A 144,179-nucleotide genomic window follows, 5' to 3' on the forward strand; every position below is an offset into this window, starting at 1 on the left:
CCTTACTATCGTCATCCGACAATTCGACCACCAGTCTTTTCATTCATTTCACACATCTAACGATTAGTGATTAATTTTTCGAATCACTGATGCATCAATCTACACCTATTCCTGCCCAACAATGTTAAATATAGATATATTTCATTCATCTTTCTGCACATAATTACCATTATCTGTCACCCACTACCCATCCATCAATTTGGAAACCACATTATTTTACATATCCCCGTCGGCCAATCCTAACATGCATGTAACAATCTGTGCACGTAGGGAACAATAGATTTTCTCTATCTGTCTCGAAGGGACCAGTGAATTTTCTGTGTTGGGCAATTGCCAGCGTAGTTTTAAAAACAGGAAAATGTGTCGTGGATCAACTAAAATTTGTTTCGAGGGAAATATGTCGTGAGTGAGTAAATATGATAGTACACCGCAGGAAGGTCACTTCGGGACAGAAAACCAAGCTTCACGAAGACTGGACACATTCGTTGTATCGAACCTTACCCTTCGGTAACTCGAATGGTTTAACCACTATTCTTTTCTACTGCTCTTCTAACATTTTAAATTGGTGTAGTTATTAACTTCTGTGGTTGATCCATATGTAGAAATAACCCCTGGCAGATTGTGAAAACCTTGGTCTCAGACCACAAGAAGACAACATATGTCAGAGTCCTCATGGCATGTTTAAAAGGTCCTCCCGACTGGCATTTTAGCGCTGATGTCAAACATCTGATATACACGAGGATGCAGACAGTTTAATTTATGTGATCTTAGTTCCGTCTGCCATCATATCGGTCTGATAAGGCTAAAATGTTTAGATGAACTCAGGCCAAAGAGGGCAAACCTTAACCAACCAGTTCGTTCTATTAGACTGGGTAAATATCACGATGACTACTGTAAAATCATTTATTTTCGCGCGGCTTAATTTTCGCGGAAACAGAAAAATTGACTAATTAGGAGCGGCAATGTATGATATAGTGGAAATGTTTGAAACTGACCTTAGAAGTATGAGGGTAGCGTATAGCGAGTTGTAATTTATTTAGCATGCACGTATATGTAAAATATAAAATATAAACTCGATTTGTGAATTACTTTCTATTATGGGAGGTACAAATGGTCACACAAAAAAACAAAACAAATCAATATATCTGCCATCGTTTCATGACTTTCATCGGAGAAAATAACGAAAGCCTAAACAAAGTTTATTTCCACCGGAATCGATGAGGATGCACAACTGTTTGGTAACATTCCACGTTCCGTCAGTATCTTGATGGTTAGAGTTTGTCAATGTATTTTGTCAGTAAAGAAAGGTTTGAACATGCAAATGCTTTCCTTCACTGAACAAACATTGCACTGGTCAGAGCTGGTGACTTCCTAGTCTTTGTTTGAACAATCAGTTCTTTGCGCCATTGAACAATCTTTTCTGTGTTTCTGACATTACCAGTAAGTGAGTGAGTGCGTTACGTTTTACGCCGCTTTCATTCCAGCAATATCCCGGCGGGGGACACCAGAAAATGGGCTTAACACGTTGTACCCATGTGGGGTATCGAACCCGCGTCTTCGGCGTGACAAGCGAACGCCTTAACTACTAAGCTACCCCACCGCCCCCATTACCATTAAGGATGATAATAGTAGCCACAACTATAGGAAAATACTTTACCCTCCACATCTTTCACAGGCCTATTTAAAGAGGATAAATGATCATTCTTCTAGAAAAGTGATTTATACTACATACAAATAGCATGAACAAGAGGGCCAAGCACAAACAAATGTCGCATTCGGGTTTAGTTCAGCCAGATTGGCCGAGCAAGACAGAATAACGGAAATGGATAGACTGACAAGTTTAAGCAAGAAGACTTCATGTCGCTAACTTACAGAAAACGACACATGCATTTTGGTATGTGAAGGCAACTGAGTACACTATAAAAAATGTCAACGACAAATTAATTATGTCAGGAGGATATGAGTGGCTCTGCTCGTCTTCCATGATGATGGTTTCATAACGCTTACCTACAGAGACAAAGAAACAGGTCTGTGTTCGAACCTCCAAGCAGACCCAATTTCTAAAAGCCCGAACCTTCATTGCAGGAGCATTTAAAGGCAAATTTGGCACTGTTAAAATATCTTACATTAATACTAAGTATGATGAAGTGGGTTATTATTTTGTCAGTAATAACTGACATAGAAATGATTTTTTTATGTATATTACACGTCATAGTAAATAGATATATATGTTTAGTTGATGATATGAGGGAAAGATACACGTTCCTTGTATCTCTACTTTCTGTTACCTTCTGCATGTAAGTATATGTACATGAACATAAATTTCTGTTTGCAAAAACACCCTCCAGATTCAAATTTAATCTTTTACTTATGCCGGTCATTGGAAATATATTACACCACATTACATTTTATTTAAAATATACATTTGCTCCAATGTCTCCCGTCATAGGTAATGGCTAATTGTCATGTAATAAGAGAAAACAGCTGATATATTCAGAGAAAATGCGTTAAAGAGAAAAATGAAAACTTGGCATTTTTTGTGAATCCCAAAAGGAATAGAGACTTGCTTTGGTCTAACACTTGTCAGGTTGTCAACATCACAAAATCTCAAGAGGTTTTGAACCTGTACATTTTTATGAAAGCAGTGAGGAGCGTCATTCCACAGTTATCCAGTCCCGTTCGAACGTCAGTGAGAGACGTGTCATGCAGATCTACTGTTGTGACAAATGTGGAGTCTGGGGGATTTTAATTCAGTAATATGCGTAAGTCAAACAATTTTTGACACAAAATGGACTTAAAATATTATCCAAATAGTGTATGCCATTATTGTGGAAATATTCATCCATTAATATATATGTAGTTGCCCGGATATCACCATGCATGTGTGGATTTCTGATTTCTGAATCTCAGAAAACGGTTTGGTGGAACCTCGAGAAAACTCAGTGAATGAAAATATCCAATTTGCGTGTGCATATGCATTCTTTATAGCACCACCCCGACCTTTAATGAAGCTTGCATGTTATTTTAGTTGATGGCAACTTCTTCAGTTCCACCAGATCGTGAATGACTATGATTTTCCTATATACACGCAAAATAGGACTGAAAACTATCTGACCGCCTTAAGTTTAAATTAATACACGGACGTTAATGATGCAATTATTATAGGGTTTTGACGTTGATGGAATGATATATACATAGAGAGACCATTTGTGTGAAACAATCATATTTGTACATAATGCAACTGTCATTGGATTGTATCAGATAAAGTTCCAAATATAACACCACTGGAGACGAACGTTTTGGGGAGACTACTCATACGTTGAGCATATTTTAGTCCTATTGAATATTTTCATCTTTTTCATAAAATATTCAGTCCAGTGAAGATCTAGTTTAGAACTGATCTTCAGTTAAAAATACTTGTCATAAGAAGCCACTAAGGGAATGTGATGGTCAGGCTCGCCGACCGAATTGACACATGTCATTGCATACCCATTTCGTTGATCGACGTTCAAGCTTCTGATCACTGGATTGTCTCGTCCATACTCGATCGTTTAAAGACCGCCGCAATATAATTGGACTATTGCTGAGTGCGACGTAAAACTTAAAACTCAAAACAAACACTATACCGATATACTCTTTGTAAGAATTTGCTTAGTGAAAAGCTGACATAATTTCAATACAATCCGTGGATGACGGCTGGCATAACATATACTCAGCGTTACCTGGTCAAGTACCTCACTACGTCACTATCCTGAATATTGCATGATAATGAGCCGTTGCTGGCAATATAATACCTTTCTAACCGTTGCTACCAATATATTACCGAACCATTGACATGATAGTTATCATCTGTCAATATGGTTTTAATCCACATACCTACCAGCAGGTATGAATCATACCAAAGACCTAAACTTGTCATACACGATTTCAAGGGTATTAAAACCTTACTCATAAATGAACAGTATCCTCAAAGGGGGTTCAAGTACAGTCTAATTATTGTCCTCCTGAGAGGATGGACATCCACAAACACTCAAGGTAAATTAAAACTTTCCACATTTTTAATCGAAGGATATGTGTCTTTTTAATGTATGGCTAGATTTCCTAAATTGCTAATAGCTGAAGCGATGATGTAAATCCAGGTAAGGTCATTGCAGGAAACAAGTGTACTGTACAATGGTCAACTGTATGGTGTTCTATCTTGAGTTGTTGGTGATGTATAGACCGTATTTTATATTCGTTTGTCTAAATAGTGCTACTAGTTATAACTTTCCACACTAGTTTCAGTTATAACTGTGATATCCTAGTTGTTTCACTGTCCTTTGACGACAGGTTTTAATATAGAAAACAAATTTCATTTCAATATCAATCATGTTCTTATCACGATATGGTTGAAATATTGTCGGTGTGATGTGAAATATTTACACACTCACTCACTCACTCATAAATGAAAAACAGTTTTTCAGATGTTACAAATATATGAATCCGATGGCTACATTTACTCACTTTTGTCATACTTGCACTTATATTTCATGCCAAATAAATGGAAACCTGGCAGCCAGATGCTCCGTGCAATACTAACATGATTAAATTTGGAAAATACTGTGCCTCGTGAGGTGACCAAAGCTGATTTTCTTGAACGAAGAAGAATGGACAGTGAACATGTATTATTTAAATAAGAGAATAAAATAACAGTCCCCTAAACTGGAAGTGAGAAAGGCAACACATCAGTGCAACTGATAGGAATGGATCGCTGAAAATCAGCTTAAAGGCACATTCTATTCAAACAACCTCTTGTGTCGAAGACGTGGTGAAATGCTTCTCTGGAGACATCCTGACATCCGTAAAAAAAACCTTTTAAGTGTGTGTGTGTGTGTGTGTGTGTGTGTGTGTGTGTGTGTGTGTGTGTGTGTGTGTCGCGCGCTTGCATCCTTGCACGTCTTCTGCACAGTCACGTTGCTTTCCTAATAATGCCTAGCCCTTACCGCGCCATGCTTTTATTGTGAAAATACACCGAACAGAGTTGATCCTATTTTGATAATAGGAAATATGTTTTCCCAAATCATGTAACAACACAAAAGACAGGGTTATTCTTTCATGTTTTGTTTGTGGTATAACAGTATCGGACGGTTAAAAAATTATTTTCAGTCAATCTCGTTCCGGGATCGACTTTATTGCCGTAACTGTTCTGTCTGTGGAATAAGCAACCTCATTGTATCCACTTCTGGTTTTAACACATCAACAGACGATTAGCAACTGTTTCGCGTCCGTCTTATTGGATTCCATCAAAAGAACACACGCATGTCTTCGCTGAAACCCCAGAGACCTGAGCTAGAAGCTTTAAGGCACTCGACAGGCGAGAAATGGAATCGTGTATGCAGAAGATGTCACTGTTATCTTTCTTGCTCTAAAGTGTCTTTGGGACTTTGGATTTCGAACTGGCCTCAGCTGCCTTGCTACGAACGCTGATGATTTAATGTATGCATTATGTCAACGCTGAGTACCTTGTTTTGTTATTCTTAACGACACTGCTACTACTACTACAACTACTACTACTACTACTACTACTACTACTACTACGACGACGACGACGACGACGACGACGACGACTTTTACTACTTCTGCTACCAGAAGAACTATGACCACCACAACAAGAACTATGACGATCAAACGGGTCAAAAACTATCTTCAGTTTCGCAGGAGACGACTTCATTGATTCGGCTGGTCAAATTCGGTGATGCCGCTGCAATCACTTCCTTCTATTCTCTGACCCATCCTCAAATATTTACATGCTGCTTATCTACTTTATGAATTCAAAGACACCGGAGTCTGCCTTTGTGTGTCCTGTAATTTGTCTACTTTAAATGTATGTGTTCACTTCGGGACATTGTCTTGTGGAAACCTGAAATTCATATGATTCTTTTACCGTGTCACTGAATAACGCCTATGTGGTTGTCACGGCGTTTTTATGGACTAACATAGCACTAATAACGAAATACTGAACATAGTATGAAAGGTAACTGATTTAAAAACATCCACGCCCCAAAAAGCACTGAATCAGTATTGTTACCAATCCAGAAACCCCTGAATATACCTGTTCAGAATATTTGTTTTGAATCGCATTTGACACCCTCTGCATACAGTTACCAAACTGTTTGTCAATGAGGATGCTAGTGATCCAGTATTGACGTGTCTGGGTCGTAAGCCAGTGGTCCTAGATGGCAATGACTGGCTGGCAGAAGAGTGATCCCATATCTAAGTTGCATGTCAGTGATAATCTTTGTGCAAATCTGCCTGAATTCCAAACATAACATACCTACGTGAATAGATTGCATGCCATTGATTCTTTATATAATGTCAGGATCGAAGGACATTCTCTTCATATGTACGTGACTTGGTTGCCAGCAAGTGATTTTTGCAGCCCATGACTGCTCTGCGGATATGTCATCCCATATATACGTCACTAGGTTGCAAGCAAGTCATTGTTTTATGCCGTGACTGGATCGCGGGTCGTTCTCTCCATACGTACGCGACTTGGTTGCAAGCAAGTGATGTTTATGCTCATGACTTGATCGCAGGTCAGTCACCACGTATGGACGTTCCACTCCAGAGATCCGCCCATGTTCGTGTAGGTTAGTGAAGACTTGTACACCTAATGTTTGCTCGGTTCAGCCAATATGGGATTCTTAAGTATAGGCGTGCGTTTGAATTGATTCTAGACCCAAACAAATTGTGGTGGTATGTCAACAATCATTTGTCCAATGATTACTCAAGTCGTCTGAAGATTGCAAAATGGACAGTGTTTCCAATTAATGACTAGGTAGACAAAACCACTATCTATAGCGCAGCTAAATTTCGAAGCTAACATCCAATAATGAACATAGTCTAGACATGTAATTGAGCAATACCACTAGGATTCTAAGTGTTTAATTGTTAGAACCGATAACGTTGTACCGCATCATATATACATCCATGTGTATTTATCTTTGGGAACAGAAGTCATACATCTCTGAAATTAGTTTATGTTCTTATTCCTGAACTACGGACATAAATATCTGATACAAACTGACTAGAATTATATATAGAATCGTAAAACTGAATACATTATTCAAACAAAGGCTCGTCGATGAACTTCAATTTCATATCTGTAAATTGTATTCCAAATAGAATGCCTTAAAATGTGCACAAAGTGTTGAACTATAGTAGAATTGATGGGGCGATTCTGATAAGTTGCTGCATAATATTTTACGCCTCATTCCACAACATTCAAGCTTTAAGGCGTCGGTCTTTAACTATCGAATGCTGAGTCTAGTCTCGACAAGTGGGCTGATTCCGAAAGTTTTTATTCGCAGATGGTTAGCTTTCATATTTTCAAAACATCATGATATTTCACAACACGTCTGTTTGGTTTGCATCATCCAGGGCAAATTTGTAAGCATCATCCAAGCAGTATTCTCAAGAAGAAGATAAAGAGACCACTATTGTATTCTCACACAATAGACATGACGTCACAGAAAGTGATAAAGTAGCTCCAAATGCCAAGCCATATCACCGTATTTTCTAGTACACTCTCTTAGCTGTTATACTACCGGTTTTCTGTGAAAAATATATTGCCACACTTGCTATAAATAATCTAGGGCTAGCAAACAAACATGTTTCGCAATCTTTATGACGCAAATTCAGAGTGTGAAACTGTCCCCGATCGGATTTTGTGAACAATGTGTTTTCATAGAAAAAATATGTCGAGATACTTTTATTGCAGGTTTAACTATCAACAGCAAATCAAAATAAGTCGTAGCCAACAGTAATTAGATGATTTTAAATAAGCTTCTTGACTTTTTAAAAATGTACACCAAACTTGACCATGTATTTAAATTTGTTTATGGTTTTTCACATGATAGCCCCGATTGCACTGAAATGGGTCGTGTTGAGCTGGTCATTGGTTTTGGTTTTTATTGCTTCTGAAACTCCAGTCGTGTACATATGCAAGTAATACCCGCAGAGAGCTTAGTTTTGGGGTTTTGTTTATTAGAAATACACCGGTTAGTGTACAAGTCTGTGTCAAAAACATGTGGGTCTCTGCAAATTAATATTTAAAAAGGGCTTTTGAAGCTTTGATGTTCTCATAATGGAGAGGATTTGGTGTTAAAACGAGTCTATTGCCGCACTGCCTTGCGTCATACTCACTCAGGCTTACAGTATTCAAGGCATGCATAAAGCTGCCAAAGAGTTTTATTGTAGTCTCGTCATGTGAAAGGCATTTCCACCTGTCAAGAGATATCCGTTTTATATCATATTGTGTTATTTATTTTTGATAGGTGGACTATTGACTGATATTTGTATGGGCGTATCTTTGGACGAATACCACAAATTGGACTGAAGACGTTATCTGGTATTATTTGTACTTGCCTCGTTTTATGAACATCTCCTTATGATTTCGTCGAAATGTATATTCCTTATGATCACAGAATTATTTTCGCTTTTCTACATTAAAAATATATCGTATTTTTACTAAATGGTGACACGTTCAAACTAACGTGAAAATGCAACTTTTAGTGTCGCATTATCTCTTTGTCGTCACTGTTAATCAATAGTGCGCATAAATGCTCTCATCGGTTGCATTTTCAAACTCGAGCGTCAGATTGAGCTCCAGTGATTCTGAAACAAGCATTATCGGTAATATGGGTTTCTTTTCTGAACAGAACCAAAAGTTGTCTATTTCATAAACTAATGACCTGTTTTGAAAACTCGACAAATTAATATCTATTTCAAAATAAACCAGTTTTGCACGGTTAGATCGGTGGTTTTAGATACGCTCAGGGACACGGGAGTGAAACACACCCATGATCGTTGGTTCGAACCTTCATCCTGTTCATAGTTCGCAAGCAGATATAACGGATAGAGAGAGAGCTTACTTTTACGCTGCTTGAAACAAATATTATTCAGTGTTGTGGCGACCTACACCAGAAATGAGCTCCATATTATGTAACCATGAGGGAAATCGAACCCGGGTCTTCTGCTTGTCAAGCGAACGCTTTAACCACTAGGCCCGCATGGTACGTGACGTGAGTTACGCAACGTACGGTGTACTCATTATGTGTAAGCATGCATCCTACATAACAACACCTATTCCTAGATTGTGACGGATACTGACCACAGAGTGTGGAACGGCCATCGTGAGGCTGATCTCAAAGCCAGATGATATATGGAAGGTGTTGTTTTGATGCAACAACATCGTCGGTTTCGACGTCAGTGGTCTGAAGTGAGTGAGTGAGTTTAGTTTTACGCCACACGCGGCAACATTCCAGCTGTATGGCGGCGGTCTGCACATAATAGAGTCTGGACCAGGCAATCCAGTGATCAACAACATGAGCATCGATCTGCGCAATTGGGAACCGATGACATGTGTCAACCAAGTCAGTGAGTCTGACCACCCGATCCCGCCTCTTAGTCGCCTCTTACGACAAGCATAGTCGCCTTTTATGGCACGCCTGGGTTGCTAAAGGCCTATTCTAGCCGGGGACCTTCACGAGTCCAGTGGTCTGAAGACTGGAAAGTATATCTAACCAGTGATGAACTATCTATATGTATGCTGTGTCGCAAACTACCGACTGGAGGTGGGCTGATGTAGAGGTGGACGAGTGATGTGGGCGAAAGGTGACAGCAGGTCTGTACACAAACGCAGTTCCTGCGGTGTTCCTGCCGCGCATTGTAACGCTTATATTTCAAAGACTTTACTACAGAATACTACAGGGAACCTTTTGCTATACGTCTATACGTAATCAGTTATGCAGTATCCCTAGTCATTACAATATCAATGTTCAATGTTCGTATATTGTATCTCAGGGGAAATCCACAGCGGCACGGCATCGTGGGTTAGCGCTACAAAACTGAGAAGAGTCGGTTCCAGTATATGACAAGCAACAAAATCTGCCCATCCACAGACGATATTCCCTCATTCCCCCATAAACAATGCCCCTACTTTTGTGTCGTTTCTTTGGACAAATTCAACATGAAGTACTGTTACACCGGCTTGAATAAAAAAATGCCTTTACGTTTTTTATCAATGTAATTCTTTACTGTTTGCGAAATAAGCATTTGTCCATCTCAGACAGATGTTTAATTCCAGTACTACCAATCCTATTCCTACTCCGTGGAACATGAGAAGAAGCTCACGCGATGTTCATATTTATCTTGGGAGGAACAAGATGTTCATCGTAGAACATGAGCACTGAGCTTCTAAGCACACGCAATTTTTGACGATGTCTGGACAAGCAAATCACCGTTTACAGGAATCAGACGTAGGCTGGATATATAACCTGTTAGCTCATGACTGCTACCTTCCAATTGATCTTAGGCACGAGTTCCTAATAGTGTGTTATGTTACGATTGAGCTTGATTTGAAGTCAGAAGACACAGTGATTTCTGACTTTTAAACGGAAAAGTACAGCCTTTGAATAATTTCAAACGAAATAAAACCTCTTGAGAATAATGCATTCAAATTGGTTCTAAACTGAAATCCTTAAAAACAATGATTTTGTGATTTTCCTTTAAATAGAATCAGATCATGCAACCGAAATGCCGGTATGAATAAAATGATCATGTTTTATCAGTAAAACATAAAACAGTATGTGTATTCCTACGACTGACTCCAACTGTCTTGAGCCTGTGCGTCAATTTCAGAAGATTACATGTAGGTTTGGGGACGTAGAGTATCCCAGTTAATGCATACAGCGACATAAATCCCCTTCGCCTCAGCTCTACCTTGTTTAGAACTTCCTATCATCGTTCACCTATAGAAGTAGGTAGGTTATACCAACTTCCACTCGAAAGACGTGTACCCTCTGCTACATGTGTGGCGTTGGCGATGAACCCCAGTATGTTTTACTCCGCCTTTTCTTCAAACATACTGGGACGTTTGTTAATATTTAACAAATTGTTTAACTGTAAACGAACCAGTGTGTTAAATATACCATGAATGTGTTGTGAAATCAACACGAAAACTGTGCAAAGTTCCATGTAAACCATTCCGAAACCCTGTGTGCTAACTGTATGCAACTCGTGAGCATCCGGGTAAGAACTGGCTTTCAGCAACCCATGCTTGTCCTAGGAGGCGACTAACTGACTCAGGTGACAGACTCGCTGTGACTTGATTGACACATGTCATCGTATCCCATTTGCGCAGATCGATGCTCATGCTGTTGATCACTGGGTTGTCTGGTCCAGACTCGATTATTTACAGATCTGTGCCGTATAGCTGGTGTATTGCTGAGTGCTGCATAATACTAACCTCGTCCGCTTAACTTTATATATGTACCTTTATCCCGAACATCTCGGCCTTAGCATAATTAAAGTTCTGCTGTGGAAGACGTATGTCGCATACTGTGAGGTGGGGTGAGAAGTGGGGTCAGGTTGGGTCAGGTGGAGTAAGGTTGGATGAAGTGGGGTGAGGTGGTGAGACATATTAGTCAATGTCGCGTCTAAAATTGTTTCACATGTATTGCAACGTGCATGAGAATGTATGGAACCCTAGAAGGGACATTATCGCGTTGTCCTGCTTAGGTCATTATTGACATGCGTTGCTCGTTGCTTATTAAGGGCAGGAAGGCCCTGATGCTACAACGCGTCAATGTCCCTTCTGCGGTTCCATGCGTATGTGAAGACACCTGCCTCCGGTTTTGAGCTGTTTAGTACCATATCAGCTAAGTTACATGATGCAGTTCAAAACGAATACTCCACTGACATACGTCATAGCCTACTGGAGACTATCAAGAATGTCATGATGAGGATTTCTACCACTTTTGAAGACTGTTAGTAGGATGTCGTCAGGAGAGCGAACTGCACCGCACCCACTGTTATGGTTTACGTGCTGGGTAAATGTGTCTCAGAATGTGAAAATGAAAACCATCTGCCAATGAAAAGCACATGGCAGAAAGTTCTTGGGTTATATTGCATCGTGACACAACGATAATGCCAAGGTGCAAATCAATAAATGTGTTCTTTTAATCTGGAAAGTCAGAAAATGTAGAAGTATTTTAAGTTCAATATGACATACTCTCAGTTGCGTTGGATCATGTATTTCAGAGTTTAATTCTACGATATTTATTTGATGGTGTGACAAGAAATGAACTTCGTGTATTGTAGACGTATGTAGTATATGTCCTGTGTACCAGTTTGGCTTCTCAGAATTGATTGACTGTGGGAGTAGTTAACTGATTTTAGAAATATCAAAGCCTCGTCACAAGCGGGCACAGATGTGATGTCTTCTTAATCTACAAGAAGATTTAAATCAAACATTGACATGACCAGTTGACATCAACTTCGTTGACGTTCAGTGACATAGATTCCTGTGCCCAGATCTTCGAGGCTTCTTAGCGCTACGATAGTTGTACCTCAATGTTAATGCATGTCACTCACGGTTATCTTAGTGCTAGGGGAGCTTCGAAAATCAAGTGCCAGGTCACACAATAGTACCCTTCCCTTCCGTCCACGGCGTGGCTCATTGATGATGTTGCTCATCACTGAACAGTGTGGTAAAACCCGTTTGTTGAATCGTTTGTTGATTTGTTGTTTAACGTCGCAATATTCCCACTATGTGACGGTAGACTGTATATTATCCAGTCTGGACCAGGCAATCAAGTGATCAACAGCATTAGTGGCGATCTACGCAATTGGGATCCGATGAGATGTGTCATTCATGTCAACGAGCCTGACAGTTAGTCGCCTTTTGCGACAAGCATGGGTTGCCGAAGACCAAGTCTAACCCGGATCTTCACGGGTCCTTTGTGGAGTAAGCCTAACCCGGATCTTCGCGGGTCCTTTGTGGAGTAAGCCTAACCCGGATCTTCACGGGCCCTTTGTGAAGTAAGCCTAACCCGGATCTTCACGGGTCCTTTGTGGAGTAAGACACTTAAGGCTAATCACAGAAATTTTGAAAGGCAGACCCATCGTTGCAATAGAATACTCTAACCTTACTTTTCTGCAATCTAGTAGAATAATTTCCATCCATATTTTGCATATTCACCGTTTTTTGTGTCAGAGATGCAAGACTGAACAGTCTCTGGCTTTGATGTGTCGGATTTATTCAACTCAAAGTCGATTCTCATAGTTACAAATGGCTTAAAGGCACTAGATGCAGGCCAATATCAAGCCGAGTATCACACATCAATGGCTAATAGGGACGAGCCAAAATTTGCTAAAAGTTCTGTCATTTTCAACACATACACACCTTCAGTGCCATTAAATACAAAGCAAAGCCAGCAACAGCTTCCAAACAAAGAGATACATTCATCCTATCACTAAAGTCAACCCACTCCGACTGCACGCTGGTATTTTATCAGAAGCAAAATACCAACGTTCTTTTTTGTAAGGAAATATGAATACTTTATGTGTGTTTCTCGTATCGATCATTGGTGAACATATTTTTAAAAATCTTTTAGTAGCATGTAAAATGCAATACGTTATATACTGCGCAGTTCCAGAGCGCTGAACTTGTCTAGCGATATCGGTAAACTGATATCCCTGGTCAGATTATGTATTTCGTAAAAAAACGTGTACGTATTGAGGTTTATGCGCACATATTTTAGAGCTTTTTCCTTCGTTGTATTTCAACCAGTCGTTTTCTCAGAGAGGTTGTATGCTCAATAGACTCCATTTACTGCTGATCAGTATCCAAATTCATCTTGGTTGCGGAACGTTAACCTGAGTAACCGCTGAGTCTTCTATTGGAAGAACAATGCCAAAGAATCCCTGTGGTTGAGTTCACAAAGTTCCTTGTGCAGATCTTGCCATCCTCTCGGTATATGCATTATAAACATCGCTTAAATGTTAGTCAGTAAAAGAATGAAAACACTGTCTTCGTTATGTATATATTACTCAATTCCTGGCCAGGAACGTCTTTGATCGCCATTACAACATTCCAAGACATCGGGTAGGATGACAGCCTATGTAAAGTCGTCGGTTTGTTTGTTTGTTGGTTGGTTGGTTTGTTGTTTAATGTTGCACTCAGCAATATTCCAGCTCTATGGCGCAGATCTGTAAATCATCGAGTCCGGACCAGACAATCCAGTCAAAAACAGCGTGATGGCTTGACACTGCGCAGTTACGATACGATGGGATACAAAGACATGTGCCAGTCATGTCAGCGTGCCTGATCACCTGATCCCGGGAGTCGCCTCGTACGACAAACGTGTGTTGCTAACGACAATGCTAACCCGGAAGTAGTGTGGTCGTTTCTGTTTAGATAATGAGATCTCCAGAAATAATCTGAGACTGTCATAAAACTTTCTTTTAGAAATACCCAGAATCAGCGGCAATTTAGGTATGATTTAGTTTTGGAAGGACTTCTAATAAAGGTTAGACGAAGAAATAGCTGAGAGAGCACGAATTAGATAGTCATGCGAATCAGTTATCAGTGTATCTTTTTTACTCATTTTTGAAGAATCTTACGCTAAATGGATCTGAGATCGAGGGTTCGAATCCAGGATTCGCCTTAATCCCATTTGATGCTGAAGTTTCCCCAAATTCAGATCTGTATCCCGTATCGCTAAGATGATCGTAACTCCGACGTCATAACATAGACTTACGACAGTCGTAGCTCTGCCGTCGTCCCTGACTAGTCCTTGAATGTATGTACGTGACTCGTCCTTGAATGTATGTACCACATATTTCGATTGAGTAAAAACAAACAGCATATGCGTTAGCCAAGGCACATGGTCATATCTCATAAATGAGTTTGTAATATGTATTATGCAAAAATAGTGGCTGAAATGTCACAGAGTGAAGTTTTTGTAGTGTGTTGGTGCTGACGGTTCCCATGCCGTGCCCATTTTTTATCAAGTGTTATTCCAACAGTTAAATCAGAGCATACATTTCCATGTGAAAGTCGCTAGCACAAGATGTATGGGCATGTAGCTGGTCGGCAAATATCCTTCAGATCACGATATAATCGTAGCGCAGAATTCCAAAAGTTGGCCCATAGTGCAAATGTTGAGGTTCGCCAGTGCAAACAGGTTCTTGAGTTTGACCTTGCACGCTTTGATTTCTGTGAAAGTAAACAATAAAGTGTAAAGCGCGTCGATCAATTATCGACACTCAAACGCTCGGAAAAGAATTTACACCAAGTTCTGTGTGTGCGACCACTGACAGTAAATGCTGTCGATTCCTTGTCAAATATTTGGGAGGACTGAGCATGTGGCAAAACATTGACAGTGTATCATAAAGGGAAGCTGTCGTACCTACACTTGAGCATTGGGCGAGTAGTTCATGATTCATTACATCTGTATGCTGTTGGGAGTTCTGAAAGACAAAAACATCATCCAAGATACAGCACCACGTAAACCTAACCTTTCGTCGACCATGTTCGTTGAAGCAGAATAAATAAATAAAGACAAAACGATATGAACCATGAGGTACGATCAGATCGCAGCTTTTGCAACTCCTAGGGGGCTTTTGAAACAACACGAGGCGTAGTGTCGAAAGAAGAATGGCAGTGTTATTTCTTACAATACAACGTTTGTGTCGGGATAGCTAGTAGAGTCGACAGAGGCTACCAGGGAAGACGGTGAGGACCTGCTGACCCTTGGGCGGAAGATGAACTGGTCAGTTCGTCCCTGTCTTGCCTTTCTCCTGGTTCATCCTCGCTCGTCTTCGGCTCCCCCGCTGCCTCTTGTTATCTCATGTTTGCCTGTCCATCCTGCTTTTAGAAACAGATGAAGGACTAACAGTCTGCATCGGTTTGCAGTTCTCACAGACATAATTTGCGTGGCCGGCGGTTCTCGTGATCGTAGACACACACTGCCTTGCTGGCCATATTTTCACGAGCTTGACATGTGTCTGACAAGTGTGCACGGCATAGTGTTATTTTATTGAGACACATGTGGGAATAGGATTGGCCAAATCAAAATCATTTGGGTCTGAGCATTCTACTCCTCGTTTTTCTCATTTCAAAACTTATCATCATTGTCGATGTTCACTGTCGATTCAATATGCCGAAGCAATTGGAATTCGAAAGGATGATTGGAAATCTGTTCTAACATAGGGTTTTCTTTATAAGGAAAATGAATTTTAGTTTAGAAAATGACGTATATTTCATCATACCACCAATGAAAATATACATTGAGCAGAAAGGAACTTCTGCTTGCTGCTCTTTGAGCAGAAAGAAATTTCTCTTTGCTGCTCAGGACCAGTCACTCAAGTCGAAACCGTCAATGTGTGATTTTGCTTTATCAAAATGTAAATATGAAATGTAGATAATCAGAATTGAATCAGAATATCAAAGACATTGGCAGTGGTGCTGACACAAAAACAAATACAATAGGTTAACCGACATGATGGCTCAATGCTTTTCAGGTCAACATTTGGCATACGAAATGTCATGCTTGCATCCTGAGTACCAAGTTCTCCCCATTGTACTTGGATATTCTTTAGGTTTGATATCTCCTTGGCTGCTAAATGACATTTAGTGGTGTGACCAGGACTGCTACCAGTTACACAGCCTTTGGGATACTCTGGGCAATGCCCATGGGACACTCTGGGCAATGTAGAAGGCAGCAGCACTGAGAGTCTTCACACTATCCGAAAGGTTTTTGTCGGTTCGGCGAGGCATCGATTTTGGGAAAGAAATGTTTGGTCGTCTTTTAGGAGAGTAAGAACCCTCAGGTAATTCTAAGCCTAGTCACTGGAACTGCGTCAGGATTTCCCGTGCGTTCCTTGCTGCTGTCATGTGTTTTAATCTGTAAATCATAAAAATATATTCTGAATAATCCAGACAACAGAAACCACACCACTGTTCCTCCAACCGTTTGTATTTCTCAATTCTATTGGTGAGCGGGGTTGGACGAACATGGAGGCTATTCATGACAGAAATTCACTGTGAACTTCGGGACACATTTACTTGAAGAAAACAAGGCATTTCACAGCTAACTGGAATGGTCGAAGATTGGGGACGGAATGTTGAGTTTGATGATGACCCTGTACTGTAGGGCGAAACGGAAATGAGAATCAAACAAGCGAAGAGCCCTTTCAAATTGGCACATACTTAGGTGTTTAAGGGAAGACTTTCTGAACGACCGCCGCATAGAGTTTGTGAGCATTTTGTTGAGGAGAACAAGGACTGATTTGTTGGGATGAGGTTGTTTGGCCTGAAAAGAGACAGAGAACGTTTTAATACGTCTATCACCTTGTGAGTGGATGTCTAGCCTTGGCACAAATATAGTATCCTTGATTGCTCGTTCTTTTCTTAATGTGCCCTTACACAGCCTAGGACATGGCGAAGCCAATAAACCAAATCTTGATAAACCGTTTTGATATCACCAATGAAATTATTTGTTTCTTTCAGTTTTCTGTCGATTTTGACGGTATTGTGATTTACAGGAAAAAAACATGGCAAATATGCAGTCATCGCATACGAAATGTCACGCTTTCACCCGAAGTATTAAGTATAACCCCCCGTCATTCTCGGTGTCCTTGGTTAGGTACCTACTGATCTTTTGCCACGGGCAAGGCGTGTACCCGGGTCCTCAGTCGGGTGCATAAGTCTTCTGACTCTCACATTGGCTGTTCTGGGGCGTCATTATATTTTCCGGAAAGCTCTTCGAGAAAAGGGAATCCTGGGAGAAGTCCCATTCGTTACCTGGAATGTGTGTGAAGGGGACAATTACCTGGACAGATTATAAATTAAACAGTAATCTGTAGAGCCTAAATAGTTTTTATATGTTAAATTTATAAATACCAGCGTCAAACACTCTGTCCCTCTAATGAGTACTCAAGGCACACACTTACGTCAAAGGTTTCAGGTATAGTGCTTTCTGCCCTCTCATCAGGAGATATTTACAGTACCCTATGACACTGATAGCAGATTTCTTGTTGATTGCATTTTGGAGCTCCATATTCGGCACATAAGCAGATCGCAAAAGGAGGAATCGGATTGATGATGATAGGCGATTTAGACGTATTTTATAGGAGCTGCACTGTATGTATTTGCTTGAACATTGGTATCAAGTTAATTTCATACGCGCACCTGTCACCTCGTTTACAACTTCCAGTGTTAGATATCAACAACTCAAAGTTAGTGTGTGAGTGAATGATAATGGTTTTGCTTGTAGGAATATTCAGGCACCATCAGGTTGAAGACACCAGAAACCTTCGACAAACAGAGCAAACACTGTAACCGATAGCTATGACTTATCCCTTCGTCCACGGTCCCAAGGCCGTACAAACAGTCAACTCATCAATAGAGAAAATCAAACAGTTCAAACAGTCAACCCATCAATAGAGAAAATCAAACAGTTCAAACAGTCAACCCATCAATAGAGAAAATCAAACAGTTCAACTCTTCCCGGTTATGACCATTATATACACGATTCGTCACAATCCGAAACCTCCGCCAAATTAAGAAAGATGACTTCCATCAACCGACTACGTACTTCATGCGCATTCCCATGACAACACACTTTCCATATGGCAGTTCGACATCATCTGTAGATTGCCGCTGAGCAGAACTGTCTTGTATTGTTGAGATCCCCACTTCCTATTAATTAGTCTATATTTTGAGCATGCTCTCTGACAGGGAATGCCGATTTTCGGGCAAGGTATTAGCCGCGACTGCCTGCATACCGTCGACTTCGGTCTTGGACTTTTAAGAACGAATCAGCATGGGACATCTCGGTAAGCTTGTTTAGCGCTGCCAGGAAATCTCGGTAATCTACAATCCAATCTTTACTGCGACTGGCATCATTAGGTTCAATGAGACCTCGGAGACGAAGGTCGTAACATCTTTATTGTGGTGAATTTTCTGTGTAACGCTAGTCATGGACCTGGTTTTGAATCTTTGTATCTAACGGCTATCTGGAACATTTGGCATACGTTCTGTTAGTGCAATAGCGTTTTAGTTAGGTTCATGTGATGCACATTGGTATTGGTTCAATCCCCAGTTGATTTGGCTATACATTCTCAAACGTTATCGATGTGAAAGTGCGTAACTGATTCGGTCATTATTCAGATGTTATCTGTCTGATAAAATCTAAAACCATTAATGAAAAACGTAGAGGTCTTCAAAAAGGGATGTAGTGACATTATCCATTGGTGTTTGGTTTAAAAAAGAAGAAACTTTCATATTCGTTACATATGTATCAAATTCTTAGATAATACCGGATGGTTTATCTTAACGTTCCTATTCTATCGATACGTCGTGTGATGTCAAATTCTAGATTGATCACCATCTGAAACGAACTCGATTTGATCAGTCGTAACTGATAAACATGGCTTTGTAAGGCCATGTGCTACCGGTAAAGCAGATCACGCTTGCCTTTGTCGCGAACACCTGGTGTCATTGATTTTTAGGTATCCATTTATACTAACCTTACACTGTTTTGCCTCTTAGGCTGTTAGGGCGTGTAAATGGCAGTGACATTTTGTTTCGTTGACGTTTCATATCTAATGACAGGACATGAACCGAATCTAGCCCTCATATGGGTTTTGTTGAGAAGACCAGATTCTTTAGCAGGTGACTTAGTGTACAACATCGTTGACTACATTTATAACGAACAGGATTACTGACTTGTAAAATAACTGACGGATATAATCAACCTCACGTTCTGTGTATTTAAGTCTTACATAACGAGCTGTGGTTACAACCAACTAAAATCTTTCGTCTCTTCCAGTATGATTATTTCTAACATTCCTTTCTGGCGTGGAAGGAAAAGACCGAATTATTTCAACTTTTTGACGTTTAGTCTCTGGTCAGACCCACGAGCATTGCGAGTTTGGGATTCGAGCCTACGGCAAGAGGTCTCTGACATGCATAAAATACGACAGTTGTGCCTGAGGCGAACACAGGCAACAGCAGTCCGTGTTACATGAATATTGATAATGTAAAAGGTCTGAAAGTCTTCAAAATGAATTAGTGAGTGTGTGAGTGAGCTTGGTTTTTACGCCGCACTCAGCAATATTCCAGTGATATGACGGCGGTCTGTAAATAATCCAGTCTGGGTCAGACAACCTGGTGATCGATCTGCGCAATTTGGAACCGATGACATGTGTCAGTCAAGTCAGCTGGCCTGACCACCCGATTCCGTTAGTCGCCTCTTACGACAAACATGGGTTACTGAAGATCAATCTTAAATTGGGTCTTCCTGTTTATCATGAGCGATTGGGGTGATTGTCACATGTATGTACTACGTCAACAAACGCCACATGTATACGTTACACGCGTTGTGCGTTGTCCTCTTATTCTCACAGTATTCTGACTACGTGTTTGCTGAGAAGGTAAGACTGTTACAAATTAAACTGATCATTTATCTGAATCAAAACCTGAACTGCCAGTATTGCTTCACTCACTTCGAAATCATGCAGGACACAAATATCGAATTAAACCGAAATATACCGTGGAAATGCTTTTCTTTAATGTGAATGAACCTACGAAAAGCACTTCCAATATTTCAGGGTCAGTACATTTTGGTTGTTGTTTTTGTCTCGGTAAATTACTTTAGGGAGTATCTGTAATTCTATTAGATCTATTCACAATTTCAAAGCTACGGTTTCATTTTCGGACTGGATTAATACGAGAAACAACCACATGTTGACATTAATTTGTCTATACGACAATAACTATGTGACAAGTACACGAACAGGTAATATACACCATGAGTATGCGACATGAACTATATGTCTGGTGTACATGAGACATGCCAGAACACCAAATGAACTGGCTACAGTGTATGTCCTACTGGATCCAGATCTGACTGAACCCAGCGAAGACTAAACCAATGGGCAATTAGTCACCGCGGAGAGATCAAACCGCCGCCCATCATTTGTAAGACAAACGATTGGACGCACGTTGTCGCTGGAACATCCCACTCAAAGAGGCCTTTCGCCCTCATGAATTTGCAAGGCTGAAGCCTTAGCATCGTCTTATAACCAGGTGATGCCCAACCATGTGCTCTTCCCAAATCAATGGGAATGACGGCATGATTTGAAGACTAGTACAGTTCCCTTCCGGTGGTAGTAACATACATGCGTCGATAAAACTTCCTGGGTTTACTAATAGCATATTAACAAACTTATGTTTCACACGTCGTACCTGTGATTGATAATGGTATAGTGGCCACTGCAATTATGAAGGAGCATGGCAGTGACATCTGTAGCATTATTTTTTCAAGTCATCAACGTAATAAGCAGTAGACTCTTCCGATGTCTGCTTTGCAGTGACAGCTGCATCAAAAGCCGAAATGTCATTTCACATTGTGGGTTTAGCGAATTTAAAGTTGTTTTTGTGTCTTATACACATCTCTTCACTGACACAGAATGATTTTACTTTCACGCGGCGGTGGCCTTCACCTTGACCTACCATCATATTGGTTTCTCTCCATTCCTGTTCCAATTCCATGGTCTTTGATGTAGAGTTTCGCGTCTTTTCATCCGTAGTGACAATTGTAGACAGTCGATTAGAGTTCCATTATAACATGCATTCCTTCTGGCAACATTACCATGCATTTAAACAACATTTGTAGGGTAGACATTAAGTGTCACTGCATGGCCCAAAACGTTTCGAGATGATGGCGTTTCAGCTCTGTTGATATCTTCCGGTATGTATCATTTTCACGATGCTTTCCGTGAACGTAAACAATAATACGTGTGACGACTGACAAAAACACTAAGCTTACGATTGAGCCTAATCCCACGTTACAGAACAACTATGTAACAATTCCCATGTTGTAACTATGACTGGAATCGAACCTGTGTCATCGATAGGGAAAGCAACGCATTTCTCTACTACACTACCCTGCCGCCCCGACTACGTGCTGTCCTAACCAGTAAACATTACAGGTCCCATGTTAACAATTAAAACGATAAATAATAATGATTTTATATAAATAGTCCTTATATAAAAACGACCCTGAACACATACTTTAATGATAAGAGAACCTAGTTCTAAAAAGTGTGTGAGGGATTCTCACGTCATGAGCAAATTAGCATATTTTACAAATCACTGTCATACAACCTGGACCTCGTCCTCACAGCCATCTCAGCTCTATAAATCCGTCCAGATGTATTGTACATTTAGTTACGAACCTGTGCTTAGATTTCCGAAGCTCTCTTAGCGTAAAGTTATTGTTAACTATAATATACGGCACGTACAACTGTCTTAGCGGTAAGAGATCTGAGAAAATCTAGGCTCTTGGCCGAAATTTAGGAACTCTCTTAGCACTAAGGTAGTCGTTAGTTAATGTTAATGCATGGCACTTACGACTATCTTAGTTCTTCGGGCCCAGGTCCCAGAGCGCTGGGCTCTGTTTCACAAAGCGATCACAGCGTTACGGCTATCGTAAATCTACTAGTATGTGAAAATATGAGAATTACGACAAACGTGGCGCTACGATGTCTTTTATGAAACGGGGACGTGGGACCTCCGTGAATATTCAGGGTTGTTCTTCAGCAACACCAACACGGTTGCTGGTCGTGAGAGTCTACTATTGGGATCAGGTGGTAGGGCCGCTGACTTGGTTGACATACATGGCATCGTAACCCCAGTGCGTGAGTTGACGCTGAAGCTGTTTATCAGTGGAATGTCTGGTCCAGAATCTATGCGTACAGACAATCATCCTATGGTTGGAATAAAATTATATATTTTTCAAGTTGTTCATGAACCTAATGCTTAGAACTTAGTTAAGTAGGTCTAGTAGCAGTAGTAACAACAGTTGCAGTAGCAGCAACAGCAGCCATTTCAGTGGCAAAGATATATACGTCAAAAGCGATTCTTGGTTTCTTTGTTTTTGCCTCCGAAAAGGTTCGTCATAGAAATACCGTACCTTCTGGCCTTGGATCAGACGCGAGCCCAAGCAATTAAGAACACTGCAAAATAATTCCAACTCTTGGCTATCCTCAGCTACAGAATCTAGTGAATTTCAGCGGTGAAAACCTACTATTAACACATTTCACCCCACCCAAAAAAAAAAAAAAATTGAAAAAATAAATAAATACAAATATAAATTAAAATAAATAAATAAATAAATAAATAAATAAATAAATAAATAAATAAATAAATAAATAAATAAATAAATAAATAAATAAATAGTAACTAAGTAAAAAAATAGATAAAATACATAAAAATAAATACTTAAAAAAATAAATAACTAAAACATAGATAGAGAAACAAAATAAAAAAGCATAAAAAATGAATTATTAAAATAAAACCCCAAGCCAGCCAACCAGGCATTAATAACAAGGACAACAACAACACCAACATAGTTGATAGCGAGTGAGTTTTAGTGTTGGGCCGCTTTTAGTTATATTTCAGCATTATCACGGCGAGGGACACCATTGCACCCATCTAGGGAATCGAAACCGTGACGAGAGAACTCTTTCACCACTAGGCTACCCCACCGCCCCAGGGGGAGTGATGAATATGTGTCGGGATTAATATTATTGACGTATCAACATTACTTAACTGAGGAAAGGATATGTAATATGTTTGGCCTGGGTCTGAGCTAATACTTACAACATCGATGTAGTGCTTCTTGGGCGGTTCAAAAACCATTATTAATTCGATTGAGTAGAAATGATCAATTCAATTTGCATTCGAGTCTGTAATTGCCTCCACGCGAGACTGTAGAGTATGGCTTGATTCGTATCGCTAACTCACGAATGAGGTGCATTCGTATTGCGAGAGAGACTGTAGCAACACTGTTGATGTTGTATGAGGGTGACAGGGTCGGTATTTGGTCCGTCCATGTCAGCAATGAGATGCTGACGTTCGTTGTTTAGTTGGAAAAGTTTGGTTTCGAATGCCTGTCCGCTGTGATTGTTTTTCTACATTTGTGAGCACCAGACTTACAGGTTCACCAATGTAGCAAACATCTGAAATCTTGCCTCGTCGTGTTTTCCCGAAACCGTTGGGGACGGTGGGGTAGCTGAAACGTTAACGTTTCGCTCGTCACACCGAAGACCCGGGTTCGATTCCCACATGGGGACAATGTGTGAAACCCGATTCCGCTGCTTCTCGCTGAAACATAACGCAGCTATAAAGTCGTAAAGCTAACCCCACTCCAAACACTTCGTTGACACACCACGAAACATCCAAAGAGGACTTTGCGAGCGTCGTCCGTACACAAATTCATTCAAGTCACAGGAGAGTCTGGATCTGACTTTCAGCCACCTTCTAGCATAACGCTAGGTTGGTTTGCTGTAAAGTTGTTAGTTTGCATGACTGGGCGTTGCCGCCAAATTACTTAGATTACAGAAGAATGTGGAATGACAGTGAGTGAGTTTTAGGTAATATTCCAGCAATATCGCGACAGAGGACATCAGAAACGGGTTTCACACATTGTACCCAGGCTACCCCACAGCCTTGTAATGCCACTGTATGTCCTAATACACTAGTGCATACCAACTGATTCACGCCGTCGGGTACTGTCAAATCTGCCAAGCTTTAAACTTACCACCGCCCTATCATTATAAAGGTAAACGTTAAACCATACGACATATCACGGAATCTTCACCAAGATCAACCGCAAACAAACGTATTCTCGCCCAAGAGTCCACACACTGAACGCAGACTAATACGTATCAAATCTAAGACTTCATATGAGTCAGGGCTAAGGAGAACTTGTCATGCAAACAATACATTCAAAACATATACTTATGTTAAAATGTGAACCCTTCCTTATTAACGTGATATGAGTTCACAAAATCGTGAGCGGGGCACGTTTGGGTATTATAGTTTGAGATTATAGTGGTCTTTGTTCTTGATTAAAAACTTAGTTGTCACCCACGAAGACCTAAGCGAGTGAAAATATTACAGCAGTAACAAACATCTGAACAACTGATGTGAAACTGGGATGAGACTTGACTGAGTGCACAAATTGTATCTTGTTATCGGTCATGGCTGGGGGCATCGCTTCATCACAAAGAATCCTCTTGATGAGTTCCCCGCATTTGTTATCTAATTACTTACTATTAAACGTTCTCAAAGATATCTGATAGAACTGTGTTTATTTTATTCATGCATCGGTAAGCCGTAGATGACATCGTTTCGATTTAAGTCAGAGCATCAACATTAATCAATTAGGAAAGCTGCAACTACTTTTAAATAAATTAAAGTTGTCCCCGAAGGATAGGAAATTAGCCTGAACCTCTAACAGTCGCCTTGTTACTCGGGTCGTGTTTGACCACAAACTACAACGCTCGAGAACAAATCGTGTTCAGCGGAGGGATCGCATGTGTGGATAAATCGATGATTGCAACACTTTTAGAGTTATCGAGATTAAGTAACTCTCTCCCATTAGTAGCAAATCAACATTACCTTTAGCATGGTGGTTTCGATATAACAATAGCATAGAGCTGACAAGTTTATTTAATGCGCGAGAGCGTTCACAAAGGGGATTTCCATGATCAGGTCGAATTAATGGTGCTGTTATTTCAAGATTAAAGGCTTTTCCACTGCAACCAATAACACGAACTATTTTCCGAAGGGACAATCTGACTGTGCCGTTTCACGTTCTGTCCTTAATGCAACGAGGAGGTATACCTACACAACACAACGCACAAGCCGCCGATGCCACATTGCGATCAGAACTACCAGTACAGGCTATACCAGCGGATTGATTGCTGCACAGCGGAAGGGCATTGTGCGTGAGGCAGCCCACTCGTTCTTGTCTCCTCCAATAACTGGTGCAAGTAAGGTGGAGGCTCTACAACCGATTGGCATCAATAACGCCTTCCTTTGGTTGATGACGTGGGTTTGGTGTCAGAGGGGATGTAAGCTAGTCTTGTCACAACTTTTTCTCTCTCGTTGTCCCTATATAAGTTTGCAGCAACTGACTTGCCATTGTAACTGCCCGTGTGCCAGGCTGCAAGCACCAGATCCCTCCCTCTCCAGTGGGGCTTTTTCTTTAAAACCACGATGTCTTCTTTCATAAATTCGCTCACACTGGGAGTTGTTGTGGTTTTAAGTGTCCTCAGTTGTAGTTTGGGAGAAGATCAAGTTGCCAGTGTAACGGGTGACAAAGAAAAATCGGACTTTTCTCAAAGGACACTTGACTCTGTACATGTTTTGAAAAAAAGGGCCCCAGGCTGGGGCAAGCGGTCGCTGGATGAGGATGTAGACAGTGACGACGATATGTCTTATGACAGTGAGTCCCCAGAGGACATTTTATCAGGTGCTGATCTTTCCAAACGCGCGCCCGGTTGGGGCAAGCGTACCTTAGATATTCTAGAAGATTACACCAAACGAGCACCCGGCTGGGGTAAGAGGGACTCTCTAGATGTTAAACGTGCACCTGGATGGGGAAAACGCGATATCGATATGGACAAACGTGCACCTGGATGGGGCAAACGCGCACCTGGGTGGGGCAAACGTGCACCTGGCTGGGGAAAACGGGCACCTGGCTGGGGAAAGCGTGCACCTGGTTGGGGCAAAAGAGCACCTGGATGGGGCAAACGCTCTGACACATCATGTGCTGGAATCGACGAGGAGGTTGACTATTACATATACAGAGCTGTCCAGGTAAGAGACCTTTGTGATTATATGGCCTAAATGTTAACCATTTTACAAATCTATCATTTGCAGTGAGATATTTCTGTCACATGAGCGCAATTAAATAAGCATAACCTACACGGACACAACTCGATATTGAAAGTGTTGTGGACATTGTAACTTTCCACGAAGACAGCGAAATCAATATTTCATATCTCATACAAGCAGATGCAACTTGACCCCTCTACAGCACTGTTTTGTTTATTAAATCTTCCCCCACACCCTCCCCTTCTATAATATGTCCTCTATTTGTTCTACATCTGAGGTTTCAAACTGGTTGACTCAGTATTCTTCATGTTACACTTACCATCGCACTAAGCTCATAAAACGGCTGATCACTGAGGTTCGGGCATTACATATTCCTCAGGAGTACAGGATTGATGATGATTTCATTGTCATTCATGCATTATTTTAAAGTGACAAATGATTATGAGATAACCTTTTATCGTCCGTCATCTCCCACGTTCAATTATGAACACGTTTAGTTTGCAGATTGGGCATTTATGGTCAGAATGACAAAGGGTTTATTGCTTAAAAAAGGGAATAATAACACACGAACGATTCTATCATGTAATTGCTTTTTACAAATCACCCGGCTGTATAATAAGGTAACAAATTATGAATTCGGAAGCCACTTCCCATTTTGTTTGCATATTTTTTCCCTAAATTTAAATAACCATGAATATGACATGAAACGAATGTCACAATATGTGACTCTGGCACGTGTTGCAAGAGTAAACATAACACAAACTAAATTTGATCGTGCCTCTTCGAACAAATGCGATCTTAAAATGTTAAGCATACGCTAGTGTAATCTACAAAGAGACGCGTAAAGGAATTAATATCATGTTATAGACAATATCCCCAATAACGAAATGTCAGAGACTGTTGCTCACATCAGCTGTCATACTAACGCGGTTATTGCCGAGAACGCGTGTTTTCGTGATCAGGGATATAGTAAAGCGGAGAAGGAGAACATAATTATTACATGTGTTGGCTTCATGAGGATCTGCTGTGTTGAACAATGTGCAGTTATATGGATTTCTACATACAATTTCTGAATCAACAGGAACTCATATCCTTGTATTTCTAAAACACGTTTTGTGTATGTCAGTACAGAAGATTTCAGGCGTTGTTCTCATTTGGCACTTTGATTTTCATTTTAAAAAAGCTTGTGCTATTGATTTCGTTGCATGAACCCCCATAACTGATCAGACTGAAAGCTTCGTATTTGTCCCCTCCTTTTTGCGTGAATATACACAAGGTTTCACAGAACCTCCAGAGAGAGATGTTATATGCAGAAAGCAGTCACACAACAGTTGAGTCTCTAACATTGGCATATTCCCATCAGATGTTTTTAGACTGCATGTTTCCTTCCTGTGTATACTCTAAGCATTGACTACATAATAACATTTCAGCCATAGTTATTCACACAATCTGCTAAAGCAAACTGATTCAGATGTTGACGTTTTAATGTTTCCTTCAATAATAAATGCAACATATGGGGCGGAGAGCTGAGAGGTGGTGGCGTGCACACGTCATTGTCATCCGTCTTCACGACTGTCATTTAACAAGTTTCAATGGTCATTTAATAAACCTTCAAGAAAGAAGTAGGGTTCGGGGAGACACCCCTGCATCTGGAACCGCCTTTGTATATATACACGGCGCTCCATAGCTTTAAATGTCCTTAATGCTACCAGTTTTGACGTTTTTACATGACCTTTATATATGACATCATCTCAAACTGTGCACGTAAGGGTACATTTTGCCTCACACACGCAGCTGCATTATCAGCCTTCAACTTAACCTTTCCACGAAACAACTACTATAAATACAGTTTAATTCAGTTATAATGGAGAGAGTGGTGATACGTAGGCTACCACGCATGTAACGTCTCTAGGCGACATGGCGTCCTTCAGGAATGAAGACCTGTTTTGATGCATAAATCATTTAAATCTAAATGCATGATGGCAAGTCGATTACGAAGGTTACATATTTTTTTCTCCAAAGTATTGTCTCCAAAATAGACGAGAGAAAGTAAATTAATATATTTACTGGTGTTTATGAATATCGTCCTAATCATAATAATAAACATAACAATCATTATCATCAGCGTTATGAATGCCATGGTGTATATTAAACAGGAACAGTAACTAGGAGTAGGGACAAATTAAACTTTTCCCTCATAAGCGGCGAAGATCAGTAATTTTATCAGTATTTGTCCTCTCAGTTTACAACACTACAGTGAGTGGCTTTTATCGACGCTTTGACCAGAAGTTGCTAGTTGAGGCGCTTTAGACAACAGGCTCATTCAAGTCACCTTAATCATAACAATCACAAAATTCGTAAACAAACTGGACATTTTTTTCAATCTTCCGTAACCGTCGTCACTAGTTTCGTATTATCAAGATAAGATGTTTCAAAACCCACCCTTTCCATTTGGTAATGAGAGCAAACTTTATCGCAAACTCATGCGTCAGTATTTGCTGCAGGAAGGAGATCCAGCTTTAAAACAACAGCTATCAATATGAAAATACATAATCCATGTTTATGATGTAATATTAGATCTACCGACATTAACAAGGTGTTTAGGCGACATGTATTTGATTAGATGGGCAGCATGGTGTCTAGACACGGACTGAGAAACTTATTGAATGAAATTATCATGACTTGCGTACTAAGTATTATTTTCCCAAACCAAAACGTTTCGAACACCTTGCGTAGCCAGCGATGTTGAAAAAGCCAATTTGATTAAGAGAATTTAAATCGACTTGAAGATCCGCAATTGGTTTCTCGTGACGAAGCTGAATAGAATTCGTGTGACATGTATTGCAATGATAATGGACCTTGCATCTAATATTGTTGAGATTATTGAACACTATTACATTATTGATAATGCGTGAAAACAATACTTGCTTGTAAATTTAATACAAAGGCATTGCGTGAAATTATATCGTCTTTTGGTGTATTTAACCTGGAGGCTCAAATAGCGAAAGTGAATATTTTCGCCCACAGCAAGAATACCCATGGGATCCGTTCGTTTTCAGAACATGCCGGTTTACATCAATATTGTTGTTTCGAGTCAGTAGTGTCAAACGTTAGAAAAGCGCGATTTAACATTTGTCTTTGAAACATAGTGTTGACGTCTACTATAACAATATTGATAGAACACTTCCAAAGGACAAGAAAGCACGTACAGGCTCAAAGCGCATGTCATTATTACCAAAATTGGGTATTCAAATTGCATTCGGAGCTCCCTATGGAGTGAAGAACTTAATCGTATCCCTCACGATATTGCCGCTATTTGATGCGGTCTATACATATTCGACGTGGACCAAAGAAAATTCAGTTATTCAATGATTGAAATTTTCAACAATTACACACTATCTGGATATGAAGACATGTGATCACACCATCCTGTTACTCGCCTCTTACATCAGTGAATGAGTTTAGTTTCATGCCGCGCCAGGAATATCACGGCGGGGGACACCAGAAATTGACTTTACACATTGCAAACTATTTGGGAATCGATCCGGTTCTCCGCGTTACAAGCGAACGCTTTATCCACTAGGTTACCCAACCGCCCCAATCTGTTTCGGGGGTAAACGCGACGTATCAAGTAAGGCATAGTTAGGCACTGAACCCACCCTAGAACTATTCCAGGGTTTTCGAGTCTGGACCTGTCAGTCTAGTGGCCAGTCGTCAGACCAACGTCTCATGTTATGAGAGTAACTTCATGATAACTCACTGTCAGCTAAGTTACCAAGCTTGACCATCCTATCAATTAAGTAGTCTCTTTTGGCAATCATGGGTTGCTGAGGAGCTATTCCAACATAGATCCATACGAAAAACGAATTCCGAATTTGGCGTAAGCAAAGCGTAAATATCTCCATCACACATCATCAAACCAAAAACACTCTCGTCAAAGCTTCGGTTATTAATCGAAAATTGATAACATCTGAAAGGTCAAGATAATATCTGTCTTGTTGAAGTTGCAGTTTTATGCTTGACAACGTGAAATGATCAGATGCGTCGCATGGACGGAATACAAAGATAAAGTTTAGTGGTCCGTAACTCAAGCAGTGACGGCCCACCAATCTGAACCACATATAAACACACGTGCAGCGCAGTTTTGGCACATGTCTCCTATAGATTTACTCAAGTGCTTTGACAGTGTAATAAATATATAGCCGGACATATCGTCGATTGGTTAAGGTTTTGTGGGCAATAACAATAGACCTAGTGGAGCACCTTGTCGCATACCCTCTTCCACTTTTATCAATAACAAGCGATCTCTCCTTGTCATGTGTGAAACAGGCGGTCCCTGATGATAAGATAGCACCTGTATATAATTGGGTACAGTTGTTGCCCATCCGTTTTCACGCTGGTTGACAATAACTAAATACTTATTGTTTTACGCAAAGGTAGGGGTCCCGATAACAAACCTACCCATGTATAATGGAATATCAATTGGATGTACCTACATCGTGTTTGATGTTGACATCCACTGTGATTGGGTCCACTGATATTATGTATTGATGCCTTTTTTTCGATTGATGAGGCGGTGGGGTAGCCTAGTGGTAAAAGGTTTCGCTCTTCAAGCTGAAGAACCGGGTTCGATTCCCCACACGGGTATCATGTGAGATGGTCATGTCATGTATCTCGGGTTCGATGCCCCACACGGGTATCATGTGTGATGGTCATGTCTGGTATCTCGGGTTCGATTCCCCACACGGGTATCATGTGTGATGGCCATGTCTGGTATCTCCCGGGGTGATATTGCTGGAATATTGCTGAAAGCGGCGTAATACTAAATTCGCTCACTCTTTGATTGATTTTGTAATATGGTTCTAACTGAGAAATCTGTGATGAAGAGAACCGTTATTTTTTGTTGATAGTACAGTTTTGTTGTGACATTTTAATCGTATGCTTAATTTATGTTTCTATTGTGCCTTTTAATTCTGAATAGGGTTATGAGTGAGTGCGTAAACGGTGTTCTTCGCTTCGTTTTGATGTTTAACGCCATATGATTTGAAAATCAGCTAATCCGGACAAGACAAAAAAGTAGTTGATGTTATGAACAACTGTCCACGTCGTGGGCGTGAATGAGCCTGACAACACAATGGCCTAGATCCCCTCTTAGGACCACCACAGACTTCTGGAGAAAATATCTTTCCAGAATCCCTACGGTGGTTTACGTCTCACACTCTCACATTATGGAAGAAATCATTTCGAAACTACCATTTTTACACTCTCACTTTAAATTATTGTTCAACATTCACGTACGATTCAGTGGCGGGTACAGCTTTTTGAGAAAAGGGGTTGGGGTGCACACTTTTGATAAAGGGGGTGGTAGTGCACACCCGTTTTCAATGGTCTTTTGATGACCTGACTGGTCAAAAGATGAGGGGAGTTGCGTGTCCCTGCAATCCCACTTCTGGATCCGCTTATGTGATGGTATGTTTCTAAGTCAATATTAGTACAGTGAAAGTTTTGATAAATACGTTATCAAAGCATATGCTAACATACAGCTAAGCTGAAATCCATTACACATGTAATCGCCAGGAGATCACAAATGTGTCTCTCTAGCAGATAAGTGAAACGAATTGATTGGCCTACTGGATATCCGAGGCCTTCTTTGTCACAAGAGTGAGCTCCCGTAGATGTAATAAGGAAATTGGACTCAATCTTTCCTTTTTCAGTGGTATGTTTTTTCGGATATGATATGGCTAGACTGGCCATTACATATGAGCTAATGAAAATGTATATTTCAGTTTGACCTGCTGGCCTTGTATCCTATTGCTGGGCAGATGCATTGATGTGCTTAGATCATATGGAAATTGGCTTCTCGTGACGGCTGTTTTGCTCTCGATCTGGTTTGTGGTGTTGTAGCAAAACAAACTACTTGCAGTCATATTGAAAGGATAGACTCCAGGGAATTACCGTCAGTTGAAAGCTGGTCTGAATACTTGAAATATGAATCATCCTGAGTATATTGATTAAGTTAACTTGTTTTAGTTAGTGACTAAATTCTATTTTTGAACATTAGCTGTTGGTAATTAAATATCATTCGAGCCCAGTTGTTAAAGCGTTCGCTCGTGCTCGTGATGCAGAAGGCGCAGGTTCGATTCCCCCACATGAGTACAATGTGTGAAAGCTGTTCTTGGTGTCCCCAGCTGTGATGCAGCTGGAATATTGCTTAGATAAAATAATAAAATAAAATAAAAATAAAATAAAATATATTCATTATTTGTGATTGTAACCTAACAGTTACGTGGTGTCTAAAAGATCACCGTTTACATGTTTAGTTGCAAAAAGTCCACTAGTAATTTGTGCACAGTTGGTTTGAATTGTGTGCAAAAACGCCTCCAACTAAATAATTTAACCTGTTTGAAATACCACCTGCCTGACAACTTTTATTTCCCACTCAATCTCATGGCACCATCGTCCAACGTTTTATGTAATTGTTTTCCGTGATTAATGACAGTGCCAGAAATAATAGGTTATAAGACAATCTGCCACAGGTTACCAGAGACCACTGTCTACGTTTTGACTTCCTTCGTGAGATATGGGGCGCTGGAGTGGTTAAAGCGTCCCTTCTTCACGCAGAAGACACGGGTTCGATTCCCCACATGGATACAATGTGCGAAGCCCATTTCTGGTGTCCCCCGAGTGATATGGCCGATACAGTGCTAACAGTGGCGTAAAATTATACTCACTCACTCACGCGTAAATAACACCCATGTACAATGTCACAGTTCTTTCACCATACCCCCTTCAAGCATGACCAATATACGGATGTCTTCTGTGTGAACGACATCTGCAAATAACAGGCGTTTATTTTATTTCAGCGTCATACACGCATGTTGTTCTATCTGACATTATAGGTTCCCTTGAGGACACGTTTTCTTTCTGTGGGCATGCTTATGTCTTTCGCGAACATCTGGTGGCATCTATGATGCTAAGAGATATTATCAATATTTTTCACTCTGTTGTGTCTTTTACGTTTAGTGTAACCTGTTTCGTGGGTGAGTCTGGTTATTCTCCTGATAGTTTATTTATAGTAGTTTAAATTAAATCTCCGTTTTTCCTTTTGTAAGGAGAAATTACTCCATGTTTAATATTAGTTGAATATTCATGTTATTCAGTTCCCTCGATATGCGTACGAACAATGGCTAAATAGATCTAACATCTTTGATCAGGGATATTATTGTGATCAATAGGCCTTTGAGAAATCAAACTTTCTGGAAGATATTCAGTTTCTTTCATGACTAACGTCTGTTATAGACACATATGTCTCGTCCTACGACACCCGAATAACCCAATATAAAGTTATGTGTAATACAGGTCCAAGGTAAGTCAATTGGTCAGCCCAAAACACGGGGCCAAGTAGTAAGCCATCAACTTTGTACTCAATCATCTGACATGATCGATAGCTACCTAATGACCAGTACGTCGCGACTGATACGACAGACCACCTTGTACCTCTTAATAGCATGTGTGTTCTTCATGAGAAGTACTCTGATAGCCCTAGCTATTGAAGTGCAATCCTGTTACCAAGGGCGTCATATGACTCATGTCTATTCCATCAGGTTTGCACATCTCAAGACCTCAGCAGTACTTCCAAACGCGTATGGTAGACAAGAAGAGGATATTTCAAAATCTGGCGCATCGGACAAAAATTGATGTTCGATGCAATTCCCTATTTTGACCTATACCAAGCCTTCACCATCGTTTTCAGGCGAACTCTTGACTAGCCTTTTAGTGTGTGTACAGCGGGTTCCATCCGTAGATCAGGATGCGCTGAACTTTTTATTTTGAAAGTGACATTATTGAATATATATGCTCATGATACAGCCGGAATTGTACAATATATTCTGCTTTTAGCAGAGATTCCTTATGAATGTGAAAAGGCATTTGTCGCTTCTATTTACATGTAGTTATGTCTGGAGGTCTAAGTAACAATACAATTACTCAAAACTAGATGTTTTCCTGATCACAGAGTGCACAGTGACACAGTATTGACATTTTATGACACAAAATACACGGAAACAATCCATAACGGATGAAACGATGTCACAGACCTCAGATCGATGCTGATATTTATTTATTCTCAAATTTGCAAATACGTCGAAATGTGTCTTCCTAAACGACACATCTTCTTCACTACATGATAACAATCAATTACGTTATCAAACGAAGACCAGTGAAGTACGGATTTGAGGACGTTGAAGCAGGCTTTTCCAATCATCTTCAGATACTTGTTTGGACAGAAGGAGCATTTAAACAAACTGACAATGTCCTTACGCGTCGAATTACGAAGAAGGCTTGACGGGAATACGGAATTCGGTTCAATCAATTATCTTCCTTGAAACCGTTCCCCCAGAAACATTAAAATGTTTTTTTTTTCACTACCACTTGTGAGAGCATGGGTGCCCCTGTCGACAAAGTTGCGTTTTGTGGACAGGAAATACTTTTCTAATTTCTCTGATTTCGAACCCTAGATTCTTGTGACCCCCGGGGCCATCAGCACCTTATCGTGAAAGTCAGTGGAAAGCTATACTTTTGTCTTTCCTTTCAAACTGAAACACTGATCAAAACAAACTACTGTTAACTGCATTCACCCCACTCATTTTAACTAGGAAAATTAGTGTAAATGTGCCTATTTTCAAGTAAGATTTGTGTGAGAGTGCAGAGGAACATGGTTATTAGATCATATATCACTCCAATTGTATTAGGAATAATAACCAAGACATGCTACCCATATTTAGTATTGAAGCTGAATCAACTGGCGTTTCATAATAAACTGGTGTAAGTTTATCCTTCCCCCACCCATGCATTCCTCCGTTCCTCAATCCATTCATACAGACGCGCGCGCACACACACACACACACGCACGCACGCATACACATACATACACACACACGCATGCATGCATACATACGTACGTACATACATACATACATACATAAATACATACATACATACATACATACATACATACATACATACAAAACCAAGCATACAAATATACAAACAGACCTGCTAAAAAGTTGAAGGTTCCTAGGAGTTCATTCTAACATAATTATTTTGACTGCAAAACAGGAATTTTCCCTTCGATCCATTCAAATACGCCAGCGTAAATTGTTGAGGCTGAAATTAGCTCGACAGGGATAGCAATAATTATTAATGTAATATTTACTCACTAAGATCATTATCTTGCAATTCCTTTCAAAATGGATTCGATTTTTGTGCGAGTCTTCGCGCAACGATGGACATAAAACATTCGCCAACAATATAAACGCGTCAGGAAGCCTGTTATCAATTTAACGCAATCACTCATAACGGACATATTCTCTTAGGGATTGTCAGCAACCATACAAGAATGTATCTGGACACTAACATTGACGTATTTGTCCTCACGCGGGCAATTAAAACTAATAAAGAACTGCAGTGTTGTTTTCTGTCATCAATATAGGTGTCTCGATGATCTGTCATTCTTTCATGAAATATATATCTGATTTGGATGTGTAATTATCCCGTTCATTGATTTTTCACAAGATCGCAAATCGTTTTTACACTGAACGCAAAAGTCGTTTCATTGATTGACATCTATTGTTTAGTTACCAGGTTAGCGTTTGGTATGAGCGAGTGATTCGATGCTTACTGAATTATTGAATATCATTGTTAAACATACATATATATATTCCTTTATAACCATTCTGAACACCGTTCTCAACTTAGGAAACTATTTCTAAGAAGATAATGCCACATTACATATACTGAAGGAAACAAATGAGGGATCACATGAAAGAACAAGCATTCCTTCATTTTGTTCCATTTTCTTTAAAACATGTGCGACACAAAGCATGTGAAGAAACCTTGAAAATAATAAAGGTACACTTGTGCTTTCTTGTGATCCCTTATTTGTTTCCCTCAGTATATAATATTTGAATGGCATTTAGGAGTGATACACATTAAGACAAGAATGTATTGTTGTCAATTTTATTCATACTCCTCCATCAGGTGAATGAAAAAACTAGGAAACAGATGGCTACATGGTAACATGATAAGGAAGCTGAAGAATTGGCGTTAATTGGCGCTGATTGGTAAAGGTGATGGACATGCAGAAACCAGGAGTAATCTTATTTAATCACTGTTTTATTATTTTCAGCTGTATAACACAATGTAGTATTAACAAAGAACCAAACAAACAAAGAAACATATAAACAAAGAAACAAATAAACGCAAAGGTGACTTGTCACTTGGTATGGTCACTAACGTTTGTGTACATATATCATGCAGCGTCAATTTCATGATTGACTCCACCGTCCTCAGAATTAGATTACGTCCTAATAAGAACTAATTAGGTCTGGACACAGACACTTGGCGAGCTGGCAATCACAATTAATTGGTGATGACGGCTGTGTAGAAGACATATTTCATTACTCTTGCAGCATCGTATGCAGTTGTACCAACCATTAGTTGATTAATAACTAATGCCCTTACAATTTCATCTAAGGATTTCAGTTAAAGGGATACTTCGCCCTGGTCAATAATCTTCTTACTGACAGCAAGTTTGAGTTGAACTTCATTGCATGCATCTGTTGACTCGGCATTGTTTAATATGGGAGATGCGGGGTAGATTTGACCTGCTGCACCTTGCACACAGAAGTAAGATTCGGTGACCAGATTCGGTGACCAGATTCGGTGACCAGATTCGCTGACCAGATTCGGTGACCAGATACGGTGTTTATGCTTATGCTTGTTACAGAGAGTTACACATATAACAATATAGGTTATAGGTTGTAGCAATCCTTGGTTACACATGTAACACAGCTGGATACACACATGTAACACTGGATACACACATGTAACACTGGATACACACATATCATAGATGTACCCTCATCACTGGATTGACTGCTCAAGACTCAATTACAAACAGACCACCGCCACATAGCTGGAATATTATTACCAACACACGTTGTTATAATGCAGATCACCCTGGTAATATCAGAGAATGTCTGTTTCCTGTATGTCAAGAAATGAACATAGGTGTCGAACAATGTGTTTTCGTTTCAGTTTCAGTTTAATAATTCTCGGCCGCTTGATTCATACGTGTCATCGTACCGAAACAAAGTGGATCATTGTTTGTAATACCACTCACTGGACTTCACCATTAGTCACAGGCCGCCGTCAGGTAGTGGGAAAATGACGGAGCAATGTTTCTAAGCAACGAATAAAAAGACCAACACAACACAAAAGATGTAAATACTGATAAATAATGCTAAGGTTTGCTAATGACCAATGTCGGTGCGATCCAAACTATTTCATGACAATGTGTTCACGAAACATTATATAATACAGATAAATCTAGGTGTTTCCAAAATGGAAAGCAAATGGTGGCACGACAACAAACACACGCAAAGACAGGTCTTTGTGTGTACCCGAAAAGGTCACGGGAATATTCAAATAGAAAGAAAGAAATTAGTAACAGGTAAGATTTTGTCACTAATACACCAGATTTAGAAATGTCCATCGTGTCATTACCATAAAACAAAATTGAATAATGATTATTTTATTCAGGAGAAATTAAGTCATTTTTCCATCTAGGTAAGAAATAGATTCCGGTTATTAAGTTGTTTATCTGTTGTTTGTAGTTAAACGCCAATTTTCAGTTTTATGTCGGGTGTATGTAAGTAATCGAGTCTGGACAAGACAATCCAGTCATCGACAGCATTAATGTACATAACTAGGATTCGATGACATGTGTTAATCAAGTTAGCGAGCCTGATCACCCGATCACGTTAGTCGTTTTTAATGACAATATGGACAGCCGAAGACCAGCTCAAACCCGGATCTTCACGGATCATCCTTGTTGGAAATAAGGTGTTCTCAATGTAAACTTGAGGAATAAAATAAACCTACAGCGAATGGGTACAAGGCAGGATAGATTTGGTTTTGGAGAAAATTGAGAAACCGAGGTAAAAAACAAAACAAAAACAAAACAAAACAAAACAAAATGAAAGACACAACAAACACCCCCCTCCCCCCAAAAAAATAAAAAAACAAAAAAACAAACAAACAAAAACCAAAAAAAACCAAAAAGAAACAAAAGAAAACACCCCCTCCAAAAAAAACAACCAAAAAAAAAGAAACAAAAACAAAACAAGATCAACAACACAAAGGCAAAACATAACACACGTAACAGCTTTGTACCACGGACAATAATCCCCCCTCTCCCCACCGGTTTAAACCCATCTAATGGGCGTCTTTCCGAGGGAAATTGTTCCATGTAACACGCGATTTTGTTGAAGTAGGTTGACTGATAATCGTCATTAGATCTGAAATGACTGAACATTACATTTATCTTAATAATAAACGACACAGTTGTCAGGACAGCTTTCCACTCTGTTTCGTGTCGTTCTGTGAAGATCAGTATGTGTCAAACACAGATATTCCTTGTCTGTACATTTGTAACGCGATGTCATGAACAAAATCAATTCTCACGTTAGTTATTTGATCAGAATAGGTAAAATCAGGGATCGGTCACTATGGCAACGACATCATATCGTAATTAGTAACAGAAGAAGATATTGTATGATGCAGATATGTATTGTGTAGACGTACACCACAAATCTAAAGTTACGTTCACTCTTTCGTGATTAGAGTAACATGCTTGGATAGCACGTGTGACATGCGCGGATGACACGTGTGGCATTCTTGGATAGCGGGTGTGACATGCTTGGATGACACGTGTGACTTTCTTGGATGATACGTGTACATTTGTGGTGCAAAACAATATTTTGTTTTAAATGTACATAGGAGCGGTAACATAGTGCTCGCATTCGAACTTGTGGGAGCATGTGTGCATTCTGTGGAAGACTGCTTGCAAGTGAGGTTGCGAGAGAGATGGTATTGCGTGGAAGGCTGCTTGTGATTGACTGTGTGAGTGAGTTTACGAGTGAGTTTACGAGTGAGTTTACGAGTGAGTGGCACATTCATCTGTAGTATTGCTAGTAGACAAGCAGCGGCGGACAGTACGAAACACACCTGATCCTCGTACCAACGCGATTCTAGCGCTAAGGTGGCATCAACTCTGCTACATAACTCATGACTGTCGTATCGCCGTGACCGCTTTGTCGAACAAAGTCCAGAACACGCAATCGACAAGTCGACTTGCATGACACGTTGGTGTTTGGTGATTCTGGTTAAGGCAGCATTAAAATGGTTACCAACGTCGAATGTATTTTTGGCTACCACCGTCTTTAATCTGGCTTTACTTGAGATGACGATATCACTGGGCAAACTCAGCTACAGATCCGCATTTCAGCGCACTAGTTTACACCGCACTTTATTCCTGCTTTATGGCGGCGGTCTGTAAGTAATCGAATCTGGACCAGACAATCCAGTGATCACCAGCATGAGCATCGATCTAAGCAGCTGTGATAAGAGGTCATGTGTCAACTAAGTCAGCAAGCTTGACCACTCTACTCCATTAGTCGCCTTTTAAGTCAAGCATAGGTTCCTGAAGACAAATTCTAACTCAGATCTTCACGGGTTCGCGGGTATAACGTGATATTGACAGCGTATAAATATATGTCGTAAAACACTTTCAAACCAAACATCAGGAATTCTGTACTTACAAAGCGACAGTACTCGAACCCAAAACCAGTGGTAACAGCCATGGACAGGAAATTGACTCAGTAAAATGTACAAAGAGATAGCGACTAAACCCTTTCCACAATCCCATGAAATTTATGCCGATTGTACAAGTGTGACTATATCATGAGGAAATATTTGTGTCAGCAATATTACAACACGTCATGATGTTTTCGACAACAATTTCCATACTAGCCGTTTTCATTAATTCACGTCTCTATGTGTTTATAGGTTCTGTGACAAAAAATCAATAAATGTACAATCAGAAAAATAACTAATAATTAAATCAGTAGAAGTCACATATTGAAAAGTCAATATGTTTCGTAAGGCTATATGATTCCAAAGTATTTCATGACATTCACTGCTCCCCAGGCCCAAATGAGTCCTTGGAGGATACATAAACGCGAACTGTTTTCCGTGGAATGTGAAACACAGGTATGTGTGTACGTGGTTAATGATCACGTTGCTTTGCTTATGACATTTTATCTAAAGAGAAAAACATGTTATTTTCATCACGTTAAATGATACATTATGTATTTATGTTCGAGTAAAGCACGAGGTTTTAAAGCCAATGACCTAAGGCATATGCTTTTATAGCGGATGTATTTCTCTTTGCCTTACGCAATACGATACGATTCATCCTTACGGGTATCCATTCGCTGCGTATGTGCATCAATAAAAACAACGAACATTTGAATAGAACCTGTTTCGTTTTATGAAGACTCAGAAGAGGCGCATTTGCAGAGTCCTCTTTTCTGGAACTCATACGTGAAAATGTCATATTTCAAATCCAATTTGTTGGCTTCGTTTTATCTCCCCGTTTGTGATAATCATCAGAGACAAATGAAGACATCATGTGTGCTCTTGTGTTGCTCTCTCGTTAGGGCCAGTGCAAAGAAGTGTCAACACAGAGGTCATGCCCCATAATGAAATAACTTGAGCTCAGTAGATCCGATGTACAGTCTTGCTGGCTCCGTCCAGCCGAAATCTTATTGCCACCACCGATGTGGTAAAATCGTGGACTTTCACCATTTACATTTGTCGTAGTTGTTGAATCCTACATTAAAAGGTTATCTCATTTCACAGGCAAACAATAAATAGTTCCTTACCAGTATTTAAGAACGTTTCTATAAACAAGCTTACAGACTCGTATATAAATTGAAATTTAATAATTTGAAATACAAACTTTATCCTGTGTGCTCCTGTAGCTCACCTATCATTTCCAAACGTACATTGCATGAATTATCTCATCATATTGGCAAAGTTAGAAGTCCCTTCCCATACTAACATTCTTGCACAAATGTGTATCATCCTTCTTGAAAAAGAAGAAAAAGGAATCACTTGGTCAAATACACATGGAACTATTATAATGGTAATAGGTTTTTGGCGACGCGTCAACTTGTCCGCTTAAGATCACACAATGAGACCCAGAATATGTCAGTGCGTGTCTCTAGCGATAACAGTCATAATATTTGATTTCCTAAACGACTAGAACCATTGACAGGTGCTTAGTGGTGCTATGACAAAGTTAAAACCATGTCAGTGCAATATATTTTGGAAGTCTTGTAAAATGTCGAGTTGAAGCAGAGACTTGGAAACGTCTTTCGGCTTAGTGTTATTTATATTAGTTCTGGATGTAAAGAATCTTTTGCTGAGAAACAAACGCTTACGTATTTATGAAGGTTGAGTGCATGGCGGACGTTGCTGACAGAACTAGGTATCCTTCTAAAAATTTGGTATGTTAACGTTACGAAAGATTTGTAGAGATCAATTAATATGGTCCTCATTAGAATACTTGCTTTAATGTCCGTTGGAATCTGATTCGGCAGTTGATGTAGACTGACGTTGAGGTTGGCACGTAATGAGTGTTGGGAGGAAACTTGAGGTGTGCTTCAGTTTGCAAACACACAATGTCACAGAAAGATAACCCAACCACTGGTAGTATTCACATGTAGATTTGATTTTGCGAACGATGCTTAATCCCAAAGTGTGAAATACTAGATGATCTACATTTCATTCTTCAGCGCTGCCAGTGTTGACAGGGATAGTTTTCGGTATGATGCATGTGTAATAAATGGTGTACTCCAGCATGATTAATTAACTACCAATTATTTATCTGAAATATTTCTCGTCAACAACTTTCGAGGCGAAACGTTTGGAGGCTAAAGCGCCGTCGTTTATGTAATATAATTGAAAATGGATAGTAACGCTCAACAACATTCATCTTCTCGCGGGACAGTCTGCCAGCATTAGAACCAACTGATCAGTCTTCATCGTCAACATCATTTATTACTCACTGATAGCCCCAAGGTTAACATAGCAGCCTGTGTAACAAATTGACAACCCCCCCCCCAAAAAAAAACAACAACAACAAAAAAAAAACAACAAAAAAAACAAACAAAAACAAAAACAAACAAAAACATGCGTATGAGCCACACTGAAAATATAGCGAGCGAGTGAGTTTAGTTTTAAGCCGAACTCAACACTATTCCAACTTTAAGGCGGCTGTCCGTAAATAATTGTGTCAGACAATCCTGTGATCAACAACATGAGCATCGATCTGCTCTATCGGGAGCCAAAATTTTAACCGATTCAGCGATACTGAAAATATAGATGTCATTACATCAACAGATATGATCATATATCCACAGAGATTTATTTGTTTCGATCGAAGTGTAAATACTGTATTAAGAAAGATATTCAAGAAGTCTTGTGAGTCTGTTCTCATTTGTTGTTCTTATCAGTTCAATAAAAAAATTAAACATGGGGATAATTACGGCAATATTCAGGTAAATATCGACTGATACTCTGAAAAAAGGACATAATAATACAGTATGGAATTCATCTCCTAGTCCAGTCACACAGGAACTGCAACTCGCAGTTCAAGGTTTTTTTTGTTTCTATACGAATTAACATTAAAGTTTAATCATGTACATTACAACGAAATTATGTTTGACATATCTGTAAGTCTTTTGAACTGATAGTTACAAGATACCTTTCAAGAAAATCGTCCATCCTTTTGGTTTATTACAATGTCAAGGATTTGGAAAAAGCTATGTATTGATATAATTCTTGATTATAAAAGTCTTTGCCACGTGTTAATAATTCTCAAGACAACATATCTTGTAACCAATATCTTGTGCTAACCATACATCCGTAAATAATAACATTTTCAAGTTTGATACCCAGTCTTTATCTAATCGCTTCCGATGGTATTTGTTTCATTAAACCATATTGAACAACCGAAGATCATCTTCTGTAGAGTTTGTTGTAACATCATCCGTCTTTGTCCATGACATAGACCGTCTATCAGTCTTTAACTTCCTGATAACGAGTCGGATATATTTGTATTTAGCATGAAATGAAGGAATCTCATATTGTGAATTCACTGTTTCTTACAGCCGTCTGACTTGATGACCATATGTCTTGCAGGAACACAATGCAATCTGTTAAACCTTACAACGTGATTTTTTGGTCTCAGCTCACCCGTCAATTAGTTTTATTACGTATAACCTAAGGGCTTTGTAATTCAAGATCCAGGAAGATTTTTTTCTAAACATGATGCATCACTTCTAACAGAAACACTATCTACAGAAAGAAACACATACATCACAATTTACCTGGACATGACACCAGCCTTTGTTATTGGGATAATGAAGCACTAAGAAATTCTTTTGTAGAATTCGGTACTTATTTTCATGTTGTCAGTGTCGACGGTAAATCCATTTTACACTAAAGTGTAATTATTTTATTACTGAACTTTAGCTATTGAAGATTAACTTGACATATCGACAAACTAAATGATACATAGCTCTGCAGAGAAATGTTAAACCCGTAATCTGATCATAAACAACATTGTTTACAATACCTGTGTTGAACATCATCAATAAAACATGCTAGGAACATGGTTGGGCCTTGTTCCTGTTGTAATGCCAACGGTATTGTATTTATGAGGATACGATGATTTATATGTGAAGGCTGAGTTCAACATTACTGAATAATATTCAGCGGACACAATACCACCTTACTGTGTACATTTCACATCAAATGAAATAAGGCATGATTAATGCAAATATCTGAACATATGACAACCGTTGAAGCTAATGGCCGAGTTGTGACCAGTACTTTAGCATTCTCGGTAGCTAGCTGACGTCAATTAAGTATCATACATGCTGTTGGTTTTCACTTTCAAACCGCTGTGTGAGTGTTTGTATAACACTGCACTCAGTACTGTTTCAGTAATATTACTCCGGTATGTAAATACTTGAGACCACAAGACAAAGCAGTGATTGATAGCATAAGCATCGATCTACGCAAATTGGAAACGATGGGATGTGAACGAAGTTAACAAGCCTCACCACCCGAATCTGTTAGTCGCCCTTTACGACAAACATGGGTTACTGAAGATTTTTTACAGACCGCCACTATGTAGCTGCTGAGTGCGACATTAAACAACAACCAACCAACCTAATATGCAGAGAGAGATTCCAGTTACATCAAGAATATTGGCGACAAGGGGTCTACAATAGACTAAAAGTGGTGGACATAGGCTAGAAGTAGCAAACAGTGGCAGCAGTAGACTGCAGGTGGGAAACTATGGAAAAGTGGCAAATAATAGACTAAAACTAGCAAACACTGGACTAAAAGTGGCAAACAAGGTACAGAAGGTGGCAAACAATAGATTAAAGTCATTGGTGTACGTTGACAAGCAATAGCCCTACGTCCCGACTATTGTATTACGCTTTTGTCTATGAATCTCTCAGTGACAATAACAGCTTAGGTGAACGTGATAATCTTGTGCCATCTGTAACATCCGTTACAAACACATGCAAAGGCATGTCACCTGTTCACCTGAAAATAAGCACGTGAACTGCTGAACATGTTTGAAAGGAGCAGATGGTCCCGGTGTACGTAGTTGCGGCACATTATAAACCCTCACAGGTTCGAATCTAGGATTCGGTCTGATTATGAACTGTCTCCTGCCAACCTGTTCTTGTGATATCAGCACTTACAAATGATACGTTCTCAAACTATGATCTGATATAGATGTAATATTATTCTCAAACTGCGTTAAACCGAACTCACTCCCTTCAGAACTCTTGAATTTGTCCAACTAACCTTTGGAACCAAACATCAATTCTGTCCCTTCAACTCTTGTATCCAAAGGTATATTCATTTTGCAGTGGCAGAAATGGCTTAAATTCAGTTATATGCCAAACAGCCTTTTCGTTTCATATTTAAAACAACTTCGCATTTTTGTTCTTATGAACAAATGTAAATACACTAATGTTATCGACAAATACAACTGAACATGAAGTGGAGGATTCTGGACACATAACCCTTGAGGTAGTGCTGTGAGGATGAATAGTCTATTGCCATTCTATTTGAACATTTCTCGTGTGAGTTTCATTTCATGAATACGGTCATATTGACATTGCTTTGAACAGGAGGATCGACACGGGAAAGCCTCGTATTTGAAAATACATTACAGGGGACAATTAGGATCGTGATGCCTGGAAAATATTTGAGTCTGGTTAGGGGACGCATGACAAATACCGTACTACGCTAAATGTGATAAAAGCTATTCCCGCAAATGTACATGTGCAAGGACTGATTAATGACCAATGTTAAAAACATAACCGTTCGAATCACACCAGATTAATACACGAAGAACACGTGTTTTAACGCTAGAAAAACACGTAATCTATTTTACATCAAGAGTACAATAGAAATATCAACAATTTGCGAAGTTTCCAGCTGAAAGCTCCACAGGTTACGTAAAACATGCAATTTATGGTCGATGGTCACTCCAGGCCATCAACAAGATTTCACATGAAGAAACCAGAAGCTTGTTTCCTGCTGTATAAATACAGAACGTCTGACCCTTGCCTTTTCAGACATAAAGCTGTTGTTGTGCTTGGGAGACATGCAAAAGCATGTCCATTAACATGTAATGCATCTCTCTGTTGTTTAACGCCAGCCTCAACATTATTCAAGTTATATTACGGTAGCAACGCTGGTCTGTGGATACCGAAATCATGCACGACATGCGAATGTTGTCAATAATTTTATAGAATTCACTTATTTATGGTATATTTCAGGCTTTGGAATGTGTTTATGGGAACCCGAGGGGAAGCATATCTGTCAGATATGAATACTCGCGGAATACATTCATCATTCTTCGAACACCAGGTCTCGACTGTTGCTTTATGCTGACATTATACAAAGCAGCTTATTTCAAGGAAGAATAAAAAGTGAATGTCCTTATGCCGTTTTAACAATATTCCAGCAATATCACGGCGGGACACACCAGAAAGGTTCGTCATACATTCAAATTATACGTACTGGAAATCGAAACCGGGTACTCGGTGTTACGAGCAAACGCTTTAACCACCAGGTTAAGCAAAAGAGTGAAACGTACAAATGTAATTGTTCCTATAGATGTTCGCATGTCTTGAATGTTCGGATATCTCGAATTCATACTGTTTTTAAGGAACCGCTATTGAAAAGGTTCAGTAACAAGACGGAAATGTACAGCTTACGTTTTGTTAGGAACCACCGACAGCAAGAGCTAATAGTACAATTTGTTTTTAACCTCTTCACGTGACAAATGCCATTTGGCTCATGTAAGTAATGGCTGTTTTCAATAATGTGTTGTTTGGACGAGAGTATCAAAGACCGCGTAACGCAGCCGACTCCATGGCATGTCAGAGACTGTTCTGCGTAATAGACTGTTACGCACACTGTGGATCTCTGTCAATATTGAACGCACAAGGCTAGTTTATAAATACCTTCCTAGGCTTTGTATCAGAAATTCCTGTCTTCCTTTAAGGAGGTTCACACATTACAAGTGTCAGCAGAAAACGATAGGTGTCAACCGATGCATTAATCTATTTGATAGAATATCTGGTATATTGGACAATTAGTGTTTTTCAGCATCGAGACGAGCTGTGCCGTAGCGTTGTGACATTGGGAATTGAATGATATCAAATTAAACTATGCATTATCGTTGCCCTATGACAAAACCATTGAAGCGATTGAACTGTTTCAGCATTAGCCATGCTTCAGCTTAAACAAGTCATGCAGACAATTACATGACATTGCACGCCAGTATCTGTGCAATTTTATATGTGTTGGGTTCTTCAAACATAGGTATGCAAATGTTTTAGGTCCACTGGAAAGGTCTGTGTTATGTTATTGTTCGAATGTATCATTAATATTCTACAAGAAAGGGGATGTGATGACATAACATATCATGGCTGTTTCTCAAAGACTAAACTTTGTTCGTGTTACAATGAGTTGGGGCGGTGGGGTAGCTAAATTGTTAGGCAATCACTCGTCACGATGAAGACACGGTCTCGATTCCCCACATGAACACTGTCGTGATATGGCTAAAATATTGCTAAAACGGCGTAAATCTAGATTCACAGACACTCACAATGAGTTCATGCTCCTTTCTATGTTCGATTGTATACAGAATATACTCTAAACTATGTGTGAGCTGCATTTGTCTCTGGTTAAAAAATACAGTGGTTGATTGACTGCATGATCGAACCCGCGTGCCAGATGCCACTGGGACTGTTGGCTTGTCAGTGTTTGTAGATTTAGCAAAATCGATCAACATCAAAGAGTTATGCCACGGTTAGGTCTTCTTCTTCTTAAAAATGCCCCCAAAATAAAACATAAAAAAATAAAACAGCAATAGGGATGCCTACAATAACCAGGAGACTTATTAAAGATAAAATATACCTAATGTATTGCTAGTGTTTTTGTTACTCAATATCTGCCATGGAAGGGTATTGTAATTTATTAGGTGAGCAACAGTACCTCTTTAAACTATTCTAACATGTTGTAACAAAATTAATGTAATGCCTTTTTGATAATGAATGTTTTTCAAACAAAGCACTGTGACCATCGGAAGTGGATGAAAAGGAAGTGCAACAGGAGCCTGCTTCATTTCAAAAGCACACTTGCCTTTACAGAAAACAACCCCCCTCAAAAACAGAACATCGAAAGAGCACATCTAAACACCAAACACTTTATCTTGTCAAACAGTCCACAACAGCTCAACCGGTCCTCAGATTAAGCTATCAGAAAAGTAAAAAGACTACATCAATAAAAGAGGGGGGCCGTTTTTCTTAGACCGGCTTGTACCAATTAAATCTGTGAGTGACAGTCGGAACGTCTGTGCTCTACCCACATCAATTGCTAGTGGCTGCCAGCCACCTGCTCTAGGAAAAGCGGGTCTAAACAAGACATCTTTCTTACAAAGTATGATACTCTGCCAATAAGTATGTCTTTCATTTCAGGCCGAGGCAAGAAGAATTCTAGAGTGCGGAAGCAAATACAATGGAAATGATGTCCTTCGGAAGTGAGGAGAGAGCTTCCTTTGGGTCAAGTCGTTCATGCATACGTCTGAGGTACGACCCAGCACCTTGAAAGAGGCTTATTTCTTCTAATAGCCGAACGCAAAAGCATATCCAAGCCATTAAAGCAGTGAAACATCACCTGAGATCGCTATCAATGACTCCTGATACACTTCAATTACTTTCTGTGCAGACATGATGTAACTCTATATGACATCTTGGAGACATTTTGTGACTGATAGCAAAGAGATTAATTATTGAAGAACTACAGTGAGATTCTTTAAAAGACACACACACAGACAGACACACACACACACACACACACACACAGACACAGACACAGACGTAACTGAAATTTAAACGATATATTGTATTAAGATGTGGATGATAAAGTATTTTAAAACTAATGTCTGTATGTCGTCTAAGATGTACGAAATACATGATATATATTTTCTTTCTGTATGTTAAAATAAAAATTATTGGATTCTTTCAAGCAATTTTTCTTCTATAAAGGAGACGGGCTAACTGCCTGGTTGAAAGTTTGCGAATCAGCCGAACGTATATGTTTGTGGCGAGGATAAAACAATGTGAAAAGCCAACGTTCTGAATAAACACCTTTTTGTGAAAGGTATTTGGCAAAAGTTGTACAACTTAAAAATGCCCTTGCCACAAACATATATGCACACAATGCGCAAACTGAGAATAATTAATATTGGAATAATTAACATACAGACAAAATGTTAATATACTTTCATGGAAATAGATATTGATAAAATAATCAATGCTGATGTTTCCATGAATGATGTGTACAATTCATCTGGTGAGTTGTTGAACATTGTCCAACAAACGTAATATTAATCAACTTGTTGGAATTAAGTAAATTGCTAATTCAGGCATCTGTTATACAAGACTGCTACACTTGGAATCGTATGTTCCTCCCATTCTAGTTTTGTCATCCTAGATGCGAGGTACAATGGCTGCCTGCTGTAACATGGATTCGAATATCGCATCTCTCTTACTGGAAGGAACCTTATGGAAATATGCATAGTTTAACAAGGATATTTTCTGAGCAGAGTAGGGAATTATGATAACGATAGTCCTTGGAATAAAGAGCTAATGAGAAGCCGCCTCGTGGATATTGATCGGTAGTAAATGGCTGTCTGTTCCTATCAGCATTGATATCATTTGCACTATTCCGTATACAAACGCTCTTCCAATTGTGTTCATTCTTCCCGCATTCTCAATTCTACATTCTACAATCTACACTCACACTTCCATCTACATACACTTCAGTCTACAGATTCTTCCATCTACACACTCTTGGAACGTCTACTCTCACTCAGCCATCTACACTCGCTCGTCCACCTACACGCCCGCTTCCATATACACTTACTCTTCCATCTACGTGTACATACCCATCTGCACACATCCTTCCATCTACGTGTACATACCCATCTACACACATCCTTCCATCTACGTGTACATACCCATCTACACACATCCTTCCATCTACGTGTACATACCCATCTACACACATCCTTCCATCTACGTGTACATACCCATCTACACACATCCATCCATCTACGTGTACATACCCATCTACACACATCCTTCCATCTACGTGTACATACCCATGTACACACTACACACATCCTTCCATCTACGTGTACATACTCATCTACACACATCCTTCCATCTACGTGTACATACCCATCTACACACATCCTTCCATCTACGTGTACATACCCATCTACACACATCCTTCCATCTACGTGTACATACCCATCTACACACATCCTTCCATCTACGTGTACATACCCATCTACACACATCCTTCCATCTACGTGTACATACCCATCTACACACATCCTTCCATCTACGTGTACATACCCATGTACACACATCCTTCCATCTACGCGTACATACCCATGTACACACATCCTTCCATCTACGTGTACATACCCATCTGCACACATCCTTCCATCTACGCACGCTCTTCAACGTAAACACACTCTTCAATCTACACACGCTTCGATCTAAACTCACGCTCTCACATTTACACTCAATCGTTCGTCTGCATATCCTCGTCCACCTACACACGCTATTCCATCTCCACACACTCGTTCATTTACACCCACCCTTCCATCTACGCTCTACACACACTCGTTCATTTACACCCACCCTTTCATCTGCGCTATACACACACTCTTTCATTTACACCCACCCTTCCATCTACGCTCTACACACACTCTTTCATCGACACACGTTCTCCCACTTACCCTAACACTTTCATCTACATACATCTACTTACATCCACACTCTACCATCCATGCACGCTCTTCCTTTCACACGCTCTGTTCCATCTACACATACTCGCCCACCCACTCTTCCGTTTACGCATACTCTTCCATCTACACACTCTTCCATCTACACTCTCTTCCATCTACACACTCTTCAATCTACGCTCTTCCATCTACACACTCTTCAATCTACGCTCTTCCATCTGCACACTCTTCCATCTGCACACTCTTCCATCTACACACTCTTCCATCTACACTCTTCCATCTATACACTCTTCCGTCTACACACTCTTCCGTCTACACACTCTTCCATCTACACACTCTTCCATCTACGCTCTTCCATCTACACCCTCTTCCGTCTACATACTCTTCCACCTACACTCTTCCATCTACACCCTCTTCCATCTACAGACCCTTCCGTCTACACACTCTTCCATCTAAACTGACTCGTCCACCTACACTCACTCGTCCATTTACTCATGCTCATGCACCTACACGCTCTTTCATCTACATGCTCTCTTTCATCTACATGCTCTCTTTCATCTACATGCTGTCTTTCATCTACATGCTCTCTTTCATCTACATGCTCTCTTTCATCTACATGCTCTCTTACATCTACATGCTCTCTTTTATCTACATGCTCTCTTTCATCTACATGCTCTCTTTCATCTACATGCTCTCTTTCATCTACATGCTCTCTTACATCTACATGCTCTCTTTCATCTACATGCTCTCTTTCATCTACATGCTCTCTTTCATCTACATGCTCTCTTTCATCTACATGCTCTCTTACATCTACATGCTCTCTTTCATCTACATGCTCTCTTTCATCTACATGCTCTCTTTCATCTACATGCTCTCTTTCATCTACATGCTCTCTTTCATCTACATGTTCTCTTACATCTACATGCTCTCTTTCATCTAAGCACACTCTACAATTTACACACATTCGTCAATCTACAGTCTCTTCCATCTAAACTCACACGTCCATCTACACATGCTCTTACTTTTAGGGCCACTCTTCCATTTACATGTACTCTTTCATCTACATGCTCTTCCATCTACACACACTCTTCCATCTACACTCATAGGTCAATCTACACACGCTCTTCCATCTACACTCACACGTCCATCTGTACTCGTCCATCTACACGCTCTCCCATCTACACATACTCGCCCACCTACACTTACTCTTCCATTTTTTACTTACTCTTCCATCTACATACGCCCATCCATCTATACCATCCATCTACGCTCACTCTCCCATGTACTCTCACTCGTCCATCTACACGCGCTCTTCTATGCATACAGACTCTTCTGTTTAGAACCAGTCTTCATCTTAGTCATACTATTCCATCTACACATTCCCCTCCACATAGACTCACTCTTCCATCCAAACTCACTTGTCCATTTATAAACGCTCGACCATCTACACGCACTTTTACATCTTTACACGCTCCTCCTTTTACACATTTTCTTCCATTTACACTGACTCTTCCGCCTGCACACCCTTGTTCATCTACACATACTTTATCTATCCTCACTGTTCCATCTACGCTCCCATTTCCGCCGCCACGCGCTCCCTTTCACCTACAAATGTCATGTCCTTTACACACAACCTGCCGTCCACACACACACACACACACACACACACACACACACACACACACACACACACACACACACACACACACACACACACACACACACACACACACACACACACACACACACACACACACACACACACACACACACACACACACACACACACACACACACTTTAGGCCACACTCGTCCTGTCTACACACACTCTGTCATTACCACACTTTCCGTCATCTACCAACATCCTGACATCTGCACACGTTCGAGGTTTCCCTAAACACATTCCGCAACTACACACACTCTGATATCTACACTCATTCCATTCAAACAGACAGTGTGATCTCCACATTCTACATTCTATCATCTATACACTTGTATCATCTTCACATATGTCTAGGGCGCCAGGCTAATGATCGAGCAAGTTTGAGGTGTCAGAATTGAGACCACCTGTGACGGGGTGTGAAAACCTTGGAGTCAGCTTTGTGTGCAGACGCGTGCAGCGTTGTTACAGCCCCTAGTGTACAGTACAGAACCCTGCACACTTAAAAGAACCCACGAATGCGTCGATAGATGGCCAGATGGTGGCCACATGAATACATGCAAACACCTAGCTGCGGGTACAACAATATGCAGTAAACTTGGTGAAAGTACTGAGACCATGTGTTCCAGTGCACTCGATGAGAAAATCACAATAACGGTGTGCCTTGTCTCTGCAGAGTTGTATGATCCCCGGAGAGTTGAGATTGATAATAAGATGTGCCGATGAGATGGACATCCAATGATCCAGGGAAAAAATACCAGCCACTTGAACATGTACTACACTAGTTGCGTGGATATGTGCGCTATATAAATAACTCATACCAATAATAAAACACACACTCAACACAGATTCCGACTCCAAACGTGATCTCATCTACACACATTCTAGGTCTCCCTATACACATTCCATTATCTGCACATGCTCTGCTATCTATACACAGTCCTTTTTATACAAACAGCGCGATTCACACGTTCTACGTTATGTTATCCATACACGCTGTCAGCTATACACACCCTTTCATCTTCACACATGTCGTCCTCAGAGTAGACTTTGTCAGTAATAATTCCGTCATCTCCAAACACCCTCCCATCTACCCACGTTACGTCCATCATTCCTATCATATTCACATGTATGCTACACCCCGTCACTGACACAGACTACATCATTCTCAGACACACCCTGCCATCAACACATATCTTCAAACATCCTCTCACCTGCAAACATAAAGTCAGTTATCCACACAAAGCGTCATCCACGTACATTCTACGTTGTCTGTTCGTCATCAGTACCACCTCCCTATACACAGTTTACCATCTACAATCCTATCAGCAGTTGATTCTCTCCACTCATCCTGACGTCTCCACACACTCCATCTACACTCACCCCGTTCTTCACAGCGACTCACCTGTACACATCTGCTATATGTTACTGCCTCAGTCATCAGAAAGTTGTGGATTGACTTTCGTTGCGTACATAATAAGGTATTCACAAAGGGCTCGTTTACGTGTTCATGAGTAAATGTTTTCGGTATGTTTTACAACCGGTCTGTTCTATCTGGGCATAGGAATGGCAGATAATTCTCAGAGGTTTTGTTTATGAAACTTAATCTCGATGAGCAGAAGAGACAAGGGAAGTTGGAGGGGATACTTCACATATTCTTTCCAACTAACGACTGACATAGGTTTACATTTTTATGTCGTTGGGCATACAATTAAATCATTGGATATTCGTGCGTGATAAATCTGGGCTTTAGCATTCACAGAGTGTGTCCTTTTTAAAGATCGACTGGAGAGAGCCAGGTCTCTGAAGATTTAGAAAACAAAGCCTTCCGAACTCTGCAGAATGTATTTAGTGTAGTTTGGCACAGTCTACTGATTTGACATTTCATTGAAAGTGTGTTTCTATCATTGTCAAGCAACCCACTCCCGCCATATTAGGAATAACAATCAAGCATGTAATAAGACCCATTAATTAGATAGTGGATCACAGTACAACTCCAGTTTGATATTAACCATTGAACAGTAGTCTGTTGTCTTGGAAACTGAACAATGCGAGTCTCCAGGGACACAAATCCCAATCAGTCGGTATAACTGTATTGTCAAATCTCCAGAACTGACATTTGAAAGTTGTGATATAGTGGATATGAAGATCACCTCTCTTGCCTTTTTTTGCGATACATACTAAAGAATACACCAATAGATGTCCATCTTGGTAATGCAAGATAAACATTTGACAGAGCAGCCAAAGTAGCTGGTTCCAGAGAGATAGAAATTTGACCCATCGAATGTTTGCTCTTGAATTGTCAGGCAATGAACTTTCCATCTGCAAGAAACACACTATGGTTTTGATGAAAGTTGAACACAAAGGTCCAAGACATGGTTCTATAGAGATGTAACTTTCTGAAACTAAATTTCGGTTCTTGAAATTACAAGATAAGATATCTGCCTGTGCCCTGTACTATCTCTCTACTTCGGAACTTTGATTAAGATGTTCAAAGACTGGGCTAGTGATATACAGCTGCCAGTACATATTCGATATAGTTCTCTGGAAATGGGATGTGTGCTGTTTTACAAGTAGGCTTATGCCTCTAATTTTGTCTCACGCAAAGAAACTCTGATCCCTTGTGGAAACACAACTGACAAGCATAAATCCATGAAGAGGACCCGGCTCAAATGGCTGCTGCTTACTCGTCTATCTACCATTGATTTGCAATGGAGACGAACTATTAATATACAGTAGGTTGAATGTTACGTTTATCGGTTTTGGTCATTTCATATATATATATTGGCTATTATTTTAGAACTCATGGAGAATTCATCAGTTATAGGGTATCCACATTGAGGCCTTTTGTTTCGAATCATAAAGATTTAGTGTTGTATAGCTTCAGTCCATGGTTTCAACAAACATAATGAAAGCGTAGGTTATGGGGCTCAAATAGGACTTTCGACGATACGTTCATTTTAGGTGACGAGCTGCAGCTGGGTATTGAAAGAACCAGTCTCGCTAACTGCATTTATACTTGATTCTGTGAACAGCAGGTATTTCTTTTCACAAACAACCCCAACATTTTGTCTATTTCCAAACATAAACACACCTTACAATGGAGAAAGATTAACTCTAATCATTAGGGCGAATGTATTTGTACAAGTACAAATGAGACAGCAATCTAAAGCTACTGAAATATAGTATATTTAGATGCACACATTATTTTGTCAAATCATAGGGGCGCTGAGGTAGTCTTTTGGTTAAAGCTTTCACTCGTCAAACTGTTACTAGTAGTGTAATAATGTACGACCCTCTTGTTTCTACGTTTACCGTTGTTGTTCTGCCTTTGTCAGAAAGCGTCGTAAAACCATGGGGCGGTTGGGTAGCCTAATAGTTAAAGCATTGCTCGCCACGCCAAAGTTCCAGGTTCGATTCCCCACATGGATGCAATGTGTGAGGCTGGAATATTGCTGGAATGTTAATAACAGCGGCGTAAAACCACACGTAAACCCATAGTCAGTTAGTTGTCAAATTATCACTGGGTCCACAGCCGCAGTTGGCAGAAATGGCATCTCTACAAATAGGTAAAAAATTTTAAATAACATAGTATGTTCTTTACCAAACATTTCACATTGTAAGACGACGGAATGATTAAACAACACTTGAACGATATCACCATTAATGTGTTTTTGTGCAGGGATAGAGATGCTTGCCTTGATTGCAGGATCCGTATTTTACCATTACATGTGGGACCTTTGTTGATGTTTATTTTATTGAGTCTATAAACGGAATGTCTAGTAAAATAGATTCTAATTTCTCTGGGGAACATGTTAATGCCTTTTGTGTGCACCAGTAGCGCAGAGCAAATATACATTACACACACACGACATAGATCCAACCCTAAGCAGCGTTTAATGCTGAGAAGTACTAACATCATAGGTTTTATGGGTTTCTCTACCATATTTTGAAAAAAGTGGACTCTGTGAAAGAAAATGCATTCCATACGACTATTATCTATCATTGACTACTTTCTATGTATATTTAAAAGACATTACTGACAGCAAATATTAAAAATGGACAATTTGTAAGAGAACCATGACCATGTTCAAGTTTTCAGCCATTTTGTTAATATGATATCTCGACTTTATAAATCAAAGTACAAACGGTAAGTGCATATATAGTTTCATCTAATGTTCGATCTAATAATCGGATTTTGACTGCCTCGCTGGTTAGCTGTTTAACGGCGGCGGTATGTAAACAGTCGAGTCTGGGCTCGATAATCAAGTGAACAACAGCATGATCTCCGATTTACGCAACTGGGATACGATGCCGCGTGTCAGCCAAGTCAGCGACACTGACCACCTGATCCCATTAGTTGCCTCTTACGACAAGCATAGTCTGCTGGACACCAATAGTAACAAGGATCTTCACGGCTTATTCGACTTGGCGGGGCCAAGTGATATGCGTGTAAAAAGAATGCCAGGTTTGATGTAGAAATGTTTTGGACAGTTTTCTGCTGCAACATATGTCATATTTGGGATTTCACTTTCTTAGTTAAGTACAAGTTCTAGTACTTTTTTTTGGTTGAGTCCCATCCGGGATTCGAACCCGCACCCTCAGAGTCAGGCACCTAATCGCCAGCACACAAAGTCAGCCGCCTAGCCTGCTCAGCCACCGCGACTTCCAAAATGAAAGTCGGACAACTGGTAGTCTAGATTGCGTACTTTGTGTACCCCTCTGATAAGTGTAAATTGGCACGGCTCCCACGGCCGAAAGCTATGATTACACGATGCCATTTAGAAAGTGGTCAAATGCAACATATGTCATATTTGGGATTTCACTTTCTTAGTTAAGTACAAGTTCTAGTACTTTTGTTTTGGTTGAGTCCCATCCGGGATTCGAACCCGCACCCTCAGAGTCAGGCACCTAATCGCCAGCACACAAAGTCAGCCGCCTAGCCTGCTCAGCCACCGCGACTTCCAAAATGAAAGTCGGACAACTGGTAGTCTAGATTGCGTACTTTGTGTACCCCTCTGATAAGTGTAAATTGGCACGGCTCCCACGGCCGCAATCTAGACTACCAGTTGTCCGACTTTCATTTTGGAAGTCGCGGTGGCTGAGCAGGCTAGGCGGCTGACTTTGTGTGCTGGCGATTAGGTGCCTGACTCTGAGGGTGCGGGTTCGAATCCCGGGGGGGACTCAACCAAAAAAAAAAGTACTAGAACTCGTACTTAACTAAGAAAGTGAAATCCCAAATATGACATATGTTGCATTTGACCACTTTCTAAATGGCATCGTGTAATCATAGCTTTCGGCCGTGGGAGCCGTGCCAATTTACACTTATCAGAGGGGTACACAAAGTACGCAATCTAGACTACCAGTTGTCCGACTTTCATTTTGGAAGTCGCGGTGGCTGAGCAGGCTAGGCGGCTGACTTTGTGTGCTGGCGATTAGGTGCCTGACTCTGAGGGTGCGGGTTCGAATCCCGGATGGGACTCAACCAAAACAAAAGTACTAGAACTTGTACTTAACTAAGAAAGTGACATCCCAAATATGACATATGTTGCATTTGACCACTTTCTAAATGGCATCGTGTAATCACAGTTTTCTGCTGTGTGTAAACGACGATTGTGAGTGCACAAGTAAATAACAGGGTTGGTACATGGCATAAGGTCTGTATATACCAGACTACAACCATATTCTTCATGTTTCTTCATGATAAAGACAAGCTATTCATTCCGTAGGCCGTGATCGAAACCAAGATTTCTTTTCAAAAACAAGAGCGCAAGTAAAAAGAACAAGATAACTATCAACTGATACCTGAACACATTACACAATTTTTCCAAAACTCAAACGAAAGCGCATCATATAACAGTAGCGGTCGATTTCAGTTTAAAATATGATCTGGTCTGACAGAATGCTTTGGTATCAAAAGATGTTGAAATGCAATTGCCGAAAATAACACGTTTTATGATTTTGTCAAGATTAATGTTATTTCTACAATAGTGTTGACGCCAGGTTCTAATATCCGGCGATTTTATGGCAATTGTAATTATGTGTTAAGTGAGTTGGCCACATCGTGCTGAGAACTGCAATGATGTATAATAACACAGTTGCAACGTAATGCTTCAGAACAATGAAACATACGAACGATGAAGTATGAAGATCCCTTCTCAATAGCCGAGCATTTCCGCACAGCAATTACAGCTTTAACCGACGAGCTGCGTGAAAGGTTCCACCGGCGGTAATTGAGGCTCCTTCGAGAGAAACATGCATGTCTAGATTGTCGTTTAAAAACGTCCTTCGGAATAGATCGAATTTATGGTTTGATTCCAACATTGCTAACAATAGCAAATGGTCGGATGAAGCGATTTGTTCCAAAAATTCAATTAGATGCGCGCCCCCACTGTCTTCAGACGCAACCTCAAAAGAATTTATGGTGAATACGATTGCACCACTTAGGATAGTAACATATGATCCATAGTATAAAAAAACCAGTCTGTTAAAATGCCGTAGGCTTTATTGACAATGTCGAATCAGGTCCAAACATGGGTTTCGTATCCCATGAGACTAAGCTATTCATTGATCATCGGAGTGGATTACCCTCCATAAGGGTTTGTTAGAAAGAGATATTTGCACGATTCCCAAAGGACGGGATTTTACTCCTGTGCCTTTCTTGTGGATTAGCCATTATACGGGATGAATTTGAAGCCGAGTTTAGTGTCCGTAATAATGTTTTTGATGCATGTCTGGTTTTCCCGCTAGCACTCTTGGGAAACCGGTGCGTTTACATTACGTTTCTTCGATTTGGGCTAATACCTCTTCTTTGTGTATTATTGCATTTGCAGGCTTGGAACTCTCTCTTCTAGAATTTTTTGTTTACGTAGATTTGTGTTTTTTGGTCGATTGCTATGAGAACACTTTTGTAAACATGTGTATTGTTTTATGATGTGAATTTCTGTGTTTCAGTAATCGTGACATTTTTGTGGAAATTTCGCATCTTAAGTGCTAGTTTTAAACGCCTTGCTCATATCTTGTTTTTTTTCTTTTTGGAAATATTTTTGAAAGAGAAGGTTAGATTAAACAGAACAAGTCCCAGAAGATGCGTATGTGGTAATCCTCAATGTTGCCTAGATTTATGGCAAATCCAGACATGGAAGACATTTCTGAAACTGAGATTTCTCAAACAGTTTGCTTTCCACTTGTTGCAGGGTAGCCTAGTGGTCAACGCTTTATCGGGTTTGATTCTCGCCGTGGGTACAAAGCATGGTTCTCACAGGTGTGATAATGGTAGGATATCTCAAACGGCAAGGAAACATAAACACAAGTCGCAAACACACTGTAACAGAAGGCATATATGTTTCTGTTCTGACATGATTCTCTCGGGGTATCATAAATAGTACATATTGTAAAGATATCCGAGAATGAAATACTATCTGGATAACGCACTGCTTCAGCGTTCATCATGTTGAGGCGGTGTGTGATCCTGTGTGTAGAGCTGACGTCACGAATCAAATGAAGTTAAGCAACGTCGAGCTCGGATAGTCCGTGTTCGGCAGCTGGACTCCATGAGTCCTGCCAAACAACGAAGCCCATGTGGTACATGTGGCCTCACCTTAAGCAAGTCAGTTTGTTCAAAACTGCCTCTGATCTCTTAGCAGGAAATGGGTACCCGGTTGGATAAGGTCATGTGTTTCTAACATCCTAGCACTTAACAGGCAGCTTGAGTTATCCGGGGTAATAATAATAATCAGATTCTGTTTACACCATTCAGTGAGCAACTTGTCAGATGGATGCCGGGCGCAATATAAGTAAGTTATTGTGATTTATTATTATTGTATAATTACTCCACACACTGAACATTCTGAAGTGTCAGCTCTGTCGAACGTCCCTTCTCACAATACTACTATACGTTGTGCTACCAGAATGTTCTAAAAATGACGAGGTCACTATGTCTTGTCCACGCGAATCGACATTTATGAGAATATAAATAAACCACATCTTGCACGTTCGTTTGGAGTGTAATTACATTTGTACACTTCAACCCACACACTGTGTGATAATCTCTGTGATCATGAAGCTAACAAAAAACACACATCCTACATTCACGTACACGACCGCTGAAGCTAATCAAATTTCCCCTATGTCAGGCAAAAAGTGCTGTGTAAGTGAACGGACAATAATATACTGTAGACATCACAAGATGGCACAGCTGTTCTTGGAGACAGGCTACCAATAAATATATCCCTGTGTCGGATCATGGCAAAGAGTGGGTATAGGATCAGCAAAACCTCTGCCACGTAAAGTGCGGTGTAGTAAAGTTATGAATCCGGGATGAGATTTATCTAATGAATTGCACGTGGTTTTACGATTCGGGATGTCAGTCTTTCTATGCCAGGGATAGTAAAATCTCTAAATTTGTATGTTCATCCCATAACCGAGCCAACAATGTGACCCCCGACTTTGCACCCAAGGGAAATCAACAACTTTTGCAAGACCCGTTAGGACTGAAAAGGGCGTATTTCAAAATAGGGACATTTGGCAGATCCATCACGTTTTGGATTGGTAGCGGCACGGGCGCCAAGTTGTCAACACGGTCACACCATATGTATTAACATTATGTCTTAATGCACCGTTATTGCATTTTAGGGTAGCTCTCAAGATCAAATTATGCAATTTTCGCTTCAAGAAGTTTTTGTAGTCCCTCAAATATGACGATGTATGATATCGACAATAGAAATAATATGTATAATATTAATTTCTCTTTCACAAATAATGTAAATCGTGATATACAAGAGAATGGCTGAGCGTTTGTCAGTGACGCCAAAGACGTAGGTTCATTTAGGGACCGTTAGAGAAATTATAACTGAAGATGAAAGGTATTGAACTGGTGACAGTAAATGGTAAATACCACTTACAATCCCGATTTGGAACATCATGCTGTTGCATATTGTGGAATGGCAATAATTACACCGGCTGTTGTCGTCCATTATTATGTTACCTGTCCTGTCAGAGCTATCGAATTACTGGTGATGGCACCGTTTTCAAGTTTGGTAAATTTCAGTAGCATTGACTATTGAATACTTATCTAGTTAAAGTATATCTAACGAGACGAGTTATGTTTATTTAGAATCAGATAAGCCAAAGTTTATCCAAATTTCCCCAAAGCATGGGGTGGCGCATGGTCCTGTTCAAGGACGAGCCCCACAACGAAACACATGTAATACATGTGGTCTCACATCAGGCAAGTTTGTTTGTTCAACCTGCCCCTGATCATCCAGCATAAATGGGTACCCGGTGGGATAAATCAATATGACAATAGCATTCTAACACCTAACAGGCAGCTTGGGTTATCCGGGGTAATAATGCTGAGCTGTATGTGTGTACTTTGATCATGCCCTTTGGTGCTATGGGACCCGCGAAGGTCCCGGGGTAGAATAGGCCTTCAGCAATCCATGCTTGCCATAAAAGGTGACTATGCTTGTCGTAAGAGGCGACTAACGGGATCGGGTGGTCAGACTAGCTGACTTGGTTGACACATGTCATCGGTTCCCCATTGCGCAGATCGATGCTCATGTTGTTGATCACTGGATTGTCTGGTCCAGACTCGATTATTTACAGACCGTCGCCATATAGCTGGAATATTGCTAAGTGCGACGTAAAACTAAACTCACTCACTCACCCCCTTTGGTGCTATGGAATAGTACGCGGTATAAGTACCCTCATTATTATGTTGAGTTGCATAATTTGCAATGGAATCTGTTTCGGTGAGTAAACGAGAGTATCTTTGGCTTTGACGTTTCGTACGTTGTATATATCCAAACCAAACATGTTGCGTATTGTGTCAACTGTAAAGCAAGGCAAAGCGAGCTTAAGTTACGAGTGGTGCTTCATGCAACGCAGTCAACGTTTGATTAGTCATGCCCTGTGGCCCCAATACTGAACAAATAGCAACTAAGTTATGCTGAGGCGATCTTGAACGTACTGTTACAACTAAGACAAATAATTCTGCAACGTTTGACTTAAATTGTTCCCACAACGCAAGCCACGATCAATTAACTGAATTAAGAAAAGGAATAATTAGAAATTGGTCGCTCAACATTGTATTAGTCTTTCTCAGGATTCGGTGACCTTTGTCTAAACTACTGTTATATCAAGTTTTGTATGTATCACTGTCTGGAGTAGCATCAATCGATTTTACACAGTATATAGCGTCCACGCCACCGTTTCATCGTTTTACGTAGTAAATATAAGCCTCGAAACCACTTCTCTGCTAAAGGCAGTGTCGATTGCACGATTTTTGCTATAGCCTGGTCGTGTTATCAGGCGCTATCAAATAGTGATTGTGACAGGTGTCTTCGAAAGGTGGACGTATCCTGCTCGAATTGCACACTGAAATATATGTTTACTACTATTCGTAGAATTCGTCATGATACTTTCATTCGATGTCATCAATCGCTGAATCTCGGCAGCTAATGAGGTGTTATATTAGTTTATTCCTCGGAGTAGTCTAGATATGATTAGCCAGTGTGACAGCGATCACAAGACATGTCAATCAAGGGATGCTCATTTCCATACGGTCTTCCTGTTTGTGAGTGAACAAATAATCGTGATTAATGTGATCCGTTGATTTTTTACATTGATTAATTTAACCAGCAAATTCGATGCAAAAACAAAATTTTGATATCAATTTCAATATTATACCACAAGAAGGGAAGGGTTTCAAGTCATGCTCAGAAAACTAGTAATGCATTCTTCAAATGTATGCTGTAAACGATAAAAACTCTGATAATATCCTGAAATATGTCAAAGCCTTGATACCAAATCCTTTCTAAATTTAACAATTGCAAATTTGAAACATCACAATTAGTTTAAGTGAATAGCCTGTCTCGACTCACAATATTACTGGAACAAGAAAAGGCGTTGACTTGGTAGTTTCGGGTTAAGCAATATTGACTTTGTTTGATACGAGAGCGCTCCAGTATCAGTCTGGGACGGAGATACGTGTCAGGTTGCATTGACACATTGCTTGGCACTGTCCTTCAATTATGTCATAGATTTGAAACTCGTTACACATAACAGGAGGGATGCCGTCATATCCATGTGATGGATGAGGATGGATAGCAATGTGTCACAAACAAGATGACAGATAATGAACATTTGTTCCAAGACCATAGATGACGTTCAATTACGAAGCACGGAGTCAGGAATTTGAGATTGCGTCGGATTTGCAGATTTAAGGCTCCTGGAGATGGCACATACGACATTGGTGCAAATGTAGCGGCAGTTTGTGAACTAGCTTAAAAAGAGACGAACTTTTATGTGATAAATATGGTGCGTTTTTTGATAATGGTCTGTTACTTCCTTCATGAAAACGTAGAAAGTTAAAATGAAGCCATATAATACCCCACTGCTGCATACAACGAGGCACATCAAAGCGACCGTAGAGAATGCCAAATGCCTGATACCTTATACCATTATTAAAATTGGATGGGGAATTTCATGAGACAAAAAACGCGTGTTCATAATTTTTACAGGATAGAGGTGATTCCATCCAGTGTGCTTGTTATCATTTATGTGCTTGTTATCATTTCAGCAACGAAACATGGATAACTGTACATGATCATATTAAGTACAGAAAAACTTTGATGCACTAGAGCATTAAACGTCTTCAGAGGTATCACATTTTCAGATTCTAGTCGGCGTAATGGGTAAGCAAGCCTTGAATTGTATGAATAGATAACTGAAAATCAGTGGCGAAACCAGGTGTTCGCGTAAAGGGTACACACATAACGTTTTGTCCATCCCTGAAAGTCCCGCCTTTTGAGTATATACACTCACGTCGACAGCATTGTGTGTAAACATTTGCAGTATATGAATAGCTGCAGATATAGGACCACGGGCATTACGAATATGTCTTCCAATCATTCCCAACATTTCTTCTCTGTCATAAACATGAAAATGACCATTCATATAGTAATACCGATGGTACAGTACGTATATATACGTCTATGCAGATAATTGAGATGTCCATCTTGAGTAGGTATGCTGGACATGGTTTTGGTCCTAGAAATCAATATCAGTTTCGCTGAATGTTGGTCGTAGGGTTCCTTGAGCAACGCGACGTAATTCACCAGTACTTATTTCCTCATTAATGTTTATGCCAGTGACATAGGAAAATAAATTATGTATCCAGCTCTGTCGAGGAAACTCTCGTCTAGATGTCTCTTAAAGGAAATGCAAATCCATTTTCCATTTTGTGTATCAGTGATTTGTGTTGTAAAGTTGACAGCTGAAACCTGAGATGGAATGTTTCGACTCTGTGACAATCCGCTAATTTTGACATGGCACCCATCCATGTAATGTATTGCATTTTTCATTATTTTTGTATTATTCCATGGGGGGACTGGATCTTTATTTTTTAATGAAGGTGATACTGACTTAAACGCTATTTATCTCAAACGAGTGAACATCTTAAATGCTTTGTGGCAAGACGTTCGATCCGTTAAGGTGCAGGTGTTTTTATGCAGCTGAATGTTAAAAGGCTAATTATCATAATCAACAGTTTGCAAAATTTGACAGAGTGTCTTCTCTGGCGTCAGAGATGTGCCTTGCATCAATGGGAATGAATCATGAACGGAAATAAAGGAACTTGGATTATAACACCTTGTTCAATTATTTTCCAAGCACAAATCCCCGGCACTGATGATTTCGTCATGGACAAAGAACTGAAGGCGTTCGTCATCCTTAGCCAAGCAATATCCGAGAGTCGTGTCAGAACCTAAGCCAGTGTGCTGGGTGTCGTTGTACAACACAACCTAAGTGCTAAGACTAACTTTAGTCGATGTTAATGTATGGGAGTTAATGTCACCTTAGCGCTACGATCGTATTGTACAACTGGACTCTGTGCTGAACACTATGCTCGTCATACGATATTATTCAAACTGGTAGATAACTGATTCCTCCCCACATTTTAACCACACTGACGATTGTTTCATTAGGGCGTGATATATGGTAGCAAATTATTTTCCAGCTAACATCTTGACATTAAAAAGTCGAGGCCAGGGGGTGAGTATTTGATAACTGAAGCCACTCTTCGCACTCATTTTCATTATTTCTTTTCATTGCGCTGTCTTGGTATGTATAATACACCTAAACATGAAATGGCTAATGGGTTTAGTCCTCGAGGTTATTTCTGCTTAAGGTGGGATACACATGTGCAAGGACGGGAAATTGGGCTATATTGATGGAAACCATATCATCCACATTCTGAAGTTTAGGAAATCTTCATGGCTTTCACCAAAAAGCTTATCTAGATGAGGAAATACAAAATTTCGCAAATCGAGTAAATTCTGACAAATCCTGTATGTTTCAAGACTAGTCGACTCAAATACTCACTGCAAGAATGACGAAAACTGTACAAAAGAATATGAATCGTTTCAGAGATACCAGGTGGGTGGTACATTTGCAAGACTTCATAAAGCGCCTTGATTTTTTTTCGACAAAGTTCAGGACAGGACCAAAGTTGATTTTACTGGTGCTTGCAGATTTCTTCCTCTGAGTCAGTTAACGTACTGGTTTTGTATGCCGTCATTAATTATATGTAATGGATAACTCTCAGCCAAAGGATATTAACTAGCTCATGTTTTTCTCGACCAACATAAATTCCTAAAAAAAATACCTCATGCCTCTTCACTGCAATCTTTCTAAGCTGGTTAGCGGGAACACAGTTCCCCGAAAACAGGTGTATAATGTCAAATTAAGTCACTTCAGCTTCATCATGGTCCTATGAGATACTGACCACGTGAAGCGAGATGTTATCTATCACACGCTAATGGTGAATAATGTCGCCAAAACAATTTGATTGCCACTACTTACTTTTACACAGTTGAAAAGCAACCTTATTGATAGACCCGTTGATGTAAATAGGAACTAGACAACGTTTTAACTGGGTCAGGGGTGTTCCTCTAACAATTAAGAGACAAACATGAAGCTGACGAATAGAAGAACTGAATTTCCTTGGTGAGGTAGGCAAACAATACGTAAAATGATGAAATGAGGTGCAGCGTACGAGTAAGTAATTCAACTCTGTTTTTATTCACATGATGTAGTGTTGGAAAGATGATAACGAAATGAACTTGCCAGCCATGGTCTGAGAAGGTGATGCTTAAGTGTGTCGTTTCCAAAACGTCTTAATGGTTATAAAGGGGAAATTCTTTTAGCATTCTTACCACAACGTCACTGAAGAATTAAATTACCGTTTTTACTTAGATTGTTATGCAAATTTGAAGAATGGGATAACATTTTTCTGGGAGATTAAATTACATGTAATGTGGATTTCTGAAATGTTTAATGAAATGATACCATCCGTTCCTTTGTTTTTTGTCAGCGATTGAATTATAAATTTAAAGAAGCCAAATCACTTATTTGCCCATGAATGTGTTATCTCGAGATTGATCATGTGCTGTTTTTTTCATGATATTGAACGATCCTTTGCATGCATGTCAGAGATTTTGTCCATCTCTGCGCACATCTATCTTGTCATCTTGGCCTTTGCACACGGCACCTAGATCATGTTAAGGCAACTGTCACGCCCACCGGTGATCAATAATCATTGATATCGCTCACCTGATCAGCCAGAGTCAATTTGTCGGTAACCAGTTTAACCCCGGACACTGGTGTGTATCAACAGTAACTTGTCGAGGTATCGACCAAACGCTAGAGTCGTGTTTCGGTTGCTCACACGATCGTGAGAGAGTTTGCAAACGTATCGATAGACTCTGACCAGTATCGTGTCGGAAAACCTACCTACCTTAAGAACATTCCACTGTGAAGATGTTGTGAACAGTCTTTTGGCCAGATCACACAGTGGGTAACATTTCTCTTTGTGAAAATCTGTGCCGCTCTGGAAGATCTTTAACAAATTTAAACTTTCTTAACGAATTGTTTTAACATTTGAGAAACTGTGTTTATGAAGAAACAAAGTGTCACTGACGTAACGCCTCTACCAAATGTTATGCTTGCGATCTGTACAAACAATAAAGTATTATCAGAAAGTCTGTAACTGTACTCCGCTGGGTGACGGAGATAGAATGAAGAGGGAAAAGGATAACATCACAGAATTACATGTAAATGGAGCTATGCCATTTATGGATGGAAACGTGTTCACTGATTATTTGCCTTACTATGCCTGTGCGTTGATTTGTGTATTTGCGAACACCGTATGTCTTCACCGATTGTTTGTTGACGCAGGAGCATGATTTGCTTGTTTGTTGTTCACGCCGCACTCAGCAATATTCCAGCTATTTGACGGCGGTCCGTTCATTACCGAGTCTGGACCAGATAATCCAACATCACAGATCAATATCACGATCATCAATCTAATGTTCGTATTTGTGATACGATACTCCGACTTGTTAGCTGCATCTTACAACAAACGTGTTGATAAAGTCTTAGAACCATTTCTAAGACGGATAGGCGTACGAAATACTGGGGATAGTTCAAACAGCTTTGCTTTTGACGCACAGTTCTTAACTGTTCTTGAATGCATCTGCATACAAGTTTACATAGCGTTGATACCTGTACATTTGAAAGGATCTCCTTTCTAATATAATTGGTTTTCTGCTGTAAGTAGACCCTAAGTATAGTACCATACAGAACTGATACTCTTGCTTACGACGCTTGTGTGCCCGCGCGGTGTTTTTGGCTTGCTTTGAGCTTTGCAAATATTGACGCATCGAACTATGGCTTACGACAAAGGGAATAAGGCGGGTGACTCTCCATGGAAAAGTTCACGAGATCGAAATTAAGCAAGGAGTCTTTCTCTGATGATTAGTAATTCTGGAAACGCCTTGTGCAATGATCAAATTATGCTATTTTCAGATGAGACGAATTTCAGATCGAAACTTTCATTTATTTCTCCTTGTTACTAACGATTGCTCCGAAAGTAGATGTCCAAATTGCACTTGATTAGTGCGTAATTATAGAGAACAGCTGTTAATTACGCATGGGTATATTATGTCATCGTTCCTTTCAATATATTTTAGTACATAGCAAAAGGAAAATGGAAAATACGGATGTTTAATGAAGCAGAATTGCTAAGTCATACAATATTTTGATGTGCAAGACGACTAATGTGACGTAAGCGAATAGCGTGATCACGCTACCATAAGCAGATGTAAGTCGGTATGAGACTAGAGGATGTCCTTCAAGATGTGGCGCCATGTCTACGAAAGAGAAAGTTCATGTACCTACACGAATTCTTATTTTAAAGATATAAATATAATCTAGAGACATGCATGACTGTCAACTTAAAGTCTATTGATCGTTGATCATATGGATAGAGATCGTTCCAGGAACTACATGTCGATCACGTAAAAGAACAATTCCATAGAACTGGACACGCTTTTCTTCAAAATAAGATATTTTATATGCATGAGTGATTTTATAAAAGTCATTTGAATGGACACCTGTCACTTAACGTGATGACAATCGATATTTGAATACACAATGGCAAAACGTATGTGGTCAAGTGGTCAAGTATAATTCCAAATATAACATATGTGACAATCGATTTAAAACTTTATATCCCTGTTTTCAAACGTTTGGACAAGAAATCAAATTTTGTCTGATAACTAAACAATTCTGGATCTCCTCGTTGATAAAATTTTGATAATATTTGAGTGAGGTTTTTCAGTAATGTACTTATGAATGAAGTAGGCAGGCAAGTGGGAACTATTTACACTCCTCTTCTTGGTAATCGGTTTCTACATGCCAAGGAATCAGAATGCCTGCGTGGCTGGTAGAATTGAAATAACATGAGAGTTGACCACGCAGATTGGGTTCATCTTCAAGTATGTCGGTGCTCTGCTATCCTTGGTCAGTACTCAACTATCCAATTAATCTACCGACGTGACCACGTGACGAAACAGATTAGTAAAGTCATCGCATCTATCATATATTTAGATAAAGATTCATAATGCATAAAGATTCGGGGTGACAACAAACTGTTCCAAGACTATATAAAGATGGGGATGGATTGGTAAAGCTTGCAAAATGGCATACAGTCATATAATCATGACAAGGCAAACAATAATTAGCAGAGGACATCTGGGCACGGCGACACGCAATTAGCTTACTGACATAGCCTGACCATCTGGGTGCCATTGTACCGAAGCAATATTTGGGCTGAGGTGATCGCGACTCCCATACCTTAGCATAGACTTTTGACTGCGGTAGCGTCGTTTGGTACAACGGATCCCTGTAGGAAAACCCATGTAGGGGTAGAGTTCCAACATTCATGTTTGTTATGATATATGCAACATGACAGTGACCAGTAAGAGTTTACGAGTGAGTGAGTTTAGCTTTACACCACTTTTAGCAATATTGCAGCAATATCGCGTGGTGGGACACCAGTAATGGGCTTCACACACTGGTTCCATGTGGGTAATCGAACCCGGTATTCGGCGTGACTAGCGAATGCTTTAACCATTAGGCTAGCCAACCGCCCCAGGGTTTTGCCACGCTTTCTGACAGAAGTTGACCAATAACGGTTGTTAGTAAATATCTCCGTATCTCCGGGGTAATGAGTGCCATAGAGGATACGTCATCACTCTTTTCATTATAACAATGTAATTTTGTCACAAAATTACAGATAGTATATAGGGATTTTTATCCAGAGACTTAATGCCACAGAATGTTCTGTCATAGTTTTTCTGCAAGATGGCCTTTAGTCGCTGTAGTCGTGAGATCTTGTAACCTTATAAAATACCTGACCCAAAAATGTGGCAATGTTGTGTCGTAATCATACACATTTCATAAAATATTTATCCGGATATGATACAACTGTTACCGTTGTCTTTACGTGGAAGGTTTATATCAAAGCGTAACAGTGTTTAAGTATGATGTTACCTTATGTGATCTTGTTTCAGGCTGGGAGATCAAAGGTCAAGATATGAAAGAGTTTGAGAAGGTGATCGACTCGTTACGCTGGCTGCTGTGGTGTCCTAATGGATGTTCCCAAACACGTTCCTGATACCATTCTTTTCAAATCCTTACAGAAGACTCTACATAGCTGCTAAACCAATAGAAATCAGAAAGGAATTACTCTGAAGAATATGTAAGAAACAAAAGGACTACCCCAGTACCAAATGCTCAAGATTAAGCTGCTATATCACTGTGTTCGTTGCACTGATGTTCTGTGTTCTTATTGTTGCATCACCCTGTTGAGAGGAGAGGAAATAAACAGGAACTCTGTTCTAACTAGAACTCTGTTATTTGATTTATGAGTAAGTGTTTAGGTTCAACGCCATTAGCAATATGTTTTGGCGTGACAGCGTGGATAATGCTAGAGCAGACTAGATCGTCCATGCTCACCAACTCGGGGTCGATGTTCACCCGCTCGGGTATGTTTGGTGAGCACAGACCATTGGTGAACCTGGGACATGGTGAACCTGGCATGCGAACACAGACAGAATAGCAGTAACATCTGCATATTGCCTAAACTGTAGATCAACATCTATCGCCCGTGACGCTGATATACTTATGAGAGCGGCAAAGCTATTTTCGTACTCCTGAGTCGTATCTCTTGTAAAACATCGACTTTCCGATTGAAAGTAAAACATGTGACGTTTTCATGTGTAAGGATCAGAAATGTTTGGCAGTATTCAACTCCACCGGTGGCACACATCACATACACATGCAAAGGCAAGTCAAACAGTTGAACATTTGGTGCAAGTCAAAATAAGAAACAAAATCCTTTTGAGATTAATGAACACTCATCTGGTTAGCTTTCAAGATACACAGCAAGTGACAAATAAAATAATAAGTTACCTGCTGGACCTTTGCACTAGAACCTAAATACTAAGATGTGTAGATTAATGCGCAGAATTTCTGCCACTTCCTGTGGAAGTAAACAACACAGAAACAACATTGTAAATAATCGAGTAAATACAGCGTGTTAATATAGGCTACAGTTTCTGTTAATACGAAGAAAGTTTCCATAAAAATGCAATGGTGTCATTGAACGTCTTGCTCTCATTCTTCGTGCAAAAATTGTGCCTACTTACTGCTTAGCTATACTCCAACAAAATCATTAAGGAGTTGGATTCGTAGACCTACTGTATTCTGGTGAGTAGAACACAAAACGAGTGACAACTTGCTTTGGCATATACCTATTAAAGTAACATCTGCACAGTGTCTATTACCACTAACTGCCTACTTAAAGATATCAGTTATTGCCAATGTTGTTCAAAGCAAATACTAAACGCACTTCAATTACAGATGATTCCTAACATTACTTTTCCCAAAGAGAATCATAATGACCGTCACAATCGTTATTTAGGTATACATACAGCCGATAAAGGGGTAAGGTAACAAACACAACATATACTGGATAAAAATAGTTAGGGATATATATAAATTATGAATAATGATGTATTGGCACACTGATAAAATATCAGTCATAAAAATTCCAGTATCCCTAACTTATTTTGTACAGTATATATGGATGTCCACTGTGACTTGAAACGAAACAGGAATTACATGACTTTGCCACAGATGATCCGGTACTTATTATCCTTAAACAAATTCCAGTTCGGAAAAGAGCGTTGATGGTTAACACAAGGTCATATTACTGGCCATCGGCCAAGGCTCAATACAGAGATTTTATAGATGAATGAGTGCGTGAGTGTGAGTATAACATTTTCAGCTACATTGAGAGCATGTCACAGAATTTGCTTCAACCTTGGACGTGCATGTCGAACCACGGTCATGTCATTTCTTCCAGAATACGGGGTACAGATGGTACACAATTAATTTCACGTGAATAAAAAAAACCCCACAAATACCGTCACGAAAATCTCTTACTCATTTTCTGATACACATTAACGATATGCGTTCAACATACACAGCAAACAAAGGATAAATAATGCACTTATTAGACTTTGAGAATTTAGTCTTTGACAAATAAATTCATACTTAATGATAGTGAAAAAGCCGATATTTAAGTCGGCAATGAAATTGATCCTCTGCTGCTTATCAAATAGTTCAAAGCAGTCTGTGTTTCATTGCACAGCGTTCACAGTATCACGTTTAAGCCTGACACATCTGTCATGATGTCCTCATGATTGCCATTTGGGATAGAAAATAGTACCCACCTATCTTCAAATAGCTTGCATTTGCATAGAACAGGAATTGTCTTATCTACGTCACTAACTGGGGGATATTATGTGAATGGGAGTTAGAACTATGCTGTCCTAAGATGGTTGACCAGGCAAACAAATGCGTGAAAATATGAACACCTAAACATGTCATCGGTTCACGAATATCCGCACACAGGAAACTTAGGTTCCACGTCGGTTGTTCGTACTGAGGATAATTCATTCACCCTAATGACGTTTCCGGTTTAGAAAAGGTATACTGAATATGCGATTCCCCTTTCTAGGTATGGAATAACTCATGAAGATCATGAAAATCTGAAGACAAAATCACATGGATCAAGGAATGAAATCTTTCTTCAACTTTATTATATGAGATCGTTGAAAATTCAAAAATTCAAAAGTTTTGACAGATCTGAACTCAGAGGTGAAACCTTAACCGAATCCTTTGCGGTCATAAGAATCCAAATGGTATTCATTACTTTCCCTCGAATACATTCTGTGTTTGTAGAAGAAGAGCTTAGTATATAGAATTTTCTTCCCGGAACTGAAGGGTAAATATAGTTTCTGGGATCTCTCCGTACTCTGACTATGATTATGGTTATGATATTGCTGGAATATTGCTGATATTGCTTACTCACGCACTCATTGTAATCCATACCTCACACATACATGCATTCTCATACTTAAGCATAACTCACACATGCATCACATTTTCGTGACCTGATCCAACGAAGACTTAGCGGCTTGGACATCTTCTGTATGCCCGTCCAACAATCATCTGTTGCGTAACGAAGCACGGAAGTAGTAAACTGAGATACTACACTTTAACATACTAAAAAGTATTGATTACTTCTCGAAATTCAACATTTCCAGGCTGTCGGTTTACAGGTGCAGCAATACTGATTCCTGAACGGAGTTTTCCGCATGCCCTTTACAAAGTCTTTAAGACACACACACACACACACACACACACACACACACACACACACACACACACAGAGAGAGAGAGAGAGAGAGAGAGAGAGAGGGGGAGAGAGAGGCAGACTCACAGGCACACACATACATACAGTGATTTGAGTGAGTGAGTGAGTTTAGTTTCAGGCCGCTTTTAGCATTATTCCAGCATTATCACGGCGGGGACACCAGATAATGGCCTTCACACATTATACCCATTCAAATAATTTGAAATACTGACATAATGAGAATTTATCTAATCCAATGACCAAAGAAATACGAGCCATGGCCAATGGCTACTAAACCACAACTCAAATGGCAAACGGAATGTAAAATCACCTCAGGTTACCTGGACAACAGTGTAGCTATGGTTCTTGTATATTGTCTCCAACATCAACATCTCAGGAGCGGTACAGTGTATATACTAAGTCTTGTTTACGGTTAAAGATTTGACATGACAAAAGGTGTAAGAAATCCCCACAGAACCAGCAAAATATAACACCGACAAGTCTGAGATTTTCAAAATTGTATTGAGCAAAACAAAGGCAAAATTATACAGATTCACAAGAGAGGTTTCATATACAATGCAAATGAGTCAATTCTAAACACTTAAGCTCGTTAGTAACAATAAAACTGTAATGTACACGGTATTAGCAGAGCAAGGTGGAACAAACACTAGGAGATACGTACCAATCTATCTTAGTTTTATGGGCAGTGTCGACATGAAATCTATTAGGGCTATTTCACTGTCTATCCGTTGCCGTATAAATTGTTTATCTAGTTAAGACACGGGAGTACTTCGGTTTTATTGGATTACTGAAACAAATCCCCAGTAGATTTCTCAGTACAGGGGCACATAGTTTCCTTACCACCTTCACGTCTTTTCATCAAAGTAATAGTGAGTGAGTGAGTGAGTGGGTGAGCGGGTGAGCGTGTGAGTGGGTGGGTGAGTGAGTGAGTGAGTGAGTGAGTCATATCATGGTGTGACAGCTGGATGTGGGAGGGGTCCCAAGATACAGATCGTAACGCATACTACATCAATGAAACATACACCATTACTGTGCTTACGAACTGTGACACGCAATGAAATCGTACCGACTGGAAATCAAAGATCAAATGGTACTGAGAGGCGTGTGGTATTCGACTTTTCACAGAAACGTTTGGGATTTGTCACAGGTTGACATATTTGCTTGCAAAATACTATTAGCAATATGCGTTGACAATGATCTTAGTTCATCAAATTGAACACTTCACTTCTCAATTAATGCCGACTGCGTGGAACACATGTTTTCAAAAGCATGAATCAACTCGGACAGAATAAAATCGACATGTTGACTATTCTACATGACTCTATGTCCATGTCGTGTTGTGCTGAGCACATGAGTGAGTCAGTTTTGTTTTACACCGATTTTGTCAATATGCTAGTAATAGTAGTTCAGTAATTCAGAATAGTAATTCAATAACAACTGGCCCGCTAACTCGTGGCTAGTAAAACTCAAGTTGGGATAGTAAATATTCACAGTTGAATATTGAATTTACATGGGGTAATATTGTTTATATATACCTCTCTTCGACTTGTTAAGTTATGATGAACTTGTAAATCATGCAAGATTATTGCCTGATACAAATGTCCATTTTATTAGCAGCTCAATGATGAAACGTGTCATGTCGGCAATATCGTATTCTCGTCTATTACTGTAATCCTTTGCTTAGTTTCTACATTGAAATTACTGGCTTGTGAATTATTTTGTGGGCTAGTAACATTCCAGCTTAGCCAGCCCGACTGGCTACCAAAACTAGTACTTGGAAACCATTACACATACTGCATGGTACCCATGTGGGAACTTGAACTCGGGGTCTTCTTTAACCACCACTTCTGTCAACAAATAATACTTTAAAGTTTTACATGAAGTATTTCATCTTAGCTGAACAGAGTATGATCATGTCATTAAATACACACACACGCGCGCGGGAGTTTGCGCGCACACACACACAAATAAAAACCCCACAAAACAAACAAACAAATAAGGCAAAAACAAAAAAATCCTCCAAAATCAAATGTGGCAGTACCTACGAACATTTTCTTCCCAACTGTACCTAGGAACATTTTCTCCTCCACATCGGGACTATATTTTCCTGAACGGTTCCCAATCTACGTATTTGTCAATCCCATTATTGAACTTGGCATTTGTTATACTGCCAAGGTAGAAACATTCAGAGTGTTATATCGATAGGAACCTACATTTATAAAACAGTGCACGTTACCCATTTACCCCTGTGGCTCTTAAATTGAACGTGTAACTTATCAACAGCTGACCGTTTTCGTCAGTGTCGAGATTGGCGTCAAAAGTATTGAAAGTCGAGACGGGGATTACATAGCAGTTTTGTGCGTTTCACAACCATTTTGTGAAGAAGATTTGCCTGCATTTGTAATCACAACCGTTGTACACGGTGACATGGAACTACGTTGCTTCATCTTTGTTTGTTAAAATATTGTTTGACGCAATAAGCAATGTTCCAGCTACATCTTTAACGAAAAAGTCCAGTGAGTGACATCATGAGCTTCAATTTATGCAGGTGTGTGACGATGACGTCCATCAATCAACGAGCCTGCCCACCCGACGTTGCCTCGTGTGTGCCGTGTAATTTGAATCACACTTGAGCTGCTTGATTTTTAATTGTAGAAGAGATAGTTAAGATGGAAAGACAATTTGAAACTGATATGGGATACTCACTTAAAAGGCGGACCCGAGACTCAGCTACCTTTGTTCTGTGATCAACTCTAAACATCAAATTTATTTTAGATCAGTCCAATCTATTCCTAACACGCGTAAAATCTAACACCCTTCTCAGAGTCTATCGTCTATGGTTGACATGTCATGTGAGCCTTCCGGCACCAGATTTGCATCAATGGAATGATGTATTCCGAAAGACGGCACCAAACGAGACACTAATTGTCAGAATGCAACATAATTAACACAAGAATAATAGTGGGTGGGTTTGGGTGAATTTTCAATTGTGAAAGCAAGCTTAAAGGTCACATGCAACGTAAAACACAACTTTGCAGAATGATTCTGATACCTTTCGGTGTGCACATACCGAAATAAATCATCACAAAATGTCACTTCAACCTATAAAGTTGAGTTCAAACTATTCACTAAATTTCCAAAAAGTGGTTTCAAGTGCTGTGCAGTGCTGCGCTGCGCCCATACCGCATGCGCAGTGAATAGGTTCGCTGAGCTTGAAACAGTATGCCTGCCCTGAGTATGGGGTCGTGAGCAGTAGTCTAATCTTGCTTGTGTACACAAACAAGTAAATAATCTACTCCTTACATAAAAAAGGATAAGCAACCTCGAGCTCTGTCACAGAGAAAGTTCAATGTCTGGTTTATTGACACCTATATGTCTGCCTGTCTGTCTGCTAAAGACAATACGCAATACACAGCTTCAATCATTGACCACATGCAATTTGAACTTAACACTTATCAGGCGAAACGCAATAAACAAAATAAATTGATTTCTGACTCGTGCACCCGAGTCCTCTCTCTGCCACATTATGTAATTAGGCAGGTGTGATACTTGTACACATGACAATTTTTTTATGTCTGTGGGTTGCAAACAAACTACATCCATTTTTCTCGGGTGACTGTATCCGACGGAAACTGGTGCAAACTCTTGTTAGTTTCAAGTCCTGCTCTGTACTTGGACGAATGACGGTTTTCACCCACGCAGTAGTTCACCATCTGTACTGAAGTGGATTTTGATTGGATCGAACGCAAATTCACGCACGCCCATCCTCTATGACTGGGTTCGGTCTCCCGAGGGCTTCGTTTCGAGGGAAGTAAACCCAAGTACACAATCTTGCACTTTTGAATCGCGATTGTACGCTTATTATTTTGTTTATTTGTTTTTTACAATCAGCAATGTATATTGTATGTCAATAATAAGTGATAACTGTGTTTTAATTATGTATGATTTTTTGGTTGCATGTGACCTTTAACATATTCAGCAGGTGTGTAAATTAGCCATCTGGTCTAGTTCCAGGTGAGCTGGGGGATCTGAGATGATTCGACTGAAGCTTAACGAGACTGTGATTGTATTATGTAGGTGGAATGTGTTGGGCTCAGAGCCAGTCTTCTGATGAAGGCCTGTAATGACAGAACATTTTACCTGATTAAGTGTCATCTTTGGGTATTTTCAAAAGCGATTCCTGATCTCTTTTTTCGAGACAATCAGTGATTAATTCACTTGTCGTCTGTGCACTTCTAAATCTAATGTACGTATGTCCTATGATGTGTAGTTGTTCTTCCTCTTCTTGTCCGAGGTAGTGCTGATGGTGGCGGTTTGCGCGTGTGTTTGCGAGGGTGTCTCTTTCGTAAGTGTGGTTCTTTAAAACTTGCCCAAATTATAGTTAGAATCCTATAATGAACTTATATGCATTAGGCATTACCTACGTTTATAGAATTGTCCTCTTCATATTTCACGACCTCTGAAATGAAACCATCTCGCCAATGGATGACAACTAAATTCCCATTTTACGGTCACTTGTACTTCGCATACTCCGCGTAGATAAGAAGATGCATATGTACTCTTGAAAAGGGAAACCCAAGTTAAAAACAATATATTACCAACCTTACTAGCAAAGACTAAATTATAGGAATGATCATTTGCATACGTGTCTTTAAATCTCAAAATTAGGACACCATTTTCATACTAATGTTCAAAACGGTTACCTTGGCGAGTGAAGACTTTAAGAAAGTGGTCCATGGCTAAAACTGAGAATCAACGCCTTTTTCATTAGTAAATTTCAAATGAGTTTTCCTAAACAAGGCAGGTCAGCCAAGATCCTAGAGACTCTGTCCTAGTCCACTGAGACAAATAGGAATTTCACTTCTCTGTTTGGTCTCACATATGTTTTTGTTTGCGCGGAACTCTCCTCAATCTAAGTCTTGAAATTCTTTCTTATTTTCCATGTGTAGATAGCTTCATTCCTCTCATGTCACCAACAGATTTCCGAAGATTTATCATAAGCCTATGAAAAACACCACAAAAACGTCTTCAAATAATGAAATCTTTTGTTGCAAAAACACATACGGAGCACATGGCACAGCCTTTCCATTCTTAAAGGTGGATGTAATATGTAAAATTGTTGACATCAATCTGGTAAAGTATGAAAACAATAACATTATCAAAATTCGTTTCCCTTTGCACATTCAATGTCGAATACATTCCTTATTACGTTTTAATTATAGCAACATCACGGGAGCGAAGAACAGAACAGGCTTAACACACTGAGGATTTGAACTGGTCTTCAACCACTAGGTTACCCCCACTGCGCCTCAAGGGAAAAACAAAGACATGAAAGAAGAGAAGGGAAATATAATATAATTTTAAACAAGTTGTAGTTATAACTCGTCATTATTAAAAAAAATATCACTGTCGGCCGCCCGACTAAAGTTGACAAAATCTATTTCAGAATCAGGTCAGACCGATTCCGGTCATTCACGAGAATCACTATTAATTAGTATTCACACTACGTGTTCGCGCGTGGCGATGGAATAGCCTAGTGGTTAAGCGTTCGCTCGTTAAGCTGACGACACGGGTTCGATTCCCACATGGGTACAATGTGTGAAGTCAGTTTCTGGTGTCCCCGTCGTAATGTTGCTGGAATAAAGTCGCGTAAAAATAATGCGTTCGCGAAACGGGGAGCGCACATGAGTGAGTGAATGAGTTTAGTTTTACGCCGCACTCAGCATTATTCAAGATATATGGCGGCAACCTGTAAATAATCGAGTCTGGACCAGACAGTCAGTGATCAACAGCATGAGCATCGACCTGCACAATTGGGAACCGGTGACATGTGTCAACCAAGTCAGCGAGCCTGACCAACCGATCCCGTCAGTTGCCTCTTATGTCAAACATAGGCGCCTTTTATGGCAAGCATGGACTGAGACCTATTCTACCCCTTACCTTCACGGTCAAATAGTCAGCCTGTTATTCTCTAACACGGGCCGCTCAGTTTTCAAACATAACCGGTATTACTCGTAGCTTTAAACAATAGAGTCAACTTAAAATCCCTTATTTCCTTGTGTTGCGCGTGTTGTGTTTTTTCCAATATAAATATGATATTTAATACACTTTGACAATTTCATTTGAACTCTTTTGATGAATATACTTGATTGAAGAAGTGATATTTAAGCGTCAACGATGATGATCCGCTGCTACAATTGTATCAAATAGATCAAAGCAGCTCGGGTTTTGTTTCTAATCCTTTCAAGAGTCGAGATGCAATCTGGTACATCTCATTTGGAGTCTCATTTTAAATAAAATAATTCTAATGGAGATAAAAACTATCAGACAATTGTTAAATGTATTGCATTAGTACTCTGGAAAATAACATGAATAATCAATCATTTACTGACAGGGGATGAGCAAAATCTGCAGATACACACAGTGCTGGTGCACCGAAACGAACATTAGACAAAGAAATGTACAACTTAGAAAACAACAGTTGTCACCGTGCCAAAGCCTTCATTAAGTGGGCAGATGTTGAGTACTGGCAATGTCATCTTTCTCGATGAGTATAGTGTTAACATATTTTTTTACTTATTTAATACCCGCTAAAACATATTTCAGTTATTCAATATTCACTAAAAACAAACGACATTACACTTACACGATCTGTTAAACTGTTAAAGTAACATATCAAAGTAATGTAACAGATTCAACACTTTCAATCAAACTCATGCCATGGAGTTTGTGAAAGCGTCTTTGATCCGGGAATTGATCTAGCGTTTTCCGAATGCCATTCGTAGACCTTCCTGAGACACAAAGAGACTATCTGGAACAGAGTTGCGTGGGCAGTGTTCGTTATCTGAGCAGAGGCACTCAATGGTAACGCTCAATATGTGGTCGTGAGTGAGCGCTTCTTTGTTGCTTAACGTGGCACAGTGTTCCAAGTAAACGACGACGATTTTATATCATTGGGACTTAACTAGACAACGCCGTATATGACGTCGGTCTGTAAATAATAAGCGTGGACCACACGATCTGGCAGTCAACATCATGAGCATCGGTCTACGTAGCTAGGATTCGAAGACATGCATCATCAGAGCATTATTATCGGAGTATCTGAGAGCCTGAGCACCCGATACCTCTTACAAGTTACTAGTAGTCACGTTCCTTTTAATCCACAGCCTGTAACAGTCCAGCTTTACAACGCTGCTAAATCATCGCGACAGATACTGGTGAACCATGAGTCATAAAATGCACAATGATTCATGTCAGGGGTGATTTCAAACTACCAGTAATGTCACAAATTACTTCCGGCTCAACTTAGACCACCCCTACAACATGCAAAGGAAACTGGACACCGGAAGCAATATACTGTAAAATGCGGCTATAACGAACTCACAGGGAAAAACTAATTATAGTTTGTTGCAACATAGTTCGGTATGCATTTCGACTAAAATATTCGGCAAGGGCAATTTGCACAAGACCTTACACGCCCTTTTAGCAACAGCTGCTGAGTATCGTTAAGTGATTCTCTGGAAGCTGTCGTATCACAGAAGACAGGGTTATAATAATGTGACCTTCTTGCCAAAACGTCTACCATAATAAGTGTCAGTCAAGCGTTTGATCGTTACACTGAGGACCACGGTTCAATGCTCCGCAAGGATACAGTTTTCAAATTCATTTCTGGTGTCTCCGCGTGATTTGACTGGGACCTTACTACTAGGGACATACAATGTTGGTCATTTGATCGAAGCTAGTGGATGAAGACAGGTTTTACTGATGGATTTCAACTTCTAGATTTTGTCAGTGTTGGTTCTTTATTAGGCAAGCAGATACAGATATGTTTGATAGATTTCAACGTCTATATTATTTCTGTGTATCGTTCCGATACGTGAGTCGGTATGTCTATCACGACGATGCAGAGTTTTGCACCCTCTTTAACACACTGCATCTTGCATCGTTGAACATGACACATGTCTGATTTCTCCATGTACAGAGGATTAGGGCAGTCTGGGGAAACGCTGACCCCTGGAAGAACCCCATAGTCTAATCAGCCAGCACAGATATGCGGAAGCGCCCTTCTCAAATGCTTTCTTCTCGTCTGATGGACCTGATTAATTATCTTATGGTTTTTCCGGGGAGTCATTTATCCGACTCCTTCCAGGAGTATTAAGACACTTTGTATCATGCTATAATCGCCTCTCGTGACTGTTTCAGGACAGGAAAGTGGATAGTCAGGATTGTAAATGACACGCACTCCACAAACTTTCTCTGCCACATCAAAACATTCTTGCGGACTGATTACTTGTTTCGTGACCTACCATGCAGAGACTCGTTGAATGTTACACTTACGAACTATTGTCAAGTACTAAACCAAGGTTGTCAAAACATCTTTAAAATGCAGTAACTATGTGGATCTGATGCACAAACACAACATTCAAATCATAACAGAGACCTGTTTCACTAGCTCTACTCAACGACAAGACAATGACGGCATTCTAATTAGTATATAATGTTTACTTTCACGATATCCTTATACTCAAGCATGCGTATATTAGTACCTAGTATATATTTCTACCTGTCTATCAGTCTGCTCTCACTGGAACACTCTGAGACATGACGTCCACAATGACGAAGCAAAGTTAATGTAATGACCTTTAGGTGGTGATCAGTGGTATCAGACGGACCTATTCATGTTCAATACAGGCACATATGCGACGGTACTGAGACTGCAAACAGTTATTTACACGTACCAACGCTTTGACAGACCTTGTGAATGGATTACGTAAAGACATAATGTTGTAGCTTGCTGGATATTGTCTTCTGGTGATAAATCCTAAGCTTCAGTTGGTTGGTCTTTGTCAATGCGGCTTGATGCAATCGTTTTGCCTGTTTCATCGTTTAAATTTCCAGTCGTCTCGCTCTTTGGCAATGCGTTAATGTGAGCGGAATATTCACGCTTGTTTACATAGCATCACAGCCCAGAACAAGAACTGTTATAATGAGTTGTTCACCGTGTATGCAATAATTGAGTCACCGAAATATCCATTTCTATGTTATGCTTTTGAAATTGTGAAACGATATAGATTTATGGATGATAACTTTTTTATTCGTGATTGCACTTCTAAAATGCCGCTCAAAGAAATTGTAAAACAATCCTAACAGATGATCTTTTCCAAAAAGTTCTCAGGAAATGATAAACAAGAACAAATTCTATAACAGTAGAACTCTTCCTTCAAATCTTGAAAGAAGGGATACACCACTGTTGTAGGGATACACCACAGTTGTAGGGATACACCACAGTTGTAACTGTTTCACTCTAAAACGAGAGTAACATAAAAAACAAAGAGATTTTTCTTAAAATGACCTCTTTGAGAAGCGATATAAGAGATATAAATATCTCTAATATTTATTTTAATATCAAAGTATGATAGCGTGGTAATCCTGTAGTAGCGAGATCTAATAAAACCACCAGTATGGACACGTTTAAACTTTCCAATGGTGTAAGGAGAGATTTATGTTGTGACATGGATACACACGTATGATCACTTCACTCTCAATGTAGAGCCAGTAGTTTTAAAATAGCCATTGAAAGAGATCGTTATGATAAGGTGGAGTAGAGCCTCCAAGCCTCTATAGCATCTAAATAGATCTAATGGCTTACGGTGTGTATCAAATGATTTGCTTGTTTCATCTGTCGTCCATATTTTGAGATAAGGATAATATCTAACTGATATATAGTTTTATATCCACACGCTCTTAATATATATATATGTTTATCAACTGGATCATTTAACGTCTCATCTTACTGTGGATTATGTATACAGGATTGCTGTCACTGGAATCTCATGTGAACGAATTTTCTCTCGAAACGAATTCGTGTAACCGGAAATCTAATAATGACAAATATAACAGGGAAGGGTCCGGACTAACATGTACCTCGAGTTATGCAGAATAGTCGAAACGACGACATTCGACTCATCGGGATTTATAGTCCACCAAATGGCTGCCATGTATGTTCTATGTGAAGTTTGAGGAAATATATCGTTGATATCATGATTGCACTAACATAACATATTTAAAAACAAAACAAACAAATGTATTTCAACTTCATTGAGCACAATTATTTAAACGTATTTGTTTATGGTTAGTTTTGTGCCAATTTCTAGCATTCGCATTTTTCCAGTTTAAAGTTTATAAAAACCCCCACTCAGGCTGTCTTCGCATCAGATGATTTTCAAATCATTGCGGAAAGTTCTTTTGCAGTTAAGCTTGACAGCAACACAGTGATCGTATTCCGTGTTCTCTCTATGCTGGTATCTTCCCCAATTCATTGAGTCTGTAGACTTTGGTCAAATATTCATCTGATTTCAACCCTTTGAAACGAATGTATATGCCACAGTTGTATCTACTGTTATTGCCATTGTTCACAGCACTAGCTGACGTTGGAATGCCAGCATTACGAAGAATAACTGACTTGGAATAAATTTATAATACGTACTGCTTTTGTGGGAGGCTTTTTCTGAATATGGAAAATATTTTGCAGCTTTTCTACATTCCATTAAAATGTACAATTAAAAATCAAACTGCTTACTTATTTCTAATTCACAACATATATTTTTTTAAGGGCAAAAGCCAAGTGAACTACATTATTATTGTATATTGAAATAAGTTGCTCTCTGTGAATTTTTATGTTCCCCGTATATATGCAAGATAAGGTATTGGTTAATATTACGCAGATCGCAACATCTAAACAATGTTCGTCACAAGTAATTACGATATTATCATTATCACGTGTTTTGCCTATATCGAACATAGTTTGAAATGAGTTATACAATTGCAAACAAAAGGTGACAGTGGCAACAACGTCTTTCATCAGTAAAGCAGCAAATATTCCATTTGCAATGCAATCCATTTCATATGAAACACAAGCGGGTTAATCTATATACGGATGGCACGTAGCAGCAGAGTAGCCAAAGCGTTCCTTCGTCACGCCGCAGACTTAGGTTCTATTCCTAAAATACATTCACTCACTCATAGCCTTTCATATACCTCTCATACATGGTACATTTAAAGAGGCAGTGTTAGATAAACACAGAAAGATCAAATGTCTCGTGCCATATGTATTATAAGTAAACATTTTTATGACATAGAACTATAGTGTAATGAAATATCACACCAATATTATGAACATAAATGTTTTCATAAATGTATTTCACAGGATGCGAGCAATAAATTGGTACAAGAGGCCATCAACGAGGAACTCTAGTCTGAAAATGAATACACCAGTGAGACGACGTCACTAATTATGGAGAAAAGGTTCCCCTTTTCAATATGGTGTAATTTGTCAACATTATGACTCTGTCTTCCCCACGGTCTCGAGATGTCTGAAGACTGTAAAGCCTATTACTACGATTACCGTGCTCTGTAAAGTGTCAGCTCATGTTTTCAGTCAGCAAACACTGATACATTACACAATTAGACATGATCACAATCATTACACAACATGTGTGCAGTTTTGAAGTGCATGTACCATATTTTTAGCAGACACCTACACCTATAGTCCGGTACCTTATACATTTTCATATAAACTCAGTTGTAGCTATCTGAATGATCATAAATGAGAAAAACATTGTCTCATGGGATACCAATATTTCTTCTGCGCTACCAAAGCAAAGAGTGGCGATGTCGGATGTTAAGCTATTTTAAATGTAATTACAAAAGGATGTAAAAATTTACATATATACTGCTTGACACATATTAGGTGAGCATGCGCAGTAAACGCGTTTGTGACATGTAGGCTTGGGTGCTGCAGGTACATCGGCAATAAAGCAGATTCAATACATGCTGACCGTGGCGTGAACTCAATACTGCTTTTGTTTAACACGTGTTCAGCGATATATGCCGTTTATATGCAATATATGTTTTTTTCTCTAGCATCCATGTGGAGTGTTTTGTAAATATTTTTTCCGCGCGCGGAAATGTAACTAAATTTTAAACGGCAACATGATTCCCTCATTTTGGAATGGTCTGGAGAACGTTCACATGTAAGCAAATATGAGTCATTTGTCAGGTCGTGACTTCAACAAAAACACAAACAAATAAAAAAAACCCCCAAAAAATAAATACACCCCCAAAACAAAACAAGAACAACTTCCCGAAACACCAAAAACCACCACCAAAAACAACAAACAGAATTCGCTGGCATTTATTTCTTATTATCATTTTAAGCTTCATGATTTACAGAGTGTTCCTGGAAAATTGTTTATATGTAAATATTTACTGACACACAGTCCATTAAAATTTATTATAAGTAAATCCCAGTATTTGGCTAAAACTATGAATCACCTGATCTAAAATAACATCATAAAAGCGAACATATTCAAAATAATAAAAAAAAATGAATATGGCCTCGAGCTGCAATTGCCTCCACGGATAAAATCAAGTTTTCAAGAAACATAATATATACGTACGCCCACATTATAAATATATTAACACTTATTTATATTAACACGTATATTCACATAGACAGTACAAAAAGCTTACTGACATATCGATAGTGTTATTTTTACAGTGTGATATTTTCCACACAAATACATTGTTATCAATGGCCAGTAACATTAACATACAAAAACATGTTCGGTTTTCACCTAAAAGTATACGAAAAGTAACATTCATGCTAAAATAGCATCTGTATCTCTAAGTATATTATCTTGGTCATAAATGCGTCAACACAAACTCTTAAATTCAATTATCGCACACATGTCTGCCATAAAGTTGTTAGCAAATAGGTTTCGTGTGTCACCAACAATGTAACCTAAGCGGAAATGGTTCCCATCACCTGTTCATTGTAGCTAGTAAATTTCTAAAGTGTTAACAATAATCAAACTATCAAGCACGACGTGTTTATCAACAATATTATGTCTCTGGTTTGAATTGAAATCTCTTCAGATAATTTTATTCAGTTGGAAATACTCATAGTATCGTAACAGGAATGCTCACAACCTACAATTCCTCTGAAAAATAATTTCGGCTTTACATAGAAAATGTTGTAAAATGGTTGTCAAATGTTACAATGTCTGTGTATTCCATGCTATTGTTTGTGAAGTGTTGTAAAAATGTTGCAACGCATTAACGTTTTCAATTTCTTTGGTTCAGAGTTCCGAGTTTTCTCAATTTCTCTTTACAGAATGCATTACAGCCGAACGAAACTTTCCAATAATTTTGAATGAAAACATACACTCGCCAAATTGAGTGACAGTAGATTAATTATAACGTGTTTGTTCCAAGAAAATGGTAATGGGTGTCAGTTATGCAACGAAATTTCCGGCTTACTTATCGATCGCCTGAGCGTCATCCAATTCCACTTGGAGGGAGTTTTACACAAAATCAAGACACGAGGACATTAACAGTAAAACCTAATCACGATGTAAAACATACACTGACTTGGTATTATTGACAAAGATGTGTGAACGAAATGAGCAATATCGATATGTGTATATTTTGTCAGACATTTCCTATTGGTTTCGGTTAGGAATTGTTTTTCTGAAATGGTTTTTAGGCAAACCAGATTTACAAACGTCTCTTTATAATCGATTGGAACATTCTGACATCTTGCCAAACATTACATTTCAATGATATATATGACCTGTTATCCATTATTCCCGTAACAGGCTTAACAAAATCTAAAAAAAATGTCTGAAGACTGACACTTGTTTGACTTGAGACTATAAACAATCACAACTTCAAACTCAAACCGAACTGACTTAAATCGGAATTTATATCTGCTGCAGTATGTTTTTAAGAGCTCACATGATTTCCCTCTGTTCTGCATATCAAATACTGACTCTGATCTCTCAACAAGCACCGTTTCCCAAGGCCCACATGAAAACACAACATATCTTCCAAACGCACAACTGGTGAAAGTACACATAATCCAATGTGAAATAACGCTTACGTATCGCTCCTCATGACACCTACCAAGAGCAGTCTAAACAACACAGAGAAGGTTTATTGTGGAAGGCCTGAAAACGGAAGGCCTTGAAACAAGCCACTCGCATCATTCCCTGGTAGTTCAAAGAAATTGAGAAATTTATCTGTCCGTCTCTCTGTCTGTCGAACGGTTGTTTTGAAAACAAGAAATTATAATAAACAGGGGTGAACTCGCAATACAGTCTGAGGGTTATGGGAATCAAGGAGGTGATGCCCGAACTGAATCTGCAAACAGCTGTTTGGACATACGAAAGGTGTGAGACTCCGGATGTGAAGTGATAATCCATTATGTTGTTGCTTTGTGAGTGTTAATAAATCCTAAAACACCTTCCTTTAACTTTGTCATTGCACCATGATGTTATCATAATGCCTGTTATGTATTTTCAGCTTGACTTGCGTATATTTTCATGTCCGCTCTGAATAAGTCCGTCGACAATTTCAACTGGGCTTCTCCCTGGATAATACTAGCGTGTGTGGTTTAATCACTTGATAGGTACCGCGAAGACCTGAAATAACATAATTTAGGTAACGTCGGTACTATTTACGGTTCGAATATATGAATTATTTGTATCAGTCACTTATGTACTTTCATTCTGTAGTATAAACGTGCCATTAGTAGTGTGTTTGCCCGTTTGGTTGTGATATTCTGCTCTCAGACACCTGCAATAAACAACAGCTATGAAGATAACAGGACTGAAGGTGCTTAGAACCTAAAATGCCGTAATACTGAACACAATATTATCAGGTACGAGGCTACTGAGGAAGAAAAACTAAAGCCTTTCGACTTACTGAAACACTGAATCCATTACGATCTTATGTGGGATTGTATTTGAGTTAAATATTACATTGTATGTATAGATGACATATACAAAAACTGTCTCGTTTCTACTGATACTTTGGACTAAATTTCATACCTCAACATATGTACCCACAGAGGTTTGGTATACATGTATACTATTAAGGCAAACGGATCCCACAGGTGTCAGTTTAATGACAAACTAACGTGAGACTTAGAAATAAATACTACAATCAGATACGTTAGGAAATATGTTTGCCACACCCGAACGTAAATGTATACAAACAAATACAATACACTGGTCCATGTAACGTTCTACACCTGTATATTATCACTACAAAGTACATATAATATCAGTTGAAATAACTCATCTCATCGTACATACATCCGTTCACATCTGTAGTAAAGTTAGGTGACTTACTTATATAGGGGATGTCACACACGCACGCACGGACGCACACTATGTTTACCTACACAACAAGTTACTTAGCTTCCCCGTGAGAATGCTATTTAAGATTACCTGCCATGCATTCGTATATACAAAGCACTGCTCAGACCTAGTTATGTTGCATATAACAGATAGATGGTTTGATTTATAATCTACTGTGTAAAAAAAAAACCCAACCAAATATGAACACATAAAATACGCAACACAAATATTAATATTCACTAACCTGTTGAAACTGTCAGTGATGACAAGTGACCAGACAGACTGAAGTGAAAAGGGAAACTATCCCATTCAACATCCTGCCATTTAGTATAAGGGGCTTGGGGCTGAGGCAAGACAATAGCTGCAATAGACAACGTAAGCGGAAGGGTTTCTGTGCTATAGGAAAGTGAAGCCGGGTAGAATGAGTGATTAAGCTGAGGGAACACTTAGTTAATACAATACAAATTGAAAAATACTTGCAAATACATACATAATTACTCCTGCACACGTGTAGACTATAGCTTAAATAGGCATAGTGGGATTTTGCACCTGTTAAAAATATCGACAATAAGTCCAAATGAATTGTACGCATTAGAACTTGGGAAGTAGCTGAAAAACTGGAAACTTTGAATTGAACATATTGGTTTTTGGAAAATAGCTCTGATGACATATGCGTGCCACTGGTCTAAATAGATCTGATGGCTTACGATATGTTTCACATAAATTGTATGCATCAGTTGTCTGTAATCCTTATTTTGAGAAGATGAAGTGTATCCGAGAGCTAGTTAGCGTCGTACACTCGCCACACACTTAGATATCGTGACCAAAACAATGCCCTGGATGTTACATATAACACTGGCATAATTGGCATTAAGAATCAAATTGTTGATTTCAAGACCCCATTAATTATAACGTGTGCCCTATAGATGAATGTTCAGTCTGTATTCCGATACACATTTATCTAAATTGAATATAATGTATAATTTTCTCATTATGATTTTTATGATACAGCTTTTGATCAGTTAGTCTTTGTACCCACTAAAAACTTGATAACTCTCAATCAAAAGTTCTTTCGTAGCTCACCTCGACGACACCAAATTCACCGCATTATGTGAGATACGATAAAATAAATATAAGATAATGTTTTCTTATTCCGAAATTGAAGGAAATTTGTTGTACACGATTAACACTGAAAACAGATACAGCAAAAGATACATATACTTAAGACCACAAAAAACACTACATTATATATACATCTGGAAAAAAGTATTGCAACACTAGGATTTTGGAAATCTGCTGTGACATATACGAATTGTATGATACGGTTGTGCAAAAAAATGGACTAAAACCCATCATCGTGAGATAAATAGACTATTGACAATAAAATAACAACAAAACTGCGTGTATTCTGTCATATTTGCAATCCATTCTTGTCATTTTGAAACAATCGCACAAAACACACAAAACCGGTTGCAGAATAACTATGGTCATAGCAGTAAGGTACTATTGGTGAGAAGTTAATGGAACACTAATGTCACTAGAATTACTGTTGCAGTCCTTAAATCTGACAGGAATATCAATATCTGGTGTAACCTCCGTCAGCAGCAACAACTGCAGCAACAACTGCAGCAACACGCCTCCTCATTGACAGAACAAGGCGTTGGATTTGTCTTTAAAGCAATTGGTTCCATTCCTGATGGAGAGGCACATAAAACTGTGCGAGATTTTGAACTGGAGGTTGTCTTTGTCGTATCCTATGCCCTAAAATGTCCCACACATGCTCAACTGGTTTCATGTCAGGGCTTCGTGCAGGCCAGGGTAATGTTGTAATGGCTTCCTGACGAAGATAATTGCGAACCAGGGCAGATTTGTGAGATCTAGCGTTATCATCCATAAAAAACAGGCCTTGTACGGAGAGGATGGTTGTCAAAGTGTAGAACAACGACCTGCTGCAAGATGTCTCTTTGATACTTAACGCCATTGAGGTTCCCCCTTACGGTCACCTGAGGCAGTTTGCAATCGTAGGAGAAACATCCCCATACCCCATCAAAGATCCACCGCCGAATGGGACCTGTTCCATAATGTTCCTCTGTGTGTAAGCGGTGCCTCTCCGTCGCCAAACACGGGTTCTGCCATCTGTCATGAAGAGTAAAAACCTACTCTCATCGGACCAATGGACCTTTCTCCACGGTGCCACGTTCCAGTTCCTACGGTCCCTACACAAGCCCAGACGATCAGCTTTGTGAGCAGCTGTCAGCAGCGGACGTTTAACAGGCCGTCTAGCACGAAGACCTGCTGCATTCAGTCGATTCCGGACAGTTCTGTCGGAAATTCGTCGATTGGACAGCCATTCTCGTTTTAAAACATTACTCTGCACAAAAGGATTTCGCCGCACATGCCTCAGAAGGGCCCTGTCTTCTCTGTAAGAAGTGAATCGAGGTCTGCCAGAACGCCTTCTGTCCTTCACATCATTAGTTTCCGGATGCATTTTCAAATTGCGGCTGATGGTTGATGGATGATGACCAATTTGAACGCCAGTTTGGCGCAGTGACATACCAGCGTTCCTCATTCCAATTATCTGCCATCTCAGTGCTGTCGACAAGTGTGGAGGACCCATTTTCTTCATCCGTGTGCCCAGATATGTTGTGCTCTTTGAATTCGGTACTGAACTGATCAAGTTTTTAAAGTGTCTTTTTATAGGGTTGTTGGTGCATGACTTAAACGTGCATTTTTTCCTGCATGCTTCTTGCATGGGTGTGTTTGGGAGATGCAACAGATGGAGGAGATGAAAAAGTACGAATTTTTTTCTACAACTAGGTCACTATCAAACTCAAAGAAATTCCAGCCTTTAATTATTTTGGTGTTGCTATACTTTTTTCCAGATGTATATATTGTTACGAGAGTACTAGTGTATTTTCTGTATATTTTGTTATTAATTCAGTAATAATTATGATTCGTCACATTTCGTTTAATAGATAGTCAGCACTTTTAGGATTCTGGTTTCCGGAATTTATCTGCTCTTAGTTTTCGATGTGTTTACTTCCGGGAGACTTATTCGAGGTCATTCTACAGTGTTGACGATGGTCGTATGTGCCCGAACTTTCGGGAAATGACTGAAGGTATATATAAAGGCTGGTCGCCGTGTTACGACGCACACATTCATTGCCAACAATCATCAACGCTTTATCTACATCATCCGCTGTCAGACCGATCGCTGTGTTTACATTCTGCATAGTTGATTCTCTCTCGCACTAAGACTTTGGTGAGTTTGCTATATTGTATTTTGTGACCCACTGACTAAGATTTTGTCACTCTTGAATTATACTAAAAATCAGTATTGTGGAATTGACTTGTGACTTTGTATACCTTGATCTCGTTGCATAATAATACATAATTTGAACGTTTATGGCTTGTCTTTGTTCTGTTTTGCTGGTTCACAAGGTGATTTCTTACATCGTTTGTAACCGTAACAATATATATATGTGCCGTTTTTACACTGAGTGAATACTAGTTTTCAGAAAGTATATTATGATCATAAATGTGTTATATTTTGAGTCGCGGCATGTGGTCATTAAATTAAAACAAGAGGTCATCAACAAAGAACTCTGATCTGAAAATGTGTTTCCCAGTGAGATGTCGCCGCCAATTATGGAGAAAAGATTCCCCCTTTTGAACATGGTGTAATTTGTCAACATTATGACCCTGTCTTCCCCACGCTCTCGAAGACCGTAGCCTATTCGTACGATTGCCGTGCTCTTTAAAGTGTCAGCTCATGTTTTCAGTCAGCAAACACTGATACATTGCACAAATAGACTTGGTCACAGTCATTAACCTCTGAGCAGAACAAGTGTGCAAGTGCATGTACCATGTTTTAGCAGACACTTACAGCTATAGTCTGGTGACCTTATACATTTTTGTGTAACTCGATTGGCCCTATCTGGATGATCATTAATGAGAAAAACATTGTCTGCAGGGAATGCCAATATTTCTTCTGCGCAACCAAAGCAAACAGTGGCGACGCCGGATGTAAAAACTATTTTGAATGTAATTTACAAAGCGATTGTAAAGATTTGCAGATGTAAATTACTTTACAATCTATTTATGCATTCCAAAGGGATTCCTTGTCGGAATAGAATGCAGTTCTAAAGAGTTGAGGTGGTGCCTGGTGATATTGGGATTGTACAATGGGCCAACATTATTTACTGAAATCGCAAAGATTTATTATTTTGTTCCTTTTGTTTGCCTTTTAACCCACCAATATACCACCTATATAGCAACAATAAGAAATCTGAGAGTTGACCATATCATTATGGCAATCGAAGTCCAACGTTGCCGGGTGAGCGCCAAAGACATCTCAACAGTGCGGAAGGGGTTCAGTTCATACCCGAATATTTGGGATATTCTGAACGACAAAATAACATCTATCTTGTTAGTTTGTTATTTGATGAAATATATGAAATAGCGATCTGTAAACGATTAAGTCTGAACCGTCAGTCCGGTGACTGACATCATCAGCAAAGATGACGTTCATCATCCACGTCAAGTAGCCTGACTACCCGATCTCGTTAGTCCCCTGAAACAGTTCTTACAAGCCTGGGTTGCTACAGACCAGTTCTAACAGAGATCTACATACCTCCAGTGGTTTATATGTATTCCCTGTGCAGTAACGTTTGAATAAATGTAACAACTTGAAAACTCAATGAGATTTGTTGTGAGCTTCCACTACGTTTGCGTTATACATAATTCACAGAACACTTCTCCCATAATTCCGACGTTGTGCTAAGAGATTTGTCTTAGCAAATATGACAATTTCCGTTGTTTTTCACGTTTAGATAAACGGTCAGTTGATATAATTATGTTAATAATTACTGGTATCTTCCACCGTGATTTTGTTGGAATATGGCTGAAAGCGGCATAAAGCCCAACTCACCCACCCACTCACTGTTGTATGAAATTCACATACACAATACGTTATTTCCACAATCGATCTGTTCCATAGTAAAACTATATGTTAGCGGGTCTGAAATAATTCAACAAAATCATAAAATTGAACATATTAAAACAAGTTCCAATATGCATTAAATGAACAGGCGTGAGTTAGTTTTATGCCGCACTCAGCAACATTGCAGCTAGATGGCGGCGGTCTGTAAATAATCGAGTCTGGACCAGACAATCCAGTGATCAACAGCGTAAGCATCGACCTGTGCAATTGGCAACCGATGACGTGTCTACCAAGTCAGCGATCCTGACCAACCGATCCTAGTCGCCTCTTACGACAAGCATAGTCGCCGAGGCAGGGTTGCTGAAGGCCGATTCTACCCGGACCTTCACGGGTCAAATGACCATGAACTCCAAATGAAGTTCTTCCGAAAACAGAAACACACATACGCACGTTAGTTATATACACAATACCATGTGCGATGTCCACCGATATAGGGTATATGATGCCACCCTTAGCATATACATGTTTGAGTATGCATTTGTTCTATCAAAATACTGATTGTAACAGTTATTGAATGTATATTCACATATTGTTTTCAAAAACGTTAATCATACAATAAATCGTCCACATCTGAAACTGTGACAATACCTTCTGCAAAAAAAAAACAACCAAAAAAAATAAAATAAATAAAACAACCAAAAAAACACAAAAAACCCAAACCAAAAAACCCAAACAAATAAACAAATAAAAATAAAAAAGGAAATGAAAAAGAAAAAATAAGAGAAACATTTCTTGTATGAAACCAACAGAGTGATTTTCCACCAAACGTGGCCAATTTCCAACTGTTTATCACCACCAGTTGGTTCAACTACCTCATTTCTAGACCGCAAACAATAATCAAAATATCACGTACGACGCGTTTATCAGCTAACTCATGTCTGCTTTGCGTCGTAATCTCTTCAGACAAAGAAATTGAAAATGCCCATGGTGTCGTAAAAGAAACGGTCATAACTTTCAGTTCCGTGATAGAATAATTTCAACTTTACTCGAAAAATATTGTTAAACGTTTGTCCAGTATTGCATTGTCTGCGTTTTCCATGCTATTGTTTGATGAAAAGGTGTAAAAATGCAATAAAAACAATCATATCTATTTTATGTTGCAGCACATTTACGTTTTCAATTTTCTTTAGTTTTGAGTTTCGAGGTTTCGAAAATGTTTCTTACAAAATGCAATACCGCCGAGCGAAACGTTTCCAATAATTTTGAATGAAAACATACACTCGCCAAATTGACTGACAGTAGATTATTTGTAACGTGTTTGTTCCAAGAAAATGGTAATGGTTGTTAGTTATGCAACGAAATGTGTGAGAATTTCCGGTTTACTTATCGATCGCCTAAGCTTCGTCCAACAATATCCATTTCAGATAACTTGGACGGAGTTTTAAACAGTTGACATCATATTATTCATAGATATTGGAAAACGAAATGAACATGAAGAATGTCGATATGCATATATTTTGACATCAGTGTCGCGTATACATTTGGAATATTTACTTTGCAATATGATTTGATTTAAGTGGCTCTGTCAAAAGGTATTTTCATATCCAGTACATCATCCTCAATATTGCCCAACATTGTGAGTAGCTATAACCTGTTATGCTCGTAGCAGAGAAGACAAAGACTAACGCTTAAATTTATACTATTTGCAAATAAAATAGCTGCAAAATCCGCCCAGAAATGACAATATCCGGAAATTCATCCCTGCAACACTAAACAATTCATATGATTTCCAACAGTATTGCAAATCAAATGCTGGTGATGATCTTTTAACAAATACTGTTTCCTAAAGCTGACTTAAAAACACAATTTACTCTTTAACAACGCATGAACATACACATACTCCTTCCTAAAATGTACGGACATCTCAGCTCATTACTCGTATCAATTTGCATCTGAAGAAATCGATTACCCGTGGATTGTCATAATCTACCGGGCAAAACGTTGGATAAGGTTTGAACCCAAGCAGAAAACCTGACCGTGGCTTAAATGTTGAAGCTAGACAGTGCAAGCAATCAGTAACATTACAAATGAAAAAAAGAATGAATTTTTTTTAAAAAAAAGCGAGGCTATGAATATGCAAAGACTTCGAGCTGGTATACTGATATGCACGCCTACCGCCCCTTCCATGGAATGGCCTGTACGTCGGCGGATGCGACGTGACTGGAAGAGAGTGCACTCCATAGATGGAAGTAGGTTCAGTCTCTTTAGAAACGATGGCAGGGTTCGCGTTTTTGATGTAGAGGAGGAAGACTGCGTTCAAAAAGTTCATCAGTTCTATTTAGGAAGCGTCATGATATGGTACAGCATTTGTGGCAAGAACGCGATCAGCAAGATTTGTTATCATCCTAGGAAATCTGAATACCCAGCAGTGCAGGGATGAAGTCCTTTTGTGGTCACCTTGAGTCGATCGGCGACAGCTAAGATGAGTCATTTTGCAGCACGACAACGCAAAGCCTCACACTGCCAGAATTGTTCAAGAATACTCAAACAAAGTTATGGTCACCCTACTGCATTGGTCAGAGCGTTCTCTAAACAGGAGTCCGAGTGAACATTAATGGGATCATCTTGATCATCAGCTAAGACGGCGTGTACTACCTCCAGCAACTGACAGGAACTTGAACATACTCTCTTGGACGTATGGAACAGGATTCCCGCTGACGTCCACCGCCGACGTACTACGTCAATGAGGAGACATGTGTTGGCGTGAATGGATGGCTAGAGCTGTCACAGTCGCAGCTGATGACGTGTCCGCTAACTTTTGTCTTATTATGTGACTCTTTGTGTCCTTTTTTGGATGCTCTGATTTAAGTCATTTTAGATTTTTAGCCCTTGACTCTTTCTAAATGAATTGCGGCAAATGCAAGATCAGTACTGCAATGAATTTTCAGTCAAATGTTTCTGTTTGTACAAGAATTGCCATACATCTCACAGACGTCTCTCTTTCTATTGTGGGGTCATATGAAGACAGTGATAACTTTCTTCAACCCGATTGTTTAGGAAGAAGATTTAAATGTCGCATCATTACAGAATTTTAAAGAATAATATATTATCCGCTTGTGTTCTGAAATGAACAATTATTGTACGAAACACAGGCAGATTCATTTCCCTCTTTACAATCTGAGAGTTTTGACTATCGAAGATGTCCAAACTGACTATCTGGACGTACCCAGGCCGTGATCATGAGAGTCGTGTTATAAAGCCATATCTTTAAACAGTGATGCTGTAGATTGTTCAGTATTGTCACCTTTTAATAAACCATTAAAATGTGTAACTGCGTCTTGATGAGACCGTTTTACCTGAAATGTACTTTCAGCTTTATTTTTCAAGTCCGCTCTTAAAAGGTCTGTTCACAATTTCAAACTGGATCTTCTTTGGATAATGCTTCAGCGTTGGCGGTTTCATTGCTTGATAGGTACCGTGATGACCTATCATAACATCGTTCTGGTATTGTCGGCAGGCTTTATGATGCCAGTATAAATAATTTTTATATCAATTAGTTTTGCACTCTCGTGCTGTTGTAAAGGATGTCCCAATAACAGTGTGTTTGCACTTTAGCTCGTGAAGTTTCTGACCTCGGACAACGGCATTAAACACCAGACAAAAAACATAAGAAGATAGGGGGTTTGAAGGTGCTTAAGACCTAAAATTCTGTAATGCTGAACACAATTGCAGTATTGTCTTATGAGGAGTTTTATGGTTGACGTTGCATATATACACGATATATATTGGACAAAATAATTTATGGATATTGGTATTTTTATGATTGATATTTCATCAGACTGTCATTGAATAAACAGAGAATTATTCATAATTTCAAATAATAAACATATATTCCTGACTATTTGTTCCGGTACATATTGAAATTGTCTTTCAAAGAGACTTTGGACTAAAGTTTACACTTAACGTGTGTGGATTATAGCTTGAAGTATCAATATGCAGAAAGGGTGGTTTGTCTGTTGTATTCAAAGTCGGTATGAGTGTTCGATCATTTTGAAGACATCAGAGCCACCGATAAATCTAAAATAATGCTATGCTGTAGAAATTGTGAAATATCTTTGGTAAAACGTGTGCATGGGTCATCAAATATTGGTAGAGAGTTCAAGTTTCAGAGGAAGCCATCACCATACCACAACTATAATTATGTACATACGTTCAAAATTTCATATATATAAGTATATAGGTCGATGTAGGTATAGTGAATATCTAGAATATTTTAAATATAATATTGTTGTACTCGTGTTTCTCCTAAATTAAGTATTTGTATGAAAACTGCTATTAGGAAGACATTAAAGCAGTCTGATATGTCGGGAGATACTGAAGTTCTGACATCCTTTTACGCTTGAGAACAGTTCTCTCTCAATTTAGATGCAATAAGTTAAAAATAGCTGCCGAAGCAAGTCGTTATGACAAGGAGAAGTAGAGTCTAAGTTTATGCGAAGTCTAAATTGATCTGAGGACTTACGGTGAGTTGCAAATGAATTGTGCGTAATTGTCTGTAAATCATATTTTGATGGGCGATAGCCAACTGCAGTAAAGCGTTTGCTCGTCAAGCTGGGGACCCGGTTCGACGCTCCATAAGGGTATAGTATGTGAAACTCATGTCTGGTGTTCCCCGCCTTGATTTTGAGGGAATAATGATAAAAACGGCGCGAAACTAGACTCAGTTATTTTAAGATGAAGATGACGTATGTCTGAACGCTGGTAAACGAATCGTTGACTATTGCACTTGTAAATTTTTGACAAAAATGTTATCAATGTAAAATGTAATCCTTGCTTTTTCATTCAGTAAACAAGGTGCTTATGACGATGTAGAATGAAACACGTTTGTACTTGAATAAGTTTTATACTTTTTATACTTTTGTTCATATTTCGTTTTTCTGTTCTGTCAGTTTAAAACATTCGTATTCTGAATTAGAAGTACATTCTCATATTGTGGTGGGACTTGACTTTGTTGACACATGTCATCGTACCCTAACTGCTTACGTAAATCGATGCCCCATGCTATTGATCACTGGATTGTCTGGCCCAGATTCAGTATTTATAGGCCACCGCCACATTGTTGGAATATTGCTGAGTGCGGCGATAAACAACAATCAGTCAAAACAAATATTCTAATAATTACGAACACTTTCACTCTTTACATCAGAGCCGTGGGGAATCCCAATAGGAATGTTGATTCACAGCAAGTTAACTTGTCATGAGGGGCAACTGAATGGATCTGGGGTCAGGATCGGTTGATGTCGACCATTGTCTACAACGTGTACGGATCTGTACACGTTACATCTCAGAGTACACCTACATATACATAAGCTGGCTGACTAAAGAAAGTATACAGAGTTTTCAAGAGGTCATTGTCATTGACCCAGAGTATCTAGACACACAAGCAATACAGTGGTGTTAACAACATCTTTACTCAACCTGAGATAAACATCACACGCATACTACAGAGGCATATCTGTGGTGATCGGTTTCAGACTGCATGTGTAACCTGTCCGGACACTGAATTTTATACCCTCAGTGCATATGGAATTCTGACAGAGGCCCCAGGTCATGGTTTATACAACTGACTAGTTCGACGTTTTATTCACGACGTGCACGTGGATTTCACATCAGGTATGAAATTGCTAGGTAGGGGCGACATGTTTCAGTGTACAATTTACTTACAAACATATTTTTTTTAATTTGAGGAATGGGTATATTTACCTTTCGTGGTTTATGTGTAACAGCAAAGGAAAAGCTATTTTGGAATAAAAACAAGGAAATCACATGAAAGTAAACGTTCATAACTGTGTCTTCTATTTAAAAACCTAACAAGAAGTCATATTTGCTTTTCTTTTGCTGTTCAGTATAAATGGATTGTCTGGTGCTGCCATGATTCTTTCGATAATCCCGTTATATAGCTCACATATTATATAGAATATTATTTGAGACGGCGTTAATTAACATGTATACAAGTCTCGGAGTGAGCTGGTAATCAGACGAAACGTGACCTATCACACTACAAGTACTGTTGCATTTCTAGTAATGATACATTCATGTATATATACCTGCCAGACAATAACAATAAAGACAGTTTTATGATTAGTACTATTCTACCATGGGTGTGGAACCACAGGTATCAAATTACAATATTCATGTTGCAGTTTGGTCTGTCATGGCAAATATTCTGTCGGCAACACACAGTGCATAGTGTCTTTACGCTTGTTTGTTGTTTATCCCCGCACTCAGCAGTATTCCACCTATATGGCGGCTGTCTGTAGCATCGATCTACGCAGTTGGGATACAACGACATGTGGCAGCGAGCCTGACCACCCAATCCCGTTAGACTTCTATAACAACAATCATGAGATGCCGAAGACCAGAGACCATGCACTCATAAAGATGTAGGCCCACTTGCACAAAGCGATCTTAGCGCTACGGCTATCTTACGACTATGTTGGAGAATGGGAGTTACAATCACTGTAGCGTTAAGATCGCTTTGTGCAAGTGGACCTACATCTTTATGAGTGCATGGTGTCTGTAAATGCTTATACACAGTATGTGTGGCGTATGTTTTTGGTACAAGCGTATCATGATACAACACAGAGCGTATCTTTAGTGAGGAACAAATAAGGGATCACATGAAAGGACAGGTGTTCCTTTATTTTTTCCCAGGTTTCATCACAATTGTGACGTTATCTTTCGAGCCACAATTGACGGTGTGACGTCAAAATAGGGACGGGCGATATGCAACTACATCATGCAAGACTTACATATATTTTTTCGGCCATTAAGGTGGTATTTTACATGCGAATATTATCAAAACGGTATAGTATGACCAAAAAGTATTTAGAAATAAGGGAATATGATTAATTGGGTATCTAGTATAAACAACCTTGGCCACTTATCAAGTGCTTGGTTTCATTCAGGACAGACAACTCCGTTAATTATTTTTCATTAGTTTGTGAAGTTATTCCCCTTTGTTTACTTGCTCGCAGACGACATTTTTCAGTGATCCTCCTCTGGATGATTTAGATGAAAGGATGTTGATTTTAAAGTACTGTAACAAGGACATCAGATCAGCTGACATGATGTCAAGTAGAAAAGGCATCAGTTAGACGCAGGGAGGCTCAGCAACCTTACTGTCGGAAACAGGAGAAGGCTTGGTATTCGTGTTCCTGAAGATAAATGAAAGAGTTTAGAAACCGTAAGGCTGGATGATATTCATAGGGGAACAGTGGCTGTCTGTAAGGAGACTATTAGATCTGAGCTGCATGCAATGAGTTGTCAGAAACTTCCATCACCGATCATGAAACCTGAACAAAAGGAGCGAAGGTTGAACTGGTGCTCACAGCATTGAAAGTTTAACTAGCACAGTGTAATTTTCTCAGATTTTCTCACTGTACGTCTGTTTCCTAATACATGTATACTGAAAATCTGGACCAAACAAACTGAATAACCTTTGTATCAGCGCTCATATTACAGTCCGAAATGTCGCGTGTGGGGTGGCATATCTGAGTTATGAGCAATACCCCTCTGTGGATTTTAAGGGAATATGAACAGTGAGCGGTACACAGATGTTCTTGAGGGACATTTACTTCCATCTGCTCACGTGTTGGAAAGTTTTGGATTTTCGAGCACGACAACAACCCAAAACATCTTTCAAAGGATTCACAGGTCTGGTTTCGGACCCAACATATGACATTATTAGATTGGCCTAGCTATAGCGCTGACCTACGAGGGGAGTTTTGAGCCTTGAGCATTTTTCATACCCAGGTGTCACAGCCTATGGTACGACATTGAACCTTGGGGTGTAGCCGATGTGATGTATACGTTTTGGTATCCTACTCTCAGAAGTTATTGAACAGGTCACATTGATAGAAAGAGACCCCCTCACGGTAGTGAAAATGAATAAAATTGAGTATAGAGCAGTCATTAAGTTTTTAGTTCTTGAAGGAAATTCGGCGAAGAACATTGAAGAAAGGCATTCAGCACTTTATGGGAAGTCTTCCCCTTCATCTACTACCATCAAACGATGGGTCAATGAATTTAAGCATGGTAGAGAGAGTCTTGAAGATGACCCCCGTCCAGGTCGCCCAACAACAAGCACTAGTCAAGAAAACATTGACAGAGTGCATAGACTTGTGCTGGAAAATCGTCGAATCACATTCCACCAGTTAGAGGAGATCACAGGCATTTCACACGGATCCATCGAGACAATTCTTCATGAACATCTCGTCATGTCTAAGGTGTGCGCAAGATAGGTGCCAAGAATGCTTACAGATGAAATGAAGCAAACAAGGGTCACCATAAGCAACTCCATGCTAACCAGATACAACAAGAATCCAGAAGATTTTCACTTTACGCTAGTGACCTGTGATGAAACCTGGATCCACCACTATGATCCTGAGAGCAAACAAGAATCCATGGAATGGAAACATGTCACTTCTCCCAGGACCAAAAAGTTCAAAGCCTCCAGATCAGTGCGGAAGGTAATGGCGACAGTCTTCTGGGATAGCAAAGGCGTCATCCACACAGATTACTTACCAAAAGGAAAAACAATGATTGAGGAATATTGTTGAGGCAAGTGCGACAGTCAATCAAGGAGAAGCGCCGGGGCAAGATCAGATTCTTCTACATCAAGACAATGCTCCAGTACACACCTCTCACGTTGCAGCCGCTGCTGTCCAGGAATGCGGGTACGAAATCTTGCCGCATCCCCCCTACTCTCCAGACCTGGCACCAAGTGATAACCATCTGTTCCAAAATCTCAAGAAACACTTGCGTGGTCGTAGATTTCAGGATGATAATGAGCTTATTGCTGCTACTGAGGCTTGGTTTGAGGACCAAAATGGCGCCTTCTACAGAGATGGCATCAGCTACTGGCAGAAAAGATGGAACAAGTGTCTTGACTCACAAGGGGACTATGTTGAAAAAATGTTTCGGGACTTATGAAGGAAAGTGTCAGTGAGAAAAATCTGACAAATATTGCTGAAATGAAAGAAGAGGTGGTCCGTTATTGGACCACGACTTTCTAATGTCTTTGATCGGTAGTATGCTCCGCCACATTGAAGCCTGCACAGCTGCCCATGGTGACGTGACAAAATACTCACTGTACACCTGTCTTTTAATCTGCTAATCCTCACATTTAATAAGTGAGTAATAAGTGAAAAATAATATTTACAATCTTTAAATTCTCGATACTTTCTGGTCATAATATACAATCATATAACTTGTAGGTTCGAGTACATAGAGCGCCAAACTTTAATATAAGGCTAACGCTATTTTTTCAGGGCATCATCATTTGCAAAAGCCAGAAGTCTTTCATTAACTGCCCGACGAAGGAGGGCAGTTGAAAAGATCGAGGGCTCTTGCAAATGATAATGCCCTGAAAAATAGCGTTATCACTATTATAGCTAAAATAAAGATAATTTTCAATAAAATAAGAAGAAAAACGTCACCCGTTTAGAAGCATTTACAGCTAACAACAAACGACGGAGGCCACTGAAGCACATTTTACAAATATAGACATGTCATAGAACAACACAGATGATGTCACTATTGAGAGTGACGACATTTGACCTTGACCTTTGCCCATACTGCCAGCCGTCATTGTTTTCAGTGCTCAACAACGTTATTCTTCCAGTCGATATTTTCATTGCTGTATATGTTGTAATTTATAGTACAATTGTTATGGTTGGCACAGGCAAGAACGTGCATAATAGCAAAGTTGCATGTGAGTCAATAATCAGCTCAAGTTCAAACGAGCCGTTGGTGATTGAACTTCAACAGCTGAGCTACTTATGACATCACCTAACAATGGGTTTGATAATAGCCAATCGTCAAGCATTTTGTGTACATTATCAAGTTACTGTGGTCCGCTCATTTCTGATATCGAGCGGACGTTTTCATGCTAATTCTATCCATTTTAGCTATAACAGTTAGTAACTTGTTTCCTCATTCAGACAGGCAAACTGAAAACACCGGAATCGTCTAAAGCCGTTCCATTCAACATCTGAGCTGAAATGGGGAAAAAACGTCGCTCTTACATTTGTCAGCAAAATTTAAAATGAAAACTCGGCTAAATGCATGTTCGATGCCAGATTGGAATAAGTGGTTAAATCTGTTAGTAGCCTAGCTTTACATTAAAAGCACAGTGTGTTTGTCTCTTTAGTCATTACTCAGTAAACACTAACATCAAGTGTCGGTTGATATTTACACACCAGATCCTTCTCGTACAAATTGACCCAACTTCGATTCACAGAGATATTATAAATGAATGACAGGCACAAGTACACTTGATGGTCACGATTTATAATGTTTGACTAAACAATGCGGGATGTTTCGGTAAAGCTTTTAATCTATTAAGGCGGAGTATTGACCCATTGTCATCCTTGTTGATAAAGGCTGGTTGAAATCTATAAATACCATCTATTCCATAATCCAGCTATCAATAGATGTTTTTTTTAATAATCCGTATCGGGTCTTAAATTCTTGGTTCCGTCATCAACTAAATGTCTTCAATCACTATATTGTATCATCACACAACTGCATTACTAATGTTTTTTTATTATATGCATTCATAGTGTTATTTATGAAAAAAATAACAAACGAAAGGAAAACAAACAAACAAAAACCAACAAAACATCTGATTTGGAGGCTGAGGTGGGGCCCACACTTCCCCTAGAACATCTAGAATATCTGAGCTTACCGTCTGAAGATATAAGGTTCAGTTTAGGAGACCCTTGGAGGCACTGATATGGAAAGAGCCCATTAAGCACACTAAAATTCTATGATTGCGGACTTAAATCACAGATCGGCCATTCACTGTGATCATGATTGTTTTTCATAGACTAGCCATTCACTGCGATTATGATTGTTCTTCACAGACCGGCCATTCACTGTGATTATGATTGGTTTTCATAGACAAGTCATTCACTGTGATTATGATTGGTTTTCATAGACAAGTCATTCACTGTGATTATGATTGGTTTTCATAGACTAGCCATTCACTGCGATTATGATTGTTCTTCACAGACCGGCCATTCACTGTGATTATGATTGGTTTTCATAGACTAGCCATTCACTGTGATTATGATTGGTTTTCATAGACAAGTCATTCACTGTGATTATGATTGTTCTTCATGGACTAGCTATTCACTGTGATTATTACTGTTCCCCATAGAATAGCCATTCACTGTGATTAGGATTTGTTTGTTTACGTTGTACCATACTCGCGGGTTCCATAACGGTACGTTATCTTATGATTTTGTCAACCAATACTTGTCTGCGGTACAGGCCACAACGCCGACTCAACAAGCCCGTTCACCTATTGTACCTGGTACTGGATCTTATCACGTTATGGTTGAAATATTGGCGATGTGACTTTGAAGTTTATCTCACGCACTACAGCCTAACGAGCTTAGTCTGAAACGAATTGTTTCCTCCTTAATGGTCATGTCTATGTTACGTCTGTACAGCGTGCATATTAACCACATTAACCTGGTAACTATTCAACACGAGTGACCAATCAGAAAGTTTGAACTGATACAAGATATGCCATCCGTCAAATTAAATCCTGTTTGGCGTTTACGAAAATATAGTTATACTGAGATACTAAAATTTAGGGAACACTAAAGTACTTTAATTTTGTCTTGTTTTGTTTTTGTACGCATTGTATTGCACGGGAGCAACTATGGTTTTGTAATATATATAAAATTTGTTTGGTTGTTCATTTTACTCAGCAATATTCCAGCTCTCTGGACCAGAAAATCCAGTAATCAACAGCATGATCATCGATCTACGTAACTTTGATATGATGAAGATGAAGCATAAGATAGGATACATTGACAAGTCTGGTAACCTTGGTTTCTTAAGCATGGATTGCTGCAGACAAATCCTAACCCGACTTTGTTTACGGGAACGTTGCAATGAAGTTAAGTGTCTTCTCAGTATTGTTTCGGTAGTTTTTGTCAAATTAGGGAGTTATATTTTTATGGTTTGTGCAACGCGATATGCAGGTCTAAAACTTGTGTTGCTGACTGCGTCCCATGCGACTGGTGGTTGTACCTACTTGGACGATAGATCAAATGATAAGACAGATATGTTTGACGTTGATCTATTTTATCTCAGATAATTACAGATCCAACTGAACATGCAACATACCTATAATAACCTTGTCATGATCAGGATACGATTGAATCGATATGTCCATTCATGCAAAGTGGACATTTTGATAATATTTTTACTCACACTAATCTTTGACAGTTTTTCCGAGGTAAGTCGGGTCATACGGTTCCATTATGTTCAGATGTACATTATTTTTTCTCATCTAAAAATGCATTAATGTTTTTGATCAGTTGTTTGGCTTTCATATTTTTCATTTGTTTCATTTGGCCACATCGCGCAGACGTTGTTCTGTAACGTAAGATGCATGTAAATTTGTTTTTTGTGTGTAAATATTGCTCTGGCATTCTGGCTTATTGCTTGTCAATATCTTTATCAAAATGCTTAAAGTTTTGCAAAGATGGATTATATGTGACAAGAACATGACTGTGATTACCATCAGGTATTTTATATACTTTATTGTTCAACAAATCAAAATTGAAAGTTCATTATTTCTGCATGATCTCACGGTTTATATCTGTTATATTTTTATTAACTTGACAGTCAGAGGTGTTCCTTCTAATGCAGTGGCACGTCGCAAAAAGGCATTATTAAACGTATCACTAATTAATCTTAGTGACTCAGATGATATAGAGGTAACGTGAGGACAATCTTCATCTGAACCTGAAAACCAGACACTGTATTCTGACGCCAGGAACCAGTCATGCTTACATGCAGGTGGCATTGCAAGAAAGATCGTGGGCATCTATATTTTCAGTATTTCGCTATGACGAAATGGGACCACCGACCTTCCACTACACCACAGAGGAGGTCGACGACTCTGACGATGGATCATTTGCGGTCACGTCTCTTCAATACAAATTGAATATCGTCAGAAAAACATGATTGTTAAACTAAACGAACTCGGGGTTTAGGTAGCCATTTCTCTGCCTACAAAAAGTTTAAAGCTCACATATATCAAATCAAAGGAATGTCGACAAAAGACGTATGTATTTCTTACGTGTTTTATCAGTGATCATTTGGGCTTATGGAAGCTAATTCAGTCACGGTGTGCTTAAAAGTGCACTACGGACTTTCAAAACCCATTTTAGCAGATTTGATTTCTCCAATGTACTTGTGCATTTTGTCATTTGCTAATGTAACAAAGCCCTGAAACACCGGGTTCCAATTTTGGTTTGCGTGTTGAGTGGTCAGGCCAGCTGACATGGTTAACATATATCATGGGTTCCCAGTTGAGCAGATCGATGCTCATGCGGTTGATCCGTAGGTTGTCTGGACCGGGTTCGATTATTTATAATTACACAGCCGCCATGTAGCTGCAACAATGGTGAGTACGGTGTCAAACAACAAAAGCAGTCAACACCCGAATATAATAACACAAACAAGCAAATACACCCAAACCAACAAAAGTCAATCTGAAAAGTAGAATCTGATTTCTGGTAGGTTTCAACAGGTAGACACGAAACACAATATTCATTCAAATAACTTGTCGGTATCGAATGAGAAAGAAAACATGATCACTGGATCCCAGAAAGTTCCTTAATATTTTACCAACATTACAACAGATGAAACAGCATCAAAAGAGTGTCTTTACGCGCACGTTTTTTCTGAAATTCGGGCAATGTTCCATCTATTTGAGATTCCTGGAAATATGAGAAGGACCGAGACTATGGACGGCTCCATCATCATATTTCATCATATATTAATCAAATCACCCAATATGTAAATACTCGCTAATGAATAAGACCGTTCGGTGAGTAATAACGATAATCCACGTGGTTGGGGTATGACAATGCCAAATAGCCACACCGCCGGTTAAAAACGCATCGGTATAATTATACATAATAAAAGCAAAAAAAAAGAAAGAATATAAATAGGTTTGGCAGTGAAATTTACTTGCATTTGTATATGCCGGAGTATCATTTTAGTTATTTTCAGCGATCAATCAGTATTATGATCCCTATTTTCTTCTAACGTCTAACAATATTTGTTTTAGTAGCTGTTGACTGTTTTCTAACCTCGACTTTAATTATTATGTTGTCAGTTTTGTACGCGCGGTTTCTCTTTGCCATTCACTTTTACAAAGCTTGCTCGCTTGCCACTGAGCTGATCACCCCATCTGCAGTCATAACTTTATACATCCAGAATACGTTCTCCTGTTCTTCTCCCGCCTCTGTGACAATGCATGGCAACTTTATCTGTCGATGATGACCATGTTTGTGTTCATGTTTGCTGGAATCTTTGTTCTAAATATCAGGACAGGTGACGTCATCACGTTCTTAATTTGTTTTAAAGCATCTGCTTGAACGTTTTTAGCTTTTTGCAATTCCATAAAATGATATTCGTCGATTTTCAACGCTACATGTTGGCATTTCAACGACCCTTTTAATCTACTTCATATAGTATATTAAGAACTGGCACAAGTAACGACACGTGAATGTCATCATGAACAACGAGCAAAATAGTAGTTATAAAGACATTGTAGTCGAAAGAAAGATACAAACCGAAGTAATTTGCGTGTGCGATATTTACGACCAACATTTACGATATTTAGTATCTTTATTACTTCACTTTTTAGAACCTTGTACAATATCACGTCGACAGGGATAGAATGTCCGTTTAAAAAGTTATATGCTGTATGTAATAAATAACAAGAACAGTTTTAATGCAATTCTTCAATTTTATGTTGCCACAGGACACATTGGCTTCTTAACACAGCACATTCTGGTAAAAGATTTCAAACTGTTCACGGAATTACAATATTTTCCATTCTGATTTAATGCCCTTCCAAAAGTAGATTTCCTCACATTGTGCACTTCTGTGCGAAACTATTTTACCGTGCAATCAAATACCTAACTGGCGGCCATCTACATTTGAAAAAATAGTCAACCTTCGTTGGTTGGTTGGTTGGTTGCATTTCAGATAGATGTGTGGGTGAGTGAGAAGGAGGGTATGTAGCTTTTAAAGCCATTGTTACAGTTTTGAAGCAAGTTCATACTTTTTTAAAGAGGGTGATGCAGATCAAAGTCTGACATATATGTCTGTATATAAAGTGAATACTTGTATATAGGACCAGTGAAACATATGTAAGATATGGACCAAACTCTAGGGAACGTGTGCCGGGCTTGTGTTACATTTGTAAAATGAGTTCAGCAACTTATAATTTAAAGACTTGGAGATCTAAATCAGCACGTGAGCAGGGTGTGTCTCAACAAAAACCTTAACCAAAAATACGTACCTTCGGGAAGCTTAACAAAACAAGACCAATAGGTCATTTAGGCCTCAGTTTGGAGGTAAAGAGAGCATGAAACTTGTTTTAATTTCTGGACAAATAACATGCTCTGAATGTTTGGGAAAATGTTGTCAGCTTGGACAGATTAAAAGAATTAATCTTATGATTCCTGGTTAGATATCATATTTGAATGATATTGGACGACAACACGCTCATTGTTTACATTACGTAGCTGCAATAAAGCGTAGAGATTTGAACCCATTGTTCACACTAGAAATATATGATCGTAAGGTGTCTGGTTCCCAGGAGTGTCAACACCACATCCTTGCTCACTGGTTTCAGACGTAAACATGTAAGACACGCGTCTAGCGTCTTTCCTCCAAACGAAGCTATACCCGTCGTAATGTAAGTACAATTCTGTTAAAAGCATCATTTACTCACTCACTAACAACTACTGATTCGCTAAGCAAGTAATCCAATTACTTATTCGAACTCACTCACCCACTCACTCCCTCGGTACAATGGAAGTGACAAGCTGCTGGGTTTAATGGGTTCGCCCAGGTTTTCTGGTCGATATATCGAAACTGCACATTGGATGTACTGATAATTGAATTAACGGAGAGGAGGATTCGGGCTTTATCCAGGTGGTTGTATCTTAGACATTCAACTCTCTCGAGACACTATGCGCGTCTCCCGTCAGATATTAGTACCTCGAAAAACATTTTACTTTTCTTCACATCGAACGAATTACATTGTTTAATTATGTGAGAGTATTTTTTGGTCAGAGCCATCGATCGCTTTTTCACTGATTCAATGGTGATGATAAAACTTTCTTCTTTCTTCGGAGACACCATCATCAAGAAAAAAAACCCATCCTCCCTATCGCGCTGGTCATGGCGACCTTAAGATCGAGTTTCTGGGATGTGGTTTAAAGTGGTTAAATATTTTTTATAGCAGGGCAATCACCAAGTGGCAAGTGGAAATACCCTCGTTGGTATGGTTGGTATGGGATTCAGTACCAGGGAATTTGAAATGTTTAGCATGGTTCGAATGGTCAACCACGTCTGAAATCAATTCTCACAAATGGTTAAAAACAAACAATAAAAAACCGTTCCAATATTTATGAATATAAGTGACATAACCCTTTCCAGTTTATGAACCACTGTCATAGGGCACCGTTAGGGGTATCCTGCATATCGTACAAAGGAGAAACTGCATATTTATTTGCCGATTATGGGCCATTCATAAACATCCTCCACATGTCTACCATAAACATTTCGAGAGCTTTACTGACACGCTAATTGTTGTAACCATGTTCCAACAAGTGAAGGAGCGTAGCATGGTGCTGTTTAAAATCAAGCAAATCCATTGTACCTCAAAAGTTGTGATATGTAAACTGAAGTCTGAGCTGCCTGAATAATTAAGAATTTAAAATTGTTCCTTTTGTCATAAAACTTTAAGGAGAGTGTTTTGCACACTGAATCTTCATGCATAGACCTAAATATGAAATATATCAGGCGGTCTCACTTGTCTCCTTTGGTTCAGGTTTATGTGGAAGGGAACTGTCTGGTTGATGGCTATTGAACAACTTTCGGACACCCTTATACCCAAGGCTTTACAACATGCACAGTTTAGAATGTGATTCCGACTACATGATGAAAGAATGTCGATAAATCAATCATAGTTTTTTGAGTGTGGAGTGTTAAATTACCAAAGACCAAATGAATTTAGAACTGGCCATCTAAATATGGATTTCCAGGTTTGTGAAGATATCTCGTCCTTACTGTTGTTCCGTAGGCAAGGGAAGGCAAGTCACACTACCATACCGACAACTTTGGTTTGAGTCGATTCTAGAAATGGGCATAGTGTGATGGGAACATTTCTTTCTATTTTTTTCATTTTTAGTTTTTTTTTGTAAAGGCCAGTCAAACACTTGCCATCGTGAGTATCATAATACACAGAATTGATACGATGTCAAACGTGAGTGTCTCTTGTAACAAGAATGATTTGCTTAAGTTCTGTGTTGCAATCTTTACGCTACTAAGACAGATTTTGATAGGATATGAACTATTTGTGGATACATCTAGCAAAATCTAACAAGCTCAAGGGACTGTGGGGATAGGATATGAACTATTTGTGGATACATCTAGCAAAATCTAACAAGCTCAAGGGACTGTGGGGAAAGCCCAGTAGCTAAAGCGTTTGCTAGTCACGCCGAAAGCTCGCGTTCGATTTCCCACATGGTGACAATGTGTACAACCAATTTCTGGTGTGCCCCGTCGTGATACTGTTGAATAATTCTATAAGCGGCGTAAAAACTCACTCACTCACTCGTAAGCCCGATTTCGTTTGTCTGGAGATATGATGAAGATTATTGATATTGCAGTTTTCGCCCTCTAGTGACAGGTTGGACCAGGATTGTTTAGTCTACTGTCTAAGTCATAAGGTAGATAACTTGATTCTGCTAAAACTAAGTGAAGAAAAGATAATATTGCATCATCGGTGCCATTTAGAACGGGGAAGGAACTATGATTTATATTTATGATTTATGCAAAGCAGATGAAATGTACTAATTTTGCGGAGTGCGGTGTTTAACAAGAAGTGAGTGAGTGAGTTTAGTTTTACACCGCACTCAGCAATATTTCAGCTATATGCCGGCGGTCTGTAAATAATCGAGTCTGGACCAGACAATCCAGTGATCAACAACATGAGCATCCAGTTGTGCAATTGGGAACCGATGATATGTGCCAACCAAGTCAGCGAGCCTGACCACCCGATCCCGTTAGTCGCCTCTTACGACAAGCATAGTCACGTTTTATGGCAAGCATAGGTTGCTGAAGGCCTATTCTACCCCGGGACCTTCACGGGTTGTTTTAAAAGAAACTATAGAGATAATTCCCCTACATGTCTACATGCCACATGTGTCTTAAGAGTTCCGAGTCAATCTTCCAAGAGATTAGATTTACAACGTTATGCTTTAAATTGTTCCATTTTCTTGAAATTAAACAAAATCAGTATTCAGAAAATACATGCTGAAAAGTACATATAGGACAATTGCTCAGTGGCAAGTGTCAGATACAACAGAAGTACTGTGGTTTAGGGGTTGGTGAATATGTAAGACAAGCATGTGGGTGGTGCCTGTTTCTTTAGATGAATCGCTGTTCAGGTAAGCCACATGAAGAAGGGGCAAGGAGTAGCCTAGAAACCTTGTGTTAAACAATAACGAAGTTGCCATCCGTATACTTGTGTCGATACTGTTTGTCTTATGAGTGGACATATATTAGTTCGATGGCATTTTTCAAAGTGGCAACGACCAATACTGAAAATAGATACGCAATCATAGTGTACATATATTTACCTGACAACGTCTGGGAAATGATTAAAATACAATGCCATAACCATTCTTTCATCGCAGTTTGTGTGTCCGATTCCGTGTGACACTTACATATATTGCTTGTCGTACATAGGCAAAGCGAATACTCGGTGGGATGAGCAGAGATCATTAAAGGTTACTACCAATAGTATACAACGATGCGATTCCTCCTTCGAACAACAGCTGATGGTTCAGGTCCTCTTGCTTGTGTACAACTATAGATGGATGTGTTCGTCGGTGGCATTGTATTGCACTGTAGGTAAACATTGCATTGTTTGTTCCATTGCGTGTTGTTTAACTCAGTAATGTTCCATATGTAAATAATCGAGTCTGGACCAGACAACCCAGTGACTGACAGTATCGGCATCGATCTACGGAATGGGGACACGATGACGTGTCACAAACCAGTCAGCTAGCCTAATCTCCCGATCTCTTGATCTCTCAAAACAAGTATGGGTTGCTGAAAACAGTGACTGTGGTAACATCTATTTTGGCGATATGCCAAATGATCTCATAACACAGAAATTCATAACACATGTTTATTTGATCTAATATTATTTCTGACCAAGCTGAACGCATTATAAACCTTAACTATCTTAAAATAATAATTGCATAATCTGTATACTATTTTTATGTGTCTGAGTGGAAGCGCCAATTCTTGCAAAGTGGACATATTGTTACGACAATACGTTTTTCAGGCTATATTTTTAGGGTCAAGGCTTACGCTTCCATCTTGTGCAGAATGTCTCATATATTGGTTTTCTAAATATAAAAGACACATATTACTGTCATTTTTGGAAAGATAGTTTTATTTATAGTCTTGATTATTTCGGCTGGTCACGTTTTGTGCAAATCCTGTTCTGTAAATGTAAGACTTCTGTAAATTGTTAATGCCCTGGGAAGTAATGCAGACATACTTGTGTATTGGTTATAGTTTTTATGAAGATGTTTTTCACATGTAAACATTTGTGGGAAGAACATCGGGTAGTTTAATAATCACTGTCGTTCAACAAATTCAAATTAAACGTTCATTATTATTCTCATAGTTTATATGTATAGATCTTTATAAACTTGAAAGGTGAAGGTGTTCTTTCCAGTACAGTTGGCTCGTATATGTGGTATTATTATCGTATCACTAATTAGTCTTTTTGATTCAGTTTGTCTTGTGAAATAAATAGAGGGAAGAGGCGTGACTGTCAAATGCTTTAAAGGTGTTTGGGGATGTGTGAAAGTGTGTGTGTGTGTGGCCCATGAGGCACATTGTATTTCGCGAGACTAATGATGTATTGATAACGTAAGGCCACAATTACCAGTCTTCAGTTCGAGTTGAAAACCAGACACTTTATTCTGACTCCAACCAGGCTATATCCTCTTGATGTTGAGCGCCAAGCATGAAAGAACATGGACATATACATTTTAGAGTATTTCGGCATGACAAACAGGACTGGGACCATCGACTTCCACTGAAACAAGTGGAAGGAAGTCGACGATGGCTAAGTTGCGGTCATGTCTCTTCAGTCCAAATTGAATATCGTTAGAGAAAGGTTGAATGTTCATCTCAGTTGACGGTATACTGTTAGAGATAAGACGGATATTCATATTACGTGTTGTATAACTGACCATTTTATGATGCCAAGTAATTCGCTTGTTCACTAATTCCCTTATTAAGAGAACACAACGGCCTTACAGAACACATGTTTCTGTTGTCAATTGGTACAATGTGGCATGGGATCGTGTATTTGTCAAAGGACGCACCTGTACAAATGTGCATCTGCTGGGCACACCATACGTGTGCTCATTATACTTAGTATTCTATAAAAAATAGAAGAAAGAATTGCTGAATTCCCTGTATTATTTCTTAAAATAATACAAACACACGGACAAAATAAAACCAACCAATCAACCAACCAATCAAACGGAACCAAAATCAACACAAAACGAAATAACTGAAAGTTCAAAAAGAAACCACAACTTCACTCCACATGATCCGTCCAAATAAGTGCAAGACAACAACAAAGCAAACAAAACAAAACTACATCAACAAAAAGCGCACAAAAATAACTGTAGGTCGAAGTATGACGCGGTTTCCAAATACCAGAACCTGAGCGAGTAGAAAGGAGGAAGCTGATTTGTGGAAGACTTCGACTGCTCAATACCAAACACAAAATTCATTCAAACTGATTCTCAGTGTGGAACGACTAGGTCCGACAGCTCCTTGTTTGACCACTCTACAGAAAATGAATATCTTGTTCCTGAAATACGGACAAGAAGAGTATTTCGAGGCAGTGCTTTGGCGTGCACTCAGCCTCCGTTGCAGAAGACACATTATGAAATTGCATGGGTACGGATGGGTACTGATGTCACACACAAAAAGGGAATTCCGTCGTGACATATTAATTTAATACAGCGCGTCTATGCCAGAGAATGATATACATTCAAAGAATCACACAATTGTGACAGAAGATTTTGCACTTCTGGTTCCAGTATGTATTGTGTTTAGCTATTTGCAACTATATGTGAGTCTTCCAAAAAATGTGATGTGAAATCTGATGTCCCCGTCGAAGAATCCAATGAATCCTACAGTAGAACGACCTCACATGGGATCAAACCATTAAAAGACAATTTTACATTTATTTGATTAGGTAACGATACGACAATATCCATTGTAAATGTCACTGGAAGCTCACTCAAGGTGCACTGTTCTACTGGTTAAAGCATCGCTGTCTCTTTGATTAGTTGAACGAACAATGTGGGCAACATTCTGGAGATGATGACATCATTTACGTTAAGTTGGTGATGATGCAGGAACAAGAGCTTCCTTCTCAGAAGTGAACACGATCATGCGAGAACGTGAGCCAGTTAACTTGAATATAGCTTTAGTTAGCCAGAAACCCTGATTGATAGTTACGACCGCATTCAATTATAATTATCCAGACCGATAGGTTAGTTATCCACATATATGATTATTCGTGATAATAATCAAAAGAGATTTTCATACATAAGGGTACAGATAAGGATTTGGCAGAAAAGTGTACGTGCATTTTACATGCCTTGGTACGTTTATTTTCAGCGATCCATTCTCATTATTTGTATCACTAATTTGCTTTTTACGTCCGACATAATTTGTTTTGGTGGGTACTGGCCTCGAGTTTGACTATTATGCTGTCAGTTTGGGACGTACACTTTCTCTTTGCCATTCATATTTACGAAGCTTGTTTGACATAGTACCGAGTTGACCAACCAATCTGCAGTTATATCTTTATACGGCCAGCATAGCTTGTTCGTTTCTTCTCCCACTGTGCGTCTCACAAATACATACGTTCAAGACAGCAGTGGCACGTGTCTGGGCCAGTGAGTGTGAGTGAATGAGTTTGGTTTTACACCGCTTTTAGCAATATTCCAGCGATATCACGGCGGGGAACACTAGAAAATGGGCCTTACACATTGTACCCATGTGGGTAATCGAACCCGGGTCTTCGGCGTGACGAGCGAACGCTGTAACCACTAGGCTACCCCCACCGCTCCGTCTTGGCCAGTACCTCTCAGAAGTAGATCTGTATGGTGACCATGTTTGTGTTCATATTTGTTGGAATCTTGCTTTAAAAATCAGATAAAGTCCGCGTGTTTTTAATGCGATTTAAAATATCAACTTGAAGGTGACTGAGTCACTTTTAGCTGTTGCAATTGTAAAAATGCATTCGTCCATTTTCAAAGCTACACGTTGGCATTTCAACCACCTTTTTAATCTACACCATATAGTATATTAAGAACTGGCACAAGTAACAACACGTGAATAATAACACGATCAGTGATAAAAAGTATCTATAAAGACATTGTAATCGAAAGAAAGATAGAAACCGAAGTATGTCTTGTATTCGGCTTTGTCGAAACCAACATCCTTTGACATGGTGGTGATAAACATCAGCGTAAATAATAGACGCGTGTGGCTTATGCAGAAGTACTTTTTCATTTATCTAGAATCTTTTTTACATCACATTCTTACAACAGTGTAGAATGGCAGCTCGACAGAGACATATTTACAACGTTAAAAGTAAATATAATTACACAAAGTCAAAATTAACAGTTCATCATTTGAATGCCATTCTATATGTAAAACATGCCACAACACAAATTAGCTTCATTAGCTTTACGTAAGTTAATTTCCGGTATTGTTAAACAACGATTTATAATATACCACGGCACATTGCGGTAAAAGATTCAAAACTGTTCACGAATTTACAATCTTTTTTATTTTTTATTTTTGAAAAAACGTCCCTCTAACACTGAAATTCCACAAAGTTTAGATTTACCTCACAGTGTCCATCTATATACACAAAATTACTTTGTATCCAAACACCTGTCTGGCGGCCGTCTCCATTTGAATAGTTAATTAACCTCCGTTGGTTGGCTGGTTGGATAGTACATTGAGTAGGTGGGTGGGTATGTATGAGTGAATGAGTACAAGTTGGTATGCATTGTTTCACGTGAATGTTTACAGTTTTTCAGCGAATCACCTGTTGCCTAAAGCGGGTGGTGCAGATCAAAGGCCATCCCTGACATACATGTCAGTATATAAAGTAAATATTAAAAGGCCATTTCAAATGAAATATATGTAAAATGGCCATTACTTTTAATTTCTGGCACATTATTCACAAAACATGCAAGTACTTCATTCAATGACTTTTAATGACAGTTACCTTCAGAACAGTGTTTATGTCACATGTTGTGTTGTTAAATGTCAACATACTTAAATCATTGATTATGTAGAATTATGATCTCTAGATGACGCTTCTGTTATGTGGTATATACATTTACAGCAGAGCAGTCACTAAGCGGCGAGAGGAAATACTATGGCTGATATTGAGTGGGACCTCATCCTTCTGTTGAGTTCGAATGGACATCAACAACCAATTCTTACCTATAGATAAATAAAAAAGGACCGTTTTCTGTATTTATAAATACAAGTGACCAGCCCCTTTCCACTTTATGAGTCACTGAATGCACAATGGTGTTTAGAAAGTAGTCAAAATGTAACATATGCTATATTTGCTATTACGCTGCCCCAGTAAATTACATAATTATCCTTGTACTTCTGTTGGGTTAAGACCCACCAGGGTGGCACCAGTCATAAACCCATGCAAACTCAGTCAGTTCTTCGTCCGAAAGCTCCCAGAAAGATGGAATTGCAAAGGGATCATTTGTCACGTCAGCTTCCTATTCCGAAATTTCCTCCACACGGTCACCATAAACCTTGAATGGTGGAACCTTGATCGAACACTTCTGTGGTCTTTAAAATTGAGGAAATCGACTGTACCTCAAAAGGTGTGAAATCTGAACTCCAAATCTTGGCTGTCCGAATAATGCTTGAATCTCCATGCATACATCTAAGTATGAAATAAATCAGGTGGTCTCACTTGTCATTATATTGCTATTTCAAGTTTATGTGAAACGGACTTTGCTATTTGATGGTTATTGTACGTCACAGAACGGAGATATATACCCAAGGCTATACAACATGCACAGTGGAGTATACGATTCGTACCACATGACGAGAGAGTGACTATAAATACATAGGATTTTTTTGTCCGCGGTATATTAATTGACCAAAGACCAAATGAATATAGAACTGGGCAGCTATATATGGATTTCCAGGCCGGTGAAGATATCCGGTCCTTGGCAAGGGGAGGCAAGACACACTGTCATTCCGACGGCTTTGGTTTCAGTCTATTGTGAAAAGATGACACTGTGTAAGTGGAATATATCTGGACGATACGCGCTCTTTTTACTGTTTGTTTAATTTTCTTGTATGGCTTTGTTTTGTTTCTCGTTTGTTTACTTTTGGTTTAACGGCCCTATTAATAATAAAATGGCAGACATCAAGGTAGTGAGAGTGTCTCTTACAACAAGGATGGTTTGTGTCAATTTTGCAATCTTCGCGGGGTTAGAGCAGGTTTTAATAGGTTACGAAACATTTGTAGATACATCTGGCGAAATCGAATAAGCCCAAAGGGGATGTGGGGAAAACCCGGTTCGATTTCCCACTTGCTTACTGTGTGTAAAGGTAATTTCTGTGTGCCCCGTCTTGATATTGTTGGACTATTTAAACCCTGTTTCCTTTGTCTCGAGACATGATAGAGATGTATACTACAGACACAAATCAGATACATTTATCCAAAACATTTCAAATACACATTGTGAACAGCTCAGTCTCTATTGACGTGTTGTGTCAGTGATGACTAGTCTACTGTCAACATTCATAACACAAAAAAAACAGACTTCGTTGTCATAAATTGAATGAAAGATTAAACATCCCACAAGAAAACGTAATCCAGTTTCCCAACACGTCCACGCTGTAGGTTAATAAATCCTATGTAGTGTTGCAGCAGTAAAATTATGAATCTGGTATGTGCGCCATGGAAAAACAACATAGATCCACTCACATTGCTCTTGGTAGACACGTAACACTGTGGTGTTTGCTAAAAAGATAGAAAAAAATGAATGCTTTATTACTTATTTCCACGCGATCATGTCTTCTGGTGTCACCCATCTCGTTATTGCTGGAATATTTCTAAAGGGTGTAGGTTTTTCAACTGTCGTTTAATGACACGCTTGGCAAAATATCAGGCGGTTTGTAAATAAATCTGAACCAGACAAGCCAGTGATCAACAGCGTGAGCATCAATCTACCCTACTGAGATACGATGACATGTACCAACCAAATTAACAGCATGACCATCCATCCCGTTTGTCGCCTTTTCCTATTCCGAGGTCAGACAAGGGTGAAGAGAGCAAAACATCGCGTTTGAAACGTGGCCGTGGATCAACCATCCGCCAGTTTTTCCGAGCAGATGGCATTTGCATACAAAACTGCAACAGCTGTTGATTGTCTGATGTGATCGTTGATACATCATTTCCCCGCTCCATAGCTTACAAAAGTGGAAAGTGTCGCATACAACAAAAGCACTGTTCACAGCAATGACTACGATTTCCGATATATACGTCGATAGTGTGTGTCTTCTGAGTGGCCATATATTGGTTGGATGACATTTTGCAAAGAGGTAACGACCAATACTGAAAATAGATATGCAATCATAGTGTACATATATTTAACTGACAACGTCTGGGAAATGATCAAAATGTCTCTATCCGATTCTGTGTGGCACTGGAAGCTTGTGCTTTTCCCACATAGGCATAGCGAAGATGATGAGATGAACAGTGATCGCTAATTGTCACCACCAATAGTATACAACGATGCGTTTATTTCCTCCTCTGTTCGTCCAGGTCATGCTGGTTGAGTACACACACTATGCATGGATGTGAGCCAACAGCCATCTGCTGATCATATTGACCACAGTTAGCCTTTTGCACCGGTCAGTCATCCAACACATCCAAGTCACAAAGTCTGAAGTGATGTGTCCTTGTGTCTGAGACTTAAACGTTTCCGGTAGTATACAACAACGCAGACATACGAAGTGACAGATGTAGGGAAACACATGGCAATACACTTTTCTTTATGTCTCATGGTTTCGGCGCTAGCATTGCATTGCACTGTGGGTAATTATGGGATAATATATTAAGATTGTTTGTTTCTTCGTATACCAATATACCCGTGAAGGTCCCGGGGTAGAATAGGCCTTCAGCAACCCATGCTTGCCATAAAAGGCGACTGTGCTTGTCGTAAGAGGCGACTAACGGGTTCGGGTGGTCAGGCTCGCTGACTTGGTTAACGCATATCATCGGTTCCCAATTGCACATATGGATGCTCATGTTGTTGATCACTGGATTGTCTGGTCCAGACTCGATTATTTACAGACCGCCGGTATATAGCTGAAATATTGCTGAGTGCGGTGCAAAACTAAACTCACTCACTCGTATACCAATGTACCAGTTATATGTAAATAATCGAGTCTAGACTAGATGATCCAGTGATCAATGGTATCAACATCGATCAACGCAATTGGGATGCGATGACGTGTCATCACCCGATCTCGTAAGACGCTCTTTATAAGAAGTATGGGTTGGTACTTTGGTCAAATGGTCTCATAACACAGTAGTCTGTTTGACGTTGATTTATTCGATCTAAGACTAATGGTGACTCAGTTGTGCACGCAATAAACGCATAACTATCTTGAAATAACCTTTGCATTATCAGGATATTTTTTATGTCTGTGGGTGGATATGTCAATTCATGCAAAGAGGGCATTTTGTTATGATGATAATAATCTTCTTCATGTCCTCTGAGAGTTTGTGTGAGGGCGTAGACTTCCATTGTGCTCAGTATGTCTCATTTATTTTTTGAAACTAAAAAAAAGACATAACTCTGTCGGTTTCGACCATTTGTATTTCTGTTATAGTCTTGAGGTATTTCATTTAGTCACGTCTTGCACAATTGTTGATCTGTAATTCAAGACCAGCAGATTTAGAAGCTTTGTGTATGCAATGCTCTGGCAATCTTGTTTATTTTTAACGCTTTTTACAAGGACGCCTTCCATATATAAGTTAACGTGTGATTAACTGTAACGTACACGATCCTTTGACAAATGTAGCAATTGGCATATGTGACACCTTAGTTCACATGTTGGTTTTGGGTGTTCCTTCTGAAACAAGTTGGTATTATTGATCTGTACACTAATTAATCATATTAACTCATTTTCCAAGCTCAAATGGTGTGTGTGTGTGTGTGTGTGTGTGTGTGTGTGTGTGTGTGTGTGTGTGTGACAGATAGAATTCACATACTATATCCATTTACCGTGACGTGCGAGCGTTTCCCAGGACTCTGTATTCTAGCCTGGAGGAAACCGCCCCTGGGTATATCACCTTGATGTCGAGAGCCAAACAGAAATTACGTGGACCATCTTTATTTCTTCACGTATTTCGCCATGACGGGAATGGGACCACCGACCTTCCACTACACCACAGAGGAGGTCAACGACTCCAACGATTGATCATTTGCGGCCATGTGTCTTCATTGAATATCGTCAGCAAATAGATGAATGTTCATTTGAACGAGCTCGTGGAATTAGGTAACCATTTTTCTGCCTGTAAGAAGTCTCAAGCACACCTATACCAAATCAAGGGAATGCCATCAGAAGCAAGACGTATATATTTCTTACGTGTGGTATCAGTGACCATTCAGACTGGTGCCATTATGGTACCTTAAACTTCACCTGTTCAAAACAGGTGGCATTTGGGATCCATTCCCCATTCATATAAGGCACTGGACTTTGCTGTGAAAAGGTGTTGGGCACATCAGAAACATCTTTTCGGATCTCAGTTCTCCCCAGTTATGTTTCTGGGGAGTTTCATAACTTCTTCATTTACCCATGCTTGTCATAAGAGGCGACTATCGAGATTAGGTGTCCAGACAAGCTGATTTCATTGACATTTGTCATCATAGCCCACTTAAGTAGATCGATGCTCATGCTGTTGATCACTGGATTGTTGATCCAGTTTCGAATATTTACAGACTACCGCCATATAGCTGGAATATTGCAGAAAACTGTACTTAATCATACACGAAACCAGACACATCGCCTTGACAGACAAGTGACAAATGAATATTACACTGTATTATGTAAGCATAGTTTTCCGGTTGTTTGATTGGTCTAGAGACGGTCACATGACCGTCGACAGAAAAGCATATTGACTCCAACCCAGGTCCGACCAAAAGTCATACTGACTTGAGAGCAGTGTGACCTCAAGCTATGACGTCATTCTATTGTTTACATGTCCCAGTATTGTTGACATCGCTATTCGTTTGTAATGAAAATGAAATTACTTTTTAAAAATTAAATGACTAAATGGACATGCTTTGGCTTGTAGAAATGTTTTTCGTTAATTACATAATAAAACAATAATATTATCATAGAATGGGGATTTTGGTCAATACCTGTTTTGTGGACCCGCGAAATGTCCAGAGAAAGGAATACGTCATTAAACATGAACTGGGAAAGGTAACATTAATATACAAGAGACCAGCAACACCTGACACAGGTTGTCGGGAAGAAAAATGGGATCTGATATCTGGTAGGTTTTGGCATGTAGACACGAGACAAAATTCTCATTCAAGTTGGATCTCGGTATCGAATGAGAACGAAAACATGATCACTGGATTGGCCTAAAATCAGAAATGTGTCGACTCGTATTTCTCTTGTTACATACAGTTCGTGCATGTCTCCATATATGCATTTTCATTTGTAACTGAGGATGCTTAATATATTTCCCGACATTTTGTGGGTTAGTACTACATATGTCGGCGGTGATGAATGTGTGGAAGCGTAAGGTTAAGGTCAAACCATCCCTTAGACAACATCAAAATGGTATCTTTATGCACACGTTATTTCTGAAATGAGGGCAGTGTTCCATCAGTTTGGGATGCCAGGCAGCTTGAGAACGATGGGCACTGTGAGCTGCTCCATCACCTTTCCACATGAGTCGCGGGCGACAAAAGCACAACAGGCAGTGATACCCTCTCCCTCACCAGCATATCATCCAATAGCAAAGTAGCAACCTTACAGCATTACTTCCAAGGGTTGTAAAACACCTTCGATGGGCCTTCAGCCTCCTTTGCAGAAAACTCCTATACACATGATCTCAGTCCTAGGCCTACACTCGAGTGTTTATAAACCACTATCATATTTCTCAAATTAGGCGTTAAGCAACAAACAAGTGAGTCAGTATGCAAATACTGGAGAAGACCATCGAGCGAATGATCTTAGTAATCTGTGTTGTTTGAGCACGACGACGCCCAGTTAGTCAGACTACAGGTTAACAACCCACCCTCAACAATCAATTAACATTATTTTAATCCCTATTTTGCTTTTTACGCCTTACATTTTTGCTTTGTTTTGACAGATATTGACTGTTCCCCGGCATCGGCGTTAGCTATTATGCTGTCAGTTAAAAAAGCACAGTTTCTCTTTGCTATTCACACATACAATTTGAAGCTTCTTGGGGTATGCCACCGATCTGTCCAGTCATACCTTTATAAGGCCAGCATACCTTCTTCTGTTCTTCTCGTGTACACAACAGTGATACGTGACAATACATGCCAACTTTATATCTCACTGATGACCATGATCATATATTTTGTGTTTGAAGTATATTTCGTATCTTTATTACCTCACTGTTTTAGGGCCATGTACAACACCACATCAACACGGATATGTTGTATATGTGAAATGTTGACTACACCAACCGACACCAACAACAGTTCTTAATTTGCATGCGGTTTAAATTCTGTGTTTGCTGTTTGTTTGGATCTGATGAACAAAAGCTTAAATAATAGTCTACTGAATGGCTTATGCATATATTTGCTTCTTTTATTACTCACACACAGAGCAGAAGAAACCATCGACAGGGATTTATTGTCCATGCTAACATTGAATACTATTGTACTATGTGATACCTATCAGCAAGAACCGTTGTTCATTGAATTCATTATGATTCATATGATTCTATTTTACTGCAGGACATACTGGCTTCTTAACTAACCTGGTTTCGGGTTTACAACCATTTATTTCCGCTACAGTCAAAGCTTGATATCATATCACGGCACACTGAGGTACAATAAAATCCTAACTGTTCAGGGAATGCAACATTGTTTTAAACTCTGAAAATATTACCCTTCCAACAGTGAAATTCTGCAAAGTTCAGGTTTATCCCACAGTGTGCACTCATATATGCGTAGTTTCTTTGCTGGTTGGATAGTTTGTTGGATGTGTGAGTGAGTGAGCACGTATGTCGTGTTTCACACCGACTTATCAGGGTTTAAGTTGGTTGATGAACCTTTACTTTGGATGCATGGTCAGTGTATGATGTAAATTACTGAGACAAATGAAATATATGACTTTACACATTTGATCATCCACGAAATAAATCTAGGAGAATAGTGTCATGATTCACAAAATATGCAAAGAACTTTGCACGAACAGAGAACATTCATGAAATTATTTATACGCAACTAGTTTTACCCTACCCTAAAACAGTGGTTTTATTACATGTTGTGCTTCTGTGCTGATGTTTTCCTTCTTATATGTCAGCATAAAGCATTGTATATTTTTAACTGTGTTTGTCCCCAGATAAATCAAATTACTGAGTGAAAATTGACTTTGCACATGTGAATTTAGTTTTGCGTAACCTTCCTCAATGTTCCAACATAATACCGGGCATGTGTTGTCTCGGACGTTTGTAAAAGGACCCAAAGGTGGTAATATCTAAATCAACAACTGAGGTAACGTGTCGCAACGAAATTCCGTACCCAATTAATTATGAGTAGCTAAATAGAAGCAAGAACAATAACCAGAGCTTGAAACAGCCGGCCAATGGCGACCTTTGAATGACACTGTGCGTATTCCTCAGTAAATGGAAAGTGACTTGCGATTCAATTTCTTGCCAAATAGAGTGCGTCGCTAAACGTATGGAAAAATGCCTCTTTATCGTGAAACGATGGCAGTAAGACATAATAATTGTATTTGCTGATAATTAAATTAACGACGAGTTCAAGAGAGATTTGGGATTTTTACAGTCCGTCACATGCTAGACATTCAGCTCTCTCGAGATACCATCCGCCTCTCTCGTCAGATATTACGGATCTTGACATGAAAAAAGTAACTTGAGAAGCACTTTCCTTTTTCTTCTCATCGAACGAATTACATTGTTTAATTATGTGAGAGTATTTTGGGCACAGAGGCATCAATCGGTTTTTCCTTGATTCAATGGTGATGATAAAACTTCCTTTCTTTCCTCGGAGGCACCATAATCAAGACAACGCCACCTCTATCCCAAAGGTCACAGCAACCTTCAGCGCGACCTTCCGAATTGCATGTTACCATGGTGCATCATTTCTATAACGGTGATGATGGACTGGGGTCACTAGAGCCGATATCGTAATAAATATGTCTATTGACTGAGAATATTACAGTATGTCAATGTTTTGATGTGCATATGGCAAAGTTTTAAAGTTCAGCTCCGGAAAAGAACAATACAACCAAATTCAGTCGAGGTCGAACTTGTTGCCATGGAAGAGCAACCAATATTGTATTCAGATAACTACCAAAAGGCACCACTATACCACCTGGCCAATATATGTCCCACGTTTGGTGAAGAAATAGTGTACAGTTTTAAAGCTCTGCTCCGGAAAAGAGCACAGCTACCAATTTCAATCAAAGTCAAACGTGTTTTCTTGTGTAACCCCCAACACAGACCCTCACCCTCTAAGGATCATGGTGAACATGGAGAACATGTGTACTACGTTTGATAACGTTTGGGAGATCTGCTCCCACGATAACATATTCAAAGCCACAGCTTTAGTCAGTTGTGTCATGGAAACCACAAAAAAAATCAATATCTGGGTCTAATCCTAACACATCCAGGGATCATGCTTGACATATGCATGATCCTCGTTCGATGAAGCTAGCATGTACAGTTTAAGAGATCTGCTCCGGACAACATAACACCCTCATGGTCACAGCCTAAGTCATGTTTCCATGGAAACCGCAAAAATAAGGCCATTCATATCTGAGTCTAATCCCAAAATGGAACATCTAGTAATCATGTTTGATATATGTACCAATTTGGACGAAGCTAGCATGTGTAGTGTTGAAGATCTACTCCGGACAAGGTGACATAATCATCATCATCAGTCATAGTCACAGCCTAAGTCATGTTTCCATGGAAACCGCAAAAATAAGGCCATTCATATCTGAGTCTAATCCCAAAATGGAACATCTAGTAATCATGTTTGATATATGTACCAATTTGGACGAAGCTAGCATGAGTAGTGTTGAAGATCTACTCCGGACAAGATGACATCATCATCATCAGTCATAGTCACAGCCTAAGTCATGTTTCCATGGAAACCGCAAAAATAAGGCCATTCATATCTGAGTCTAATCCCAAAATGGAACATCTAGTAATCATGTTTGATATATGTACCAATTTGGACGAAGCTAGCATGTGTAGTGTTGAAGATCTACTCCGGACAAGGTGACATCATCATCATCAGTCATAGTCACAGCCTAAGTCATGTTTCCATGGAAACCGCAAAAATAAGGCCATTCATATCTGAGTCTAATCCCAAAATGGAACATCTAGTAATCATGTTTGATATATGTACCAATTTGGACGAAGCTAGCATGTGTAGTGTTGAAGATCTACTCCGGACAAGGTGACATAATCATCATCATCAGTCATAGTCACAGCCTAAGTCATGTTTCCATGGAAACCGCAAAAATAAGGCCATTCATATCTGAGTCTAATCCCAAAATGGAACATCTAGTAATCATGTTTGATATATGTACCAATTTGGACGAAGCTAGCATGTGTAGTGTTGAAGATCTACTCCGGACAAGGTGACATAATCATCATCATCAGTCATAGTCACAGCCTAAGTCATGTTTCCATGGAAACCGCAAAAATAAGGCCATTCATATCTGAGTCTAATCCCAAAATGGAACATCTAGTAATCATGTTTGATATATGTACCAATTTGGACGAAGCTAGCATGAGTAGTGTTGAAGATCTACTCCGGACAAGATGACATCATCATCATCAGTCATAGTCACAGCCTAAGTCATGTTTCCATGGAAACCGCAAAAAGTGAAATTCATCTTTTGGGGTTTAATCTCCAAACGTTACATGTGGGCATCATGCTTGACATATGTATCAAGTTTGATGAAACTAGCATGTATAGTTGAGGAGATCTGCTCCGGACAAGAAGACATCCTTAGTCACAAGTCGTGTTGCCCTGGAAAGCGGAAAAACTAAAAATAATATCGAAATCTAACCCCAAAAGGCACATCTACGGATCATGCTTGACATATGTATAAAGTCTGGTTGAGTTCTCCCGGACACCTTATGAGATATGCTTCAGACAAAGTATTGCGGACGCACGGACGGATGGATGGACGGAACTCGTTTCTATATCCCCAGAAACTTCGTTGTTGATAAAAATCGATTGTACCTCAAAAGTGATGAAATGCAAATTCCAGACAGGAGCTGCCTTTATACTGCTCGCCGTGAAGGGAAAGTGGGCCCTGTGATTGCTGAAATCATACCTTCCATCACATAGCTTTGTGGACAGTATTTTGACACTGAATCTTCATGCATACATCTAAATATGAAATACATTAGGCAGTCTCACTTGTCTCCTTTATTTCAAGTTTGAGTGGAGGGAAATTGACTGTTTGATGGCTATTGAACGACATTAGAACATCGATATTCCCAAGGCTCTATCATATGCACAGTGGAGAATACGATTTCGACTACATGACTAGAGAATGTTTATAAATCAATCATATTTTTTGGTCCGAGGAGTATTAATTTACCAAACACAAAACGAATTTAGAACTGGCCGGCTAAATATGGATTTCCAGGTCGGTGATGATACTTCTCTCTTATTTTTAGGCATTTATTTATTATTATTTGTTGTGTTTTTTTGCTGTAGACAGTGGAAAACCAATCATGCCATCATACTGGAGTCTTTGGTTTACGTCGATTTTCAACATGGGCATAGTGTGAGAGAAGCATATCTTCTCAATACTCCGTTTTAATAACAATTTTTTTCGTGTTCTTTTTATGTTCGTATTGGGATTAACATCTCACTTGTTGTCTGTAGATAATAATCCAGACAAATCCAACATTTGGCATCATGAGTATCAGTGTACAGGGAATGGAGACGATGACAAGCATTTAGGAAGTCAGATTATGCATTGAACAAAGTCTCTTGAACCCGAATGTATTTCTCTTGAAGTATGATATAAATGAATATATTTCACATTGACCAAACACAAAAAATCAGATACAATTCTCCCCAAAGACGTCACATATACATACTTATTTTATTTTGTCCTTTGGTGACGTTTTGCATCAATTATGTCCAGTTTACTGTCTAAGTCATGATATAGGAAACTGGACTTCTATTTATGTTTGCATCACAAAAAAAAGACATGAAGAAAAAATAATATTTTATCTTTGGTCTCTTTCACTACCACGAGAAAAATGTGTGCGTCCTTTAAAACCCAGACTTACTTGTACTTATATTCTACTCAGAGAAATAAATATTGTATTATACTAAAAAAGTTTGGTTGATACTTTAGCAGTGCAAGGATACCTTGCACCAGGCTGCAGAGGAGCGATACTATGCGTAGTTTCTCAAAACACTGGTCGTTGTAGTGATAGAGAGGTGACTGTGAACCGTTACATATACTATGTACAGTTTGCAAATTGCAAAGTGTTGTGAAAAATGTTAGTAAACAGGCGTTTACTAATTTCACCATACACTCTCACCTAAAACCTCAATAAGATTGATGTTTCATTTCAGCCTGCATATCAAAGCTAAAGTGTCGACATTTAAACAACTGTCACACAGCTCATTGCGCATCCAGTGAAAGGTATACCTGAAGATACAGGTAGATGTTGGCTACATATGCCATGAGGTTTTCCGAGAAATAATCCTGATGAAACTATATACAGAACCGTGGAATAAGACGTTTAAAGCTTCGTATTACTTGTGTGAAACTTGTATACCTATAATGAAAATGGAATGTTAATCTTTAAAAAGAAGAAACCTTAAAACTCTTGACCATCTTCACGATTTTAGTGTGATGGTCTCCATCTAGTCTGTCAGTAGATGCTTGATGAAGGGTTCTGGGATTCACTTATCAGCAGAACGAACGATTTATATGTAAGAACAAACACTAAACGTTATATATGGAATATGTTACCGTCAAAAGACAGAATGAAGCAATACTTTGTTTTATAAGCTGGCCTCTAGTAACATGTGTGACCATATACATATTTACCGTGCGGAGAAAATTTTAATGGTTTTGTGACATTACGCTGTACTGATGGCCAAACGAAAGGGTTAATTTGTCTTCAAGAAGTTAGGTATCTAAATAGTGTTACCGTGACAAACGATGTAAGAAATCCCCTTGTGAACTAGCAAAACAGAACAGAGACAAGTCGTTAACGTTAAAATTCTATTATTATGCAACGAGAGCAAGGTATACAAAGTCACAAGTCAATATAACAATACTGATTACAAATACAATTCAAGAGAGACAAAATCTAAGGCAATGGGTCACAAGATATATATAGTATATATAGTATATATCTATATCAAACTCACCAAAGTCTTGGTGTGAGAGAGAACAGCTATGGCAAAAAGTAAACACAGCGATCGGTGTGACAGAAGATAATGTAGGTCAGGCGTTGACGGGTTTTCACGCGTTAGATATGATGTAACCCAGCAAATATGAATGAGTGTCGCCTTCAACACGGCAACCAGCCTTTTTGTATATATTTAGCCATTTCCAGAAAGTTCGGGAACATCGTCAACACTGTAGAATGCCCTAGAATAAGTCTCCCGGAAGTAGACACATAGAAAACTAGAAGCAGATAAATTCCGGAAAACCAGAATACTAAAAGTGTTGACCAGCTATTAAAACGAACTGTGACCCATCATATTTAATATTCAAAACACTAAATGGTGTGACCCAATGATAGTTATTACTTAATTAATAACAAAAATATACAGAAAATACACACTCGTAACAACAGAAACAGGAATAGTGAACCTGTATGGTCAACAGTATGTCAGACACATGTATTGGGTACAGTAACAGTGCTGATGTAACTGAGGAGCCATTACATTATGTAAGTTGAAGAAATATTTATATATTTATTTTGCATGTTACATTTGTAAAGCCTTGTAATATTCTGCAATACCAATCGTCCTCTGAGAAGGGTAGAATGATTTTACATTCCTGATCAGTTAGCACATACACGATAAGAAGTGTAAATCATCCCGCAGAGAAAACCTTATCCATTTTCTCAATACCCTCACACCTTGTCAGAGATCCGCACATGAACAAATGGAATTATCACCGTAGGTTAATAAATCCTATTTAGTGTTACAGCAGGCATAACGTAAGACATGAATGTGATATTTGCACCATGGAAAAAACAACATAGACCCACCTTTATTGCTCTCAGTACACTTGAAACAATGAAATGTCTTCGCTGGTCATGGTTTAAGTAGGTTCTGCGTAACTATTATTCTTAATAATGACCTGTGGTATTTGCTCACAAATAGAAAAAAATGCACGCATACTTTATTACTTACTTCCAGGCTATGATTTCTTTTGTTCCCATTCGTAGTATTACTGGGATATTACTAATGGAGCGGTTTGCCAATACTAGGTCACTGCTTACGTATACAGGCATATTGGCTTCTAATGCATACAGATCCAATAAAGGTCAGAAAACGAATTTGGTTTCTCTTATATTTTGATACGTGTGGGGAAAGGGCGGAAGTTCTCTATCTAGACTCCATACAATACTCGCCTATTAAAGAGAGGTTATCCGGGACAGCTTCAATCAAAAGCAGACAAACCGGTTCCTCTACCAAAGGTTGAATAGTATATCAAAAACATCTAAAAAAGTGTGATTATGAAGCGGAATGGGATTTAGAATATAGTTTAGAAACATGATATTGCAGATAAGGATTCTCAGATAATAAAGTGGATAATATACTTGTCTACACTTGCACATGCTGAGTGTAACGCGACTGCTGACGTTGGAACTTTATTCACATTTGAGGTCGGATGAGATCAGAGGAGATGAAAAACACTTCGGTTCTGTAGCAATATGTATCATACGTGTATACATGCTTTGAAAAGTTCGGACATATTCTGGTTTCGTTGTCCCAGTCCACACAGATCCAGTATACGTATGAACGGTTGCATGTTCAAGTCGACCAAGATAGAGTGCCACATACAAAACGGCATACCCCATACAAAATGTTAGAATGGCTCATAGACGACCAGTCCTTATTTTATAGCTTCAATAGAGAACGTCAGATTGGATAAAAAGTATCACATTTTAGCATTTTTCGTACAAAGTGGCCGGGGACCGAACCAATTCATCCGCGATGTAGCCAAATATACACACACATACACACGCACACGCACACGCACACGCACACGCACACGCACACGCACACGCAAAGACACATAACATATTGTGAGTGTTTAGTGAATCATTTGATGGGAAGTATATTACGAGTGGACATATTGGTTTTAGGACATTTTGCAAGGAGGCAGCAACCAATACTGAAAATAGCTATGTAGTTCTCGTATATGTAGATTTAACTGATAACGACTGGAAAATGATTAAAATGCCATGTCGTGAAGAATACTGGCCTGCCTTCAGGGATGCTGAAATTCATGAGTGGTAATAAAAGTCTACACATTTCCAGCTGAAATACGTTTGATATTCTCTCAAATTTCAGTCCCTACACTTGGGAATGTGTTTTTCTTCATTGAGCCGCCACATAGTGACTGAGGTGATATATTTTAGAACGTTTTACGTTCAGCCATTTCAGTCTTTGTCATGAGAGTATAATTAGTAAAATTGCGAATCGCTTCAGATCATTTAAAGCAAGAATGAAGCAGAGGGGAAGCCATTGGAAGTCACGCTCAGTTTACCAACCATTACCTCTCTTGTACATCAAAACTTCCCCGATGACTGAATTCAGATTTTGTGACATTCACGTCTATTGCTTTCACTTATGCAGATAAAGTGAATTCCCAATCAAATGTGCTACATAGTAGGTGAGTGGGTGAGGTTTTAGCAATATTCCGGGCATATTACGACGGGGGACGCATGAAGTGGGCTTCACACACTATAACCAAACGAAACATTTTCAAATATTAATGTTCATAATTCGCTCCATGATTAATGTCACATGGTAAAAGTGATTTGTACTCATTACACATACGACATGAGATCTTTGACCCTGTGGATGAACTATATTGCTGCATCTTTTAGTGTACAGTGGGTGAGTAGTATATGGATTAGTGTGAGTGAGGTTAGTTTTACGCCGGTTTTAGCAGTATTGCAGCAATATCACTAAAGTGGGCTTCACACATTGTACCATTGTGGAGTATGAACCCCGGTCTTCGGCGTGACGAGCAAACGCTCAAACCAGAAGGCAACGGCACCGCCTCATAAATGATTTCTACAATAGTACAACAGCGTTCAGGTTTCAAATATTAAAGTATAATAAACGTTCTTTTTTATAAATTGTAAATGTGGTATTGGAAGTAATAGCAGAGAATGTTCCCTCCACGGACGACAAGTAGTGCACAAGAAAAAATTCATCGGTTACCTCTTTCAAGAGAAATGTCTACAAATTTATCAGGCTGACGCTTATTATAGACTGACGCTTTTGCTTATCACAGACTAACGCTTATCACAGACTAACGCTTATCACAAACTAACGCTTATCACAGGCTGACGCTTATCACAGACTAACGCTTATCACAGACTAACGCATATCACAGACTGACATGACATGTATGCCCGATGATGTATAGCATCACCCACACTTCAATCTACATAACAGAGGGCGTCAGTGATGTACATGTATACGGTTCTCCTCATCAAAAACAGTCTACTTCTACCAACGCGGTATTTGATCGTGTCGACTCTTCAGGATTCCATTCAGTCTTTCCACCCATTTCTTCATTTCGCAAACAAAATTTGTTTCCGTGGTTACACCTATTATCAGCCATAGTTGAAGCATATGAACGTATTTCTATGCTATTGTGTTAGTTTGCAACCTCCAGCCAGGCACATACGTCCTTTTGTAAGACAAGTCATGTGTGATATGCATATATTGTTCCCTACTGAAAACTTGATGCAAAGTGACCAAGACTACGAGAAAAGGTTGCAGGAAGGACCATTATGTTGTCACAATTTGATGGTACTTGTTATGTAGACGGAATGATATGTGGGTTCTGTTTTAGTGGGTATTTCATAATGGAAAAGCTTTTGTTGCTTATATTTACATATATGTTCATCATTTTCATTTATATACAGAGTAGACATAGAGAAGTGTTATTGATTACCCGTTGCGAATAAGAGGATATTAATATGTCACTTCACATTGTCACAATATGAAATAAAATCTATAACGCCCCGGTGAAGACATCTGCATAAGCAACACAAAAAAGTGTCTGCATTGTTAGGAGAATGTAATTTTGTTGATTATAGTGTCAGACTGGTTAAGGTTTAGTTGTTGATCACAAAAGTTTAAAGCGCTGAATGTGGATTTGAATATGCATCTTGAACTTTGTATTCACCTGTTGAGACTTGCTGTGGAGTTCGGCCTCCTCTTTGTCTTTGATTTTTTGTCGATTCATGAGAACACGGTGGAATTCCAGTAATTTCTAAATGACTGTAAAATGGCATTGAAAAATCCACAGCTGTATAAAAGGCATATATGGGATGGTTTTGAGATGTATGCAGGGGCCACTTTGGATTTACGCTCTCTGTCTGCGTTTCAAGAGGCCTCGTCTACATTGAACTTTCATTAGGTATCAACAAGCTTCAGTCAGTACATACTTTCTTGAGTTAATCTTTCAAATTTTTTACCAAATATTTTAGATCTGTGATTCTTTTGTATTGCATTAAAAAACTGTACTGTCATCCATTGTAACCTTGAACAGAATTATATGACTGTGAATAACTACTAGGCTGTTGGACCTCCCCTTGGGGTGAAAGTAATAAGACCATTTCGAGAACAACTAACCAATCAACATGAATAGCAACAATCCGCTACATACATGTTCAAGTATTAATGTTGTTTGGGCAGGTTTCGTAAATGTAATATCTCCACAGTGAGCGGCCTCTTCTACGTCTCCAGAATAGATATCTATCATATTCTATTACACGTGAATTACTCGGTGTCAGATATCTTGATTAGTTTTGTAACGTAAGTGTATTGGAAGGACTATTTTGAACAGAGAAAGATGATTCAACTATTATGATATGTACTTCCTCTTTACGTCACTATCAGTTCATGTTATCCGTAATGCAAGGTAGCTACAAACAGCAAATCGAAAATATCAAATGTTACGAAATGGGAACCTATACACAAGGAATGAGCTCTTCAACAGCTTAATACTTTTATATTGCAATAACATAGGATTACGCGAGTTCATACGATCATGTAATCAGTACGGATGACAATTTCCCTTAAGTGTCAGGTTTACATCTCGTATCTAAGGATTTGATGATTTCATAACATTATATCTAGTAGTTCCTGTATAACCAAACCATTTCTAATCAAGCGATCAATGTAACCTTCCAGAACACCAAGGAACTATTGTGCGGTGTATCTACCCACATAATCCTTGATACAAATGCTAGTGCCTTGTTTCACAAGACGACCAGAAGGATGAACCCTTGAGGCAACTAAATTATTTCCTTCATTTCAGTTATCCAATCTCCACGTAGCGAGATGTATATGTATTTTCATGACTGGAGCGTATTCTAATCAGAACACAAAACAATGTCTGTGAAAGGTTGCGTCCAATGGCGCTCTAGCCCTACGGTAATGGACTTTCCTGTAGGAATTACATGTTATGGATAACAAACCATGCTTTAAACACTAATGGCCTTTACAGTTTGTAAACTAGTTATGAATTCCATTGCTGGATCATGATCTAAAGCGAGATCCGTCAGTGCATACGTGGTGCCTAGCTAGAGTAGAATGGTAAAACAATATCTCAAATATTTTCCTGCTTTGCGCTGCGATGAAGCTAATGATATTTGCATATCCATTCTAGATATGAATATATTAAAATCTCTTCCTTAGAGATAGTTGATAGAATATGCATGTGCCTCACCCTGTTCGGTTCGTGCATTAAAATTAATGGAAAAATGAATTCCGCTTATATTATACAAATTATCTGTGTGGTTCCAAGATTGCTGATGCAGATGATAGTGGAAAGTATATACATGTTTGTTTAGTACCCCATGCGATATAATCGGAGGTAGGTTGTGTGTGACAGTGGAGCTTAGGTGCCAGTTATACAACTGTATGTCAGACTGTTGTTAGATGAAGGTTTGAATTGCTCAGATCATAGATGTTTCATCTTGTTAAAACCACGAATAAGTGAAGTCTTAGTCTTACGCTGCACTCACCAGTACTCCAGCAAATTTGGCAGCGGTCTGTAAATAATCGAGTCTGGACCAGACAATCCAGCGATCAACAACATGAGCATTGATCTACGCATTTGGGATACGATGGCCTGTGTCAACAAAGTCAGCGAGCTCCACAACCCGATCCTGGTAGTCACCTCTTTCGACAAGCGTGGGTTCGTGAAGACAGTTCTAACCCGGATCTTCACTAGTGCAAATAAGTGAATGGTAATGACACATGCAAGATGATAACTGAAGCGAAACCTACCCCCTCAACATAGTTCTGGTGTTGGTGTAAGATATCTAAAAAAACCGAAACAAACGAAAACGAAAACAAAATCAAAACCTACGGTGCTTTCTCGACATGTATTATTAAATGAGCATAAGAATAAGAATGTCCATGCTATGTTCGACACCAATCGATTATCCAATTTGACTTAATTTTATCATTCTCTTCATTGTGCTTTTTTTATTGGAGAGATAGGTCTGAGAAGCATGTCACGTATGTGTTATGAAAGAAAATCAGAAGAAATGTTCTTGTGGAATGTCTCAACACTGACAGAGTATTAGCACGAGCGAGTAGTCAAGAGGATCATAACACATCCAGCGATTTGACAAAAAGGGGCAGAGTGTGATTCTATGCTGATTTTAGTAATATTGCAGTAATACCATGGCAGGGGATATGGGTTTCACATTGTGTCCATATGTTAAATCGAACCCGCTACTTCAGCGTCGCGAGCGGACGCTTTAAACATCAGGTGTGTGTTATCCTAGGTGTTTTTGTCCCAGGGGGGTATTGTCCACCGGGGGTTTTGTCCCAGAATCTAACCATATATCCTGAAACCCTTTCAAATAGTAATGACACAGTCACGAATACTTGCCATAATTATAGCATACAATACCTGTTTTATATATTTCATATATGTATGAAAACCTGCTTTGACATTATAGGTCATATTGTGCGAGACAAAATTAGATATGATAAAAACCGACTCTTTTGAAACACATTACGGACTTAACGGTTATACGGTAATGATGATTCGTTGGCAGACCCAGTACAAACACAGAGGCATCCATGTAGTGCATCATGAGTCATGTCAGCTGAACAGTGCCGCTTTTAGATAGATAACCTTCCATAAACATCCTCATACTGTACCTAAATATAACTGACATCGTGATCGTCATGGCGTAATATCTCATGAACATGATCCGCTGCTGTCACTGTTGATGCTTTTAATACACCTTTCAATCTATTATTATTCATATATATTTGTTTTAAGAAATTGAATGTAACATCTCATATTATAGATAGATTTAATATCTAAAAATGTTGCAGTGGTATCACTATGACTAAAATATTTTGTCATTCTCTCCTGAGAGTCATGCTAAGGCTAGAAAGTAGATGAAACCACTTGTGGCTGAATCTTTACGAAATAATTTGTAATTTAACAGCGTTGATTGAGTATATGTCAGCTTCCATTTCGCCTTCCCGAACAGATCGAATTTAGATTTTTAGACTTTGCCACATACATTGTCATGTAACACCGTTACATCCAAGGACATCTAGGAGGGTGTGATGAGTAGAATAATTGAAAGGCATTCAATGACATGTTGAATACACACACTAACAAACACCACAGGAGTATTGCAAGAGTCCGTCTTTATCATGACCCTGTGTCAAGTTAATCACTATCAAATGTTGGTGATACCAAGTTTTTGCGAAACGATGAGGTCACAAAGAATGCCAGGCAGCGCTCTTCAACTGGTCACCTATACTGTAGGTTTAAGTAGAGATAGGGAATTGCATCGGACATGACTATTGTCACTGATGCTTCACCTCTAGAAATCATTTTATCTTACCTCACACATGAATGTCGCTTTCTGATTGGCTAAGCGCTATTCTATATTTTCAATGGATCCCGCTTACAGGCGATGTATTATTTTCAGTGTACACCGAACTCTTCTGGTGCTTCATGGTAGTACTTTTTTAATATCTCGAATAACATTCAATCACGCATGAAGCACTGAAATTACCGATGTTTTGCGATTGAAAATCAATGGAAGGGAGATAGCTCTAAATCTGTTCAGCAAGTGTCGTCTGCAAAATGGCGATTCGCCTCGCATTCAACAGAAGTGCTTCAAACAGTTCAAAATTAAAATTCAGGTGTTCGGTAAGATAAATACGTTGTTCACTGGTGACGAGGGGGCCATGGGCTCATGTACCCTCGAGGTTTGTTTATTTTGTACCATGGATCCATTTGAGGCGTGACAACACGGATGCTGCTGCGGGACTATTGCAGAGGAAGTCGACGCTTATAAAAATGCAGTCAATCTCCTGGATGTATTCTGAAGGAACTCAGACTAAGAATTTGCGGATTCATGGAAATTCAATCAAATCTATTTGTTCCAAAATCCGGTGCATATGAAGTCGTCTCTTGATTCTCTTGCATTTCTGCTTAAACGTTGAGACAGGTGTTTTATACACAGTAGGCCAGAGACTGCTCATGCTGTTGATCAATGTATTGTCTGTTTAAGACTCGATTATTTACAGACAGTTGTTATATAGGTAGAATATTACTGAGTGAGGCGTAAAGCAACAAACGAAATTTTATCATAACATTAATGACAAAGCTTCTCTCACTATGTTCTTTAACGTCCAATGATCTTGGTGCTTGTATAAATTATTATGCAGTGATAGATATAATCTGTTTGGGGTGGATAATAGAGGGATTCATTCACCCACAACCCGAATCAATGCTACCAAGGGAAGCATTCTGTGGAATACTATTGATTCCGTGAACTGCTGTCCCATCGGGATACCCTTTCCTCGTTTGGGGACATGAAAGCATCCACGATTCACCTTTTCGGGCAATAACCAAGGTCTGCGAGTTCTTTTGTGTATATTTGCGCCTACTGCAAATACTTAGTCTCATCGCCATTTGAGATGTGATTCATGAGTACATGCTTCCGACACAGTCGAGATCGAACAATAGAAAAGGTTCCGGCTTGGCGAAGAAAGGTTTTGTTTCCTCTGTCAAAGATAATTCGTGGCTAAATAAGTGGCTTCATTTTATTAACATATTTCGGTGACCATAACCTTTGATATATACGAATATAACGACGGTCAACGTTACTACAAATAGACTTCTGTTTCAAATTCATCATTCGACCTGCTGTGATGTGTTAATATTAACACGGCGTGTGCTATTTGCATTCAATATGTCTCGAGACGTTTCAGTAATTTGCACCACGTGTCCTTTTCTCGTGATCCTCGCGCCATGTGTGAAGAAGAAGCAGAAGACTAGATTACATAATTACATTCGATTACAGTGAAGTACTTATGAAACTTCTTCATGCATGGAACACACAGATTTACATATATGTACATTCCTTGATCGGGATATATGCACACCCAATTTCAATGGTCTGATAGGAGGAAAACGCCGCTGGCGACTGATATGTGAAAGGCATAGAAAGAGCGTATTACATGTATGTTCACATCATGAAGAACTAAGGTTCGATGTATGTTTGAAGGAAAGGCGACGGTTTGGTCGAATGTGGAGTCTTCCGACAATATGGTTTTAATGGTAATATATATGGTCATCCGAAATGACACCCCTCTGTCTAACTATTCCAGTCCAGTGGAATTAATTCTGGATCACTCCATATATTTTCTGTGGTCCTCGAAGCTTGAATGCCTAGATGTTTCATTGTAGATCTCAATCTTCTATACACTATGGTTTCTGTTCTGCTGTAATGCCAGTACAACAGTTTTACCGGAGTCTGCTCTGTTACTACGAATTTTTGCCAGATAATCACTTAAGTACAATAAACGTGCAATGATTTTAAGAAGCAAACACGTTGGTAGTAACACGAAAGGGAACACAGAGCCTAAAATACTAGTCTGAATTCAAACATGAGAGATGTGAGTAAAATGAAGCGACTGCACAATGTTGAAGTGCTAGCTATGTAATAGTATTTCATATCACCTGCATCACAGCACTTATCTGTCGTAGATAAAGGGTTGAGTAACACTTGCACTAAGAAGCCTTTCACGCTTAATTTCATTTCATTTAAATAACTTTGGAAATATTTATTTACAAATGTCACTGATATTTCTATCACATTTCACGTGAAATCACAAAGCTACCGTTAGCTGATGCAAATGATAATCGCGGGTTTTGTAGCCAACTGTAATGTCAACGGCGGGAGATACTGGCTGTGAAAGAACAATATTAAACATTTTTAAAAAAAGAATTGTAAGTCGTCTTACAGAAATGGCATTTTGAAAGCTTATGTCATCAACTCTTTTACTGAAGTATGGTTATTTTAGTGTAAAACATGTAATGCTGACCTGGAGAAAGTTTCAGTGGGGATTTAGGAATTTCGATTTTTTTTATGTTGGGGAATGCAGGACGTGTCTTTGTCCTGTAAGTAGAAAACGTTTAAGTGCGCGTGTATAACAGTAGTCTGCGCTTATATATATGCGTCAACTATTGCAAAGTGTATTTTTATCCGAGATCAAACGTGCGGGTAAATAATATAGTCACCGGGAAGTTCCACACACCTATAATTATTGGGACTGGAACCCTGGTTCGCTATAATTACGTTTCCTGGTTTGTTAGCACAATCAATAAATTTGCTCTTTGGCTTCACCCAAGTGGTAAGTGTTTCCGGACAGCATCATAGTAGGCGGGTCTGTCCCATCAAAGGGCTAGGAATTCAAAGAAAGGGGTTTGGTCAAGTGTTTCATAAATATTGTACAATAGTTACGAAAGAGTCAAAATTAAAATGTCCTGAACACCGTCATAACGTGAGAAATGACGTCGAACGAACTGATATTTGACCACAGGGGCATGCATGAGTTTTCCACAGAACAATTTTCATTGCGCGTAACAAGCAAATTGGCGATAAAAATAGATTTCCTATTAATCCTAACACCTACGTTAATGCATACGCACTCCCAGTGAAGTCTATTTCTGGAAAGGAAAACACCAGCGTCGATTAAATGGTCAATCATGAATTGATATAATCATTTTCAGAATATTTATATCATTTCACTTATCTCTTGGAGATTCAGTGTCAGTGTCGATTGAGGTTGTGTGTTAATTGTGAGTGATGACAACGCCTCCGTTTGTAAGGTGCCTTTCCATCTGAAACATCGTCTACATAATGCCTTCCATATAGGTTGCCATTAGTAAAATATATCATTCAATTATCAGTGTGGAAAATAGGTGTTGATGTAAATATGTTAAGTGACACACGATAATATATCATCACGTAGTTGGGTAACATTGGTCTTCAGCACCCCATACTTGTCATAAAAGTGGCGATTACTGCGATCGGATGGTCAGGCTTGAAGGCTAGTTTGATGCATGTCATCGCATCCCAAATGCGGAAATCGATGGTCGTGGTGTCAATCACTGGATTGTCTGGCCCAGACGCAATTCTTAGCAGACCAACGCCCTATAGGAGGAATACAAAAACAAACTTAAAGTTCCTTCTCTACAACAACACAGCCTCCAATACGAGACAAGTGGTGTATTCATAAACGAACACAATATTGACCAATATTATTGAATGAACCACGAATTCTCTAAGTGGACGTACATTTCTAGTACTGTGAAACAAAAAGATCTTTTTGATACACAGAATGATCTTCCCCACTACTCTACTGTGCCCAACCCAGAAGGGCCCACTGCCAAAGTATTCGACTCTTAACCGGTAGAATATTAACTCTACTTGCAGATGTAATAATATTGAATTATACCCACTGCATTAACTAACTAAAATCAAGCCATCATATCTCTAAAGTAAACTTGGTCTTAATCAGATTACAATATTGTGACCATTTGTGCCACTGTCTCGCCACTGAGTGTGGATGTGCTTGGTAACACTCTTCTTCCAAGCTCTTTATGTTAGTGTGATTAAAATAATGTCATAAACATGGACCAATAAATATTTCGATTTAGATGTGAATGTTCCATGTAATGCTGTAATCCTGTTCTTGTAACAGCAAAACGTTTCATCCACCAGCATACAAATCAGTAACTGACGATTCTAGAGAAAAAATGAACATTTGCACAGCTGAAGGTTAATATGTTTTGCGGGGCACATGCATACCACATCGTAATACTGTTCTGCCTCAGTGGAAGCCTCCTTGAACAAACCCCAGGCTTTGATGTGGCGAGTGAAAGATATTCAGATGTAACGATATGTACATATGATTTATTCTATCGTGTTTTGTGAAACCATTCATTTAATATTCAAAACAAGCAGAGCATGTAAACTTTTAAAATCATAAAGTCCTTTTTTTATAACACATAGGGCAGTGACCGTCTATTTGTCAATTTCGTTTGAATTTGAAAACATTATTGGACAAATTATTTCTCATGAATATTACGTGTTTTCAATGACCATATCATAGGTGCGATGTAGAAAAACTGATGATAAAGGACTGTCTGAGAGTGATATTTCTTTTTTAATGTGTCCATACCGCTTATATTCTGCTTCTTCTCTTGCATAATGGCTAAATCAGAGTGACAAACGGGCTTCTGGTACTGAAAATATACAAACTACTTTTGCGAGGAACAAAACTGAATAATTCGAAACAAAGAAAGAAAGAACATTAAATAGAGTTGTTTTGTTTTAGATAATAGTTATAAGTACACATTTACAAGTGACCTAACAAGCAATCATTGTCTAAACTTTGAATGTGATATGGCGGGGCCTGTTCTTTCGTTTTACTCACTAGGCATAAAAGCCTAAAATGCGATGGTGAGGTTTCTGAATAATCGAAGAGAAACGTGTGTAAATGATACGATTTGTACGGTGCACATTTTGGGTATGTGAGTAAGTGTTCAGTTTGGCTTCATCATTCAGGTGCCCAAGGGATTTGGGAATTCGAACTGGGGCTTCTGGAAGGGTTGAACATTAACCAACACCTCCCAATGACTGAGGTAACTAGGAACGTAACCAGAACCACAGTATCAACATGTGGACTAAGCTGTTTGTAAAGACACAGTGTTCATTCTGTTATAAATCAACCATACCGTTCAGGAAAGTATCACCGATCACATAGTATAGCCATGCACTAGGTAATTTTGCTGACTTGGGTGATACATGTCACCGTATCCCAACTGCGTGCACCGATACTTGTGCTGTTGATTACTGGATCGTTTGATCCAGACTCTGTTATTTACAAACCGCTACCATATAGCTATATAGCGGGAACATTGCTGAGTGAAGCGTTAAATAGAAGAAAAAATACATCGTTAGAAAAAAACAAACACAAAAAAGTCCAAAACATTTGGCCTTAAATAGCAAACCAGTCAACCAACTAAAGTCTTGTGTTCCGGCAAGAGTTGTGAGGCCAGGAATACAACATCCGCATAGCGACGTGCCTTCTTGGTTTGTATATACGTACGCTTTGCGCTCGTGTGTGTTTAAACTTCTTCAAGTAAAAGAATATAACTAAAGTGTACGCTAAAAGACAACGTACCATGCAAAACGTCAAAACGTTAACGCTTATTTCTACAAGCGTACCATCTCTTTCCTCCGTTTTATGACGAGCTCCACAAACACAACGACGACGGGAGTAGCGTCAGGGAACAAGGCTGCACAACACTGCACATATTTTAGGTGTCCAGAGTGAAGCAGTTATAGGTGATCCATGACCAGTGGATCCTCACACAAGTAGGGACACAATCATGCAAGAAAGTTTCCTTTTTGAGGAAAGGGGATGTGTGTAAAGTATGTGTAGGGGTTACAATTTCTGGGGAAATGATATTGCCATTTCATATTTTACGTAATGAGATCTATTGGATGTACATCTTGTCGTAAGGTGGTGACGAGTCGCGCCATAGAAATGCCACATGCAATGGTATAGTTAAAGTGTTTACTGCAGGACAGCCATCGTCAAAATATTTCTGAAAACCCAGAACTTTGTAGCCAAGTCAAATGAGACTTAATTGTTGGTATTTAAGCTGCTCACATCCATGCTGAAATAGTGAAGACCGGTTTTCTGACTGTCTTTGTTAGGTCGACCTCGAGCAGGATATGCCTCTCGTGGGAGACGCCGTTGGGTAGAGCTGGAACTCCGCTCACCTCATTCATGCTAATTTTCCAATCGATTTTATAATACGCGTCAACAGTATGCACGAAACAAGACGCTTATGTGCATATCCTTTGCGTAAATGAAGACGACAGAACATGTTGCAATGAAGTTTTATTTTCATGACGTTAACATTTATTTTGCTTTGCTGACGAGCGATGGTTAATTTATTTGAATTACTTCATGCATAGGGCGAAGGAAGCGTCAAGACTGAGTAGTCCACATGTGGTTTTCAGAATGTCTATCCAAAGTAAAGAATTACCAGTCTGAACTCTATGTTCAGTAGAAAATTAATAAATAAATCTGAAACTCTTGAGAAAAGGTACAATAATGGAAATTTGGACAAATTGAATTGTTCAAGGAAACGGTATGGCTGTTCAATCTGTTTGAAAATCTCGATGCAAACAGCTTTCTCTTCATTTACAGAACCAGTCAGTAACGGTTACATTGTATAAGTCTGAGTCTGGTGAAGCAACATTCAACCGTTCTTTGAAGACGATTAAACAAACATTTAGAAAAATAATAACATA

General features: G+C 39.2%; 1 protein-coding gene across 1 annotated transcript; it reads left to right on the plus strand.

The window, feature by feature from the left end:
- The first annotated feature begins 25,564 nt into the window (after positions 1–25,564).
- LOC137265460 (cerebral peptide 1-like) lies at positions 25,565–70,752 on the plus strand. Its single transcript, XM_067800862.1, has 3 exons — positions 25,565–26,500; positions 48,505–48,615; positions 70,422–70,752. Exons 1-2 carry the CDS (start codon positions 25,898–25,900, stop codon positions 48,568–48,570), a joined length of 669 nt encoding a protein of 222 aa, XP_067656963.1. The 5' UTR covers positions 25,565–25,897; the 3' UTR covers positions 48,571–48,615; positions 70,422–70,752.
- The last annotated feature ends 73,427 nt before the right edge of the window (positions 70,753–144,179 follow it).

The sequence above is a fragment of the Haliotis asinina genome, chromosome 15, assembly GCF_037392515.1.
Source record: "Haliotis asinina isolate JCU_RB_2024 chromosome 15, JCU_Hal_asi_v2, whole genome shotgun sequence".
In the NCBI taxonomy this organism is placed as follows: Eukaryota; Metazoa; Mollusca; class Gastropoda; order Lepetellida; family Haliotidae; genus Haliotis; species Haliotis asinina.

Excerpts from the sequence above, each read along its gene's own strand:
- LOC137265460 (XM_067800862.1), top strand. The coding sequence starts at position 25,898 with ATGTCTTCTTTCATAAATTCGCTCACACTGGGAGTTGTTGTGGTTTTA. Across the intron at positions 26,501-48,504 it reads ACATATACAGAGCTGTCCAG|GCCGAGGCAAGAAGAATTCT; the intron begins GTAAGAGACCTT and ends CTTTCATTTCAG.